We start from the raw sequence: 118,139 nt of genomic DNA on the forward strand, positions 1-118,139 counted from the left end.
GCTCGTGCTGCGACACAACTTCATTTACATTTAAATAGCACAGCAGGCAGCACTTAGCTCAGCTTGGGAAAAAAAATTGCACAAAGCGGGAAAATGAGAATGAGTCACCAGTCCTGCTGTTTCAGATTCTGTGCGGAGCTGCTTTTTCAAAAGACTAAAGGGCAGGTTAACGTCTGTTTTGTCGTGGCCAATCAGCTGCTCTTTAAAGTTTGGTGTAAAGACTCTAATAATGCTTACACTGAGGAGGAACAGTGGACTATCATTGGTTAATGCCTTCATGCATTCAGCATCTTTCCCTGCATTGTACCCAGTGGAGAAGGAAGCATCGGAAGCCCTGTGAGGCCAGACAACGCTCCTGGAAAGGTTCAAGGTCATGCTCCTGGAAAGGTCATGTATGTTGAGGCTAATTCACAAGATGGATATTTCAAATATTTCAGAGGACAAACTAATCAAACATAAGATGTGGGGAGGATGATGGTTTCATTTCTCAACCAGCTTCTGACTGTGAGGAACAGGATTCTATGTGATGTTGCCATATCCTCACTTACTAACATTGCGTTCTGTATTTCTAGGCACCAATCAGGATTTGGCAACTGAGTTGACAGTTGACTGATGGTTTGGTTGGTCAATGACTATCAAACCTGATCAAACCACACCAACACAACCCTGACCAGGTTTTGGAGTCTTAATGATTGATACCTAAACATGCTTTTTTTTACTGTATTGTTTATTTTGTGCGATAATCCGCTATAATGCTCTTACTGTAATAAATAAATCTGAATTTTAGTACTGAATGGCAAGTTTTGGGTTTGAGAAATTAACTTGTCACAGCTGTGTGGTTGACACACTGTTCCACTTTATCTCTTCATGTATCTTTGGCTTTTGGCAGATTGATCAAATAAGCCAACTGATAGATCTAGCTCCATCCCTTCCCCTGTAGCCAGTCAGAGACGGACAACTGAGTTAAGTGGCGTTTGTTTACAAGGATGAAGGTCTTACAATGTTTGCTACTTCCTGCTCTGACCAGGACCAACCAGGATGACGGGTACGGGTCTAAAAACATTTGAGGGATCCTGAAAAACATCTGCAACCACAACAGTGACAATTTCAATCACCCATCAGTGGTGGAACTGTCAAACACTTCCTGTAAATGAGATCGTTTCAAATCTTATTTCTTCAGTGAACAATACAATATCTCTGTAACCACATACAGTAATACTTGTTAGGATTGAAGTCCTCATCAATAATGACACCAACCAGAGCTGAATTCCACCCATCCCTTTCCAAATGTAAAAATATTGGCTTCTTTTTGTTCCCAGAGCTGGTATGAAAATAGACTTTTTCTTTTTCTTTTTTTTTTCCAGTGGGGCGTCTCTTTGTAATATACATATTCACAAGGTCACCTTTGAAAAGATGGTGAAAGCCAGTAGTTTAGTCCTTGCTTACAGCAATGTTTGACTGGATGTTCCCGACGGGAGGCGCTACGACGCCTCTCTGGAGATCCAGCCACTTTCCGTGAGGAAGGTGAGGATGCGCTTCTTGAGGACTTTGTCCAGGTAGCTGGGCAGGCGGCTCTTGGCCAGGATGCCCTGCCGCTTCTGCAGGTGGTCTTTGATGATGATGGTTTTGACAGTCAGGTACCGCGCCGGGCTCAGGTTCAGAGAGTTACACAGAACCTTCTCCCTGTCCGAGAGCAGCTCGAAGCCCGCCAGGTTCTCGATGGCCGCGAACTCTCCGTCTTTGCCCTCCTCTTTGATCCCGACTCCGCCCCCTAGCCCTCCGCCGATGCCTCCTCCTCCTCCTCCTCCTCCGGCTCCTCCGCCCCCGAGTCCCATCCCTGAGCCGAGCCCGCCCCCGCCCCCTCCTCCGCCGCCGCTGCCCCGTTTGGGCGTGACCACGCTTTTGTTTTCCTTGCGTTTCTCCCGTTTGTGCCGCGCCGCCTCGTACTCCACCGACTCCTCCAGGCGGGTGATGCCGTTGCGGCGGTAGCGCTGCAGCTCGCGCACCTTGGCCCTCAGCAGGCGCTCCTTGTGGATGTTCTCGAAGAAGTCTTCGAACTCGCGGTGGGCCATGAACTGGCAGAGCCCCCGCAGCCTGACCCGCTGCTCCTTCTCCTCCTTGGTGATCTTTCTTTTGGGCGTACTCGGAACAGAACCCGAGGCCGCTGCTGTCGTAGAACCTGATCCGATCGCACCGCCGCCACCACCAGCTCCCGCCCCTCCCGCACCACCACCACCACCAGCAGCGGCGCCCATCGCTCCCAGCGTTCCCGGCTTCTCCTTCTCCTTGTCTTTCTTGTCTCGGCCCAGGAACACGGGGACCAGGTTGTAGTCTCTGGCGATGTTCTTCCGCCTCTGCCGTTCCCGGAGCTTCCGTACGTACATGTCCACGTGAGCGCGTTTCATCTCGATCTCCACGTCCTCGTCGTCGTAGTTGACGGAGAGCCCGCTGATGAGCTTCTCCGCGTCCTGGTCGTATTCGATCTCGTAGTCGTCGCGCAGCGGCATGTAGCCCAGCTGCTGCTGCTCGGCCAGGCTGATGTCCAGCGGGGGCAGAGGGGTGGTGAGGCTGGGGGACAGGGGCCCCCCGCTGGGGCAGGTGTGGTCGGTTACCCGGTTGGGAATGTTGTCAGGGATGCAGGCCTTCCCCAGGTTTCCGTGGATGTACATGGTAACATAGTGTTCCATGACTTCCTGAGGAGTACGGGACGCTCCCACATGAGCGGCCATGTCCTCCTGAAAAACACAAACAGGAAGTTGGTGCTAATGACGACAATGGAAGCTACAGAAACGTTAAAAATAAAAAATAATAAGAAATGGTGGAATATAAATCAGAACAAGTCAAATAATATAAAATATAATATAAAATACAGAAGATTCTTGGATTCCAACTCTGCAAATGTAAAGATTTTCTTCCTGTCTTTATCAAAAATGTTTTTTTTTGTTTTGTTTTTTTAAATGATGGCCTGTTGGCTGATGACAGTTTTATTACTTTTTGCTGTGTAGATTGTTGTCCAGTCTGCTGTGCACTATGAGCTATGGCAGGCAATGAGAAATTCCCTTCTGAAGGTCTCTGTGCAAACCTCACATTACAGTTCACAAGGTCAAAGTGGGGTCAGGCAACCTACACATGAATGCACCTCATTACTTCTGTCGTCCCAGGGCTTCAGGCTAATGTAAGCTGCTGAAATACGTCACTGTGGCTTGACTGGCAGACTAGCTAACCTCTGATTCCTGCATGAGCTGAGACGAGACAACCGCCACCGAGGATGTAGGTCAAGTGTAACAGAGCAGGAAGAGAGAGGGAACGAGTCCTGTGCTAGTGCTAATCTGATGATTTTAGCAACTTCTAGATTGTGGCCTTGATTAAAGCAAAATCAAGATTTTTTTTTAGGGGTTTCAATGGAGAAATTCACAAAAAATAACACAGTGGATAACATGTGTAAGCACTATTTCTGTATATCAAAATTCTTTCTATTTTATTCTTGACTTTTATTTTTCTACTGGTATTGTGTGTTTTCTGCCTGCTGATGAGACACAGAACTGTCCGAGTCTGGGATGGATAACGTATCATTTTATCTTAACAATGGCCGGACAAAACAACTGAATGAAGCTGACAAACATTTCAGTTGCAGACCTGAACCAATCTCTAAATCAGACTCAGCATGGGGATGACATACTGTTTTCATTAAGCTTCCTTTAGTCTCATAATGCCAAATGAATGTGGTTAATCATCCTGTGTATTGTTGGATGCTGTAGAAGACGAGGTATTAGTGACTGAGCAGGGTTAGTCCTCCACTCATTTATCAGTCAGAGGTTTCACTGGTTCTGACTCCAGCTGCTGCTGCTGCTACTGCTGCTGTTCTCCTCACTTCACCACAAACACAGTGGTTCAGTTACTGTACAGGAGCTGTGTTTATGTGACATGTTATCAGCGCCACTGTTTAAAACTACACCTTTATATTAACCGCCCATTTGTATTATAAATGCAGGTTCTCAGAGCTTATTACAGGATGTGTATTGTATTAAATGTCCAGTCGTTCAACTCCTCTGACTGTCATTATCTGTCCGCCACCTAAAGGTCATTAACGTTGTCCAACCGTCCACGGTCCTTTCTAACTTTTATCTCTGACGTGAACACACCAGTGTTGGGCACGTTACTTCAAAAAGTAATTAGTTATAGTTACTAACATACTTCCCCCCAAAAGTAACTGAGTTAGTAACTGTTATCGCCTGCCTGTGTGTGCGGAGGGATACTGACTGAGTTGGTTAGTTCCAGATAAACGGCTTGTTTACGACTAACGTTAGCTAGTTGATGGACTGAAACAACTGTATAACGTAACGTTACACTTTCCCGGGTGTATTATTTTGTGACGGGACTTCTTGAGACAAGTAACGTTAACGACCGTTATTTTACACCGCCGTTATCCCCATCACTGCTTACGCCATGTGTGTGTGCGTATGTATGTGAGTGTAAAAGAGGTGCAGAGATAAATTCAGTGAAATAACTTGAGTGATGTACCCAGTTTCCAAATCCATATTGCTCGATAGCATCGAGCAGCGATTGCTCTTCCCTGCTGGTCCATCCTCCCTCTGCCTCGGGACCCCAGAGAGAGAACCGACCGCCGTCGACTTGTTGGTAGCCGTGCCATCTCCGGTGATTACCGATTTCTGCACCCGCCGAGAAGCACTCCGGACACAGCTCGATATCAGGGCAGTCGGTGCAGCGAAGCCGCAGGTTTGTAACATCTGCAAGGCAGTTAACGCAGTACTTTTTCCCCAGGTCGGCCATGTTGCCTTTGCTCCTGCTTCTTGTTGTTGGAGGCCGAACTGCGCCTGCGCACAGCGAGCCTCGCAGCGTGAGCCGCTCACTGCCCGCTGTTTAATATTAATGAGCATGGGCAAGGGCGTCTCTGATTGGTTCCCCGAGCCCAGTTTCCAGGACAACCTAAACAAAACGAACCGTTCTCCATTGACTACAGAGCTGCACCGGCCTCAGATCTCTAGACTGGACAGTATATTTTAGGTATTCTTCTAAACAGTAACACAGACATGGACGTGGAGACAGAACATGAGGACAGTGAGGTGAGGGATGACACCCAGGGGGAGACAGCTGAAGATCCCTCCAATGAGGACAAATCTCACATTACTGTCAATGGGGCTGATGAAGAGGATGTCCCAGCTGAAGTAGGTCAGTCACACCATGATGAAGAAGAGCAGCCTGTTGAAGCAGCCACCTCTGAGCCAGAGGGCAGCGGTGGAGCTGAGCCTCCTGGTGTCGACAGCAGCAGCACAGATGTGAGGGTGACCGAGGTCAACGAACAGACAGCGTCCCATGACCAGAGTGTTGTTTTTGAAATCAACAGCAATGATGACGATGGACCTCCCAGACTTCACCTGGACACCCCAGACAGAGAGAGGACCAGTGCTGCAGAGGAGGAGGAGGAGGAGGAGAAGGAGGAGGCAGGGGAAGACGGATTCACAGCTGCTTCTGCAAGAAATGAAGACATCATGGACAAAGAGCGCGTGCAGCTCCTCCAGCAGCTGTGTGAGCAGAGAGATGAAGCCACTCAACACAGTCTCCAGCTGCAGAGGAAGCTGGCCGAGTACCTGTGTAAGAAGAAGACCAGGACTGACAGCCAGCTGCAGGGAGGAGGAGGAGGGGGGCTGGGGTCAGAGCAGCTGCACGAGTACGACAAGTGCATGAACATCCTGACTGAGGTGAAGCAGCAGCTCACCTCTGACCTGGGGTCAGCCCAGCAGAGGGAGGAAGAGCTGAGGGCACAGTCCCAGGAGAAGGTGGACAAGGTGGGTGATGATCTTCAGCATCGCTCTACAGATTTTCTGACATTGATTTTGTAAATGGAGTGTTGGAGATCTCTGAGCAGAGGGGAAACTGTTCACAAAGCTGCGTACATATTTTCATTGAACACTCAGTGTGATTAAAAAAAAACAACCCAGAATGACAGAAATGCTGGTGTTAGTTTATTATGGAGGGGGTGGGGTTTAGGAACTAACTGCAGCCAGCCACCAGGGGGCGATCACGACATTCAGATCAAACTTTTACAGATAGACACTCTCACCTTTTGCCTAACACTGACCTTCAGCAAGCTTTGTGAAGACTTTGTGGAATGAATAAGATTTAGATTTTTAAAGAATATTCAGTAAATGATCACATCAGACCACCAGCATCTCAAAGCAAAAGTAATTCATTGGCCACATCTCTGGCCTCCATTCAGTCATGACCTCTCCCTCCCATTGTTTCTTTAACATGGCCGACAGGTCTTGCAGGTTGTACTGTAGGTCTCATCATCTTTGAAAAGCTGTTCCAGTATTACCTGTGTGGTCAGACTGGAAAAGAAATGCAGCTTGTTCTCTGCTTAAATGCAACTACATCTTATTGTTACATGCTTTTGTTATATTACTTTTAATTTTAGTTATTATAGTTAAAACAAGATAAAAACGACTCCAACAATGTTCCAGACGTTTAGTGATAAATTGGTGGAGCCGGCCTTTAAGAATTGAAAACAAGACTGCAGGTGCTTTAAACTGTCCCCCAGCTCTGCAGAAAAAGAACAAGGGGTCTACACATGCTGCCACACAGAGAGCGGGCTGCATGCGACATGCATACTGAAACATGCGATGCTGCTTTCAGCACTATGCAAGCATTAGTGTATTAGATTCAAAGACAATATGCAAAATACAACTTGACAGTCATTTAATGTAATTTTTACAACATGGAACATATCGCAACTGACTGTTAATTCACTTGAACAGAGGCTGGAGTGTGAGGAAACACAGGAACACAGAGCAGCAGGGACCAGGTGATGGAGAGTAAAGGGTCCAGGGACTGAGAGGGAGTCAGGATGAGAAGGAGAACCAGGATCTGAATGCAGACAGAGGCTCACTGGTGAATGAACAGTGGAGCCTGACGTAGACAGCGGATTCAGGGGGAGAAGGATGTGAGATCTGGTTCTTGAGCCCTGGGACACACAAGGAAATAGATGGAAGCAAAAGGGTCAAAAACATTAAAAATATTCTTGAAAATGTTCAAAAAGGGAGACAGGGGAACAAAGAGAAGCAACTTCACTCTTATTCTACTCTTATATTAATCTTATAAACTCTTAAAGGGATAGTTCAACATTTTGAGAAATTGGCCCATTGCCATAATCCCTATAGTCATAGCAGTACCTTTAATTGTCCGTGCGAGCTATTTTTAGAACGGCGGAGCAGAACTGCAAGCTGCTCAGAGCTACGCTACAGAGGCTAATGGGATTTCTTGGTTTCAAATTCATGCAAAATCGCTGATGCATGTTCCCGTGGTGGTGAATGTGCAGGTCACAACTTGTCCACGAGAGCGTTTTGGAGTTGTTGGATTGTGTATTCAGTTTGATGAGGGAAACCAAGAAATCCCATGACCCTCCATAGCGTATAGCAATTAAAGGTAACAAACCTACTCCTAAAACTATAGGGATTATGACAATGGGCCAATTTTCCAAAATGTTGAACTATCCCTTTAAGGCTGCTCTCATAAGCACTGTCATATGTTCCAACTTCCCAAGACAGGGGACCACTCAGATGCCCAGTAAGTGTTGATGTGTGTTACGTTAAACTGATCAGTGGTCAAAAGTGTCATATCTTTGTCCTCAGGTGGAACTTGAGTGGCGAGAGTTTGTGGCACTGAAGCAGCACGTAGCCGTGACGGTGCTCAGCCACGGCCTGGGGAAACAGGCAGCTCAGGCCAGAGTGGAGTCAACCCTGGCCGAGGAGCAGCTGTGGCAGGACAGGCTGGTCCAGCTGCGGCTCAAGCACATCAAGCTGAAGATGAAGATTCACAGGCTGGAGGAAGAGCTCAGAGATGAAGAGGAACACGGCAGAGACCCGCTCCAGCTCCAGTTTGAGCAGCTGCTGGCTGCGAGGCTGGAGCAGAGAAGACAAGCTGAGAAGCAAAGTGAAGAATCATCAAAGCTGCAGAACAAGATCAGAGTCAACCTGGAGGTATGTGGAGGAATCTGCAGGTACAGGTCATGTCAAAGATTTCTTTGTTGTTTCACCAATATGATTTCCTGTTAGGGTTGCAAAGGGGCGGGAAATTTCCAGAAACTTTCCATGGGAATTATTGGGAATTTATGGAGATTAACTGGAAATTGGGGGTAATTTAAACAAACTGTAGGCCTATCATGTAAATATTTTGTTTTGTCATAAGCAGACATCCATGCAAAATAATACGATTAAAAAACATGACATTTCAACAGATTTATTTGTGAGTAGAACTTTATTAAGTTTTAATTCTTGTATGAACAATCGATTCTTTTACTGAACAACAAAAACATGAATGTTGGGAAAGAAAATAGCCCTCAATAGCCTTGCAGTAAGCAGTGTGCTGTGTGCATGCGGAATAGCATAGATATTCAAGTGTACTTGCATTAAATCTGGTTGTTTTAGTCAAGATTATGCTACAATATATTTTCCCCAACTATATTTAAGTTCCCTGTCAAGGACCAACCTTCAATTTTGTAACTTGAAGGTTTCCAACTTTGAAAATTCCCAGACTTTTGCAACCCTACCTGTTAGTAGGTTATGATCAGTGTTGTGTTTTTTCTGCTTCATCAGGTCTTGTCGAACGTGAAGGAGAAGTTGTTCTGGAACCAGATGCAGGTTCAGTCCAAGCGGGAGCAGCTGTCTGAGGCGGAGGCCACGGTGGCCGGGAAGAGAGACCTCCTGACCAGGACCAAGCAGGCACGCAGCAGCCTGCAGAGAGACAACCTGCGGCTGAAGGAGCGCCAGGGGCTGCTGGGGAACAGGGTTCTGCTGCGGGACTTTGAGAACACTGTGGATGCCTCCGACCAGCTGGAGGAACATCTGGAGAACCTGAGGTGCCGGCAGGCTGGAATCTCCTTCAGCTGTGGCAGATGGAAGAAGAAACTGGATACGAGTTAATGAGAAAGTGAAATCAGAAAGCTGAGCTCAACAGACAAGGGTCATCAGGAGCAAAAATTAGTGTCAGTGTGTCATGTACAAAACAATCAATGTTGCATTTAGGGCATTGAGGTCAAAAACCATGGTCCACTGAAATGTCCAGAAGCCAATCACAACAGGAGCACTGTGACATATGTGTCATCTGTTCTGATCCTGTCATTGCTGTAAAATGTATTATGTTGAAATTATTATTGAAGCCTATAAAATAAATCATGATTTCATTTAATCAAATAAAGATTAAGTTTGGTATTAAATGAATTAGTGCAAATTTTAGGTAGTAGAGCATACACTGTTCTTCTATAACTGTAGACCAAGCTATAGACAGGTAGTTGAGGTTGTCTATCCATGAAGACAAATGCAAAATATACAGATAAATAAATAATAAGCAATGGGGACATTTTTTAAAATTACTTATTATAATATTATTTGACTTACATATAATTTGATTTATTTTAGCTTATAACAGTTTCAGACCTGCATGTTTTTTCATCAGCCAGAAAACATTTTCAATAAATTAGCCTATGGTATTACACATTAGAGACTTCTTCCTCTTTATTTTAGATGTAAGTAACCTTGATTACAACAAAAATATATGTTTGTGTAACGGAAATGAGTATTTAAGAAAAACCCCAAAACACTATGTATACATATAGGGTTAGGGGTTATGAGGTGTTCATTCATGTAGGACATGGGGAAGGAAGTGGTGACAGTGAAAGTTTGTCCAATGGTAACATGCTTTGTATCTAGCTCACACGTAACAGCATTACCAATACACTGAATTCTAAGAATTCAAAGTGACTATAATGCAACTGATCACAGAAATTACACATGTCTGAAAGCATGGAGGAGTTTTGCAGGTGGAAGGATTTAGACTGCCCGATGATGATGGGAAGATGGTAGAGATCAAGATGTGATGAAGGTCCTCTAATGTTACTTACAGCCCTGTGAAAGCTGCTTTTCATCATCTGGTGTCATCTTTAGCAAAGGAGTGTCCAAGATGTTGTAAACGGACATCAACGATGAACCTTCTGTGTCGAGGGTTTGGACAGCGTAGTGCTCAGATACACAGTGAGTTAGGACGTACTATTCTATTCATTCTATCAGAGAACAGATATACAGTAATAAAGAATAAATATCCAGATGCAACTGATAGAACCAAAATACAACCACACTATTTCTCATTTCCCAGCAACAGCAGAATCTGTGTGACCCTGCCACGAGTGTCCCACTTTGTGTGTGTGTTAGCACCACACACACACCATCACCACCACCACCACCACCACCACCACCACCACCACACAGCATTGGTTTACCAGTGACACAGTTTAGAACTGTGTCAGACTAAATGAAATTAAATGGTTAGACAGCAAACACATACAAACCAGCAGCTGTGCCAGTTAAAAGCCTGTGGCCCTGCAGGTTGAACAGGTGTGTTGATGAAGTTTGGGCTTTTTACATGCAAAGCTACATGCAGGCAGTCACAGCCAGGGTTAGTTGGTGTTGTGCGACACCTTCTTCTCTCATGTTTCTCCAGTGTTGTTCAGTGTTGGTGGATCTGCTCTTGTGTTATGACCCTTTCACAAGAGAACAGTGGCTAGTTCAGAGGTGAACAGTCTATTATTTCATCTCTACTGGGGTGCAGGACCAGGAGTCTGGTTGGCAGACTCCAGGGCCTCAGCATGTTGTCCTTCTTGGGCAGGTCTTTCTTCTCCATAAAACCTTGATGGCCTCCAGCCTTCCTCTCCATGGAGGATACAGTTCCTTATGGTTGATGTTCATTTTGTAGGCAGGGCCGGCCCTAGGATTTTGGTGGCCCTAAACAAGATTTTTGTTTGTGGCCCTACACTCTAAGCGCAAACACCAAATCACTGGTTAAAACTGAATACAGACATGTTTATGCCCTCTGAGGTTTGAGGCCATTTTCTCGACTTTTACATATTTTCTCAAATTTATCTTTTAAAGATACTTGCAGATGTAACAATACTCAAGTGTTTTATGTCTAAATATTAGAACCTCCGCTGTAAGCACACTGAGGCCAGTTTGTCTTAGAACACTGTAGAAAGAAATAATTTGCTGGAAATTTGAGGTCTGCTTTTTGAAACATTTCAAATCCCTTGTGAAAACACACCTTCAGTCATGAGAATGAACTGTTTTGGTGCTTGAAATAGGATATGAATACAGTAATAGATAAGTGTAGAAAACAAGTCTAAAATGAAATTTTGTAAGATTACTTTTTGAGCACAAATGTTATCATTCTGCCATTCTATTTTCACCAAATGTCTCAAATGTGAGATAAAAGAAGCTGAATATTGACTTCACATTACATATAAAGCTCATAGCGTGCACATGCAGACCTCAGGATGTTTAAATGACTTGATGAACCCCGGTACCTTTCTGATCATGTGCTTAATGTGATTAACTTTATGATTACATGAATACTTTCTGTGTTAAAGGGGCTTGTTGAGGCTACGTAGCCAATCCTGGGTGGGGATAATGATATCTCACCCCTGCTCAGTTGGCCTGGCCCCCTCCTGCTGTAGCATTCAGGTTGTAGCCTACTGTACATCTTCAGTGTGTAGCTGTGATAGCAGTTGCCACTTGGGGGTGTTGGAGCGCTAGTCTTGATGGGACCGTTTCTCAGAACGGGGTTTAAATTAGGCTACGAGAAGGCCTTGATCTAGAGCAGTGGCTTAATATAGAGAGACTATATAAAGATTACTAACAAACTGAAGTAAAGTAAACAATACTTATAATATATAATGTAATAAACAATTAATTTAAATCCACCTGTGTCTGGAGGTTGCCTCTTGAAAAAAGAAGTCCAAACGTGTATGGAATTGTAGTATGTGTGGTACAGGCTGAAGAAAAATCTCCACAGCTCAAAAACTATGTTGAAAACTGCATCTGTGGAGGTTTATTTTAACCTTCTGGAGTAGCTCTAATCTTCTGACAGGAATTTTGTAGTTTAGCACTGTTTTACATAATGACTCAAATCCAAACTGAATGAACATTTTTGCCTGTTATCACTGAAAAAAATAATAATTTTAATTCCAAGGGAGAAATTAATATTTTCTATTCATTCAGTGGATTAAAGTGCTCAGTTCAATATTCATTTGGCAAGTAATTTCCTATGAATGTGATGTGCCTTACAAAATTATTCAAAAATTTAATTTGATCATCATTAAGGGAAATAAACCTCACGGGTTCTTGCTTTCATTTAGGTATTGTAGTGGAATTCAGACCAGACAAGGCAAGACAAAGTATTCACACTGCTGAATGTATTTATATAATGTTTATTCTGTATAATATTGTAGATAATACAAAGCATAAGAAAGGCATTAACAGGGAAAAGGGATACTTTCATAAATGTACAATTCCAGGATGGCATTAACTCTATAGGAAGGCTAAATCTTCAATCAGGCATTCCTCCAATGTCACAGCATGTGATGTGATGAAGCGACAGACGCGGCAGCAGCCTCCTCAGCGCCCGTACGTCGGGTTAAAAGGTTTTTTCATCCAAACTTTTCATGATCCTCTGAACCCACTGAAGATTTGGATCCACGCAGACTTGAAGAGACTTTTGAGTCATAAAACTGAAACAAAGAGGTGGGAAATGTAAATGCGTGATTATGTCTAGCAATTAACATAGTAAAAAGCTTCAAGAATAAATCATTTATGAATAAAGATAAAGTATTTACAGTATAGTAGGATGGCAATTTTACATTGCAGCAGTGGAATATCGGCCAAAATTTGCTTTTCATTTGAATAATTAATTAATACTGTAGGACTGTACATCAACACCTCATATATAGTATTTAAAGTTAGTCTTACACTTATTTATGTCACTCTAGTAAATGTATATCCATAATGAAGAAAGGTTTCCAGCACTTACATGACTCCAGTCCTCGGGCACCTGGTATCAGTCATGTAATAGGAGGAGATAAATTTCGGCTTCACTCTTCCTGGGAAGTACCTGAAGCAGCAGTCATCAGGACCGGTGGCAGCTGCAGAGAAGAAAGTCAAACACCGTTTAATCGACCTTCCACTTCAGAATATATTCAAGAATAAAAAATGAATTAGATCAAATGTAAAAGCTCTTACGGTTGCAGGCCACCGAGGTGAGCAGTGCGGCTCCCAGCATGCAGAGCAGAAGGATGTGCACGGTCCTCATGTTGACTCACTATTCCTCAGGAGATGATGGAGTTGGAACACAACTGCTCTTTAACTGCAGTAAAGGGCTTCTAAAGCCACCGTGGTGCCGCATTTCCTTTATCAAGATCAGATCTGTTTTTTTTTTTTTTTTGAAGTGTCAGGTGATTGTGGTCCCCCCCCCCCCCCCCCCCCCCCCGGCTGTGGCCCTAAACAACCGCATAGAGTGTTTATGCCAGCGGCCGGCCCTGCTTGTAGGATCACAGATGCTGTGGTGAACATCAGTTTATTGGCCTCAGTGATGGTCACAGTAGGGACTGTGCTGCATTCACATCTTCTACTGAACTTTCAGAGGATACTTCATTAGGTCATGTGTCCAGATTAACTTTATGATTACATGAATACTTTCTGTGTTAAAGGGGCTTGTTGAGGCTACGTAGCCAATCCTGGGTGGGGATAATGATATCTCACCCCTGCTCAGTTGGCCTGGCCCCCTCCTGCTGTAGCATTCAGGTTGTAGCCTACTGTACATCTTCAGTGTGTAGCTGTGATAGCAGTTGCCACTTGGGGGTGTTGGAGCGCTAGTCTTGATGGGACCGTTTCTCAGAACGGGGTTTAAATTAGGCTACGAGAAGGCCTTGATCTAGAGCAGTGGCTTAATATAGAGAGACTATATAAAGATTACTAACAAACTGAAGTAAAGTAAACAATACTAATTTAAATCCACCTGTGTCTGGAGGTTGCCTCTTGAAAAAAGAAGTCCAAACGTGTATGGAATTGTAGTATGTGTGGTACAGGCTGAAGAAAAATCTCCACAGCTCAAAAACTATGTTGAAAACTGCATCTGTGGAGGTTTATTTGAACCTTCTGGAGTAGCTCTAATCTTCTGACAGGAATTTTGTAGTTTAGCACTGTTTTACATAATGACTCAAATCCAAACTGAATGAACATTTTTGCCTGTTATCACTGAAAAAAATAATAATTTGAATTCCAAGGGAGAAATTAATATTTTCTATTCATTCAGTGGATTAAAGTGCTCAGTTCAATATTCATTTGGCAAGTAATTTCCTATGAATGTGATGTGCCTTACAAAATTATTCAAAAATTTAATTTGATCATCATTAAGGGAAATAAACCTCACGGGTTCTTGCTTTCATTTAGGTATTGTAGTGGAATTCAGACCAGACAAGGCAAGACAAAGTATTCACACTGCTGAATGTATTTATATAATGTTTATTCTGTATAATATTGTAGATAATACAAAGCATAAGAAAGGCATTAACAGGGAAAAGGGATACTTTCATAAATGTACAATTCCAGGATGGCATTAACTCTATAGGAAGGCTAAATCTTCAATCAGGCATTCCTCCAATGTCACAGCATGTGATGTGATGAAGCGACAGACGCGGCAGCAGCCTCCTCAGCGCCCGTACGTCGGGTTAAAAGGTTCTTTCATCCAAACTTTTCATGATCCTCTGAACCCACTGAAGATTTGGATCCACGCAGATGTGACGAGACTTTTGGGTCACAAAACTGAAACAAAGAGGTGGGAAATGTAAATGCATGATTATGTCTAGCAATTAACATAGTAAAAAAGCTTCAAGAATAAATTAAATTAATTATTTACTATTCACGAATAAAGATAAAGTATTTACAGTAGGCTATAGTAGGATGGCAATTTTACATTGCAGCAGTATATCGGCCAAAATTTGCTTTTCATTTGAATAATTAATTAATACTGTAGGACTGTATATCAACACCTCATATATAGTATTTAAAGCCACTCTTACACTTATTTAAGTCACTCTAGTAAATGTATATCCATAATGAAGAAAGGTTTTCAGCACTTACATGACTCCAGTCCTCGGGCACCTGGTATCAGTCATGTAATAGGAGGAGATAAATTTCGGCTTCACTCTTGTTGGGAAGTAGGTGAAGCAGCAGTCATCAGGACCGATGACAGCTGCAGAGAAGAAAGTCAAACATCATTTAATCAACCTTCCACCTCAGAATATATTCAAGAATAAAAAATGAATTAGATCAAATGTAAAAGCTCTTACGGTTGCAGGTCACCGAGGTGAGCAGTGCAGCTCCCAGCATGCAGAGCAGAAGGATGTGCACAGTCCTCATGTTGACTCAGTATTCCTCAGGAGATGATGGAGTTGGAACACAACTGCTCTTTAACTGCAGTAAAGGGCTTCTAAAGCCACCGCTGTGCCGCATTTCCTTTATCAAGATCAGATCTGTTTTTTTTTTTTTTTTTGAAGAGTCAGGTGATTGTGGTTTCTGAAACAAGCTTTCCACTCTCCGCTTGATTGCAGGAAATGCAGTTGTGGGTAGCTCAAAGCACACGTATATACCTACACACATATGAATATACAGTATATGGCTCCCTAGATCAATTCTACAAGTGACTGAACTCTCCATTCTTCCAAAAGATATTTCCTCATAAAACTCTCCATTCTTCCAAAAGATATTTCCTCATAAAACTCTCCATTCTTCCAAAAGATATTTCATCATACAGTGTTTTGATGATAGTCCAGCATAGTTTAAGCTCAGCACTTAATGGAAGCAACAATCCCAGTCTCAACATTTTTATTGGGTTTGATGGGACGAGCTTTGCACATGTGGATTTGGAGATTTGTCAAATTGCATAAAGACATGAGTGGACAGACATTTTCAGGCAGCTTCTATGTCTTACTGTCCATGTTGCTCAATAACAGCCTACAGCATGCTTCACCTCTGAGACGGCACTGAGGAGGTGACGAGCAAGTGTCTATATTAGTTTCCATCAGATGTGACACTTCCATCGTGTCTCTCTGGCCTGAGAGTGTTTTTGGTGCTTTGTTGCAAACTTGTTGCAAGTGTGTTGTGTGTCTGTCGCAGAGGAGAAGCTTCTGTCTGCCTGGACCAATCAGTGGAGAGCAGCAGTGACGGTTGTTCTTCTGGAGGTCCACCAGAGGAACCCTTGGGTTCTTGGCAGCCAGACACAATCTTGTCTTGAGGTCTGAAGATGGTTTCTTGCTCTTATCTCTACAGTCGGTTGTGAGACCTGCGCCAATGAGTTGAATCCACACCACAGAGAAGATTGTTTATCCAAAGATGTCTCTTCTCTTTAGAATAAAGACACTGGAATCAAAATCAATAAAAACAAAAGATAAAGCAGTTTGATTTTGTTCAGACACAGGACGTTTCTGAGTTCCTCGTGTAACTGAAATCCTCCATCTGGTTGAAATTTCAAAATTGACCAAGATCTAAAACTGATAATCTGAATAGACATTTGGGAATAAATACAAAATAACACAACACATTTTCATGTTTATAAAAGTTACACTATTAAAAATCAATCGAAACTCTTTTTGAAAATATACCACAAGCATTCCTTAGAAATGAAGGATGACCTGATTTTGGTGGTCTAAGGTGAAAGGTCAAGGTTATCTCACAATGTTATGAACATAATATATCAGGAATGTCCAGAGATATCACCGATACCACACTGTGACCTCACAAATTCATTTTCTAATGACGACACAATTTAATGTAAATGTCCATAAGGATAAAACAAAATGATGACATTTTATGTCAGAAAGGTCGGAGGTCAACTTCACTTTGACATCATCATGTAAAAAAGGACACATGACACAGCTCCTGGTTAAATATGTACAGCTCTTTATTTTAATAAAACCATCGTTTATATACATTTCAAGTGAGATACAGTTGCATGGTGACCCTCTGCTGTCTCCATGTGTCGATCAGTCCTCTACAGTTCACAGGTCTCTTGAGAAAAAGAAGACAACACAAAACAAACAGAACCCAAGAAAGTAAAAGACATCCTGAAAATCAAACACATCATTACACAACAGTATGTTACACTTTCTTTCAAATTTTATAGTTTGATTGAATTTGGTTTTGAACCTCTGTGGTTGATACAGCTTTGTCTTTTGTGATGAAGAGGCCGGGGAAGCAGGTTAGTGTTAGGGGAGCTGGGAGGGTCAATTCATACATTTCAAACAGACGACCTGTTCAAACAACAAACTGATGATGTGAGGCACAACTTAAAGGCTTATATATGTATGTGCAAAAAGCTTTATTGCAGTCCTGTGGTGTGACACCACACTGGGGGAGTGGGGGAGGAGGGGGGAGTGCATTGAAAAGAGAGAGCAGAAAGCCTGCTGCATGGTATAAAGGTGAAACAGACTCAAACACAGACCGCGCTGTCTGTCTGTGGGCAGCCATCAGCAGGCTGGAGATGATGACGACTTCAAAACGATCTAAGTGGCTTCCTGTTTTTAAACAGAGCCCGAAGCTAACTCCATCACACACAAACTGAGTAACACAACACGCCAGATGAAGCAGCTTCACAACCAATAACAGGACAGTTAGACCATGAGCAGTTTCCTCTCATCACACTTCAACAACCAATCAGGTTTCTCTTTCATTTGATGAACACGTCTGTGCAAAACAAACATCACCACATCATATGAAAACATAATTAACAAACTTGCACTTCAATACGGAATCAATAGCACGATGGTGCTTCATCATCATCATCATCATCAAAAACATTGGAATGCAACTTTACCTCTGATACCCCAGCTGGTCAGGATGGAGCAACACTTCAACCAAGGTGTTGATGACAACCTCAAACTCCAACAGCCACAAAAGCCCGAGAGGTGTGAAGTTAAGGGCTGAGGTGTGTTCAGAGTGACAGGATGTTCAGCATGAACATAAACTAGTCACTTTCATGTCTTTGTATCATCTGACGCACGTTTTGCTTCGCTTGGACTTCGCTTTTTTTTTTTTTCCAAATTAGCTGCTACACGACCTCCAGGAAACAGTTGACCATAAATACTGCACCCAGACTGCTTTATACCTGCTTTTAACAATGCATTTCTATGCACATCGATAAACCCAGACACAAAGCAAATCTGAAGCAACAAATTTCCTATATTTCTTCAGAGCAGAGGTGTTCAGATTTTAATTGAACAAGAGACATGAAGAAAAGATTCTGTGAGGTCAGAGGAACAGGTGCATGGTGACGATGGTTTGGCTGTGGACATGACAACAGGTGAAGCAGCGGTGGCTGAGGACAAGGTGCTGAAGGAGCTTTTAACAGCCTGATTGTAGTTATTATTTGCATCAAGAACATTTCTTAAAGATATTTTCTCTGATTTTTTCAAACAAATAAATAAAGCATTTGATTTGCTCGAAATCATAGAAAAACAAGGCGTATCTATGTAAAGTTCTCTTCAGTATGAACAAATACAGTGAGAGCTGTTGGTTAAATATAACGACCCACTCACTGTTAACACCTCATAGTGAAATTGGTGTACTAGTGCTAGTTTGTCAAAGTGGGAACAAACATTGGCCCAAAATGTCAGAGCGCAGCATTAGGAACTGAATCCAGGTTTGTCTGTGTGGGCAAAGAGAAGCGACGCTCCGGGGGTCTGTTCTGTTTGTGAGCATCATCACACACTGACAAACAGCAGACTGTTGGAGCTGCTGAGGCTTTCTGTGTGTTACCAGAAAGCTGCAGTATTAGAAGCACACACACACACACACACTCTGAACACGGCCGGGTGAGGAGAGGCTCAGCAACGACTCTTAATGTGTCTGGAACAAGTTCTGTTCATGTCCGTCAACCTTTTGATAAATATTAAATAAATGCACAAAAGACATCAACACTCGCATCAAAACAATCACAAGCTGAAATGTACCTCAAACATATCAAGAGCAGGGGCCATCATGTGTTTAACAGTAACAACTTCTCTCATTCTTCATACACTGTAAAACTCATTTACAGGCAGCTTTTGACCTCTTTTGAGAGGGTTTAAATGTTTAATTATATGTAACAGTGTGGTGCTTTCAATTCAAAGACACCAAACTCTGTGTTTGACTTCATAGAAACAAAATGTGCACTGACGGGAAATGGAAAAAGCACAGGCATGACCGCCAGCAGACGGAATCAAGGAATGACTGAAGTTCTGAGAGGAAAAAGGTGCAAAACCAAAAGAGAGTGACATGTTTCAACATTGTCATTCACAGATCTGACTGTGGACATGTTTGATTTGCTTAATTATCAGGGGGTAGACTAATGTTTCTGACGTAAAAATTTAAGACAAGTTTGCCAAAATAAAAAAAACAACAAACAGCTGGAACTGTAGCCAGAGTTCTGGCAGCAGAGATTAAAAACAGAGGATTAGAGGAGTAACTGGTATCTCTGGTTCCTCTGGTCTGTGGAGGCCAGACGCTGTCTGCTCGGTTCATGTATGGAGGAGTGTGATACATTCTTTAGCCCCTGCCAGCTACAGTTCCCAGCCCACTGCTGAGGAGTGGTGGGGGTTAAATAAGGCCTCGTTTTCCTTTTCACACCCCTGCCTCTTCGCTGACAGACCCCCTCCAGGGTCAGGGTTCAGAGCAGTGATCCTGAACTGGAGAGGGGGTTTATCATAGCAGCTACAACCAGATTTGTCCCCAGGGTGGTCTCTCTGCTGTCCGTCCAGTGTGGTGAGACTCCAGTGTTTCCCCAGAGGCCTGAGGGGGGCGGGGGGGGGCTGGTCCAGTCTGGTAGTGTGACCGTTCCCTCTGATCCCAGCTCAGCGCTTCAGCACTGGGCTGCCTCGCTCCTGCTGATCTTTCTGTAACGCCTGCAGGACCTGGAAGGAGGGGGGGGGGGGGCACAGTGAGAAACAGCATGTAAACAAACGCTCCTGATCTCACCTGCACAGCTCCGACACCTCACCTGTGCCCACTTCCTTTTTTGTGAACAATTTTGTGTGAACAATTATATTATTTTACATTCATTGTTACAGAAGCAACAATTAACATTTTCTCCTGGACATGATACATTTAACAATAAAAGAAATAATCCCGTCCCAGCCACCCACCTCTCCCCTCCCTCCCTCCCCACACATGGCATACAGTATAATACACACAGCATACACCTGGCAACTATGTAAACCTATCGTCCCCACCCCTCCAATACAACCATACACTTTCCAGCTTGGAAGTAAGAGTTGTGTTTATTTTATGGTTGTGCTGGGAAGCTGAAATATTATATATTATTATATATAAGTATAAAAGTGACATCACATAGGCATAGTTTACAGCTGCTAGTTGGGTACTAGCAGAGGGAAACAAAAAGAAACAAAGCAAAGAAAGAAGGGTGGCTGCAATAGATAGAAGCACATACAGAGCCAACTCTTTCAGTTTTGCCACAGCCTGTAACCATCTTGCCACTGACAATTCCATATGTAAAATTTCCATCCACATGTTAGACCAATGGTTCATTGATGTATCATGTGGTGGCTTCCAGCGAAGCTTTTATGCCTGAGAAAAACAAGCCTTTTCCTCTTATGAAGAGATTCAATGAGGAATCATCATTTAATAGGAGTACCCTGGGAAGGCATGGAATTGTCTTCCCCATAATCATACAAACAGACTTTTACCTGTGCCCACTTCCTGGTGCGGCTGGTCATGTGAACGGAGGCGATGTGCTGGAAGAGCTGCTCTGGCGGGATGAGGTCGGGCAGGCGTGTGAGGAACTGGGCCATGTGGATGAAGTCCATGCAGGTCAGGACGTCCTGGTAGAGACGCAGCAGGCCCAGCGCTGTGCGGAACAGGAACTCCTCACCGTCTCTGCAGAACACGTCCCACACCCGACACGCCAGGTCCAGTGGCAGCGACTTACTGTACAGGGTGAAGATCCTGGGAGGAGGGGGGGAGAAAAAAATGTAGAATTGAAAACAAATAACAGTTATATAATAATGGCCATAACAATAATGATACAGAGTTTACAAAGTGACCTGACGAATGAATTACAAAGAATGAAAAGTCAAAGTCAGGACAGAAATGAGGCAGAGTCACAGAGGGACAGGAAAGAATATAATTCAAAGATTCTGTAAAGAAAAATGGGCCATAAAAATCATGCCAAATTGGAATAAACAAAAATATCACCAAATACATGAAATAAGGTTTCAAACATGTGAAAAAAATAACCAGCATCACCGGTTCCCCGTTTCGTATCCTGCCTGAAAAATTCCACAAAACACCCCAACTCAGAAATCTACTCATCTAGCTCCACAGGTTCAGTTAGAGGGGTTTTTCAGGGAGCAAATGCCACATAAAAACACTTCAACAAAATACTTGTTGAACTTGGTTCAGTCTACAAACTTGTTCATTGTTCATATGTTTATTATGTTTACCCTCCAACAGGAGAAAAGGGACGATGTAAGAGAGGTAAAAATAAGGACAAGAGGGAAAAGTGTTTCTTTTTTCTTCAAATTTACTCTACGGTAACTTTATTTGAGAATGTTTGTTTATCTATGTCTCTGCTCCCTGGTGGAGAAGTTGTTTTATACTGTTGGAAAATTGTATATGTGAAATGTTGAATATTGATATGTGGAATCAATTAAAAAACGTTAATAAAAAAATAAAAAAAATATCAAAGAAATTTAAAGTGACACAGAAAAGACTTTAAATATGTCAAAATTCCACTTTTCTCTCTCTCTCTCTCTTTTTTTTTTTTTTACACACCATTGCAAATATTTTAGCATCAGACTACAATATAACAATGTGAAACAAGTCAAGGGGGTGGGGTATTTCCTGGACACTACATAGCCCCCTCACTGTCTTCAATAGCTGTGGTGTAAGTGTGAGTTGAGAACTCGTAGAAATCTAGAAATTTCCACATGAAGTGGGCAGAGGTCACCGACACCCCCGCCGCCTGTTTTCTTAGAATCTATTTGAAAGCGACACCGACCAGGTCATATGACTCAGGTCCTGTTTCCAACACCCAGAGAGAAGCAAGTTACTCTGCATACACTCTACTGTTGATGTTGTGAAGCTGTGAAGTGATGTCATGGTAAACAGGGCAGCATGCAGTACTGAGCACAAGTTTTAGGCAGTTTTAGGCAGGTGTGGAAAAAATGCTGTAAACTAGGAATGCTAGTTGTTAATAGTTTATTTTAATCAATTAACAAAATGCTAAATCTAATCAATATTTAAGCCTTCTAACTTGACAGCATTTTTTCACACCTGCCTATTTGAGAGGAAAACATGAGGCAGAGAGATGGAAAATAAAAACAGTCAACAGAAGTAATGGAGTTGTACAGTATGAGCTTGAGACTCACCAGTCGATTAAATAAATATCAGGGGTCAGGTTGTTTATCTTGAAATGTGCAAAGAGCTTTGGTAGATTATCTTCAAAGAACACTTCAAATGCCGCAAAGTATGTCAACATCTGCAGAGAGGAAACAGACGTTTATTGTAGTGACACAAGAACAAACCACATCATCGTGTTTCATCAGCAGGACAGAGAGTCAGTCTGAAAACAGTCAGCACAGGGGCTGATGGGAGCTTTCTGCCTGGACACAACTGTGTGTCACTGTATGCTATCAATCTAAGCACCACAGACACAAAGTATTATTTTGATACAATTAAAATGAACTCACAGCAATTTTTATTAAATGTTATAAATAACATCTTTTTGTTTTTTTTTTAGAAATTCCAATAACTAACTTTATTATAGAAACAATCTGAAATAATCTTCAATCATGAGGCAATGTCCTGTCATTCCTAAACTAAATGATCAATCAAGAAAAAAATTGGTGGATAACTTTATAATAAAAAAATATTATTAGTTGTAAAAAATTGAAATATTGTCTGATACTGTAATTATACATTGTTACAAGCTCCTCACATTAATGAACTCTATTCAGTGTGTTTCAGATTGAGCAGTGGTGCCATGTTATTAATCTTTTAAAATTTCTATACGTGTGTCTCCCATAACAGTTTCCCCATTGTGATTTCTACTATATTCTATCTGGACTCTATCTGCCAGTGATGTGATATTCTCGGTTTCATTTGTTGTCAGCTCTGAGGCCGAGACATTATTTTCTCATCTAAATATAAATATGGAATTACTGTGCACAGAGTTTTACTTATTTTGTACTTTTATGCTCAATAGTTTTCCCCTCCAATCAATTCTATAACTAATTTCAAAGTCTTCACCTGCGGAAGCGACAAAGTAGAATTGTAAAATCAGTATCCTGGATGTGAACATTGCGAGTGTGGGTGTGTAGTGTACTGACAAGGCTGTGGTCGACTCTGAAGAAGGCCATCTGACAGGGCTTGTTGAGCAGGTTGGCAAAAGCTATAAAGGCATCAGCTGTGTCCAGGTTCAGGATCAGCACTGCTGCGATGAACGACATTCCCTGCACCTGCACATATTCAAACAAAGAAAAAACATGCCGGGATATAAAACACGTATTTAATACGGTTTCTTAAAGTGAGAACAGACAGGGAACGACATCAACAGAAAATAAAGTTCCTGCATGTGTTGAATTGTGCACCACAACATTAATGACACCATTAGCTCTAAGTGCTTTATATTATCTAACGTAAAGCTGTAGCTCGGCTTCCGTTTGGACGTTGAAGCTGGTAATAGAGATGATTTCTTTTCACAGATGCAGATGCAAAGAGCAAAACAACAAAAAAAAAACCTGCACAGAGGTAAATGCACTGACTGTGCATGTAGGAGCTCTGGGGTTGGGGTCAGTGCAGGAAGTCACAGTCATTTATAGACATGTAAAAGGTGGCGGGGGCTGTGGTGAGGAGCAGAAAGGCTAACCACAGTATCTACGTACAAGCCTCAGCAAACACGAGTTCAGTGTAACAGCTCGGCATATTGAAGATATCAAACAGTTTCTATTGTCCCAGAATAATTCGAAGAAAGAACAGGTGACTTCAAAACGTTTGTGCTTTCAGGACTTCAGTGTGAATCTGAGAACAGGTAGTGTTGAGTCAGAGGAACCGAGGAACATGGTTGGTAAATCTACCTGGAGGGAGGAGAAGACACCATGGAAGGAAAAAATGTTCAGATTTCCTAACAAGGAAAGTTCCAGAGAGCCTGTCCCAAAGCCCAGGACCCACTCTGTAGAGACCGAACCTCTGAGAGGACGTGTAAAGCATGACCATTTATGATCTATCAATACCAATGAATCAATGAACTGTAATACTTGGCAAAATCATCACCATTAGTTTTATTTTATTCATATTTATCTTATTTATTCTATTTATAAGGCCAGTTTAGGAGCAACCAGGAGACATTTCACTGCATGTTACTCTGTGACTTAATAAAGTCTTGTAAGAGCAGCATTGATGTTAGTTTCACGTCTGTGTGTGAAGAGCTGGAGTCAGGAGGTGGTTAGCCTACATGTAGCTTAGCATACAGACTGGGAGCGTAGTAAAAAGGGAGACCTCCTACCTCCCCCCAAAGCTCACTGACATGCATCATGTTTGTGTTTGTGTAATCTTCACACCAACGGGAATGTAAAGCTGACAACGTGTGGTTTCTAAGGGGATGAGACTACAGACTGTAATTTCTGTACACGTAATGAAGTGTAAAACAGTGACTCATTTATTCCATCCATCGCTCTTGATCAGATGAATCAAGTTTTTTTTTAAAGGTTATTCTTTAATGGACATTCATCACAGAGGAGTCTGAGTTAAGGCAACTGGGTTTTAACTCTGCACTTAGACGACAATGTCCTGGACGACTGAGAACGTACACAGACAGATTCACAGAGAGGCAGAGAGAGTCATTTAGAAAGAGGAATAAAAACAAAAGCAGAAAAACAGGAAGTAAAAACCAGTGAGTAAAATCATCCAAACAAAATAATTCACTTGATTTAACTATCAACATAATCTTAGTGGGTGCCTTTATCAACTCCCTCAGATGACTTTTACCTTAAGGTCACCTCACCTTCCACTTGATAAACGTAATCATATTCTGGTTTTATTCCCACGGAAACGGGAGCTGTCCCATATTGAGCTGTGTGCTCTAGCTCCAGATAAAGGCAGCTCATTTCTGGTTATGGTTAAGAACACAACAATTACACTGTAAATGTCTATTCATTCTCAGCTCAGTAAGCAAAGACCTTATGCATCGCAAAAACTCAAAATCTTACCAAGAATATTTGTCTTATTTCTAGTCAAAACAAATCTCATTATATGTAATATCACATAAAAAGTAGCTTGTTTTTAGACACTTTTTACTTCTTTCAAGCATTTTTTTTACTTGAAGTAAGTCGAAAAATCTGATAGTGGGGCAAGTTTGTTTTTCTTTCTTATTACAAGCACAAAAAACTTGCTTTCACTGGCAAATTTTTCTACTTATTTCAAGTATTTCTTGTTTGAAACAAGTGAAATTTTCTAAAAACAAGTACATTTTTAGCCGATGAGTCTTATTTTAAGCAGAAAGAGATTAGTTTGACTAGTAATGAGACATTTTGACAAGAAATATGACAAATATTCTTGGAAAGATTTTGAGTTTTTGCAGTGTAGAAACATTTGTTTTCAACTTAGTTTCGTCCAAGGCAGCAGTTCAAAGTGTAGATTTCTAAGGCCACTGTTCCCACAGTCAGTTTTTACATGACACTGACATAATATTTTGCACGGGCTTAGAGAAAGCTGCTTCTCTCACATCCCACTCACTGAGCCTCTCCCACCTGACAGACTCACTCAGTGGAAATCTGTCAGTCATCCACCGCAGTCAAACTGTGGTTAAAATTATTTAAACCCTCACAAAAACCAAAAGTAAGACTGTACAACATCTTAATGGTTATGTAGTCTTCCTCAGAACCACTGTTACACCACAGCCGGTTTAGCAACATGTCCAACATGTCGTGTTGTTTGTGGGAATTTAATATCAAAAACAAAACTGAGAAGTAAAAGTGTCACAAGCATTACACATACAGTGCAAGAAAAAGAACAGACACACAGAGCTTGTGTTTGTTGACTTACGTAGCCAACGTCTGGCCGATAACACGTGTATGCTCCCAGAATGCTGTGCAGCACATCGTAATAGGGCCCACCCTGAGGATCAACAGAAGACAAACCAAAACTATTCACACATGCACCAACATGATAATAATATCAGAGCCGTGTCAGTGTTAGAGCATGTTCTGTGTAATGGACAGATTCTCTCACTGACCTTCTGGAAGATACACAGCTGGGGGAAAGTTCTTGAGATATCCAGCTTGATCAGTTCCAGGCTGGACTCCCTGTCTGAAGAGCCTGCATCTGACAGGAGGACATGTAATGGCAGCACTTTAAGAGACACACCCAGGCTACAAGTGGACAGATTAAAGCTAAAGTAAAAAAAAAAAAAAAGCCAGGAACAGAGTTTGTATTCTGTCTCTACCTTCATTTTCAGTCTCTGTGGCAGGTGCTGGTGAGGTCTTCCACTTCTCTTTTGCCCGGGACAGGCAGATGTGATACAGCTCTGCAGAGACACATTACACAGCACCAGTCAATAACTAGAGAGGCTGAGCAGAATACATGATGAGTGGACAGAAACTACTGCAGGTGGTGAGAGGCCTCAGCTCCTCACGTTACTCTGCAGCTGCAACACTAAAGGAAACACATCTCCATCCACTCCAGGACACATTTATTGTGTGACCTGTGGCTGCCCTCTAGTGCTGACAAGCAGGATGGAGACACGCTATGAGCTCTGCACTGAGGCCTCCTCCCTGTTCAGTGGTGTGGTTCACCAGCTGCACTGCTGCCCAGAGAACCTCCTAAAAATGCCATTAAAAACTTAAAATTGATTGGTTCCATAAAAATACATAAGGAATTTTAAGAATTGGGTCATTTTGGTTCCAGTGATCCACTAATGAAGATTGTGCTTTATATTAAAAGACAGAATTTTTGTTGCTGTGCTTGGTGTCTATAAGCCAGCACAATTGAAAGTTCTTCAGAGACAAAACGTCTAAAACAAGGAACCAAACACAGGAAACAGGCCTGAAGATCCAGATTCTCAGCCAATAAGGGTCCAGCTGCCTCCAGAGAGCCAGGAAATGCAGATGCAGTCTTTTAAGGGAGTCCAAAAACTGACAGTAGAAATTAAACTCTTAACTTGTCCCTCCATCCACGATATTTTTAAAAAATGTATTCACAAAAGTGTTTCCATCTATGTTAGTGACCAAGTCTTGTTTGTTAGGATCAAACAAAACAGCACCATAGATGTAACAGCATGATGATGTATGAGGGCACAACCCTCCCCCCAACCCCCAACAATCCACATCTGTAATCTGCCCAGTTCATGTTAAATCCACAGATCAGTCTGTAGTAAATGAGTTTTATTTGTGATGAGTCTCTTGGTGAGCAAGATCAATCATCCAGCTGACAGGTGTAGCACATCAACACAGATTTAAAAATATCTACCAAAGTAACAACCAGCTGTGATTGTGTGGCATCAAATTGAATTGGGAGATTCCCACAGATTCCCAACTACTATCCAGCAGTGACGGCAGCCACCAGGAGCATCAGGAACAATAAGAGGCTTCACCTAACAGCGGGGAATACCGTCACTGTGCTGCTACTTAGAAAAATGCAGACAGCTTTGAAGGGACTTACACACACACACACACACAAAGTCTGTATGAATGTGTGTGAGTGTGCAAAGTGATAATGCATTAGCAACGTGTTCCATTTAAAAGGATCAGGAACAAAAACACAGAGCGGAGCGGCTCAGCAGTCGGCGAGCGAGCGAGCGCTTATCTGCAGGCGGCCCAGAGCACACAGAGGCTGACAATTTCAAGTTGGTGCTCGTTTAGCGAGTGGGAAATTGAATCTAGAGTGTGTGGTTATTATCTCAAGACACACTCTGGAGAACTCACTGAAATGCTGCTTGTCCTCTCTTGTGCTTTCAGACAAACTGGAGTGTGCTCCACCTCACATTCTTCTTTCTCTTCCCCATCTATTTCACTGCCACTTCTTGTCCAGAGTCCAAACACCATGGCAATCTGCTGCTACACTTAGTATCTGCGTGTATGTGGACAGCATGTGTGAATAAAGGCTCATTCACTCTGTGGTGTGCATTCACTCCCATGTACCGTGTGTGATGTTGAGCTCGTTTCCCACAGCCAGGCTCCACACTTTACCCCTGACACTGGGGGGGATGCCTTGCCACCAGAGGTCTCGAACTCGCCGAGACGTACACCTGGAAGAGGAAAGTTTAGAGACTGCTTAACTAATGGGTTTCATAGACATGGTGTACAGTTCCTGATTAGAGCCACAAGGGGGCAGTCATTTCTACTTTTTCCTACCCAATCATCTATACATGCAACTCACACATCCCACTCTACAGTAGATCATCATCCTCTGTTTGTATTGTAAATGCCATTACAGCTTATATCTGCCTTACACAATATTAGTTTTCAAGAGATGTCACAGTGACAGACTGATTTCTAATGTCAGAATAAAAAGTCTTGCTAGAATAATGGTGCACTCATCTTCATTGTTTGGTGTCAGTTTCATTCAAGCTATCTTAAGTTAGTTTCATCTTTTCTCTTGATCAAACTTATTAAACAATCTTTACTAATCTTTACTAATTTCAGAGGTTTTTGGTTTTGCCTCAAAACAGATTCAATGACATGAATACATCAACATGAATCTAGATGTGAGCTCACCAAAAACATGAGCAGATGTAAGTCTAGCTGTGATTGAAGGGCCTTATGGATACTGACATTCTCATCACTAAGTATGTCTAAGAGTAAAAAGCTGCCGACACTGAGGTTCATTTAAATCAACATGCTGGAATGAGGCTGTCATGACCGTGAGACAGAGTGTGTTTTAATGATCTAATAATCAATCTGTATGTCAGCACATGACCTGGTTGTATTTCCTCCGTTAGAGCACATTAACTGCTTAACAGTTATTTAATGGTAATTAGCTATAAAGACGACAGAATAAGCATTTCCCCACATCAGTCATAATATCCTGCTTGTCATTTTACAGATGAATTAATTAATACTGAGATACCAACCATGCTATTAATTTTATGCTCAGGGCAACACACTTATATGCATGCGTAACACATACTGCACTGCAAATGTTCTAAAGATCATGATGTATAAATATCGGTGTGTATTAAGGAATCTTTAATGGATGATTTTAAATAAAACCATTATACACTAGAGCTCTCTGGTGCAGAGCTCTATTTCTGGACTGGGAAACTAATTGTTTTTCATGTGATAAGAATGATTGTTATATTAAAATACTTGTAAATAATTATTCTATACTTGTATTAGGTTAGTGTGGAAGGTGCTCATCTCCTGGGCAACACATAGGTCATTGAAACTAAGCTAATGAATGACCCAGACCATACTGCGTGCTTTGTATTTGTATCACTTCCTCAGTTAATAGCTGTGTGTATTTGATTTGACATGAAGTGCTCCCTAAGGAAATCTGGCTGCTTTTCGATTTATTTCTCACATTTAGGAATGTAACTTAAAGGGATAGTTCAACATCGTTCAACATCGTTCAACAACACATTCCGCTATTATCTCATAGCGTGGTGAATGTGCAGGTCACAACTTGTCCACCAGAGCGTTTTGGAGTTGTTGGATTGTGTATTTGATGAGTTTGATGAGGGAAACCAAAAAATCCCATTAGCCTCCGTAGCGTAGCTCTGAGCAGCTCGCAGCTCTGCTCTGCCGTTCTAAAAATAGCTTCCACCGACAATTAAAGGTAACAAACCTACTGCTATGACTATGGCGATTATGGCAATGGGCCAATTTGCCAAAATGTTGAACTATCGCTTTAAGGAACCACCCTGAGTACCAACTAAGATTTAAACATCCTCCTAAAAGCACAGACCCCCCCCCCACACTGGGTTGTGATGGTCTCTCTGTCTCAAACATCAAGCTGCTCATTGTGATGCTATAAAAACTCTGTCAGTGCTCATTGTACTCACATTGTACTCCAGTTTGGTAAGATCTCCTGGTTCCAGGTCTGGGCAGCTGAGCCGATGCTCTCCTCAAGCTTGCACCGATCCTCCAGCTGCTTCTTCCTCTTCTGAGCCTCCTTCATCTCTACACACAGGAATGTGAAGTGAGGTGGTCAGAAACCATAACAGAGGGAGACTGGAAACATTTAAGAGAAAGCCAGGCTGGACACAGTCGGACGTGGAGGAAAACTAGCTTGCAGATTTTTCTCTAATTCGGTTCCTTATATGTCTGGTAATTTGTTTGTAATTCCCGCGCTCCAGGGAAAAAGATGAGCTCACCTCTCTTCTTGGCCTGGGCCACCATCTCCTCATACTGCTGTCTGTGTTTCTGAGCCTCCTCAGCTGGCTTGGCAGGCAGATTACTGTTAACACACATACACATGGTTGCAAATAAATAAATAGCTATGTGCTCTGTGGGCTCAGCCTGCATTATTCATGTTGAGCATGTTTCAGTGGCAGGAGGGAAGGAGAACACACACACAGGAGCAGGACAAAAGCTGAGTGTGCGTCTGTGTACGTAGAGCAGTGTTGTTTCCCAACCTTTTTTGGCTCGTGACCCCATTTTAACATCATAAATTTCAATCAAGATGCTCAATTTATATTTGAGAAAGTGAAAGTATAGAATACAGTTGTTTGAGATTGTGTGTGTGGTGTTTTTAATCATAATTTTGAAAAGAATAATAATTAGTTAAAAAAAAAATTTCTTCAGGGGACCCCATTTGAATTCCAGGTGACCCCACATGGGGTCCCGACCCCAAGGTTGAAAAACACTGACGTAGAGTTTCATCCAGTGGTTACACCATGTGTTGAACCCACTTGTTACACTCATCATCATGCTACTAACTTGTATTTGTGATGGCCCTGGAGTGTGTGTACAGGCTGTTACTTCTTGCTGTGGGGGTGGGGCTGTTAAATTATGTATAATTTCTGTTCAGTTTGTTTCAAAGGAGCGCATTTAGTTGTGTTTAGTCAGACTGTCCTTGCATCATGTTCCATCTCCTGATCTTTCTTCTTCCCTGGAAAACCTTTTGTTACTTCTCCTCATCCCTGGGTTCCTCCTCCAGGAACATAGTCGCATGCTGTTAGCATTAATATGCGGTTACACTTACTGAATTCAATGGAGGTCTTAACACAGATCAAAGCATCTAAAGTTCTTTTTGGGACCTCTAACTGACTAGTCATCTTACAACACAACAGTAGCTAACCTAACAAGCCCATCACTGGATCTTTTAAGTACATGACTGACATAGATATTCATATTCTAAGACAAATGGATAAACTGGGACCACAACATGTGTGTGAATTTAAGGTTTCTGAAACATACTTGTGGTGGCAGTGTGGTCACTGAGGCTGGGACTCAGAGTGACAGACATCAAATCTGTGTGTGAGTATTACCACAACATTTGCATCTAGCTCCTGTTCCTCCCTCCACACTGGGACCTCCCTCTGCTGTCTCGTTATCTGTGCCGGCAGCTTCACTGCCCACTGACTGGAACTGAGCACGTCTTGAACTTCTTCCTCCTCTCTGTTTGTCTTTGGTTTGCAAGTCAAAGTAAAGTCTTAGTGTAAACACTGGAGTTCAATGGAAGTAACTCTCCACTGGAGGTAAAAGACACAACAGCTTTGATCCACTTACTACTGCAGCCTTACTAGCATTCAGGACAAATGAGAGCGGATCAAAATGAGACCTTATAGCAAAACCCAAGTATAACCAATGACTAAAAAAATGTTCAGTTCTGTGAGTCAGGTGGAAACACCCCCTGGTGATGTTTTAGAATGAGCCAATGGGAAAAGTTCAACATTTCATCCCTCACCAAACTCCATCTCTCTGTCAATCACAGACATTAAGCTGATGCAGAGCAGCCAGGAGCAGGGTAATGGAGCCAGGCAGAGGGAGGGCCATTAAACTTTCAGCAGCACTTCTCTCTTACTGACTGTCAGACAAATGGGGGACACGGCGAGGGCCGGAACAATGGTGAACAGAGTTTAATGAGCCAGCAGAGGAAGGGGGGGCTGATAAAGAAGGAATGAAAGGAAGCTGGAGTCAGAGAGAAAACAGATAGGGCTTTATTTTCCGTAAAAGAAAAAAAAACTCTACTGGCAGTGAGAGAGAATGAAAAATGTGAGTTCAAAGATGGTATGTGTATGTGTGTGTGTGTTGACATACGCAGGTCTGTCCTCCAGTATAAGTGCGGTGGTGGAGAGGGGCTCAAAGTCCAGGTTTTTCCTCACACTCTGCCTGGGAGACGTCGGGTTGCCAGGTCCAGCTCTGCCACTCTTTGTTTCATATTCCTGACAAGAGAGATGCCAACAGATGATTTTAGACAAACAGGACATAATACAACTAAATCTGTGGGTGTAATTACAGCAGTTACCGACCAGCTTTTGAGGTCAGTTTCATTCAGGCTATATTTAGTTTCACATGGTTGGCGGCGGTGACATGTGCGCGGCATCTACACACGGACGGTGTGAGGAGAAAATACGAGGAAAGGCTCACACAGAAACAACTGAGCAACGCGTGTTCTCATGACCTCTGGACATTTTGTCAGCTGGTGTCTAATGAGTGTGTGGTTTCTCCTCCAGCACTGGGAGCGTGATACGGGCCTATAGAAAGGGCAGGTCATGTGACAGTCAGCCCGCTACAGCTAAGGCCACACACAACTTTAAACATAAGTCTGACTATCAGCTGACTGACTTATATAGATTTGTCTGTGTCTGTGTGCATGTGTGTGTAGTAGCAGCTTTGAGTTTAAATCCATAAGAACTGATACTATCCTATTGGTTTATTAAAGGTACATTGTGTAGGAATTACTCCCATCTAGCTTTGCGGTTGTATATCGCAAGCAACTCAATCGTATTTTTCATGCTGCATTCACATGAAATTGGGCAGACGGCAGACGGACGACAGCTGCACGTAACGGCATAAATGGTAAATGGTCTGTATTTATATAGCGCTTTACTATACCTGAACGATACCCAAAGCGCTTTACAGTACATTGCATTGCATTCACCCATTCACACACACATTCACACACTGATGGCGGTAGCTGCCATGCAAGGCGCTAACCACGACCCATCAGGAGCAAGGTGGGTAAGGTGTCTTGCCTAAGGACACTACGGCAGCAACCGGGAGAGAGCGGGATTCGAACTGCCAACTCTGATCATTGGATGACCCGCTCTACCACCTGAGCCACTGCCGCCCCACAACAAACAAGCCTCTATGTAAACAAGTGGTCCGTCAGCACGAGGCAAAACAATACACGTTTTACCGGCTTTCTCTCGACTTTTGTGACTAAAATGACATCTGGTTTGTTACCGACGGCCGTCTGCCCGACTGCAGGTGAATGCAGCATCAGTGTAACGCTCCATTCCTCCTCACTGCGTTACCGCGGTGACTTTTCACAGACGCCACCTCGACCTGAGCCGACAGCTCCGGTGTCTCCGCTGAGTTTCCGTGGTTTCCTACCGTCACGCTGCCACTGAACGTAAAAACATGGCGACACGACATGGCAGCCAGCACCGAGCTTACCCGCTCCATGTAGATATGAATGATATGAACGGCTAATTCAGAGCTTACCGGAACACTTCAGTTTGTTGATGGGGGGGATTACTGATTGAACGAAAAACATACTTTTGAACAAAATAATCGATTTTCGTGAATAGATAACAGGAGAAGTTACACAACGTCCCTTTAAGAAGCTCTTGTAAATAGGGCAAGTGCAATATCAGCACACGCACACACACACACAGCCTCATTGTGTGTCCAAAATGTCCTCCAGTGTGTGTTGAACTGGTTAATAATGCAGGCTGAGGTCTGCAAGCAATCAGCTTAACGCCTTGCTACCTCAGGGACACTCACATTGATCAGGGCACAGCACAGGCAGGAAAATCTATTCCTGTGTCTGTATGCATGACTGCTGGATTTGATAACATGGGCGGCACCACTGTGTGTTGTACCAGAGCCCCATCTCCATGGGCCCTGAGGGAGGAATAAAGGTAATTGAATTACACTGACTTTTTTTGCTCAAAGAGGAGGGAGACGGCAGCGTATCAAGGTGCCAAATATAAGAGGGAAAGGAATAAAACATATTAAGCTGCCATGAACTACTGATACTAACCACAATTGTTTGCACAATAGTAGAGAACTGGTCCTTCACAACACGGAGGAATCAAATAAAGACAGTTTAATACAGAATTGCACTCTATCAACAAGCAGCGACCTCTGAGGCTGAGAAACACAGATGCACCAAAAACTGCAGTCCCTCCAGTGACCACTAGAGTCTGTGTACTGTTGTCATATCTAAATCTACATAGGAAAACAAAAGAGCTGATTCCCTAAAAGACCAACTATTGCTTTAACAGTATGTCATGCTAACATTTTGCCATAACGCACTGCACACTAATCATGTCCTCCTTCATTTGCTTCAAATGGATCTTGCAAGTTACTTTGCCTCTCTCCAAACTGTAACCACTTGATACATATTATAAAATGTTTGACTGAACAAGCCTGTGACTTAAACAATAAATGTATCTTATAATTTGTTGAATTCACATCTGTATCTGTTGATCTGTCAGGATGGCGCTAATACAAAGTCGACGGCATCTCTCCATCTTAAAGTCAGAAGGGATGAGGAGGGGAGTGAACATGGGAGAGCCTGAGAGGAAATGAGAGCAGTGATGGAGGAAGGATGAGAAGAGGACATGTGGAGCTGGATGTTTAGGTTTTAATGGAAATCTGGCTGCCATTGTTGATGATTCATGCTCCCTGACTGTCAGTCCAGCCCTCACTGCCCCCCTGTCTCCTGCTTTGACTGCATTGTACTCAGGATTATCAGCAGGCTGTAGGTTTGGTCCAGTCCACCCTCTGCTACAGAGAATAGAGTAGAATAGAATGTGTTTATTACTGCTATTTATTCTATATTTGAGTCAAGGTTGATTTTATGTTTTTATCACTGCACTGTCAAGCTTGCAAACTATTTGGGAAATTCTATTAATGTATATATACTGTATATATAAAACGTTTCTGATTTGTTTTCCTTCATGTGAGAGTAGATACAGTTCTTAACAGTGCTAAATAAACAGACAACATGCATGTACTGCTGTCTGGTTTATTAAAGTCAGTGTGTACCCATGGGAACAGCTGCACGTCGATAAAAAGGTTAGCCAGAGGTTAGTACCCTAGGACTGGATGGTTATTGCAGAGAGAGGGAGGGAGAGGAGAGGAGAGGAGACAGGTTTGTAGTGGTGGTGGTGGTGGGGGGCGGTAATCTGGCATCAGTTCAGCAGCAATGCAGGTGCTACCAATGTGTGTGGACAGTGTCACACACACATTCCTCTGTCACTCAGCTACTGGTTCTTCTGGTCAATCAGTACATTAGCTGCAGAAGCAGGAAGGAAACAGATTACACATTACCTCACTGACTCCTACTCCTGGAAGTCTGTTAACCACTTCTATTGCAGCAGACAAACTGTTGTTTTCCCTCACCTCTATATCCTGTTCAGAAACTTAAAGCTCATCGGAAACTGCAACCATAACGTAACACTTCCTATACCAGCCCCGTTTCTTTTACCTCTAAGTGGTAATATAACATCACCATCCAGTCGTTGGGCCACAGGGCTTCATGTCAGATGAATGATGGATCTGTCTCAGTGTTAACTTTCCAGAATCATGTATATGTCACTGATCATTACAAGTTAAGTTACATTCTCATGGTTCACTACCTGGCAACACAAACCAGAGTATTGGGCTGTCTGGCAGCAGAAACAAAACTATAGAGTTGTACATTTCATGATTCCAGCCGCCTGTACAAATCAGGTTGGAAGCACTTACAGCCAAGAGCAACGTCAACATTTCGATGTGAGAGCATCCCCATTAGGGACTGTGGAGAAAACCCTCTTGCACCCTAACGGTGGGGGCCAGGACAACCTGCTCTGTCACACATGCTTACAGTAAAAATCTCCAGTTTCCTGGTAGTGATGTAAAAGCTGCACTGACTGTCATGTTGGCGGTAAATGATCCTGATGATTCACGACTAGCAGAACTGCTCCATATGGTCCAACACAGTCGCACTGTAAAACACTACTGTGGTCAATTCATGTATGATAAAGGCGGCTGGAGCCTGGAGGTAAGCTGTGATGCTAAATACACCACTGAGTACGGTTGTTAATCAAACTGCCTTTGCATTATCCTTGTAAAAACACCACTGGCTTTCTCAGCAATGTAAGCTGAGAGATGAAAGGCCTCAGCGGGGTGCTCAGCCCGGCCCCACGGCACTGAGCTGCTCTAACTCTTCACTGGAAAGTATTGAGCTCACAACAGAGTGGGAATCAGTCAGAGGGCTGAGTGGCTGGAGGCAGGCAGGTGCTGGTTGGGCTGCTGCTGCATGAGAGCTTACAGGTTCATTAAGCAGACCTGCAACTCCACCACTCTACTCAGGTGGTTCTAACTGGTAGGTGAACACATGGTGGGACATTTCTGCCTAGGGTTGCAAAATTCCGTGAATATTTAAAGTTGGAAACTTTCCATGGGAATTAACAGGAATATATGGGAATAAATCAGGAATTTACAAAATTCACTGCAGGCGGCCCCGGTTTGAATCCTGCATCGGGCAGCCCTTTCCTGCATGTCATTCCCCCTCTCTGCCGCCCATTTCCTGTCTCTCTCACTGTTCTATCAATTAAAGGAAACAAAAAGCCTAAAATATATATTTAAAAAATGACCCCCAATTTCCAGTTAATTCCCATAAATTCCCAATAATTCCCATGGAAAGTTTACAATTTAGAATATTTCCAAAATTCCCCAGCTTAACTTCCCATGGAAAGTTTCTGGAAATTTATCGGAAATTTACTGGAAATTTTCCGCCCCTTTGCAACCCTATTTCTGCCTGCACACCTTCAGGTTCTCTCAACACAGCATCTTACTGATTAGTGTTACTACTATACCGATACGTATTATTAAGTATTTTTTTTGGCTTTTTTTGCCTTTATTTGATAGATCAGTAGAGAAAAATAGGAAAGGGGGAGGCAGAGAGAGGGGGAATGACATGCAGGAAAGGGCTGCCTGACGCGGGATTCGAACCGTCCCAGTGATAGAAAGAAGTTTCGTGGTGGCTGGTCTTCGGTGTTCGGTCACGTGCATGTACGATCAAACAACCTCTTCCGTAGTGACAGGCAGGACACGAAACAACACATCAACACGGTCAAAAACTGTTTGCCTTCGACCAGCAACACCTGGCTCCGATTGTCCTCGGTTTAAATGCACCCCCGTGAAGCTGAAGTGTGTGACGCCACTTCCGGTGCACGGAGGTCACAACAATAAAAGCTGCCATGTACAAAACACCAAAATAAAAGGCAAAATGGCTCCTACACCATCTATATATTAACTAAATAGCCTGAAACACTAAGTGAGCAACAATGGCAAAGCACAACACACACTGCCCACACAACATTTAAATGGATTTTTAATGATGGCTCAGCTGCCGCTCAGTCACGCTCTGACTACAGATTCAATACTTTGGATTGCACTGTTAACAGCTGGTTATTCATAGTAACAGAAAACCGTTATAATTATACTGATTTGGGATCTGAGACATTATTGTTTACGTAAGTCAGTATATCTGAATTCCTAACCATAGCACATACAGTAGTAGCTGATGGATTAACGTTTGAACTAGGGAGCACAGGCAGCTTTGTTAAGACAACATTAAGAAGCTATCAGGTGGAAAGCAACGACACCAAATCACTCACAATAATACAATACAAACCAGCACTTTTCTTCAAAAAAAAAAAAATCTAAATATGTTTTACTGGAAAGCAGTCCCACGCTTTCAGCTGTCAAATGAGCTGTGTGCCTTTAACTCCATCAGAGTTAAGAGAGAGCAGCAGCAGCAGCAGCAGGAGGAAATCCCTCGACACGCTTCAAAAAGCCAAAATAGAAAGAAAGTCAGTGCGGTCATGCGGCTGGTCACACTTTTGTTGTGCTAACTCTCAGGCTATAGGTCAAGTTCCACGCTGGGTGACACTGGGCCGTCCCCTGGGTGGACAGTAGTCCATCAACACATCCAGAAAACCAGACATTTCCATCATTTTCTAGTGACTAAGACGTCCTGACAACCATCACCCTGCTTCACTCCACAACCACCACGGAGCAAAGAGAGCTGCAATGAGCCGAACCAGGCTGTTATGTGAAACCCGAGCCGTCCTCTCCCTCTGGCTCACGCTCTGACTACAGATGCCCTCTGATTCTGCCAGACAAGGAGACACAGCAGCAGGTCATCACACTCACCCCGCTTGTCCTCACCGTGCAAATGCTCACTCACCATGAACGCTGCGGTTCCTTACAGACAGCCAAGTCCTCCGGTGGGGGTTCGTTTTTTCCAAAACACCCTAGCCTAGCATCGCCGCTGCCCCCGGGGGCTCACTCACTCCTGGCAACAGGACACCCAGGAGGTGCGAAAGGAGGCCAGAGGGACAGTCAAGCTGCCGATAGAGGGACACACCCCGCATTGGAAAAGATGCAGTAGTAGCATGATAACCCCCCCTCTAGCCCTTCTCCCTCTCCCTCTCTCTCTCTGAGCAGTGACGCTACACTGAGCGGCTCTGCATCAGGTCTACTGCTGCTGCTGCTGCTGCTGCTGTGTGTGTCTGTGTGTGTCAGCAAATCAGCACCACCGTGCGTTATTAGTCATCGCTGCTGCACCGGAGGAGTTCTGCGCTCTGCTGTTGCCCTGTCAGCCATTCTAATCAACATCAGACTAATGGATCATGTTTCAGCCCCTCAGCCCTCTGCTATGCTAATCCACTCAGGACCCAACTAGCCGCTGCAGATGAAGTGTCTGCATATTGTATATGGTGATTTTCCTTGTTCCATGTCTAGAGAATAGTCCTCTCTGTACGTGGATACAACATTTGTTTAAACAATTGTTATTTTAAATACTGAATCACATTCCAAAAACATGTCATAATCTACCTGAACGAACACCTTTGGACTTCACCTTTTCATGTATTTTGTCCACATTGGCAGATATCTAAAGGTCACATGCCTATAAAGGTAGATGTCTAGATTTTTTTTTTTTAAATATAAAGCAGATTTCAATGTTGTGAAAGAATCAAAGCCTCAGTCCGCAGAGAAATGCACACAGCCTGTATTCAAACTGAACATTAAAACCAGACGTCAGGACTTCTGCAACTTTGTGATGTCACAACAAAGCAGTCACCACTTCAGTCATGCTATGAACCCCACTCATGTGGACCCTCCATCAAACCATAGAGGATGTTTACCTTAAATATGCTATATCTTTATATTAGACCACTCAGTCAGCCTCAGTTCACATTAACGTCGTCTTACGGTTCCTGGACTTTCTAATTTAATAATAATAATAAAAGTGCAAATTATGGCACATTTACCTTTTATTAAAACTACTATAACAACTTCATTTCAATCGCACCTTTCAACCCCAATTACAAATAATGATCAGTAGTGACTCTCAAAATCCCTAATTTTTTAAAGTTCATAAGGGAGTTGAATGACTTTATGCTTAAAAGTCCTGCTGGAAATATTGTCCAATTTCAATTCAGCCCCTTTCCCACATCAGTGTCTCAGACTGGTCAGGCAGCAACACAAAGGTGTGAACTAGAATACTGCCCTACAACGCAAGAAAGGGGTAACTCATTTTTTGTCAAAAATGAGATTTTGTCATTTTTGGGACATTAAAGGTCTGCTACATCATGTGGATAAATATCTTGACTCAACGTTATCTTATTTGGGATATATTTGCGGGTGGTTTTCACAGTAACTCCCCAAAACTGCGGTGAAACAACAAGAGAACACCGTAACTAGAGTTACCCTTTTCTTCCTGTGTATAGAACTCCCCAAAGCTGTGGGGAAACAACAAGAGAACACAGTAACATGAGTTACCCTTTTCTTCCTGTGTATAGAATGTTCAACAGGCCCTACTGTACAACAGGCTGCTACCATTTTAGAACCAATGGGAGTTACCCCTTTCTTGCGTTGTATGGCCAGCTTATATTTTGCCTCAATGCACAAAAAGACAGAGGTAACTCTGAAATAAGGGTAAAATGTTAAGTTTGACTTAAATATTTTTACACAGCTAGATTACTACTCGCAAAAGCAAGGATTTGACCAATTTTCAGAATCCTAAGTTCAATACAGTTGACTGGACAACAAAAATACTTTAAACTCATTTTTCTCAGAACTGCACTCTGAGGAGTTACCCCTTTCTTCTGTTGTAGGGCAGAATACATGTCTTGATTCATTATTGCGGCAAAAAGGGGAAAAGTTGCTGGTGGAAATGGCATTGTGTGAACAATGACTTAGGCTAATAAAACATTCCACACGCCCACACAGTCCCATCTTTGAATAAAAGCATCAACGGCAACACAAAAGCTTGAAAGCCTATCCCTGTTAACTGAATCCTGAGCTCCTATATAAGGTTACAACCACAGATTAGATGAGGTGGGCCGAGGATAGAAAGCACATGGGTGTGTACAGTGAGTGTGTGCATTTGGCCACTTGTGTGTGCACATGCATTTGTGTACGAGACAGCATATCAATCCTGGTGCTCTAATTTCAAATCAATACAATAAGATGGTAACCTGGTCACCTGAACAAAGTAAAAAAAAATTATACGCAGATTATATACAAAAAAAAATAAAAACAGTCTTTCTTTTCTTCCTGCCTCTTTTGGGCCAGCCACAGATTAGCAGGGATTCCCTCATAGAGAGCATACATTTTTTGTTGTTGTTTTGTACGGTCCAGCGGAGAAACCGGAGAATATAAATTTAATATAAATATATATACACATTACATATTTAATTTACTCATGTTTTCGACCTTCTCTGAGAAACAGTACTTCCAATTCGTGGTTGGAAATGGCTCTCTGGGCCTCAAAAGTAGAACCGGCCAATCAGAGTGGTAATTGTTTCTCTCCCATCATGCATTTTCTATTGGAGATGAGGGTGTAGCCTTAAAATTAGAAAAAGCCAAGGAAAGTGTGTCAAAAGTAGAAAGAGAAGCAGAGAATCCGTGGGCACAAGGATGACACGCAAATTTGTGAAGCGTTTTTACATTTTGATCTGCCGCCCTTGTTGTGGTGCGGTTGTGTGCCTGTAGCATTTGTCTGGAATCACTGGTGTTGCTTCTGTAGGTTGATTTGGCAATGCATAGTCCAGGGAGGCGCTTTGCCTGTGTAACAGCCGACAAGCAGTAATTGCCTGTTATGTATTGTATACCTGCTGAGTTGACGGTTTGCTTTGTGCGCAATTTGTGTGCCGACAGTGGCCACGAGGCAAAGTTAAGCCGTGCATCAACATGTTAGCTATGATGAGAGTGGGCGTGGCCTATGACATGAGTTGAAAGAAACCAACCGTCCGTTCTTGCGTCTCTCTGGTTTTCTGCTTTCTCTACTTTTGGCCACATTCTGGTGAATTTGCAAAACTTGTAAATAAGTCAAACAGCCAGTATCAGAGGGTCGGCCTTCCTGACTGGGGATTAAAAGGCCATCACACAAGGGTCAGTGTGTTTGCTTAGTCAAATGCATATAATAAATTGGATTCGATATGGGCGCACCGGTAGCAGGGGGTTGGGCTTCCTGACTGGGAGTAATTAGACAATTTTTTTTTCAAATTGCATTTGAGTAATTAGATGTGTATCATGTAAATAAATCATGCAAATAATCGTTTGTTTTCATTATTTAGAATTTGTATGCCATTATGTCACCAAATAATTTCCAGGAGATTTCAGCTAGGTACGATCGCACATACAAAGCAATTAACTCAAATAACTTCAGATGAGACTAAACCCAGATAAGTATTAAGATAAATATATTTCCATACAATAGTTTCCATTTTCCATACTTTTCCAGACCTGGAAATGTATAAATCAAATTCCATACGTTTCCATACTTGCGTAGGAACCCTAATCCACGTCAACATCAAAGAGGAGAAGGCTGGTGTCAGCCACAGGTTAATAACAGGCTTCTCCACGCTCTGCCATCTTGTTCCTGTGTTTATTTTACCACTACAGAGCTGCCACGCTATTTAATTACTGTAGGCTTCAGACACTTAGCTTTGATTGGCAATGGGAAATTATAGGTTTCCAGGCACCAGCTGGCTATCTAAACAAGTGCCTTCAACGACCTTGACATTTTGAATTTCAGCTGGCTGAGTGACACAAAAACTGTATCACATGCATGGGGCACATTACTGCTACACTGGACTCCTTCACATAAAAACAGAGTTTCACTCAATAGTTAAAAAGAAAGACGTCAGTGGCTAAAAGTAGCCCACTGCATTACATGGATCTATTCTTTGCATTTTGGCTGTTGTGTCAAAAATGTATTCTCTCCAGTCTTGTCCCATCATAAGTATGTTTAGTATAGCATTGTCCATGCTACCTTTTTTTCTTTTTAATAGTTCAACAACATAGTTTCGATGAAACTGCTTGGCCCAAAATAAAGTTCATGAGCTTAGCTTTTGGTTGTGTTGCGCTGCTATCAAGTACAAAAAAAAAGCTTGTTCCTGGGAAACTTGAGAAACTAGCTGAGTGACTTTGACATAAGCTACATTATTTTGAAAATAGTTACATGACTTTTAAAACCTAAGAAGCTGAAATAGAGAGAGAAAGAGACACATAGTTAAACTACTGTAGTAGCATCACTACAAGTAGCAGCACAACTCAATTTATCTGATTTATCTGTAGTGTACTATTAGAAATCTACTGTGTATCATCTATATATAACATCTATATAGATATCATGTATATGTATAACATGTAGGGATGGGAAATCGGCCCTATATTCAGATCATTCGATCGTGGACACTGTCGATCGCCGATAGGCGATCCAATCGCTGGGGGGGGGGGGGGGGGGGGGGGGGGGGGGGCAATTGCGTCAGCTTTAAAAAAAAAAAAAACTTGCTATATAGTTCCGTTCATTCATCTCCGCATAGCGCTCACTCTCCGTTATTGTCGTTCACACACACAGACAAGCGAGCATGCATGACGCGCGGGTCGGGGTTTTTTTCCGCCCCGCCGCTATTAAACGTCAGACAGCGGCTTTTTACTTTGAAAGGGCAGACAGAGGCGCTGTGTTGCCGGTAGCTTGTCAGTGTGGAGCTCGTGAGGAGAGGGAGAGTCACAGTGCAGCGAGTGCAGCAGCCGCGGCGGCGGCCGCCTCTCCCTCTCCCCGGTCTGCCCTCTGCTCTCAGTGAAACCAACCCCGCTCTGCTGATGCGTCCAGCCGCCATCTCACCGGTTCCTTCACACCTCCACCGGCTTTCCCGTCAACATCAGCGCGCCCCTGATAACACACTCTGGACTTCATCATCAGTGTTTTTAATGACCCGCCCCACCCCGCACAGCCTGCGTCCGCGGCATGCACCTCCGAAAAAAAGTGAGAAGGAAAAAAAAAAGATGCAACAGAGTGTAATTAAGAGTTTAATATTCACTCCTCTGTTGCACAGAGGGCTCTGTATAGACATGTCGCTCCACGAAACATTTAACATTTAAGTACACAGTAGAGCGCAGGTTCTAGAGATTATTTATTTAACATCTTATGGCAGTAAATTAATTAAAGATCGCCTTAAAGATCGCCATTTGAAAAAAAAATCACGATCGTCCCTTCGATCGCCAATAGACGATCCGATCGAAAATCACTCCATCCCTAATAACATGCGTTACAGTTCTTACTCCATAGCCTATGAGCACAAGCTACCAGCTGTATAGCAACCACTGTATACTCCGTGTACATTCATTTTTCTGGTCAAATATTAGCCAGGTCAACACTCACAAAAACACATTGAGTGGCTGTTTGCTTTTCACCATTGGGCTTTCTAAAATTAGCTGTTCAACCTAAATGTCACTGATGGTAGCGCTGTTGCTTGGAGCATTGTGCTGCTGGTGCTCAACAACACAACAGATTGCATGCAGTGCCAATATGTTCAGAATATCTTAATCCTCTTTTGAAGTCCAGGTCCACAGAGATGAACAGATCATCATCCATCAGTCATTCTTTTATCTTTCCTCAGATCTTTTATCTTTCCTCCTTCCTTAAAATGCATTATTGCATCAAAAGCTAGTTGTTTTTTCTATGTAACCTTTGAACAATGGCAGTTCAGAGGCACAAGCTCATTTCAGCATTTCTGTGGCTTTTAAAAACTGCCACACCATGAGGTCACAGGACGGACAGCCTATAGCAAAGCCAAAACAACTCACGTGTTGCACTGTGCACCGTTACTGAACTAACCTGTTCAACTCTGGTGGAAAACGTAAGCATACAGTAAACTAAAATGCATGGATCCTATTATATCATAATTAAGTGGAACTATACCTCTTTTTTTAAGACTAAAAATGCTCTGTTGGATTCTGATTCAGAACACAGTTAGGATCAGCTGTTTAGAGGAAACAACACACGTCGGTTCAAAGTCAGGAAGACCATGTTCTCTGTGATAGGCTCAAACAAAATACACAAAACTAAACAAACTGTGAAATGAACAAACCTATTTCTGGCTCATGTGACTGATGTCTGCTCTAGGACAGAATGCCGCTGAGCGAAGCCTTAGATGTTCCTATGCAAACAACAATCTACACAATGTCTCAGCAGCTCCTTTTTACACCAGGATAATGTGCTCTTAAATATTTCAGACAAGTCCCTCATTAATTCTTTTGTGTGTAATTCTGAGCAGCTGAACCACATCTGAAATGCATCAAAGAACAACCTTGAAAGAAAGGTTAAGAAATGACATTATTTGAACCTGACTGACGTTTTTTTCTTTTTATCCCAACCCAAGCCTGATAAAGCTTTATACATATCATAGTGCTTAACATGCAGTTGTTAACATGGCCACTGCTGGCCTGTTTTATATGAGCATCTTGTGTCACAGCACGAATCTGGAGCCATCAGATCCTGTCAGGCTTGAGTTGGGTTCAAGTTACTAAGTGATTTATGTTCATTAAATCAATGAGAGGGGCTCTTAGCTATTAAAAAAAACTATATTCTACCTTTTGTATTTTCTTGGGGTCTTTGATGGGGCCTTCCCGTGGGGGGACCTTCCCAAACAGCTTCCACCCTGGATCTCTCTGCTCCACTGGCCGACTGTCCTTCACTCTCCTGGCAAACAGGCTCCTGAGAGAGAAGCCAGACAGACAGACGGAGGGAATTAGTCAGGAGGACAAACAACACAGAGCAAAGAGTGAAACAAAAGCCTACAACAGGTCGCTGTTGGAGACACCACGTGTCCTCATTACTACTAATGATGGATGGAGTGATACCAGTGTGATGGATGGAGTGATACCAGTGTGATGCACCAGGAAAAGACACGTAATGGTGGATAAAACCCAGAAAGCAGGCCTGGGTGTTTGAGTCAAGGCTTTAAATTGCAGATCCAGAGTTTTCACTCTGAGGGCCACATTTAATGGGCATGAAAACTCCTGAATAGTATGGACGCCAAGAAGCAGTGTAGCAAAGTGATGCATTTTAAAGGGATACGCCAACATTTTTTTTTTCATGTCTTGCCTCACTCCCGAGTCCATGACAAGCAGATAGACACCATCCTTTTGACTGTGCGTGCAGTAACAAGGGAGAGCCCGTATCGCCTGTAATTAGCTTAGCTCAAACGCTGGAAGTGTATCGGTAGTGTTAGCCTGCCTCCACCTAAAGTCATCAGAGAAACTCTTCAGCAACTCTAAACGGACCGATCTTCGTCTCAGAGCTAACAAAACTCTCCGGTAAGACATCTTGAGCGGTCAAATGCCGGTAACGGGACAAGATTGGTCAAAACGGAGGGTTCAAGCAAAGACGGTTTGTTGGTTCAAGATAGCTACATCGAGGGTAGGTTAGCTTCCTTTTTTCTAAAGTAAAAGCATCCATCGTCATGGTTTTCTGTATGTAAAGGGCAACGGGTGTTTTATTTTGTGAAAGTAACCGGAAGTGCGTTGGTCACAACGGCTAGCTTGAGTAGCGCCGAATTCGTCTGAACAAAATTGTAAACAGCTGGTATTTAGACAAATTAACGACACACTGCTGATCTAAACGGCTACTTTCTCGCCTAAAAATGTTTGAAATGTCGATAAAGTGATATATTTACAGAGGTTTAGTGCCAAAATGAAATCAGCTTCTGACTGCTGATTTCGGCTCGGGTAGGAGGCAGGCTAACACTACCTATGCACTTCCAGCGTTTGAGCTAAGCTAATTATGGGTGATACGGGCTCTATCTCCCTCGTTACTTGTTACTGCACGCACAGTCGAAAGGATGGTGTCTATCTGCTTGTCATGGCATGTCACACGTTTATGACATCATAAAAAAAAAAAAAAAAAAAATATTTAACCAGGTAAGTAGTTGTCATTTACAATGACTCCTGGCCCAGAGGACATCCTGTAAGCTGGTGCTGGACTAATAAAAGGAGCATGCTATGTCCAACAACAATAAACTAAACATTGTTGCTTATCACTCAGCAATCTGCTCTGCTCTCAAACAAATAAAAATCACCTGCTCTCTTTGACTGGGAGAGAGCAATCTGCATTCTATGTTTAGCCTCCGTCCTCCTCATGCAAAGCAGCTGCGAAGCCTTCCTCTTTTCAGCAGGGTTCACCGTACCATTAAGGCAGTGTCGTCACAGAGCTGTTAGAGAGGGCTTTAATTAAAAGCCTGAATGGAGTCTAGCTGTGAAAACACATGAATAAACTGGTCAAATAAAAAGCAGGCAAAGTGACAGAGCAGGCAGAGTAAAGGTCCACACCCTGCTGTTTCATTTAGATCAGTCTCATGTCACCATAGCAACTGCTGTGACACTTTACACTGAAGTTCTGCTGACACTAGGGCTGGGGTTCATATTATCACCATATCTGAACATCAGTAATGCATGTATTGCAACTTTTAAGCATCATGACTATACAGGTATTGTGATTCAATATTTTTTATATTTCTTTTTTAAACAAAAAAACAGTAGTGGTGGACGGCTCCTCTCTCTCTTCGCTGCAGTGCTTTCTACCTACAGCCACCAGGCTTATAATTCTTCTGCAAATGGTAGATGAGCTGACAGACAAATCAAGTTCCTTTTGGGGATTAATAAAGTCATTCTTACTCTTAAAACCCTCTCTGCTCTTTCTTAAAGCCACGTTTACCTCATTAGGAAAACGCCTTAAGGGATCAGTAGACTATAGGCCAGTGTATTTTTCTTCTATAAACTGATACAATGATTTTAATCCAAACACAACCACTCGTGTCAGGCTGAATGAACTTGAGGCTTTGGGTGGAAAATTAAATTGATACCAACTGCCGTTAAATGTTCACCAGAAGTGGAGAGAGGATGCCTAAATAAACAAGTTGTTTCAGTTGGATCAATACGACCTGTGACCCACTGACTGCTGCTGCTGCACAGCGTGACGCAGGCCCCATGAGCCGTCGTCAGGGTGGTGATGACAGCACACACGCTGCCAGAGGTGAAGCAGATACAGCTGCAGGCCGGAGACTCCAGTCAGCTGTGTCTGCAGCGCGGCTTCTGTTCGTTGACCACGACTGTCAACATGACATGGAACCTTGTGTCGTGTGCCTGTACTGAAAAAGTTTTTTTTTTTTTTCTTGCCGATGTTATAAAACACACAGGCAGCTACAGGTGTGCAGCGCCACATCCACTGCTCTTTGGCTCATCTGATCGGCGCTCAGATGGAGGTTATATCTTCCAGTGTTAAACTCTTTTTAAGCTGTGATTATCCTATATGTTTGTTGTTAATATTATTACTATTTCATTTATTTATTTTTGGCGTGTTTGTTTATGTTGTTGTTGCTGTTGTGTTGTTTTTTTCTTTTCTTCCGTGTATGATGTTGTTACTGTTATGTTGTCCATGTTGCTGTTACGTAATTTCTTTTTCACGTGTACAGTACATGCAAATGTACAAACACGTGGTGACTTTAAAAATAAAGTAAAAAAATAAAATAAAATAAATGTTAATGTTTTTATACAAAGTGCAGCCAAACACCAGGCTAAAGAGAGAGGAACAGCAGAGCTACTCTGACAGTTCCTCAGGAGGAGCAGAGAGAAACCAGAGATGGACAGACATTAACTAAAAACCAGTGAAAACATCAGTGATTGGACAATGTTGTATAGCCTCGGTGGCAGAGCGCCAGCAGCACTGCTGCTGCATGATGGGAAAGCTTGTCCTGGCAAGAGCATGAGCAGCTTTCCTGCTGCTACAGCTCCAATCAGCTGACTAAATATATGGACATATGGCCCTTTAATACAGCCATAATGACAAGTTAAACACAATCTAGCTGTTTGAAGACAAGGTTTTGACCATGAGAAGCTGATTAGACACTGACAGACAAAACAGTCCTCTCAAAGTCAAACTCTAACCAGCTGATCACAACTAGAATGAAAGTAGCTACAGGGTCTGGTTCAGACCTGTAGTGGTGGGCCCGTCCTCATTTTGCTCATAGACGTGTCAATCAGTTACCACGGTAACAGCCAATGACACCTGTGCTTTTGTGCCAAAAAAACCCCCCAACAAACAGTAAAATGTGGCATAATTAGTTTGTTCAACATTTCATTCTTCAAGTAAGAAGTCCTTGTAACATGTAGCTCCTGTGGCGTTTTTTTGTCACAATTTACCTTTGTCTTTGTTTTAAGTCATTGTACACAGTCCAACCTGTAATAATCAAGACCTGGAGTGTTTGGTGTTCTATCTAAGCTACAGTCAAAGTCTGTCATGGACTCTGTCATGTGACGTGTGGAGTGAAATTTCCCATGTAAATAGTGACAGGTCGTGCTAAACGAGGACCAAACCTTTTTCCATTTTCTGCGTTACTCTGCATCATGTCTTCTATTGTTGGCACTTAACTCTCATTTGCCCATTGTAGTGTGTTTCACGTCAATGCTGCATATTTTCCACTCTGCTCGCTGATACTGATACATGTGAGGATATGCATTTCCTCATTCTGAGGGTGACTCAAGAGTTTAATAAATGAACATGCAGTGACTGTGATGGACTCTGTGTTATTTCCACTGCAGCACGGTGAAACGAGCAGCCACCATGTTTCTAAAAATCTGTCTCTTCTGAGAAAGATAAGAGAAAAATGCGGGAACATACAAGTATGAGGCACTGGACACTTGTAGAGCAGCATTTTATACTCACATGCAGAGCTGCTAAAGGAAGCTGTCATTTCAATACTATCTGCTGTAATCTAAGTCACTGAGCTCCACCAAGAGAAAACAAAAAGGGAAGGAAACATCAGCTCTCAGCACAGGGAAGCAATACAGCGCAAAACTCACCCATAGTCAGGACTTTGACCACTAACAAACAGTCAACTGATGAGAAATTATACATCATTCAAGTTCCCCTTACTCGTTTTTCTCATTTTCTCATGGTCATCACCAGCAGGTAAACACCAGCGCTTCTGTTATGCTCCACCTGGGTCATGTGACGGCAAGTTACACATCTATTTACAGCTGAGCAAATTCCATCTGCTGAGGACAGCCATTAGACACAGTTCAAAGTCCTGAAAAAAAAAGCTTGCAAAGCTTTGCAAACAGATTTTATACCTGTCAAACCACTACTTCCAATGTCAACAAACTCAGCCGGTGACTTTTTTGTGAACTTTACAACAAAAGGATAACACGAACTCACGGATCAATCTGGAGGCTTTTAAAGAACGAGCCCCTATCATCCCCAAACACAGCGGAGCAGGGCTCAGTAAACTGTGACCAGGCTTTGAACAAGAGGGAGTGGTGAACTTGAGTAACCCTACCATGAAACAATGCCACACAGGCCAACACAGTGCCACCTTCACAAGGCAGACCCTGGCTTCAGCTCTTGGAATACTCAATACATCAAATGTTATCGTACAGCAAAAAAAGAGACCTTTTTGTTCAGATTTTGCGCCTGTCACTAAACAAATGTCCTCAAAGCAGGAGCATGATGATTTGCATTCAGGCCAAAATATGCTCCAACGTGACAGTGAAAGGCTGCAGCTATGGTCGAGTGCTCAAGCGGAACAGCTAGAAAATCCAAAAAGGTCCTGCAGAGGGGCTTGTTTAGATGTTGTAGACTTCAAGTTGGGGCTTTGCACGGCACCGGTTTGTGCCAAAGTCTCCAAAGAATTCTTGGATTTCACAACTCCTGTGTTCAGTCTTGATGTGTGCAAATAAGGTGATAAGGTGTCCCAATGGAGTTTATGCTGCCTTCACCTGACTACAAGGACATCTGGCACAGAAATACCACAACAAGCTCCGACATGAAGGAGAGCAGAGTACGCTGGGTTGTGAGCGAGCAAGACGCTGCTCTGAGCGTTTTCTTTAGAACAGGCAAAGGAACATTGTGTATTTGAGGACATCACGTACAAATGCCACAATATTCAAACAAATCTCTAAAAAAAGAATTAGTTTGGACAGGAAATGGCAATAAATCTGACTGAGGGATGTCAGCCATGAAACAAACTGACATCCAGCCCAAAAGAATATAAACTTTCTGTTCTCATACCTGTCGATGTACAGAAGAAGTGATGGGGTTGCCATTCTGTTCTGTCAACACAACCTGACCCTTTAAAAAAAAAAAAAGAAGTAGATGCTGAAGCTCCAAGTGGTTGAGGTGTCAGGAGGGAACTGGAGGTGAGCAGAGGTTCTCCCTCAGTCAAGACTCACAACCATAGTTTCAGTCAAGATAAAAAAGTGCCACACAACACCAATACACACAGCCACTACTACGCTGAGGCGGAGTGGGAGTGTGAAGGAACTGCTGCTCCTCAATGAGAGACCTGACTTCACAGACGGGTGGGGAGGAGGAGCGGCAGGAATCTGAAGGGCACTGAGGGAATGAGTAACTTCTCTGTGTGAGGGAGGAGGAGGGACACAGAGATAAGAATGAGAAAAGGGAGGAGAGGGTCCAAGGAGGTGCTGCCGTTAAACACATGATGGATCACACTGACTGGACCTAATTGATTTACGCACTGTCACAAAGATCAATTAAAACAAACGGTAGTCTGTAAATACCATGTTTTTACAGTCTAACTGTGAGCATGACCAAAGCCACCACTAACTAACTTATTATGGTTAGGGTTACTGTGTGAAACGGTGTTGCACAAGTTATCAAAAAACTTCATCCAAGTCATCATGACACATTGTAATTATGCAACTCAGAGGGAAAACCAACGCACACGTGACCTTATTTTTGTTCCTCCCTCTTTAAACATCCACACTGCCTCCTTTTCATTCCACACTTGTAGAAATACAAAACCAGACATTTCCTGACTTCAGACAATGTAAAAACACTGAAGGGCCTCTGTGGAAGAAGACCTGGGGGGTATTCCAGAAAGCGGGTTATGTGAAAACTCAAGAGATGAGGGAAACTCTGAGTTTCAGTTCTAGGAAGAGAGGTACTGTAACTGAAACTCTGGGTCTGTTACTGTGGTAACCGACTCTGTGAAGATAACCTGCTCGCTGGCAGGTTTACCTGAAGAAACACTGAGTCTGACGGGACTGTCCTGTCCTTCTCAGTCTGATCATGTTGAAGCAGAAATAATTCACATAGTTTTACAACAGGAGGCAAAATTTAGATTCATTCATTCACGAGCTCTCGTTCCCTGAGCCGAACGGTTCCGCTTCTCCGGCCACACATCGAATATCAGGCTACACGTCACCGCTGACGTGCTCTCAGATCCTCTTCATATTTTTTTTTTTAATCTATCACTTTGCAGGTTAATCAATCACCTTCTAGTGGCCAGAAAAAGAGAACTAACTCACATTTCACTTGGTTTTCTTTATTCCCCACAGATAAAAGTAACCTAAGTAGGCCTAACCTATTATATTTTTACCAACAACGCAATTTCGTGTTTCTGATTTGCCGCCGCATTTAAGATAAGATTAGTTTACTTCTAGCTCAATCTGTAGACAGTAAGTGTTAAGTGTCCTTCTCTCTTCTCAGCAGGATGTTAGGAGACTGATGTGTGTTAATCAGCATGTTGGTGCTAATACACGTTGAAATATCCACTGAATGAACTTTTACTTTGAATATGAATAAAACCAAAGTGAGGAGCAATCACGAGACTGTTTTTATATTTCATTTTCAGCTGACTGCATTTAAATTAAATAAAATACAATACAATACCGGTAGCAACATCCAACCACTTACCTAACTCAGATAAGCTGAAACTGAAAACTCAGAGTTTCACTCCACAGAGGAAGTCAAGTCAGAGTTCAGGGAGAGACTCAGAGTTTGTTGAACCTCCTTTCTGGAATACGCCCCTGCTCTGACATGAGAGACTGCACTCACAACTAAAGAAAACACAACAGCTCCTAGTTTAAAGTGATTGTGTGTGTGCTCATAAAAAATATGACTTACACTGCATTGCTTTGGGTAGTGACCAAAAAACAAATGAAGCCGACTGATGCAAGCTGCTGAAGTGAGCTTCCTCTTAGTGGCTGGACTCCACCTCAGACACAGGGTGAGGAGCTTTGTGGGAGCCACAACTAAAACATGTCTCTTGTTTATACAGTAAATGTATTATGTAAGGTTTACTACTTTTTTTTTTTTTTACAATGTATTATCTGTAATGCTATAATCACATTCTTTAAATTACATATCATAAAACACTGCAGGTGGTAAATCATTGAACCTTGTTCAATCACACAGACGCACCCGCGCACGCACACACAAACACACACAGTGCTGATGAAGACCAGTGAGTGTGATACCAGCCTTTGTTTAAGAAATTTCAAACTGTTCTCAGTGCCACTTCAACAGACTAATAGACTGCACTACTAACTTATCATCAGTCTTTGTCATTCGTCATCAGTGCTGGCAGAGCAACGTGCATCACATCTGTATGTAAATTAATGCCAGAAGAAGAGTCTTTATAGGGAACTACAAAGTGCTGATGAAGGCTCTTTGTGGCAGCTCATAAATCATTCTGGTTGTGTTTGATCAGGATCAGCAGCCTGAAAATTGGTACCTGCTATAGTTTGCTGATCTGAGTTAATCAAATAAGTAAATTACATGTATCAGGGCTCCACACTGCCCCTAAAGAGGCATTTTTCCCCTAAAATTTGAGACAGTGCAAGTACATTTTTCATCTACTTGCCCATGTGCAACAAGTGAATTTGCCTTTAAAAAAAAATTTAAAAAAAAAAGTAGAGTCTGGAGGTTTTTGCTCAAAAATAAACGTTAGACTTATAGAAATAAAATCTGTCTTAATTATCACCTATGGGCTTCTAGGTGGTGGTGACTGTGTCTGCAGAGCCCCCTCCCCCTGCCTATTTTGGTCCTTTGCTCTGTTTTGTTGCGCTCTGGGACACGTCTGGGTGAAGAGTTGTGTCTTCCCTCCAACCAATGACAGAGCAGAATCGGTCCGCCACTCCAGCGCTTCACTCAGACTGTGTGACTACCACTGCTGCTGTCAGGGGCAGGAGGGGCCCAGCTTGAATGTTTTGTTTACAAACTGCATCCAACAAACCTACAGTACAGACTGTACCTTTAAAGACTGGTGAAAGGGGCGAGTCGACTCAAAGGATCTGGAATCTGTCATCACAGGTGAGGTTCATGAATGAAAGGGAAATGTGAATATTAACTTTACAAGTCCATTTACAGTGTGAGCCCCTAAATAATCTCCTTGTGCTCCTAGAATCTTAGTCAGAGGAAAGAGAGGTTGACAGTCAACTGTGGCCCGTAACATACAAGTGCCTATAGAAGAGGAAGCAACAGCTCCATCACACATAGAATTACATAATAACACTTTCAACATGGCAGTATCCTCTTTACAAACAGAGCTACTCCCTTGAACTATGCAGTGTCACTTTAAAGCAACACTACATATTTTGCTGAGATGTTAAAGACAACACCTGATGTCCAACTGCTCTTTAAAAGTCTGATCGTCTTCATCCTTGGATCCAATTAAACATTAGAGCCCAAGACGATGGGTTTCCCTTGAAGAGTTCTTGAGATATCACATTCTCAAAAGTTAAACCAAACCCACAACTTTTGAGGTCACTGGGAAATAATGAAAAATACATGACTCAACTCTCTACAACTGCAGTATAATGTGTTGAAAACATCTATTAAACAGAGTGTTTCTAATTCAGGAGACTTTTGTCAAATTTTTTGGAAATGTCTCTTCATGGTGCAGTCTGTGTGTGTGCTGAAAAACAAATCTGAGGTTGCTGCATAGCTCTGGCTTTGGAGATGGCAAATAAAGTGGCTTAAACCAAGTAATACATCACTATGACAAACCTCTGCAGCAGAGTGAATAGTGTGCTGCAGTGTCTTGTGAACTGAACTCACCTGTTGAATAAGCTTGCCAGAGGTCCCAGTTTCTTCTGCCTGCCGTCTTCTTCCTGCAGCATGTGACCCGGTCTTGCAGGACTCCATAGGTCCCTGGGGTTTCCCGGGGGCGACGTCAGCATCACGTCCGAGAAGTGCGCGGCGCCGATGTCGTCCGTCTCCAAGGTGACAATGGCGCTGGAGTCCGACGTGACGGTGAAATCCAAGCTGTCTTCGTTGGAGACGGACCGCTCGGTGCTCATGCTGGACACGCTGCACACGGAGATGTCGTCGCTGCGGTTTAAGGCTCCGCCCCTGAGGCCCATCCCCGTGGTGGCGGGTAACCTGATGGCCGGGCTGAAGAGGCGGATGGAGTCGTATCCGCTGCGGGGGAAGGTGGAGGATTTGCGGATGGTGTTGTTAGCCGGGTCGTCATCTAAAGCTAAAGTGGCGGGAGAGTCGTGGATGAAGCCTGCTGCGTCGCCTGAGTGCTGGTGGCTGTGGATGATGGCCTCCGGGGGGTTGATCTCCAGAGTGGGGATGCCAGAGTCCTGGGAAGTCCAGCTGTGGCTGTCCTGGTCCAGGTCTGAGTAGCTTCTCTGTGGGCTGCTGCAGTAGTTGGGGGTAGAGGAGCAGGATGGCTTGTAACTGGGCAGGACGGGCTCACTCTGGGGGTGGGGGATGGCTTCATGGCAGTGGCCGTTGGTATTATCGAGGAGGTCGGAGGCAGTTGGATCTTTGACAGCAGAGCCATTCTCCACTATGGCTACTCCAGACACACCTAAAACACAACAGAAGAGTCAATGAGTTTGACTTCAATCACTTTACTACGTTTTTCACTGTACGACTCATATCAGTCGTACAACATGGTAGATAAATCAAACTAACCCGAACCACCCATCTGCCACCCTGACCCTCATAACCAGCACGGGTCAGTCAGTCAGTCAGATAAATCCATTTCTCATGGTTGACAGACAAAGCAGATGATACCTAACTAAACACATTAGAGTCATGCAAATAAACTAAAAAGAACATAGATGTGAGAGAAACCAGACATGAAAATAAAGCACTATTAATAAACTAATTATTTCATTTTTTTTTAAATGTCCATAGTATCACAGACCCATGTGCCCCCTATTAGTCTTCAGTCTGGAGCGTATAGAGTCAAGGTACATGATCCATTGTGAAGGTATTAAAGTATTAAACAATAATGTGATTTGAAAACATGAGTTAATGGATGGAACCATAATAAATTAATCTACAATGATCCTGAAAACTGATGTAGTTTTAATGAAATCATTTAGGAACCACATGTAAACCTAAATGCAAGAGGCCGACATTTGTTTGCTCCCATCCAGTTCCCGTCTTTCAGATCAGTATGTACACAACAGTGCTTGGGTCTGTCGAGCAGACAACACAGGTGATCTGAAAACCTGCCTGTGGGCTGCGGGACACTCTGATCGAGGATAATAACTAGCCATGCGGAGCAGGAGCAGAGGGTTCACCATCTGGCAGGTAGCTGGTTGTCTGAGTAACTGTTGAACTGTTTGGACACAATATCACCACATATGCTTTCTTTATGCTCTTCTGGGCCACATTTTAGTACAAACCATTAATTATTCAGTTTATCCTTGACTTAACTAGTGCAGATGCTTCAATAAATGTATGCCTGAGTCAAGTCATCCTGAACTAAGTGTAGTTACTAAGTAATAGAAGGCAGTGGAAGCAAAGGAAAGGTGTGGGTCGACCCACAGTTTATTTTTGCAACAGGGACACAATAATCTGGCCTGATTTCTTATTTTAGAACCTAAACAATAAATCAAAAAAATCCACAACCTGGCAAATGCATCTTGACTGAACATAACATTATCGAATGTTTCTTCCAATAGATCAGGGGGCATTAACTACACGGCTGTGGGAGCCTTGGGAGCCGAAAACTAATCCCACAGCAACCAGGCTGTAACAGGACTCTGCTCTGTAATGGGACCAAGGCCCCAGCAGGGCTACATCATGCTTTAACACCAGCTGGGAAGCTAAGCTAAAGCTAGTGTTTCTAAGCTCTCAAGCAGAATTAATTAAACTCCTGACTCTCAGGACACACACATTCCCACCCAGTCTGTTACACAGCTCAGATCCATTCAATAGCACTCAAACAACATTACACTTAAGTTCTATTTATGTGCGAAAGCGCTCGTGCTCTGTTTTTCAATGAAACACAGAGACATAAGGGCTGTGAAAACACACACATACGTGCCTCTGATATTTATTTATTTTTTAAAGGTGGACTTAACTACTTTTCTGTCTGGTCAAACAGCTGCAGGGAAAAAATTAAAGTAGCAATAAAATTGAAAAAAGCCAAAACCCTGAATGTTTTCCAACTGATATCCAGAGTCAGACTCTTAACCGGGCTCTAAACCATGACCTGCGTGCAGTCATGTGTGGTAGACTTTGTCCAAGCTGGATCCTGTGCCACTGGAGAAATAATGTCTAACTAGAGCTCAAGAATAAATGTCAGGCTATTTGCAAACTCATTGTTATTATTATTATGGTTACGCTGTGGCATCCTAAAGTAATATCTAAATTGGGTGCAGCATCAAGAAAGGCTTTGATCACTTCAACACAAGCATGCATGTGTGTTCTTGTTGTTTTAAGTCATGAAAAACAACAAGGGTGTTGTGACTGTGTGTACTTCATGGAATCACCCACCCAAACCCAGCTATGTTGTGAGTCATGGCATTGCTCTCAACAGGCAGCATGAGGAAATGCACTATTCACTTTCATCTACGGTTGGCTAACATCACAGATTCTGAAACGTGGCAAATTGCTCAAGTGGATTTCACAGTTCACATTTCTAAGCGGCATTTGGATCGGAGCACATGCTGTAGCCTAACAAGACACCCGTGACATGAGAAATCTTTGATAAGTCTCTAATTTTAACATCACAAGACTTTTAAAATGTAGAAAAACACTTGAACTCAACTTGTTGGGGTATTTCAAACAGACAGGGCCGTTGTATAGGGGAGAAAGGTGATGATAATTCTAGGTGCCCAGCTCCCAGTGGGGCCCACAAAAAACCCCAGTAGTCTAACCTTTGTATGACTGATTTATTCTGCATATAAGACCCTGACTAATACTCATAGTAATGCTGCATTAGCATCAAAACAAAGTAGGCAAAAATATATATATATATATATAATATAATATATATAATATACGATATACGTAGTCTAAGAAAAAAAAAAGTGGAAAAGTCAGGGGGTAGGGGCCCACTTTAGTGTTTTTAAGGGGGCCCAGAATTCCTAGCAACGGCCCTGCAAACAGGTGATGAACTAATGACTGGCTTCACAAAACCTCATGCTCAGTCAAGTTTAAAGTTGAATGTCTGGCTGTCTGCTGACCAAAGTAAAGAGTGTTTTTGCAAATTAAATATAGCCTATGCTGACTTCATTCACAATTGCTAAATATTATGGTTTATAAACAGAGTCAGTTTTCAACGCCACATTTGACTGGCATTTTTTCATGCAGTTGTAACATAACCAGGGATGAAGGCACACACATGACTGAGTGTGTGTGTGTGTAATGTGTGTTAACAGTAATCAATACATTGTGTGTGTGACGGTGACCTACCACAGCGGCTGTCTCTCCGGTCCTGGGCGCCGTGGTGGTGGGTCGTGTTTGCCATGCTGCCGCGGGTTGTTGCTACAGGTGGGTGGCAGCTCTCCGCCGGCCGGAGCGGTCCATGATGATGCTGCTGCTGCTGCCTGGGACTACTGCTGCTGCTGCTGCACCATCATCACCTCCCTCACCTCCCTGCCTGCCTGGCTGCCTCCTCAACGCGGCTGAGCGCACACAGGAAAGAGCTAGTGTGAGGCCATTTGGTCCTGACAAACAAACACACACACACACATTCAACTCCAAGGAGACAGGCAGCCGGTTGAAAAACAAAAAACACTACGTCGAACCGGATTTGCTCACCAAGTAGTGCACTTGCTGCTGCCGCTGCTGCTGACGCCAACTCACATTTCACCAGCGCTTCCTCAAGTGAAGCCCGGAATAAGTTCAAATGCGAGATGCGTTGGGTTTGTTTTACTTCCCCGGCAGCAGCGGGCATCAGATAATTCCCAGTTTTGTCACCGAGCACGAGTTGAACTTTCACAAGTTTATCCGGCATCCAAAATATTTCATACCTGTGTCGACGCTTCCGCCGCCATTTTAAAACAAACTTGTATATTGAGGCGGCGGTGTAATCGAGTCAAGAATGATCACCGTCGATGTGTTCACCTGAAGGACCTGAAGGCAGTAATAATCGACCTAACAACAACCTGCCCACCCACACTCACATACTGACGTGTTTCTGGTTGAACAAGTAAATCCTCCACACCTGCACCTGCGAGGTTTAATTACCGTTAATGTGTATACTGTCATTTTACTCATAAAACATCTATTATTTTAATTTCCGGGACCTTAACAGCGTCTTCTTCACAGCCACTGTTAAATGTCCAATGTATGAAACCCCTATTAGACCTTATGCTGCTGTTTATCAGATTCAATCAATTAGAAATCTGTATGTTCATTACTAGAATGCAGTTCAGAGTGCCCAATTAAGTAAATAGAAGATATTAAATACTAACCCACATTGCAATGTAACATTGTAAATACATACATACACATTTCTGTTCATGCAAATAAAGCTGTTTGAATTGAATTGAAAAATTGATATAAATACACGTGATGTAGCCCTATGTAGTGAGTGGTGTTCAGTTTAACCATACAATGAGGGGATTTATTTATAGAGCTTGTATGTAGAATTCCTGGGTTGGAGCCATTACATAAATAGACCCTACACATAAACATAAATGAACCTCTAAATCACAAAAGTGATGATTTATATGATGTATATGGCCCACTATTCACTACTGATCAGTCTGGTCTGAGCATGTTTTGTTTTTGTATTGACATTCCACAATTAAAATACCTTAATTTAGATAGATTTTTTTTTTTAATGTTTTTAATTTTCATTAATAAAAGATTATGCAAATATCTTAAACAACAGAGTGGCTGAGGACTGGTGGTATGATTAGAAGAGAAGCAGTCCCTGCTTCAGCATCCTCACCCTGCCCTCTAGTGTCATGATGTGGTGTAGCTGGTATGATGGATGGACAGCTGCTCTTCCTTCCTCAGCACTCACCACCTTTTTGCATGTGCACAGAAAACAAACAAGAGACAAAGAAGGCAGAGAGGTTTACAGGCTGAGGTTTGGTTTATTCCTTTATTAGATGTTAAGAAAATCCACAATGAAACAAAATAATTTACTCAGGGTGTACATGAAGTTTGAACACATCTACTCAGGACAGATGGGATTCAGGAACAGAGAGGAAGGGTGAGGGTGAAGGAGCGTCGTCTAGGTGGGAATGAGAAGACGAGGAAAACTCATGTTTTCAGTGCCGGATACGCATCTGAAACTCAGCCACCCTGTCGATGTCGTTCCAAATGCATATACTCTCACTGAATGCATTTTCTCGCCAGAAGTGTTTCTTTTTTTTTTTTTTTATCTTTTCGTTTTCTTTATTTTGTTTTTTGTTTTGTTTTTTTAAACACGGCCTATCAAAATGGAAGAATTAGATGGAGAAAGGTGTGATGCATTCCTTTAAACTCCCATGTAAATTAGCTTCTTGCACACATTCAGTGACAGATTCATACACACATGCGCGCGCACACACACACACACACACACACACACACACATACACACAGTCATTCTTTCAATCATCGATATCACCTCACTCACATTTTTTTTTAAACCAAAATATTTTGTTCAACCCAACATAAAAAGATGGAGAGTGAAGTGTGCATGCTGCATTTTCAGACACATTCCATGGTTTATTTCTCAGGTGTCCCTCACTCAAAAGTAATCAACATGCAAAATTAACTGAATGACTTTTCTCCATACACTGTTAAATTTTATCATGCGCCAAGGTATTGCATAGGACTCAGGGCTTTTGAATTCCCCTCCGCATTGCTTATGCAATCTACAATGGCTTAGTTCTTTTTTTTCCCCCCTAAACCTATAGCTCTAAATTAATGACAGTCGCCTCTGGTTTGCTTGGAGAGAATTCCTGTCAATAATTACTGCTATACAATCAAAGAAAGGATTTACATTAATGCATCAATGCACTGTCACGGATTTGAGTGTAGATTATGCAGTATGCTTATATCAAAAAATTCCTGAGTGTCTGATGACTGTCAAAGAAAGGTGACAAGACCCTGAAGTTGAGTACCTTTCATTCAGCTACTTGGGAGTCCTTTTTCAATTGAAGTGGCATCTGATTGAACAAATCTTGGGCCTTTACAATCTATGCATTTTCAAAAAATAATGAAGCCATTTCCAAAGCCATGCCTGCAATGGAGACACTCTCAAACGCAACACTGCTTTAAAGCAAGTCTACTCACTGATGACATATTTTTAATTACCCGTTAGTGGAAGGATGATTTTAGTCATCTGTGCTTCAGTTTCAAGGTATGACGTGACACAATAAGTCACCCTGCTACTTGCCCTCAAAACCTATTTGAAAAAATAGAGTTAAATGGGGGAAAACTGTAACTGCAAATGCTTTTAACGAAATTTAATTTCAAAGCACAGGTCACAAAAAAAGGACAGCAAACAATATTTCATGGGTTTTGTAGCTACTTTGCTAAGGGTGAGTCAAATTGTTGGGGTACTAATCCTCTTGACATTTTTTTGTGAATATAGGTCTGCATACATTCACATTTCTCTGAGATAAAAGTTGTATCACACTCACTCTGAACCAGTGCCTTCACAAGTTCTATGCTGACACACACAGTGAGACATTACTCAATATTTCAACAAGATATATTGTAAACCAAAAAAAATAAATAAATAAAAACACACCTCACATGGAAAAAAAAAAAAAAGCATTTGTACCTTAGTGTAATTATGCCATTTTTTTTTGGTTTGACCATTGCCCACATCACTTGTTTTGTTATAGATTTGTTTAGTTGCAGCATGGACAGTTAACATTAGTCAATGCTGACTTTGTCCTTACTGCTGGGAGACAATGAACTGAAATAATATGTAAAAAAAAAAAAAAAAAAAAGCGAGAGAAAGAAAAAAAGTGAGATTTAAATACCTGCAAGTATTTCTGCTTTAGCTGTTACAGGCCTGACAACTAAGAGGTTACCTTAAAAATAAAAACCAAGCCACATTAAGCAAAGAATCAGGCAAAACTTTTTTCTTCTTTTCACAATTTTTCGCAAAAATATATATTCATGGAGTCTGACTGTCTGGATTACAAACAAAACTAGGCTTTGCCATCTACTTATCACAGCCATAAAATGGAACTGCAACTCCAAAAGATTTTGAACATACTTATAGCACCAATAGTCTGTACCATAGAAATTACAAAAAAATAAAGTTTCATTCAATTGCAACACAGGTGTCTGCAGAAATGGCTGTAGTCATGTTTTTTTTTTTTATGATGGGTCTTGACCCCAGAAAAACTGTTTGTTTTTTTGTTTGTTTTTTCCCCAATTCTTTTACAGCATTGCATTTCAAGTAGATTATTAGTATTTTTGCCAACAAACTCCTTTAGATTTCCTGTTTTTTTTCTTTTTTCTTGTTATTTTTAAAGTATTTTTTTATTTTAGCCTCACAAACCATACTATGTCTACTACTAGCTTTTGAAAGACTATCACCATTCAAAGATCAGACTCATTTATGATAACTTTTCACACATGGGGAATTTATGTATATTCAGAAGAAAGCTGCACACATTCTCTACTTCACATTCAGAAAGTCCTCCAAACAAACTATTTAAATTAAACTCTCAAATCTTACACAACTCAAAAACCTCAACATCCTTTATAATGTCTTTCTGAACACAAGATGGAAAGTAGAGGATGCGTAAGCAGTTGTTTCACACAACATTAGGTTTAACTAGAAAAAGAGGAGTGAGACTGGCTGGACAAACACACATGCACAACCATTCAGACACCACCAACTACCAGTAACCTAGTTCAAAAGCAAAATGGTGGGAACAAAACTGACAAGGATAGAACAAAAGACTGTCCCTACTACCTAACTGTGAGACTTGAATGAGGATCAGTGTACAGAATCAACTGAAACAAATTCTAAAATGCCTAAAATGCATGTCTGCACATGGCATCACTCAAAGACAGAACATGTTTTTTTAAGTTTTCCTATTTTTCACTCACTTTTTGTTGATCTGATTGTTGATTACACATGGATTTAAGTTAGTAAATGAAAACCAGCAGGGTTATGTGTGGGGTTTTGGAGCAGTGTCTCAGAAAATTAGCCTACATTAAGTTTTCCAGCTCTGAGATGACCCTGAATCTTTGCTGGTAGAGGTCCAGTCACAAAAGGAGAGGAGTGCTTCCTCTCGAACACGAGCGTCCTCTGCAAAACTGGAGTATTCAAATGTTGCTGCTCCCTGGAGGAGGAAGTCAAAGAAAATGATTAGAATTTTGCATGTGAGAATATCCACGCCACACCTGATTGGTCACTGCACTGTTGCTTCCTTGGCTCCTACATCTGTTAAATTGAAAAGTGAACAGGTCTATAAAGTCTGTTTGTGGGCATTTTTGTGACTTGTGAGTTGCCTTACTGTGACCCTTCAGATTCTGTGACCTAATTAAGAAATTCAGCTTTTTAGCCTGATTGCCACAGCAAAGGTCTTTACCATGAACTCTCAGTGACACCACTGCCTCACCTGTCAATATTTATATATTTATATTTATTTGATATTTAGATCTATCAGTTTCTTTGCACCAGTGTTCCTAATGGAAAAAGGTCCGTCTGACATCCAGACACTCTCTGTATTGTATACCTCACCACTTTATTGACTGTAAACTGTTAATGACCCACAACAGACTAACGACTCAGTAACTGACTGTTCATTCTTCAGTGCACAGCAAATGAAATGTAATTTACTTGGGGTTATCTCCAAGTTATAGATTTACATTGTTTACTCAATGAACATGTTAATTAAACTGCTTAAATGCGGCTACACCCTGATCCCAAAGGTGCTGCTGGATTTCAGTGAGCTGCTAAAACAAGCACGTTTTAGGGAAAATGAGAAGTTGCATGGTCATTGTTGCAGGGCTGGATATGGTCTGGGTCCAACTGAGGAAACGTAACATTTTTTCACTTCCTTCCTTGCTTTCTGTGCTCCAAACCAACTTCACCCTGTTGTGCTTATGGTTTATGGGCCTTTACATTCAGACCATCTCTGGCCTCTGTTGCTGTGTTAGGTGTTGGTAACTCCTGTTGATGAGTTCAGTAAGTTTTGTGCAGTGGCTGTGATAAAAAAAATACTTAAACATTATTACAAGCACATAGGCTTCATCCTTTGGACTGTGGATATCCCATATGGCACAACAACACTGATTAAGTATGGAAAGCAGAGTGTTAGTTGTGTATCTTTGGCAGGAAGATTTAGCATTGGTCAGCCTGTGACCATCCCACCATGACCATAACACCACACTGCATGCAGACAACGGCACTTGAGACGTTAAGGCTACATACAAACATACTGATAAAATAATAGGTAACTAGCAGACTAGTAAAGTAACAAAATGCAAAAATTATGAGTTAAAAGAAACTGAATGTAATTAGTTTTACCCACACAAGTGTGTTTTACTGATCATTTTAAAAACTGAAATAAAGTACTGACAAAACATTATGTGTGAGTGGTCTGATGTATGAATGTGTTACAAATGCTTTATGTTAACACATTTACCTGTACACTGAGAGCCAGGGAAAAGGGGTGAATAGAGTGTGTTCTGCCACCAGCACTCATCTTGCTGGTTGCCAGTTCCTCCCTGTCCACTTACATTTAACAGAGGGAACTAAACAAGACAAATGAGAAGTGGTTAGTGTTTTTCAGTAAACAGCTGCCAGAGACATCACAGGTGGAATGTGACGCAGCTGAAATCAGATCATAAAATAGTGTATTTCAAGTCTATGTTTTTGTTACTGATCACAATTGATTGATAAGCTTAGGAAATCATTTCAAAGAAACCCTCACCTCTGGCACATCTCCAACGAAGTCGTAAGCAATCCCATACTTGGGGATCGGACCTGTTGGTGCACAAACGCAGGACTGTTTCTCTCCTGAAGATTCTTCTTTTTGAATCTTGGCAACTGAGACGTCCGTCTGTCCACCTGCAGTTGATGAAGCTGCTGCCGTTTTGCAGTCTAAGCAAATCTCTTGCTCAGCGATTGGCAGGAGGGCACTCGAGCCCTCCTGTGAATCCAGCGAAGTCTGGGCACTCTTCTCCATGCCAGACTTCTTTAATCTGGGTAAAAATTTACCAGATTCCAGTTCTGACTTCCCGTAATAAGGGCCCTCACATTCTGCATCCTCCTCCAGAGGTTTGAGGTCAGCCTGAGGATCATCAAAGACGTCCACTGGCGCCAGGACGGGAAAACTCATCTCCTCTTTGTCAGTCTCAGCCTCTGAATCACTTGCTCCTCCAGGAGACAACTCTGAAGCCGAAATTGGTCGGAAATGAGTCCTGGGGGAAATGCGGATGGCCCTATACTGCGTCCGGTTGATGCCATATATTCGTGGGTGGAAGGCTTCATTCTCAGAGTCTGAGCAAAGAATAGATTTGGGCTTGAACCCTGGACTGAAAGAAGCCATGTCCTCAGGCTCAAAAGAACACTCAACATGGAGGACTTGAGAGAAGGGATTGTTTAGGTTGAAGGATGCGAACGGGTATTCTAAACCTTGTTCCTCACTATGCAAGCCTCCATAAGATCCAAGCAAGTCTTCATGGAAGATGAAAGAAAATCCCTTATTCAATCCATCTCCGCCTCCTCTAATGGCCTGGTCATTCTGCCCAAAGGACACAAGTGGCCTCCACAGGGGCCTGTGCCCGGTGGCGAAGCAGCTGCTCGTGTTCATGAAAACATCTGTGCCAGTGATGGTGAGCATGTCAGAGCTAGAAGCAGAGGCAGCTGCAGCAGCACACTGTAGCAGGCTATCTTGGGTGTCACATGGCGGAACAACAGCCCAATTTTTATCACCACTTAGTGTCTTCAATTCTCCATACACCCCTCCTAGGATGAATGATGTACTCTCCTTGTCAGAGTTCAAGTCCCAGGGCTTGGACGGAGTCATGTAATCCCCAGCACCATCTACCTTGGAGAGTTTGTTTTTGGCTAAGTCCTGTTCTTCTTTCTTGCCTTCCCAAAGGTGATACTCTGACCGTTGCACTGCTTTTTTCTGAGGTCCCTGAATTGGAAGTCCTTTTGCCTGCACTTCTGGACAACTGCAGCAGTAGCTGCCTGACTCATCTGAGAACAGCCCTTCACTGGGTTTTTCTGCTCTTTGCCTTGACATTACAGATTTGCCATCTTTGATTGCAGTCCAAATGTCCTTTATTATCCCTGAGCTGTAATCATCACTCTGTTGGTTTGTGTTGTCCGAAAACATGCCAGTGCTGTACTGTTTACTATCATCCTCTTCTAATGCTATACCACAAATGGACTCCAATTTAGATTTTTTGGTGAAGGTCTGATTGGATGCTGTGCTAACACTGACCTCCTCACACTTACGGCCAGTCTCATCTTGCAAAAAATCCAAGATTTCATCCTCTAGATATGTACTAGAGAGAGGAGGGATTATACAATCAATCTCTTCATTGCCAATTTGAGCAGCATCCTCTGTGGGAGCATTTCCTTGTTCATTATCTGAACGCGTCTCCTCTGAATGTGACCACGGACTGCAAGTTCTTGTTGAAAGGTTAGAACAGTGTTCAGTTTCGTCAAAGGCACTATTTTTGGTCCATATTAGCAAACGAGACTGTTTATTAGAATGTGGGTCGAGACAGCTACAGACATCGGTGTTGTTTTCGTGACCGTGGGTGAGTGAGTCACGGGGAAAAGGAAAAGTGGGGCTGTCATACTGCAGCTCAAAAAGAGAGAAGCAGGATGAGTTCAAACCAGATGGTTCACTGGTGGCCTCAGGGACAGGTGGCTCCTCCAGATTTCCAGATAGTCTGCTCAGGGTGAATGAAACACTATCTAGGAGTGGGGAAAGCCGAATGGGAGAGTCTCCTATGAAGCTTTCCCCATCTATATCTTCTGAAGTGGATGGTGAATAACATCCCCACACTTGAGCCATATTTTCAAGATCCTCCATTAAGAATCCAACAGATCCCGAAGCTTCCTGTGAGTCTGCCCGTATTGCACTTTTCCCTTGCTGCTCAAGGCCATCTAACACTAAACAACATTCTGCCTCAACGTCTCTTTGCTCTTTGCTTTTCTGTCGAATCATGCTTAAGATCCGACTCTCTTGTATTGAGTCTGAGGCACTAGTATCCAATATGGATTGATAAATATCAACTTCATAGAAGTGAGTGAATTCAGACAGATGCTTGTCATCTAAATCTCTACTATCCTCTGGCTGAGGGCAGCTTGAGGTCCCAGTGAGTTCAGCAGTTTCATCCTCTGTTTCACCAGGCCCTTCAACAAAGTGCCCATCTACAAACGAGCCTGCTGGTAGGTATGCCCTCTGGTAGCTCTCATTGGCAATGCAGATTCCCTGGATTCTCTCCGGCAGCCTATCAATGTCAGCTGACAAGGCTAAGCCATCCGGAGAGTCCATCTTGCTTCGATATTTTGTTTCCAGCTTGCTTTGTCTGCTGCTGAAAGGTACAAAATACTCTGTGATGGGCTCAGTGTACCAAAGTGGCTCCTCCATATACTCCTTTTTGTTTCTAGCCTCAACTCCGCACTCTTTTGCTTCCACCCAGCCTGGATCTTTATGAATCTCCTTGAGCGGTCTCTTCCCCTTTTTGTAAAGCTGTGGTTGTTTGGCAGCACCTCCAGCAGTGCTGCTACTGCTCCCTCCTGTGTTTCTTCGCTCTTCTTTGTCTATTACCTTCACCTGTAGCTTCACCTGCCCACTGTTGCGCATCCTCTTATTTTTCGCAGCCTCTCTGGATTTGTGCCTTATTCTAACTGCCTTGCTTCTGGATGACTTAGTATCACCCTGGTTCCCACTTGAGCTGGATCCTGCCTCACTAGAGCCAGATGACCAGGATCTGGGTCTGAATTTGCCCTCAGATCTGTGTCTGGTCTGTCTCTTAGGGTGGACGGTAGATTTCTCCTCCACTGCTGCACCTCCATGGTAGCGGTTTTCTTTCTCCCTCTTGTTTCGTCGTTGCTGGCCTCTTTCACTGGTCACAGTAGTGATGGTACCACATGCCTCCAGGTTTCGCTCCTTTGCAGCCTCACCTTCGCTGTTGCAATCTTTTGGGGAGGAGGTGTCTGTGCTCGTCTGTGGGGCTGCTGAGGATGATGAACTTGAGTATGCACAGGCCTTAGCCTTGTTCCACACCGTCATGATCTCTTGGAGACAAACAGATTTCTCTGACAAAGGAGGAAAGGCTTCATAATACCTGCAGCCACAACAGACAAGAGAAAAAAGTTGATCCAAAATGAATTAATAGCCGTATAGTTCAAATAAACGAGTAGATGGGTGTGTTAACACAAACACTCATTCATGCATCATGTCCACATTGATGGCTTACATTTCCACCTGGTCCTTTGAAGAGGGGGACTCAGCTCGCTCTGGAGACTGAGAGCCATCAGACTTCTTTTGAATCAGTTTTTCCTCTGTAAAACACATGAAAGAGTAATAGAACAGTTACTAAGCAACTTTCTCTTTCTATTTATTCCATCTAACAGTTTGTGATATGTTAGTTAAGGGAACAAACCAAACCTTTCTGTTTGTTTTGGATGTCCTTAAGTTTAGAGCAAAGCTCTTCAACCAGGCTCTCAATTCCAGAGTTCTGTGAAAAAGAAGAAAAAAAACAACAACACATTTTTGAGTTGCATTTCTTTACCATATATCAAATTACAAAATCTACTAATAGCAAACTAATAGGGGTGTTAACGGTACACACAAGTCACGGTTCGGTACCACTTCGGTACAACAGACGCCAATTGAATGTAAAAAACATCTTCTGTTATTAAAGTAAAAAATAAATAGAATAAAACATAAAACAAGTCTTTCAGGAATGTAATATTCCCATTCATTCATTCATTCTAGAGGGAAAAACATCCTGGAAGAACTTGACAACTGGCAACTATTATGAAAAACAAGAATCAATGTTGTTTTACACAGTTAATGTATACGTAGGCTATATCCCAGTTGCTTTGGTGATGGTTTTGGTCCTGTCTGTGTTCATGTCAAGAGGCTTCTTAAAATCAGCGGGGATACCGGTAAGTAGTTGCACACAAGTTGTCTTTTTCCTCGCACCAGTGACTGACACATCAGAGTGATCTTATAGCGTGAACATGTTTGATGCGTTTCTAGCGATGCAACGCACATCCGTGAAACATTGCAGACGGTCCAGTCGACCACTCACGTGCCGTCGCCATTGTGTCATTCACTGAGAAGCCAAAGTGTTCCCAACACAGGTGATGTAAATGAGGCAGGCGGCTCTTTTTTTATGACTGTGTGCACCGAACCGTGACCCCCGTACCATGATGGCACGGGACGAATACAAATACCGTTACACCCCTTAAAACAAATTATTGTGACCTGCCAAAAATCAAGATCATGCAATTCATTTCATTACTTGATGTTCACAAATAGTTGTGAATGGCAAAATTCTTTAGCTTGAACAATAACTGGTCCGAGCACAGTGATGGCAGAGTCAATCAACACCACAACATGAGCATTAGTATTAGAATAAGGGTCAGCTAACTTAACAAAATTATTACAGGTATTTTAATACTTAGTACCAAATCAGTGTGCTACTGTTTGTTAAAGATACAAAAACACTAACACTGACGTGAACACAAAAGAGCTGCTTTTTTTTCAAGAGCCTGAATGAGAATGCAGTTTCAAACAGACTCTGACCCCATATGTGCCATAACAGAAAGAATGAAAGGCACGGGGTTGACACAAGTCAAACCAGCTGACTTGTGAGAGCTTAGGCATACTTGGCAGTGACTGTGCTATATTTAGGTATGGTGCAGAAATGGTTTCCAAAAAAAGAATTTTAAAAAATGTAGGAAAAAAGTCCAGGCAATAACATAAATCATTGCTTCACAATGTTCTGACACCCTGAACATTGTCTACAGATCATGTTTGTCCTCTCGGGCTGAGCAATGTGATGTGAAAAAATATAGTAACAACAAGGGTTTGAGGTAAACACAACATCCAAGTTCAAATGCTAGCTTAGACCTAACAGGCACTGTCAGAAGAAATGGCTAAAACAAACAACAAACATTGCTGCTCCTCTGTCCCAATCCTGCCACACTTTTAGCTCATTCATATAATCTTCACTCTTCTGGAAAATGTTATTCCTTACCATGCCACCTCATGAAAGGCAGAGCACGGTTTTCTCCTGCCCAGTGTTTCCTCTTGCATCATTGTGCTAATGCCAGTCAGCTGACAGCCAACCGAGTCTGCTGCTCACTGCTGCAATCCCGTGCAGCGTGTTCTGGTTAAAAAATAGACCGCAGAGTCCAGTCCCTAGAGAAGAGCTCAACTCTCCTCATCTTGCCTCACAGACCCTTCCCCCTTCCCTCCCCCCTGCTTTGTGTCACTCTCAACTAAATCACACCTTCCCGACTACTGCTAGCCAGAAAAAATGTCAACAAATCTCTCAGTAGCTTTTTCACCCACAAGACACATGAAACACAACCAATATTTCAGGAATAGACATGTAAATAAATACAAATGCCAAGTATTTTAAGTAGGGACAACACTGTTTTATGTCAATGAAGAACTTTGACCTGCTGACCCTAACATAACCTTTCTAATGAAGACTGACTGAAGGTGTGGTCATCCAGTGGAGGATGACCACACCAAATGAGGTGGCAATGCATTTACAATAAAACTCTCCCTTTGTTTAATGCTTTAGCCTCCCACAATGACAAGGCCTTATTCACTGACTATTCACGTGATTCATACAATTAATATCTGCATGACTGCACCTTAACAAGCAACAAGGAATACTACAGAAACAAATTCCTGACATAATTAGACAAATCGCACCCTCATGCTTTCTCTAGTCCGTGCACTGTTACTTTTTATTAAAGTTTTTAAAGTTTTATAAATGACTAGAATGACACTCAGTAGAGCATGCCTCTGTCAAGGCTTAACAACTCTGCATGCCTGTGTCAAACTCATAGATTTTAATGATATAATTGTCAAGAGCTTGTCTAAAATGTTGTCAAGGCACCCTTGCAATCTTAAGGAAAGAGCCTCTCAGCCTGTGTAGCTTTAACCACATCAGAGCCAAAACTGCATAGGTTCTTCCCTATCCCGCCACCAAGTTTGCACATATGGATTCAGTAGTTCTTGTGTAATCCTGCTGACAAACAAACCACCAGACAGACATGGACGAAGCATAACCTCCTTGGCTTATGTAACAAGGAAGTTCTAACAGTTCCTGCTTCAGTGTAAGTTATAAATGGTCTGCATTCCTCCAAAGCGAAACTGATTTAAGACAATGATTATTTTCCATTACAATGAAAAAAGCCTTATTTGACCACTCCCTAAACACAATTAGAATCACAGGATTGCAATAATCAATGCTTACTTCATCAGATGCAGAGCGGAGGCATTGCACAGCAGCTTGTTTCTTCATTTCCTCAAGACTCAGGTCAGTCCCTCCTTTCTTCTTACTCTTACCCCATTTCTTCCCAGCTCCCTTCTCCCAGCCCAAGAAGATGTCATTTTCCTGTCACACACAAAGTCAGTCAAAGAACACAACTAATGAAAAACAGTAACATGGAAACGGCAAAGCATTTTACGTTAACACATATTACATACAATATATATCATCTAAATTTGTAACATTTATGATTATGTACCATAACAATCTGCAAACACACAGAGATTACATATCAATAAATGTAACAGAAAATGACAGAATTCTTGGGAGGAATTTGCAAGTGGTACAAGTGCCATAACATGAAAGAATAGCCCCATTATTAACCTCTCCTAGCATATATATCTTCCTATAACAATATCATTAAATACCCCCCTGCTGAATAAAGATTGCTACCACTTTAGATGATAATACACTACAAATGATGATCATTTCATAAGCTTTTTGATTTTACAAATATGTCTTAAAGGTTGCAGGAGGTCACCTGGTCCTGCAGGTCATAGTCGTAACTGTCATGCAGGAGAAGGCTGAGGACGTAGCGGGTGTAAATCATGGCATCGATCCCGCACTTCTCAAGCTCCTGGCCAAGCCAGCTTTGTACTGGCCCCAGCGACTGGAGCAGGGACATCTCTGAGGCAGGCAGGGGGCCCACAAAGGGGTAGGGGCAAGAGAGGTTTTCAGGAGGAGCTGGACCGTCTGAATCGGTGCTCACTGGACGCATGGGACCTCAGGTGTTGGCCATTCTCGAGTGGAGCGGCATTGTGATGGGTAGTTAAGGGTGGTTGGTGGAGAGGGGTATGGAGAGAGGATGAGGCAAAACCTATCTGGATGAGAGGGCAGTCACTCCAGCAGGGTGCACTGAAGGGGCTCTACATGTGGAGGCATGTAGTAGGTTTTTTTTTTCTTTTTTTTATTGCTTTGAGCAAAAGAGGGGATTTTACTCGTCAGGCATGGCTTATGCTGCTGATGGTCTCAGCTGCTGAGCAAAACACAAGATGTGTTTGCGTCTTAGTTGCAGGGGTCCATTTTGAGGCTATTCTCACTTCATCTGCACAACCTGAAACAGAGCAAACAAGCATTTTAAAAAAACAATGATAATATGCTCCCCCCTTTGATTTTAAAAGGGAACAAAACAAGACAACGGGTGATGTAACAATATATGTTATGACAGATCCTACCACTCTCTGTTCCTGTTGGCGGTTTATAGCCATGTTAATGACATCATAAGAAAGCATGAGTTGTCTTTGAATAATGTAACAACAACAGTGGCCAGAATCTTGACATATTGAGGTCCTGAGCGTGCTTTAAAGTTATAAACAGTGACAACATAATAATACCTGTCACTTCACAGTACCACACTCTACCAGAGGGTTGAGTTTAAGATCACTAGATTACACTTGCTCACCAGACAGGAACCTCTCATATTAATGTGAATGTATCTCAAACATCCAAGTTATTCCAGTCTATAATTATAATATATAAATGCAATCTAACTCAAGTAATAACAGGAGAAGCAGTAAAGATGAATGACAACATTTCTCTGAAATGCCTAAATGAAAGCAAGGTTTTGTAAGACTTCTAAGAGAATGTGCAATGTGCATATTATTATTATTATTATTTTTTTTTTACTATTTCATCCTCTGTAGGCACAAAATAACACTGTATAGATTCAATTGTGAATAATAGATTACAAAATGTCCAGGATTAGGGACCATTACAAAACACCTGACAAGCAACTGAGTGCAACTCTGTGGGAATCGTTCGCTGTCAAGTTCATGTGTTTCATCTGGCAGCAGTGGATTAGAGAACCGACGCGAAGAGCAAATGGAGGCTGCACCGATTTGATTGGCTGGCCCAGTAGTCATTCAACAGTGGCATATTAAAGGTTGCCCGTTAGGAGACGTCAAAAGGACAAGACAAGAAGCTTTGCCGTATACAACCCCACCATTTCAGCAGTCATCGCCGATATACAGAGTTACATTGTGTCAGTTAATTCAATGTAGGTTGACAGCTGAAATGTTTGCTCGCTTTATCGATCATAGCTAAATATGGCTGACCAGTGTCTCCAGCCCAGCTGTTTCTTGTATAAATACTAGCCCCGGCAGCTAGCTCCGAACTGCACTATCCACATGCCAACTTTACCCTACAATCTATGATTACACAACAATTACCTTACACGACAAGCAACAAAATAATAACGATAAAGCAGAGTTAATTAACGATGATCCTGTGTTGTTTTTTGTGTGTATTGCAACTTGCAGATACTGGTGGCTTCCTGACATTAACCGTACATTGCTGGCCTATAAACGATGTTTCACATTAAGCATTGATGCCATGATTATCTCAACATGCCGTACAAACTACGACTTGGTGACAGCTGAAGTGTCAACCGATGTTGCACTGGGTTGTGGTGTTAACTTCGGTTAGCTAGTGTCACTTGGCAGTCAAGCAGCAAGGTTAGCTAGAGACCACCGACCTTTAGCTAATGAGCTAAGTTAGCCAAGTTAGCTGCTCGACCTCTGTCAAGACAGTTTATTGTTATTTTTACGATTACATAGCATTCGTCATCCAGGTGACACAGGATACGTTTAATCTGAATTAGTTTAATCGCGATCTCTCCACGTCCTGATGAGCACTGACGTTAGCTCGGTGTGCGTCGGGCAGGTGAACGGAGGCTGCTTCTCTACGGTGACATTAAAGCCCGACGGTTACACATTAAATAGTTAGCCAGCGCAGCAAACGGCAACGAGCTAACTTTAGGCCAAGTGTAAAGTTTCCATGGGAAGCAAAGCACACGAAATGACCCAAAGTGTACTGCTGTTCGGCGTAGGCATTGTATTTAATTTCAAACAAACGCTATCTATCACGTAGGCTTGTTGTTGTGAAAAGGGGGAGGAGGAGCGGCTGCCCCGGTAGACTACTAGGGGACTGTCAGACGTTTTCCCTTCAAAAATGTGCGCCATATCGTCATACAGCGACAGAAAAAGCTGTCTAAACATGGGACTCTTAAACGGGGACATAAACACCACCGTACGGAAAGAAAGCTCATATCCATCTTGCAAGTTTACTTACCTGCCGGGGGCTGAAGTAGAGAGAAGCAGCGAAAGGGGAGCGGCTATTTCTCTACCGCTGCCGTTCCGAGCTTGAGCTCTGGAATCCGCTGCGGTAGCATCGCGTATCATGGACGCCGACAGAAATGGCGCTGTTTTCACATTCAGTCCTTCTTCAACAACGTCAAGGAAACCGACGACATTCGGGCTCAAGCCAGAGGAAGGTCACTCCTTGATTACTCAGACTACGTAGAGCCATCATGTCCGCTACCCAAGGCCAGTTTCACTCAGTGAGGGACTATTGAATGCGCCACCCTCCGCGTCGTATCCAGGCAACAAGGCAAACTTCCGCCATCCTGTTCGTACAGGCTTGATTCCTCCGCTAGGGTATTGCATCAGAAGCCCAACTAGTACTCTCATCGTTTGTGCTCACAGATAAATGCTGAATAACGTTAAGTAGATTTACTCAACAAGGGAAATGTATTCAAAAAATATCTCAACCGCTGTAGCCGTACAGTTTGTATTTTTTTTCTTTCGCTGTGTTAATAAAGAAATAATTTGCTTACGGTGGCATTTTCACACTAATGATAAGATACAAAGTAGCCTGCACACCTAATCAACAAGGTGGTGCAGCGAGTCTTTGCACGTAGGGCCTATTTATTTGCCATTTTATGACTTGATTTTAGTTTTTGTCCTATTCACTAAAACAAGAACTTGATGTCCTCATGAAACTATGTTTTTTTTTACTAAGCAAGCAAACTATGATGATGATGAGTTTTCTTATTGCCCAATTGTTTTAATTGAGATGTAGCCTCCTTGTTATTGGTGTGATTAAAAGTTTAATTAGGTCCACTAATGCTGCTGATGAGGCAGCATCAGTGTTGGTCACCTCACATTTATCATAATTGTCCACGGGGTAAGGATAGGCCTAATGCATCTATTTAGTTATGCACAAATAGATTTTCAATTTTTATTTTTATTTTTAAAAGGAGAGAAAAAAGATGCCATTTCTAGTGTGTTGACTGTTAGTTTTAGTGATTAGCCACTTTAACAGAGAAGTAGGCCTATGCAGCTAATAGGATAGGCCTACTGTAACCATTTTATTCAAACCATTTGCTGCTGCTACTGTAAGCTACCTCTAGTAACTGCTCCTGTTACTACAACTGTGGTGCTATCGTTACTACCAGTAGTACTATTTATAGCACTGCTACTCCTCAAGAGCAAAAGTTGTACAGTGTGTGAGCCCTGCTTCTATCAGGTCTGCCAAAGCCTAAAGGGGGAGGGGGGGGGCTTATTCTTTAGGCTGACCACCTGCCCTCTGTATAGGGTCTATAGCGTGGCACACTTCATCTGCCCTCTGACCCGAGGGCTTATGATCCATGTGTCAAGTCCTGTTGACCAGCTGTTGGCTCTCCTGCTGCCGCCACCACCACCACATACAGCCACCTATAGAATGACACACTGCCTCCTTGCAGTGCTATAGGTGATTGTCGTTAAGTGAATGTGGAGTGGAGAGAGCAAAAGAGGTCAGGAATGTGCAAATATGTGTGAATATAGGCTACCATGATGATACACATGCAGGCTATCTGTTGTTTTAACCAAAGGCCAAACGCATTGATCGTCTGTAAGCACAGAGGGTTAATCAATTAGGAAGCTGTGTGGGCTCTCATCAAATACAGGCTTTGAAATAATTAGCTGGAAGACTTAACACCGGAGTTGTTGTGTTTTTTCTTTGTGTCTTGGCAACCACGTATGCCTTCCCTGTCACTGATAAAAAATCTTATCTGAACTTCAGCCTCAAGCACACTGACATGCAAGCGCAATTTAACATTGACAGAGAAACGTCTCAGTACCGCCCGCTCTTTGCTCTGACAGCTTTCTCGTTTGCCAGTGTTAATTGAGAGTCAATTTGGAGCAGATGGCACAGTTAAAAGATGACCCATAATCCTCTCGCTGCAGGGGGGGGGGGGTTTAGGGAAATGGGGGTGGGGAATGGTAAGAAGAGGCCTCTTGGTGATTTCACTCCGAGGTTGTGAAAGCAATACATTTCCCACAAAGCTTTGGAATTGCGTTCCACCTTAAATGCGTGTTCATGGGTGGCATCTGAGGTGAAGCTGTTCATCAGCCACAGGGTGGGTCAGTGAGGTAAATCCTTTATTAGTCACTGCTCACAAGGTAGATAACTTAATGTGGTGTACTGTGCACACCCACTTGTTTACATTGTCTCTGTGTCCTTACACAACCTCAGGCATTTTCATACTGTCAATCAAAGATGATGTATGAGATTGTCCCAAAACTGACAAAAGAAAAAGAGATTTGCGATTTCAGAGTATAAAAATAGCTTTTAGATCTTAGATCTGAACAGCTTTGATACCGCTTTTGGAGGAATGAACACCATTCAGTCAAAAGACATTATTCAGTTGTTGTTTTGTGGTCATCATGGTGGAAAACACTGTCTAACCCATCAGTCCAAGATTTATCAGTCGGCTACATAGTCACACTCTTTCTAAAACTAACCATATGAAATGTAGCTTAATATCATGTTTATGTGGCTTAACCTGTTAATTTCCATTTGGCCAACTTTTATGCTATAACAAAGAACTCAGCTATAGAGCATTAACACAAATTACCCCAACACACCCTCATCATAATCTTTCATTTTTGTTCTTTTCCACAAACAAACATATTACATTTTTTCAGTTCTATTTTTGATAAAGCAGCAAACTGATTAGTATGAGTAACATTTTTGCAGTTTTGATGTTCCATATGAAACAAAAATGCATCATCAGATTTCATTTTTTTCTGTTTGTAGCCTACTAAATGGCTATTTTAGAGAATGAAGTTTCATCTATTTTATTCTGTAACTTGTTCATTATTGTCACCAGGATTCAGACATGGGAAGATTTCATTATAAGAGGGACTGATGCTGTATGAGCGGCAATCAGCAACAGTTTTCACCTCCTGTTAAGATGGCACACTTCTCAGGACACTAATCCTTTTACAGAATTTAAACACTTGCCTTTGGAGAGACCAATCACAGCTTGACGCATTAATCAAAGACACCAATCAGCATCTTTGGGGAAGACACAAATCCCGCCCTCTGGTTCCTCTTCCCTGTTTGCAGACCTGTTTACCACTATCTACTTCTGTCTGGACTCTTTTTGCATGCCTGGGTGCATACATGTATTTTTATCTGGTCTCATACACACTGTTGTAATAGTGACTGAGTTGGGTAATGTTCTGTTTCCTGTGTAGCTGAACATTGCTGCCCATGACACTCACTAGAGCCAAACCACCAGACATCATAACACAGTGTGGATGGGAGTTGTATAGCTATTTTATTATGTATAGTTTGTCCTTTATATTCTTATCCTATATGTTGTTATCATCACTGTGTGTAATGCTGCTGCTGCTGCTGCTGCTGCTGCACTGTAATTTCCCAGCTTGGGATCAATAAAGCATATCTATTATCTATGATCAATGCAACTTGTTTGATTGTAATGTGTGAGGTGGTTTTTTACTAGTTTAACATACAGATTCTGTTGAAATGTCTCTATCAAAAAAAACATATTTACAATTTGAACTTATTTTCCAGAAAATCCATACTGAATCTTATCACTTTAAGGCTCAATTCAATATTTTTACACTTGTTTTTTTTTGTGGTTAGTTTTTTGTACCATCCACATGTGAGAACATGTGAACTTGGTTTTAGGTATTATTAGATATCAGACACATAAACAAGCATATAAATTCACATGAAGCATGCGTAAATGAAATAAATCTTTGTTTCAGTTGCACATTTTCAGTTTCCATGTTTTTGTTTTATTTTACCACGATTATCACGATTATCCTCATAGCCAGACTGTCTTTATACGTCTCTTGTGTTCACAGCTTTCCTATATTTTCCCCTGTATTTGCATCTATTTGTTTTGGCTTTGTTACCTCTTCATGATCTTGTGGACTGTAAAGACTTTTTAAAGGCAAACATCACCCCAGTAAGTTTCCAGAGGGTCTTTGTTCCAGAGATCCATTGATCTCAGTTATTCTTAATAGATGTGACTTACTGTAATAAGGTTTTGTGGACTACCACTCAAACCCCAAAGGATAGATTTCCGAAGTGTCCCGTGTCCTTACATATATATATTTAGCTTAAAGCTCCTTACTCAACAAGCTGCCGTAAGTTCAAGTTCAACTGCCTAAATAAATCACACTTGAATGGACACAATAATCACTTTTTTCCGTTTTTATATGACATAATATAGTTTATCAGAAGCAAAGTTTGTCCCAACACCAGTGGAACATAGTTGCACAGGAGGTCACTGAGTTCGCTCTGCAGCATGTGTCTGGCTATTTGCAGCCTGACAGATAGTTTGTCTACTGAATACACTCTAAAAGGTCAACTACAGTGGTGAACATGTATGATCTTCTTTATCTTTGTTTAGAAGTTATTATCATATGCTCTAAAGGAGCTGATTATTGCAGCACAGAACTCAGTGTAGCAATCAGTAGGTCAATACCTGACCAGTACCTGACCTACTGATTGCTACACTGTTTTGAGGCTACTTTATCTATTTTCTTTTATTTTACTTTTTTATTCTTCTTTGCTCCTGCTTTTTACCTCTGTGTCTTTTGTTTGTCTTGCCTTTTTGTTTTTATGCTGTTCTTTTTTCTTTTCTTTTTTTAATGTTTTGTCTTTATGTAAAGCACATTGAGTTGCCTTGGTATGAAATGCGCTATATAAATAAAGATGCCTTGCCTTGCCTTACTCTTAAAGCAGTGTTTAGATTTAGTATTAGAATTAATCCATTTTATCCCATGTGATAAAACAATGCAAGCAGACTGACAATCTGATCAGATAGCTCCTTCTTGTGTGAAGGGGAAATGGTCTAAGCCTGTGTAGTTTACAGTTTATCTGTGGGTTCTAGTGGCTTTGGATGAATTCACATATGTGGACAAATGTGTAAATGTGTCCATCCTGAAAGATTTTATAAGGGCTGCTGACAATGAATGTCTCTCTGTCATGTGTCTCACTGTGCGAGTGTGTGTGGGAGAGGACAGGAGAATAAGACAAAAAGCAGGCCTGTTTGCAACAGGACAGTGCACAAACACTGCTAGTTTTAATTACGTCACAGACAAGTGGCTGTAAAAGGCAGGAAAATGTGGATTACATCATTCAGTCACAGTGTATCCACAGAGAGCCTGTTATCAGCACAGCGCTGGCGTGAATGTGCTCTCAATGCAAATAGCACAGCAGCCTCACATGCCCTCTGTTAACTTGTCTGCAGAAGATGAAAGATTACTGATATGGTGGTTCAACAGTGCTCTCCCTGTCAAACACAGCAACATGTGTTATAGGTGTATAGGCTCTCATTGATCAGAAGCAAACCAAAGGAGAATACACGTTTGGAAATGCACTTGTTTTCTTAGCAAAAACACAGGAAGCAGTGGGAAACAGGACTGACTGACTGACTGACTGACTGACTGAATATTTGAGTGACTGGCTACAGTATATTGCCATCACCATTGCTTGATACTTGATTCTTAAAATGAAACAGATCAAGCTGTTTATACAAGTTGAAGTATCTGCGGCCTTAAGAGTTGCCAACATGTCACTGGATTTACAGTAAAGACATTTTTTCCTAAAAAAGCGCCAACAAACCTGGACAAACCTTAAAGGGATAGTTCAACATTTTGGCAAATTGGCCCATTGCCATAATCGCTATAGTCATAGCAGTAGGTTCGTTACCTTTATTTGTCGGTGTAAGCTATTTTTAGAACGGAGGAGCGGAGCGGCAGGCTGTTCAGAGCTACACTATGGAGGCTAATGGAATTTCTTGGTTTCCCTCATCAAACTCATCAAATACAAAATCCCAAAACTCCAAAACGCTTTCGTGGACAAGTTGTGAGCTGCACAATCACCACGCTATGAGATAATAATAGAACGTTACGAGACAGAGTTGTTTTAGAGGTAAATTCATGCAAAACCGCTGATGCGCGTTGCGTTCAGGGACAGTTTTTCAGCAAGCAGACTCTGTATTTACCTCGAAAACGGCTCCGTTTCGTAACGTTCCATTATTATCTCATAGCGTGGTGATTGTGCAGGTCACAACTTGTCCACGAAAGCGTTTTGGAGTTTTGGGATTTTGTATTTGATGAGTTTGATGAGGGAAACCAAGAAATTCCATTAGCCTCCATAGTGTAGCTCTGAACAGCCTGCCGCTCCGCTCCTCCGTTCTAAAAATAGCTTACACCGACAAATAAAGGTAACGAACCTACTGCTATGACTATAGCGATTATGGCAATGGGCCAATTTGCCAAAATGTTGAACTATCCCTTTAACCACTCTCTGTAGGTCGCCTCCAACAATCCAGAACAGAATTACCAGACCTTTGATTAAGCCTGTCTGTTGAAAATGAAGTGTTTATTGTTTTAACTGGAATAGACCACTGCCAGTCTCATAAATACAGATTCTGACATTCAGGGTTTCACATGTCACAAATCTTAGGAACTAATCCTGTCAACTTGTGGGAACAGAGGATGAGGCTAAACGCTGAGTCTGCTAGAAGCTAAACAACAAATAACTACAGTAACCGTTCTCCACATTGGAAACTCATACAGTACATGCACAATCATGTACCCGGTGCAATGTGTGCGACGGTGTTGACAGGAAGAAGATTACAGACAACACAACACCCCCCCTAGAGTTTATGGCACCAGCAGCATTTTTTAAAATACTCTGATATACACTGTGGAGACAGACAGAATGTAGCAAAGCCATGCATTTTAAAAGCAATAAACACAGAAGCTTGGACAAAGTGTCTGAGCCGTCCGACGAGCAGAGACAAAGAGACACACAATCCAGCTCCTATACCTGTAATGCTAAACCAATTACCCTTCAAATGGGTGTGTGCTTTAAGCACACATAAGCACAGAGAAGAGAAGTGAACAGATAAAGAGCTGAATGTGAATGTGACACACGTCAGTTATTTTCTGTCCTCAAGTGCACTGACTGACTCCCTGGTGCAGCCATTTACCAGGTTTTTGACACAGTTTGTTTAAAAACTACATAACAGGGCCTGGCTCTTTTAGGAAGTAGGAGAATGAATGAACCATATACACCAAGTAAAAACCGCGGGGACAGCTCTGACAGTATCTATCCACAGACAGACTGACTGTCTCAATGCGTCTCTGTGGCAGTTTCTGCTTTAGGTGTCTCCATGGACCACATATTTTCATGATGACACACACGCACACAGACTCACTGGTGTAAACAATATCAGCTTGGTAATGTTCAGTCTTTCCCTTTAACACTCTGCACATTTTCTTTACTGTTCTTTAATCAATACAATGTAAATTTATTTTCAATTTGATATTCTTATTATATGTTTTATTTGATAGGCTATTATAGGCCTATTACATTAAAATTGTATCCTTTGTTCCACTTGCCTTGCTTTCCTGCCTGTGTTTGTAAAGCACTAACAGTGTGTTACCACTGGTATGTGCTATCGCCAGCCCTTTTGATATAAATAAACTGTATTGTATGTATGTGTAAATGTGGCAATAATAACAATTCAGCAATCACAAGTCAACATTATCTGCTGTGTGTGCATGACATGAGCTATACAGGCCAGTCTTATCTAGTCTAATGTATCTAACATTACATTATCCAGATGATCTAGACTGGAATTTTGCCTTTCCATGCTCATGGATCCCTCAGTTTCTCTCACGTGACTTTTTATTTTATACTTGTATGTTCATGTTTATTTTTGTCTTAAGGCAGGAGATGAATAAACCAGTCGGCTTGACTCATGTGCTGGAATGTATAGGGTATAATTGACTTTTGGGAAAAAAATGCCGGTGGCTCCTCTGGTCCTCTTCTCCTCTTAACTTTATTATTTACCATTACAACCCTGGATCTACCCTTTTTTGTTTTTTTGAGGTTTCATCTGACTGCTCAACTATGAATATCAAATGACATCATACAAATCAAATGCAAAGTGCCAGTGTCACATGATTCTACATGATACTTCAATGGTTTTAGACTTACAGATATGAAAAATACATAATCAATAGAGCAAATTAGCTGCAATTCAACAAATGTTTCTGCACAAGCCCTTTGCACCATAACCCTGCTTATCATGTGTAGGTCAAAGGTGACAGTGGTGACACTAACTGTCTGGTATGAATGAGGCTGCCCTGTGTTTGACTTCCCTCATCATTGGACTTTAGAGCTTCTTGGCTGTGTAGATAAAGACAACATAACAAATCATATCAGTAACTCACACAAATTGTGCAGGAGGCGTCTGGTGGATAGACAGACTGATACTGTTGCTCAGCAGACACAAGACTTAAGTCTTCAAAGCCGCCAGATGCCAGCATCCAATTTGACAGAAATGGCCTCTGTGAGACTAAGTGAAGAGGAATGTATGGTATGGGAGGAACTCTGCGGTATGTTGTATAAGCCTGGTAACCGTTTGTTAGGCGGCGCACAAGGCTGCAGTCAACAGGTCGTTCTTGGGAGACAGGTTTTAAGGAAAAGTATAATCATACACCCATTTCACCCAGCCTTTGTATAGCAAATAATTCATGCATGATCTATTCCAGTTTTGCATTCCTGTGCAGTCATTAAGACTTACTCAGCAGTTATTACTGTAATAAAGAGACGGCTCACGTGGTGTTGCCTGCTGTAGTTTATAAAGGTTATTTCAAAGGTCTGTCACACTTATATTTGTCATAAAACACCAAATATCGTCCTAATGATTCAGTTTGATCTCACTTACATTTCAATTTTGCTCTATGAATAGACAGTATACTTTGTACTGTCATTTACTAGTGCTCATTTTTCATTTTTGATCAATTATAACAGTAAGTTGAGAACTGATAATTAGGGTATCTATTTAGGTATAAATTTAAGATGGAAGATAAATCTTATGTAGTACAGTGAAAAATGTTTGTTCATTTTTATGTGACAGTGTGTTTAAAATTCTAAAGACATACAAGACACAACAATGATACAATATTGGTGAATATTGGTTTATTCTTTGTACTGTTGACAGTGAGTTTGAGCAGTGTGAAATTTTAACCAACATGTCTATTTTTTTGATTATGCCACAGGAGGAACTAAAGTCAAGAAATCAAAACAAATTTACATTACAATTTTCATTTAAACCTGCTGGAATATATCAGTCGTGACAATACGATCCCATACGATTAGCAAAAACCCTTGTTTGACTGAGAACATAGCTCTCCATTCAAGTATTACCCAAAAAGTATTGACCCCTTGCACGTGACGTCACGTTCCACTCGCGATAGCTGCGGACGCCATGATGGACGGCAAAAGAACAGTGAACGTCAATGTAATTGAATGGGCGCGTTATAGTTTTGTGACATACCGGGGTTGTAGGGTTCCCCCTCCTTTTCCACTGAGCTGGTTCCAGTGCTGGTTCGGAGCCAGAGCCTGACTAGCACCGGTTCTTTGCTTTTCCACCGCTTAAAAACCGGATATTGGTTCTTAAAACTGGTCTGAAGCACCAACTCCTTGCTGGGCTAGAGCTAAGAACCGGGGGCTGGCCACTGGCAGCGGGGTTACATGAGCAACAGGACCAGTGCGAAGATATACAGACACGTTATCGATGCCATTATAAGTTAGTTTATCTACAGTGTATAGTCGATGTAAACACAGTTGAAGCTAACTAGCTGAGCTACATGCTGTGGCTAACAGCAGCTAACGCTCGTATTAAACATAGCACCGTCACAACGTAGTTGCCGCCGGCGGATCGCGGCGATTACAACGAAGAAGGCTTCCTGTTTTCTTTTATTTGTCAGCCGGGTTTAATCAGAGAATGATCACTAATTATACAGACGTCGGGTCAGGTCTTCAACACCCACGGGTCGGATCAGGTTTTAGTTTCCAGGTCCGTTAACTGTAGTTAGCAGCAGCAAAGACAGCAGCAGCTGCTGTATGGGGAGTGTGGCACTGACTGACGTTAACTCCTTAGCAGTGGAAAAAGCACAGAAAACTGAGATATTCTACGGTGAATAACAAAAAAACAAACATATATTGCAACGGATGAGTAGATATTCTATTTTAAATAAGTGATAATGCTGTGAGGTTGTAGTGTGAAGTGATCGAGTCACATTGTTGGACGGGACCATACACAGTACATTATCACTGAGCACTTTCTGCCGTCCGTCATGGTGTCGCCTCTCGCGTCACGTTCTAATTATGACGTAGCTGCAAGGGGTCAATAGACTTTTCCTTACCCAGGTATTCATCCATCCCTATCATCTTCCCCTCTGGAGGATGGGGAGAATGAGGAAGCCATGCACTGGTATCTTTTCAAAGTTAATCATCCTCACAGACTAAAATTGATCAGGTCAGTCTGTTAACTGGCCTGGATTTGAATAGCATGCACTTCCATAAAGACAAGATAGCAGGATGACCAATAGATGTTGTGCTTGTTTTGCTATATTTCATAGTGAGCGAAGGCCACAGCAACTTTATTCATATCTTGATATGCTGACCCAGACCCACTGTCAAGTCAAACTGGAATCTAAATGATCTAAAACTCCAACTATGAAGAATGTGTGAAGTGAAGAAAAAAGGAATAATGAACAAATGTCAAATATCCATGAGCTGCTGAGCGAGCCGAGAGGAAGCAGCAGTGCTGTTGCACCGACCACAAAAGAGTAGCGCACAGCGTCAAAGTGGAAGCAGACCAGGTGACATGACGTGAGGGGAGGAGCCAATCTGCTCACCTGTTGGTGTGAACCTGTGTGATATCTGTTGAATTAATGTGTGGAAGGCTGGTTGTCTGGTGTGAACTTTAAAAGTGAGTAACATGAGTAGTACGTTGTTTAATATAAGTGGAATACAACACATACAAGTTTCACATTTTTTGCAAATATGTGTATTCCTGTTCACATGTTTACTTATTTTCAGTATTTATAATTTCTGTTTTGTCTTTGTTTAATGAAATTAATCTAATGATACTAATGAAAGACAGCTAATTCCATTCATCAGTCATTTAAACTGCACCTACTAATAAAAGAAGAAATATGATGAACTGATCTATCAAGTGGAAAAGCTTCGCAGATTCTTAAGGACATAGAAGGAAAGGAAGAGAAGACTTGACAGCCACTGACCATGAAGCAATCATTTTGATAAGAAAAGCACAGGCCTCTTTGACTCTGCTCATTCACAATTTAGCTTCAAACCTTTCCCCATGAGGACTGTGTTTCCCAGTATAGGTTCCCATATGTGTTTGGAAAAGGTTCAGTCAGATACAGTCTGCAAACCCCCCACATACATTTGTATTTCACAATCTCAACCTCATATTTGACTTTTTTTTGTGACACAGCATCACATGTCACCCGTAAGTTGACAAATCAGTTTTCAAACAAACTGTCAAGTAGCCTTTCAGTAGACCCAGACGTCCTGCGGTCCCTCAGAGAAACCCAGTGACGCCTCATGACGGCTACAAGGACGGGAAAACACTCTCGCTTAAAGTTTTCGAGACAAAGAGCCACAGTGTGTTTAGCATGTTTCGGCTGCTGGGAGTCAGGCCACGAGATGAGCCGGACACCCTGGCAGCTCATATGACCAGAGATGTGTGGCTTTAAAACAGAATGAGGTATTCATAACCGCTCTACCTCCTCACATGGAGCGAGCTGAGCTGAGCAGAGCAGTGTGTGTGAGAGTGTTGGTGTAAACCTCCATCTACAAATATCCTACATCCACACGCAGTGAGATTGACGCCTATAGAAAGACCTGTGTTCTTAAATTATAGATAGAAATAATATGAACGTTTTTTTTTTTTTTTTTCATGATAAACATCTTGAATAAACCCGGCTACTCTGTCTCCTTTTCTGTTCATCAGACCGCTGTAAAACTTTGAATTATTGACTGAAAATGACAGTTGGGGTTGCACACACTGCTTTAGATGGTGTTTAGTTCAAGGCAAGACACTACAGGCAAAAACATCATGTGCATTTTTCATGCACTGATCAATTTTGAGATTTGGGGGCTATTTTTCCTCCTTAACATGTATTCTTTCAGAAAAGTCAAAATAAATGGTAGAAAATCCACATTAAGGTGGTTATTTTACTTCGTTTTGTCTATTTCATCAGTAGATATTTCCTAAATTTGCCAAAAGTTAACAGCTACTGTGACATACTGTGCTGTAATTGTTGTCTGACCCATCAGGTATCATTGTAAAGCTCTCACTCGCCTGAACAACGATGTAGGCTCCAAAAATTGCCATCTCCTCCGTATCAATCGTTAAAGTACGATTTACATTAACAATCTATGGAATTTTACAGTACAAGTCTTTAAAGGCCGTTTTCTCAAAATGAGATTTTCCTCGTACCCGAAATCAGCAGCACTTAGAGACACCAAACCTTCCAGTTTTATTCCAGTCTATATTCTGACGGTTTTTATAGAGGGGATTGTTGATATATTATTCAAAGCCTGATTTATACAACATTTTATCCCTAAAAACATGGCAAAATTAGATTTTCTTTTTTTAGGGCTGGTGACAGTATTTTCTCATTTACAGAGTGATAAAAAGAGATATCCAAAATCCCCTCTGTAAAAACTTTCTAATATGTCAACAAAATAAAACAAGAATTTTGAAAGGGGCTTTATCCATTTTTCAGATTTCGGTTCTGGAAATGTATGCAAATTAGCACATATTTCATCAGATATTGCCTCATTTACATATTTAAACATACAATTTGACAAAACTTGTAATACAAAAAATATTTGTCTAAATATTAATGTAAGTGATAAACTTGTGAAGTTTCATGGTGATATCTGTTATTTAATTTTTTTTACCCTATTCACCAGTGTCTCCCCTCAAGTTCAATCCTCCTGCCTCCTCCACTCTCAGTTGCCTCTCTTTCTCACCTGCTCCTTGTAATCTTCAGGTGTTTTCAGCAACCAATCAGATTCAACCAGCTCATGATATTGCCCCTGTCAAACTTTAGATTCTGTTCTCCTCTCTCAACATTTTCTATTCCTGTTTCGTACTTGCAAAGTAATGCCTGGGATGCCAAATAGTCTCACCCAGAGTAATTGTGGATTTTTATCTTATAAATAATTTCCGAAACAAATTATAAAGAAATGAATAAGGTCATGTGTTAATGCTAACAAATGTGTTATAAAGGCTCGAGTATGTTTATTCATTGTTGATCTCAGTAACTACTCTAAACACATGATCCATTTATTTTCCTGGGGCTTTTGAACACATCTCATGACCTGCCTCAGAGAATAAATCCTGCAAACTCACACAGTAACAAAGCTACAAAAGCAAAAGACAAACAGAACAGACATAGCTCACAATATACAATACTCTCTTCTCCCTATGATTAGGCTATTTCCCTTCCCACCTGTACCTCTTGACTCCACATCCACATTCCTCCTCCACTTGGGACACCTCCCCATAATCCCTATAAGCCTTTATAATGCCCCACACAGAGAGAGAGAGTGAGAGAGGAAGTGGAGAGTGGAGAGTCTCGGCTTAATGGCCTCTCAAGCCGATTACAGGCCAGCCACATTTCACCAATGGCACAGTAAAGGCCTCGGGCTCAGCTTACACTGTCAAATCAGCAGCAGGCGCATAGGAAGGGGAGGTCATCCATATGGCAGCAGCAATTATTCTGACTGGGACTTCTGATGATTCAACAACGTTTCCTTTTTCACACCGGTTTTTAAAAGGGAGTGTGTATCTGCCACTAGAGGGCGGCATCAGTGTGCATTATTACACAACTGCCCCGACTGGAGAAAGTATGTTAGTTGGCCAGTGCGTCAGTCTGTCACAGTGGATTAAGACGCAGGATGTTGCCTTTGCTCAGGATTAACAAACTAGCCTGTAGCCTACTAATGTTTCCACTCCAGAGACTCAAACTCCCCAAATCTGTTTGTTGTTTCTGTGATTCCTTTGAACTGGAGAGTGATTCAAAACTGTCAAAGGAACAGTTAGTTTTTAAATTGAACTAGAGGCTGAAGGTCATTTAGAAAATATGGAGTAACCAGGAAGGCTTTGTTAATGTGTGTAAAATGTGACGATCAAGCTTTTTTGATTGTGTCAAAGTGTATGATGCCCTTTAAGGCAGGGGTTCTCAACTAGTCTCACTCTGGGCTCCACATTTTCCCATGGTCATTAAGTCGCGACCCACTTTTATAGAATTCAAACCAAGATTTTTTTTTAAAGCCTTTAAAAACTCATTTTGCTCTTTATTGAGCAAAGTGCATTTCAGAACACATGAATGAAACTGAGGAGGACCATGACAACTGCATGTACGGAAGTGAATAAAAAAATATCAAACTGCACAAAATGGAGACCAACAAAACGATATATTTGACTTCTAATGCATCTCTGCATTCAGAGCATATTCACAAAAGTGAATAAATATCAAATTGCACAAAATAAAGACCCACAAAACAAGATTCACTGCATTCAGGCCACATTAATAAGAAACTGATGTCTTTGCATTCAGAGCAAATGGAGCAAATAATAAGAAACTGAGGAGGACCATTACAACTGCATGTGTTCACGTGTCTCGTGTGCCTTTCAATATAAGTTATTTTTCAAAATAAAAGACATGTCCAACATCAGGTGTGCATTAAATATTATTTACTTTTTTGTCACGTGATCACGGCCGTCAATCAAGATGCACCAGCTCAGATATTTCTATGCTGCATTTTATTTAAACTCTATAAACTATATTTGAGAAAGTGAAAGTATTGAATAGAGTTGTTTAAGATTGTGTGTGGTGTTTTTAATCATATCTACTAGACATTTCAGACGACCCCATTTGAATTCCAGGCGACCCCACGTGGGGTCGCGACCCCAAGGTTGAAAAACACTGTCCTAAAATAATGGCTAATGGGGATCCTAATCTCTCTCTCTCAGGTGAAGTATTTTGAGATTTGTCAAATTCTCTAATCAGCAGAGAAGCAAAGACACGTTCTTATATCTCAGTAATATCAAACAATGTCAATAACAAGAGTTTCTTTCTGTGGCAGGTCACAGGACATGGTCAAAAACCCCAGGAGTGTAAGTGCCTCTGTTCTGTGTGAAGTGAGTGTGATTTACAAGAAATGCTCCATGTCCCTTCACGACCACTAAGGTCTTAGCGAGACGCTGTCTGTCGAGCGACAACATACTCAGTGTGTGGTTGTTGTGTGTGCTTAGTTCACAGGTGTGCCTCCTCGTTCTGGTTAGACAGGAAATGTGTCTGTGTCTTTTTGACTAGTCACACATTAAAAATAATTTCCTTCCATGTCCCCTTGTGAAATAAACATAGTGTCACTTTTAATCTCATCCATCGTACAAACACAAGAGTTCACCTTATTATGCTACCATTGTGTGTTGCAGTAAATGGTTTTGTTATATTTACCTTTTAATGCCTTTGTTGCATATTGATATTTTGCTTTTAGTGTCTTGCCGATGATCATGCATCTTTCTTTTGAACCACATTTTATGTTGTGTATTTGACCATGAGAGTTTCACCATGTTAAGAATGTGTTTCAAACAACCATCTGGTTTATAAAAGACTACAGACTACAAAACTACAATTTTTTTCTCCTCCTGGTAGACTCTTTTTTTTTCTTTTTCCTTTTTTAATGAAATTGTTAATTATCTCTGCTTACTATTGTTATTTTACTAATGCTCACTGTGGTGTTAATAAAGGATTATTTTTTATCTTCTCTCGTATCAACATAAATAATTCTTTAATTCCACACAGATTTTGTCCATAATCACACAACACCTGACAACCATGTACAGATATATGAATCACTTTATTAAGCAGCTACAAGAAGAGAGTTGATGCTGCTGCTGTTGCCGCCATGTTGGCCCAGGGTGGATAGATTGCTCACTTCTTGCAGCGGCCGTGGGCGGCGCAGGTCAGAGCGGCTACCATCACCACGAATTCCGAGAAGTCGACCTCGGAGTCTCCGTTGAAGTCCAGACCCTTCAGCAGCTTGTCCACCTCACCTGGGTTCTTTGCTGCCTGCAGAGTAACAAACACCAGCACTACTTCAAAATGTCATATACGCAAAAAGTAATTTAATTCGATTTATTCTTCTTAACATGCCTTGATAAAAAGATCTAGCTGTCTTTAGCATCATGTTCTTAGACATATTTAGTTTTGACACAATGAAGGCAGGGCCGTTGCTAGGAATTCTGGGCCCCTGAAAGAATACTAAAATGGGCCCCTATACCCCCTGACTTTTCCACTTTTTTTCTTAGACTACGTATGTATTATCATTTTTTATTTAGCCTACTTTGTTTTGATGCTAATGCAGCATTACTATGAGTATTAGTCAGGGTCTTATGCAGAATAATTTAGTCATACAAAGATTAGACTACTGGGGTTTTTTGTGGGCCCCTAGAATTATCATCACCTTTCTCCCCTATACAACGGCCCTGAATGAAGGAAATAAAAACTGGCATAAGGACTTGAAATTAAAACTGATGGTAAAACAACTTTTACTTTAATAGGTATCAAAGTAAAGCAAACAAGTCGCTTTACACCACAAGTCAACCCATTTTCAGTACGGGCAGCCAACACCCTGAAGGTCTTCCCTGTGGGAGTACAGTACCTTGAGCAGACCAGGAAGCTCCTTCTCCAGCAATGTCTTGGCCTCGGCTTTGGTGAGTGTGTCTTTTCTTCCCTGTCCGGCAGCATATGTGTCAAAGGTCCTCATCAGGATGGCCATGGCGGTCTCCAGCTGGCTCATGGTTGCTTTTTCAGGAGGTGGTGGTTAACAAAGCGAGAAGGAAAAGTGAAGCGGATCAACAGAGCAGCTGATGTGTCAGAGGTGGGAAAGGAGAGGGACGGGTGTTTTTTATACCTTTTGGAAAGTGGGCTTGGCACCAGTGTACAGCAAGCTTCAAAAGGTAAGATGATAACAGGACCGGCATTAGTGTTTGATCAAGGTTGTGGCTCCAACTGTGTCAACACTTCAGACCTACGCCCAATGGGCACATGACCTCACCAACCATATAAAGCTTTAGTCATTTATTTATTGATTTAAAGGGAGGGCTTTTCACCAACCAAACAACAAAGGCGCTTCTTTTTGCAATGTATTCATTAAGGCAAAAATAAATAAAAATTATTTTATTGTACATGAACGAGCATGTGCTGGTTGTCACTGTGGTTATCATCGCTTGATGATTTTGAAACACTACCATCGTTGCATCCACTGTGGTTGGTGGTTGTCTGTGTTGTTGTGCAGTGGTGGACATGAGCTGTGCGGCGAAACCTGTAATTCAAAAGCGAGTTGTGCAAGTACATGACTGTGTTTTTGTTTTCCCTGGTATCCTCGCTTGCCTCGATTTCCTTGAAACAGTATACTCTTACAGTGTTACCATGCATTTATCAGATCACACAACCAATAGCACTAGCAGCACTGCTCTGTCTGTAATGATGTACATCAAACACAATGGAAAATACACATTTTATAAACCCCAACATTTTATATATAGTTTATTACAGGTGTATTTAGGAAGTTGGATTCAATTACATTAACAATAATATCATTTCGAAGCACATATTACCAGCACATTATAGCATTTTTTACAAAGTCATTGTAGCTATATTCCACTGTGGAGCTGAATTATAAACAGTGTACAGAGTTCATCTCTGCAAACAGGTATAGCTTTGTGAGAAAGTTTCATTTGCAGCATATGGTGGTTAACACCTTTTGCAAGTCATATGAGTGAGTATATGCAGGTAGGTTAAGCACAGGGCAAGTAGGCTATTTGCGTAAATGAGTGTGTCTTTGGAGCCTTTCCCTTTCTTTATCAATATGAAACTGGCTGACTCACTGGGACAAATCACCAGGCGCCAACCAGGCCAGTATTTATTATGAACTTTATAACTTCACATCACCAAAAGAGCTCTGTGCCATAAACACAAATAAATTGAAGATATGTGGCACCAAATCATCCATGTTGTTGGTTACAGTGCCATCCAGTGTGTATTATGGTGGAACCAACTGAATATTACAATTGGAAAATGGCCGACTCCCAACTTCTATAGTTGCAGGGGCTGTATTTGTTGATGAAGTTGAAATGTTTGCACAGACCTTGTACATGATTGCTAACTCCCCTGAAGAGGCATATTTGCTACAGCCCCCATCTAAAATCACATTTACAGTCTTTAAAAAAAAAATATATATATATATACAGTATATTTGGTTTCAGTGGAAGTGAAATGCACGAGTGACCTTTCCCACTATAACTATGATTGTCACAGTATAGCATTTCAGTCAGCCCTATGTACTGTATACTGCCCCATCATTTGCTCATGTTATGCAAACCTTAAGGTCTACTGTCTCCCTGTCATGACATGTTTGCAAACTCTGTTTAAAGCCAATATTTGCATAGACTGCACCGGGCCACGTGCCTACTGTGCAGGCAGCTGAATAGGACAGGAAGCTCAAAGCTACGTGTCAAAGTCAGTGAAAATGTTTCTTTAGCTGGTTTTTAACAGGCCTTTTTTTTCTTTCTTTTAAAAAAAAAATCTGTCTGCATTTTTGTTTTGGAACAGAAATAATAAGCTTACCCACAAGATAATTAGCTTGCCGGCTAATTTCTAATATAGGCTACTGACAGAGCCTCTGATAGTTACAGCAGCCACAGCTTCACATTTTTACTTTGGGATGATACATGACTACTACTTCACTTCACAAACAGAATGCTAATATATTAGCATCTTAACTAGGCCTACATGTTTAGTTGAGAGACCAAATCTGAAGACTGTAAGATTCACATTTTGTATGTCATAATACTTAAAGGGACAACGAGGAGTTTTGGAAAAGCGAAGCGTTTTCACACTACATTTATGAGCCTCCGCGCGCACCGTAAAATTCTTTTGACCGGCGCAAGACGGACTCATGTTTTCATTTATCAAGAATTAAAGTCAGAGGTTCAAAGAGGTTCACATACCGTCGTAGTTCCGACCATAAACGGCGATTCAGCTGCATTATTCTCATGACTCGTTGCGAAACCGAAAGTAAAAAACGCTGGTCGGCTCGACCAGCATCTCCGCCACCACTAATAATAACAAAATAACGATAGAGACAGAACGATATATTTATCGAAAATGGGCCCATTAACAAGTGTGGGTAGCGGAGATTCATCCACATTAACGTGAGACTTTTTTATAACCGAATAGAAACTCCTCGTTGTCCCTTTAATAGTTAGAGGACAAAGAAAACATGTCCCACTCAATGTGCATGAACAGAGAGCATCTTCTGATGGCTAACTTCCTGCTCACACTGATTGTCACTCTGTCTTCAGTAATGCTAACACTCTTTAAGCAACATGGTCTCTGGACATTTTAGAAAAGGAAACACACAACCTCAAATGTAGAGCATGTATATGTCCTGTGTCAGTTTCATGTGCCTGTATGTGATAAACACGCACAGGAGAAACCAATGCGACGTTCACAGACCCTGTTTCCACTTCCTGTCACTGACCTACAATGGAGCGACCCCATAACCCTATAGTTTCCACTGTGTCCTTAGCCTGAGCGGAAATCATTGTGAAACCATCTTAGCGGCCTATAATCAATACCACTAACTAATGTGGTCAACAGACTAGCTGGGTATGATCGAGCAAAACAAGAAGCAAATACTTTTCTTCTCTTCGTTTGTTGCAAGTAGCCTACATCTGTTATTGAGATGGCCTTTCGCCATGAAGATGAATAAGAATTCATTTGTAGAGAAATATAAAATATTATCACTCTTTACAAAAGCTTAATAAAAATCTTTCCAGCCTGAGAGTGTGGTGTCAGATACAAAAGAGTTACGAAGAGAAAATACTGGAACAATAGGGAGTCCAGTGAGCAGATCCTCATCCACTTTCCTTGGTCTGCACAGGCGAAAAGTAATCGCAGGATTCGTACAATGGTACCTGACACTGAAACAGACCAAAAGATAAAAAATTCAATTACTACAGACTCACACATTTTATCGGAAGAGAACAAACATTTGTCAGCTTGAGTGTGTGGTTGCTCAAAGGTTACACAACCTTTGCAAATGATGTAAATAGGTGAATTAGTCACTGACAGGATGTTGGTCAGTCAGTTAAAACTGTTATTTATGACAGCCTGTAGGTGAGGTGTTGTTGTCGCATTATATTGCTCCTACATAAAAAAAACATTCTTTATTGCTGCCTCAAATTATAGGTTCAATGTGTAGTAGAGACTGAAGGCACAAATAGAGAACATTTAAAGCAAGGGATAAAATATTGAACATTGTTGTTAGGACCATGTACACCTAATAAGCGTGACTGACAGTTTTGTTTTATACTTTGCTGTGGAAAGTAAAATGTGTTTTTGTTTTTTTGTGGCTTATCCAGATAAAGTTTGGGCGGCCACACAACACATGTAGACAGATATGTTATAGTTATCAGTAATTGTGCATAATACAATAAGTATCAATGATATAGACAGTATAAACATAGTCTTAAGTTTAAGTAATGAGACTGAGTAGATTCAGGCAGAGGCAAAATGCGGTCAATCCCTTCAAAAATACAAAAGAACAATTCCTCATAAAAATAAAAATAAAAGATTTATACACCAACACTGATTTTTATTAATTCTTTATGTTGTGCTACAGACACTATAATATAATGTTTAGCTTTTGGACATTTAACTGACAGATACCTTCCAAATCCATATGATTAAATGAATCACTTAATCATGAATTAGATGTGAATCATTATTAATCTATACTTTATTATATTATATTATATTATATTATATTATATTATATTATATTATATTATATTATATTATATTATATTATATTATTAATCTTTATTCCACACTTCCACAGTTCCACACATGCGGAATGCTCTCGCTAAAATGTGGTACAATAAGCCTGTTTTCCTCCTCTGGTCCTCCCACACCCGTCACCATTACACTCACCCACTGAGAAGAGCCTCTGGAGGAGCCGGTGCTGTGTTTGTCCATCTCTGCCACCTCAGAGTCAACATGGGGAACCTCATAGATCACCCTGGCTGCTTGGGCTGAACCCGTGGGACACACACACACACACACACAGAAATTAGTAGCTGGACTCTTCCACACAATAAAATGAAAATACGGAGAAATGGCACATTCAAGTGTTGTTTTAAATTGAATGGGCATAGTCACTAGTGTATTGGCTTGCACCAGAAAAAACACTGCCACCATGCCTTGTGTAGTCTCTCCCTCAGTTGTATGAAGTTGAGTCCTATACCTTATCTTTCCCGTAGAGAAAATCCTGCTGCACCAATCATTTCCACATTATTGTCATTGCCAAGATTAAATTCTTGGTCCCACACCTTTCCCACTGAAATGATTCCAGGTCATTACTTACAGTATATTTAAACTAGTGACCGACCTGAACCTGTGCAAAGATGCATTGGAGTTGTGCTTGCAAAAACATTGTGTTGATAGTGCATTGTCATTTTTGAAGCATGAGATAGGTACATGTTGCTGATGTCAAACATCAACCACAATTATGCCACCCGGGGTGCTTTGTCACTATCTGTTGCATCAGATGTGCATTATACAGATGACTGGAAACTATTGCTGCGTAGACACCACCATATTAGAATTACTAAAGCACACTGCAGACATTTATTCATCCTTTACTGTAACTCTGTTATCTTAAGGTTCTTTGCAGCTGATTGTCTTTGATAATTATAATTTATGTCTCTCACACATAGCTGAAAATACGACCTTTCTGTCGTCTTTCTCTTCTCTTAAAGGGGAACTACGCAAGTCAGGTCGCTTTTTTGCTGTTTTGCTCATCACAATTACTCCAAAGCTGTTTAATGAAGGTCAAAATCTTCTATAGTTCCTCTGTAAGTAGGTCAGACATGTACAAACCTGTGTCTCAACCTAACTTGATAATTTTGATTATTGCTTAGGCTTTTAGGATGAATTATTATTATTATTATTAACATTATTTTAAATGCTGCTATTATCTGGGAATGCCTCAAATGGAAATTTCGTTGTATGATATACAATGACAATAAAAGCATCTTAATCTTAATCTTAACATGTCTATCTAAGACAACACTCACTCTTTAGGTAGAATGCACAATTCTGCCTTTTATTTATCAAGATAATGATGGTCTGTTTAACCGACAATGGCAAGCCCGTTTTACATTGTACAATAAACTACTAACATCTGCTAACATCTGACTGTGACAGGGCACAATCAGCATTCACCCCATGACTCTGGGTATTTTACTAAGTCCTGCTCTGTTTGGCAGTGATATTGTGAACATGCTCCCCCTGTTAGCAGGCCTTTCATTATCTCAGCACAGTGCCGTTAAACCAGAATGACGGAGGCCGTGTCTTCAACTCAGAGTGAGCTCCAACTCTGGAGGAATTTTAAAAGCTCACACCATCATCATCATCATCTCTCAACTATCTGTTGTGTCTGCAGAGGGACAAACATCTACATAGTTCCTTTTTTATTTGCTGTTTATTTTGTCTTGTGTTAGCTCTCTGCTACCATCTATGGTGTTCGGGTCAGTTTTGACCCATGTTTTAAATCAGCTGTAAAATACACTAAAAACTTTTCCTTTTTTTTCATCAAATTTGTTTTTCATATCTTGGTTACATTGTTACGCTTCCTTATCCATGAAAATATTGGTTTTAATTTTTTTGGTGTGGGTCCCCCTCAATTGAACCTTCCTCTTGTCAGCTTTCCGCTACCATCTATGGTCAGTTTTGACCTGAGTCTTAAATCAGCTGTAAAACACACTAAAACAATTATTTATCAGCCCATTTGTTTCTCATCTCTTGGTTACGTTGTTTGGCTTCCATATCCATGAAAAGGTTGGTTTTGCAATTATAATTTCAGTTTGAACTCTAATTATTGTTCTTATCGTTATAACCAAAATTGACCCTAACACTACAAATGTCATAATTTTAACCAGATCATTTTAGAATTTTGTGAAACTTTTTTATTTTTATTTTTTAATTTTGTTTAAATAGATGTTCCTGACAAAGTCAAAAAGTCTTGATGCTGTAAACACATTTATGTGGTACTTTTATGCATTTAAAACCTGGAAATGGGTCACTGGTGACCCGAACACAAGAGAAAGGTTAAAAGTATTGATTTCCAGGGAGTTTAATTATCTTAACACCTTTTTCACTAACATTAGTCCCTATAAGTGAGTTTTGAAGACACAGATAAACTCATTCACGCTGCCATATTTGTAATTTACTGATTTGTTCATAGGGTCCTTTTTCTCTTGAACTATACTGATATTTTTAGGCTTAAGATTTATATAAACCTGACGTGAAGGAATTACTTTTTGGGAAGTTCAGAGCAGTGAAAAAAATACAATGAATGAATTGCGAAAATTACATTTCAAAATCACCAGTGGCATCTCTTCCTGGAAACGTAACTGCGTAACAGTTATTCTGTTCGCAGACTTCACAACGACTTTCTAAACCAGAAATGGTCCCTGTGAGAACTTCAACGGAGCTTGTGATGAAGAATAAGAAAACATTTAGATTTGTACCTTGTCTCCTCCGCAGACAGTAGAAACCGAGGAGGGTGACGAGCAGCAGTGGAACCACTGCAGCCACAGAGATTATGGTGGGGATATTTGTTGGTCCGGTAGATTGTTTTTCTGCATGTGAGAAAAACACAGATATTACACTGGCAGGGCAAGGCAATTTTATTTGTACAGCCCATTTCTACAGTTTGTCTCAAAGGGCTTTACATGGCATCATAACAACATCCTCTGCCCTTAGACCCTCACATCGACTGAGGAAAAACTCCATGGAAAACCCTTTTAACAGGGAAAGACTGGAGAAACCTCAGGGTGAGCAACAGAGGAGGGATCCCTCACCCAGGACGGGCAGATGTGCAATAGATGTTGTTACAGACAAGAAAAAAACAGTTTTATAATGAACAGGAAGGGCAGGTCGGTTTAACAGCAGGGGATGGTTACAGGACTGTGAATTAAGTTTTGTTGTTTTTACAAAAGACATTGTTACTGTAAGCTGATATAGCACCAAAGTTGCAAAATAAGGAAAACAAAACTTTCTAATTTTGCATTATTAGTTTATTTTGAACTAATAATTTTACTAATTTATATAGTGATTAAATAGAAAAGAATATACAAATATGAAGATTTTTTTCACGATTTTGAATACACGCCATTATTCACTGTATCGATTGTCAAACCAGGAAGTTAGTCAAAGCCTTGTCTTGGTGTCTGGTCACCTACCCTGATTTGTGCCGTTTCCTCCGTCCTTTTTGGTCCCAACTGTGATCACTGTGCCATTTCCTGAGACTACAGAAAAAACTGGTATCTCTGTAGTCACTGTACAGATGTATCTCCCAGAGTCTTTTGGTGTGATATTGAAAAAGGTCAAATTTGAACAGAAATGTGATTCTTGAGTCTGATCTATGACCTCCTTCACTCTTGTTTGATTATTCCACCAGCTGAGTCTTATTCTTGAATATTTCCCTGTGAAGCAGCAGCTGATGGTGACATTGTCCCCCTCCATGACAGAAACATGATCTGGACTCTGGGTCACAGCCAACATGTCTGCAGATGAAACACCTGTAAAGAGACAAAGCCATCGATCATTTCAAGGCCCATAATAAGACTGTGAACTGCATCACGGGCTAAAGACAGCAGAGTTTTGGCACTTTCGTACAAAGCAATACATTCTGCGCATGTTGCTTAGAAAACCAAGTTGGTGCAGTGCAAGTGATTTGTTTTGTTATGGACAAGTTCATTCATTTCATGCTCTTTTGAGAAACCTGATGTACAAATGTCTCCATCGACTGAACGGTTCACATAATGCTGCCATATTGCTGTTGTCACATCCTGCTCTCAGTGCTGTGCGATACCAGTCAGCTATGTGGAAATACTGTTATGTTACTTTTTTAAATGGACCTGGAGTCTAAATAATACAGTTTACTACAATTAATGAAGAAATTGTGATCATTTATTTCTGTTACGATCAATTTTGCATTTCTTTGTCGGTGAAACTAACTTCTTGAAACGTAGGCTATACTGTTCTGTGAGATGTACTGTTCACAAACACAAAAATTCAAACCTTCAAAGACCTGAAATATGAATCTTCTGAGAGAGGTTTTTAACATTTGCAGCTCTAACTCACACTAGACACAGCTGTGATGTTAAAGTTGTGTTTCTACTTACTCCATGATGAGATGGCGCAGTGAGAGGCCAACAGCAGACTGCTCAGTAGGAGCTTCATCTTCTCACTCTGCCTCACCTCCGCCTGCAAACACTCATCTCCTCACAGCTTCTCTAAGTCCCTCCCACGATGTGCTGCTCACGCATCTCAAAAAGTACATACACACACGGTAGCATCTTTCTCCCACAGTTTAAGAGAAGTGTGAGAAACCACAGCCTGTGCTCCTTCCTCCTTCCTCGAGATGCAGTTGAAGGAAGCGATAGAGTCCGTGTGAAAACCTTGGCAGAGATTGTTTCACTCTTTTCAGTTTTCGTGACAGAGTTTGAAAGCGGAAGTCTTGGTTTGCCAGCAGAACAGCCACGAGTGTTTTGACACTATACACACCCAAATCTACACCCCAAACATCAGAGGGTGGATGTTTCACAAGTCTAGCAGACGTTATGAGATCACACCCTCAACAATGAACAACAAAAATATGATACTCCTCTGTTTCCATCTGATATATTGACATTTAAATACGCCATGTAAGCCTTTGGTTCTGTACTGCATCAAAGATAAGTCAGCTCCATCTCAGTCAGTTGGAATTTCACAACACATGGTGAAAATACACTGTACAAAAAAGTTTAGTGCAAAGCAAATACAGAATCACACTGCAGCGAGGCCTGACAATAATGGAAGTGTTTCAGGGAGATGTAATTACTGTAAGTGACAAATCAAACTGGGGTGCAAGTGTTGTTGGCTTGTGTGTTAGGGTTTAATTTGGCCAGATCTTAAGAACTCAATATTCAAATATATTATGTAGGCTATTATTCAAAACTGTACTCTTTGATGTTTTCAGCATATATGTCATCAATCCAAATAGAATCCAGCAGAAACACAGATTTGTTAATTTATTTATTTTATTTATTTAAAGGTTTAAGGATCAGGGACATTGCACATTAATAAAAACATTTAAACAAATGTAAACATGCCAGAATTAGCCGAAGGCTATTTTGCATCTGTTGTCCCTGGACTGATGTTTAAAGTCACCCTAAAAGAAAATAATACAACATTTTGGGTTATTTCATTTCATTTATTAGTTTATTTCATAGGGACAGTGCACCACTAATCAACAGAGTTAAAAGAAAACTGTCAGTGGGCCAGAGTTAGCCAACAAGGCTAGTTTTCATCCGTTGTCCCTGGCCAGATGTTAAAGGCAACCTAAAAGCCAAAAAAAGGGGCAACAATTAAGTACTTTCAAGACACAACTTACATAACAATCTAGTAATCTATCTAGTAGTAAAAACTCATAATAATAACAAGTAAAACAGGTAAGAAGTCTGACATACAGCATGACAAAAGCTCATGGCATGCAGACATACAGTAACATGCAGACACAGAGAAGAAGAGCGAGAGAAAGCAAGAGAAGAAAGCACAGCTAGAAACACATGCAAGTTGCACACAGAGCTAAAACATTAGCACAAACAATATCAGACATTACAAGGCAGGACATGAAACGGCATTAGGCAAGAAAACCAAAGCTAACAAATAAGCAAACAAACAGGAAAAAAAACAAAACAAAAACAAAAACAGGACATATGATTACAAGCATTAAGAAACAGCACAAATAGCCTAATGATTGATTAGTGATTTACATGATTAGTGATTACATGATTGATTATTGATTAACCACTGCTTTAACTGTCTTTTAAAAGAATAGTGAGTGTTTGATTCTCTAATAGACCCTGGTGTTGAGTTCCAGTCCTGCACTGCTTTTACTGAGAAGGCAGCTTGGCCAAAGACACTTTTTCTCATGGGAACAACACAGTCTCCTCGAGCTGATCCTCTGGTTGCCCTGTCATTGATTGATCTTTGGGTTATGAATGTTTGGAGAGGAGGAGGAGCAGTGTTGTGCAGTATTTTAAAGACCAGGCAGAGATTTGCATACTTTATTAAATTATCCCAACTCAGAAGATCATGCTTTTTTAAAATGAGGCAGTGATGGTGGGAGTTAGGTTTTCGATCTAGGATCTTTAGGCTTTGTTTGTATAATGTTTCAAGCGGTTTGAGAGTGGTCTTATTTGCTTGTGCAACACTCGTCAAACAGTATGTTAAACGTGAAACAATCATTGCATTTACATAAAGCTTTGCTGCATCCATGGTCATGAAGTTTCTAATAAATCTTAAATTGGATAGACTAAATTTAATCTTATGACAGACTGTCTTCACATGGGATTTAAAGGACAGCTGTTGGTCAATCAGTATGCCAAGATATTTGTGCTTATTTACAATTTGAAGTTTTTCACCCAGTAGAGTTATGTCTGGATCTGGACTCGAAGTTGACTTTTTTGAAAAGAACAGTCCAACTGTTTTACTCGTATTTAATTTGAGGCAAGACTTATTTAGCCATGCTGTGACACCATCCAAAGCCTTGGTAAGTTTTTCTGCGGCCTGTTGTTTTGAGCTGCCATGTGCATATATCACCGTGTCATCAGCATAAAGCTGGGTCTCAACTTCAGGGCATACAGAGGGCAAATCATTTATATACAAACTGAACAAAAGTGGTCCTAAAATGGATCCTTGCGGAACACCAGTTGGACAATTTAGAGCATCAGATAAGTGGTTGTGAACCTTCACATGTTGAATTCTATTGTGCAAATATGACTTTATTAACTCAAGGGCTTCGTCTGAGAAGTTAAATGTGGAGAGTTTGGAAATGAGCACTTTATGATTTACAGTATCAAATGCTTTCCTCAAGTCGAGGAAAACAGCCCCAACAACACCTCCCTTGTCCATCATAGATCTTATTTTTTCAAGAAGAAAGCAGTTCGCAGAGTCTGTGGAGTAGTGAGTTCTAAACCCAAATTGCATTGGATGCAATGAAAAGGGGCTGTTATTTAGATGAGATGTAAGCTGTTCAGCTATCCACTTCTCTGCTACTTTAGATATTACAGGTAGGATACTGATTGGCCTGTAGTTAGAAATATCCCGAGGGTCACCTGATTTGTAGATGGGTGTCACAATACAATCAACATATCAACATCAACATTATTATCAACATACATTATTATCAACATACATTATTATCAACATACAAATAATACATTCAATGATTAAAAAGCTGAATAGTGGACAAAAGACAGAGAGCTCAGTGGAGGTCCATGCATACACACACAAACTAACATAAGTCTCCTCAGACTGCCGGCGTTTATCTTGTTTCCTCATTATCATTATTAATGTCAGTCTAATAGTCACTCAGTGTCTCAGATATGTTTTGGTGTCCACTATCCCAGTGAAGAGAAACACATATGAGCAGGACACAACAGTGGACCACTCAGCAGATGTTGTGTCCTGCTCAGTAACAGCCTGTTCCTACTACTAACAACGCTGTTGAGGGATCCATGGTTTTATAGATTAACTTAATTTTAACCAGTGTCGGGCTCGTTTTTCAAAATATGTAATAAATTACTCATTACTTATTTCAAAAGTAATATTACAACTTTTATTACTTACAGTTTTTCTCGATTGCTTACACACATTTTCTGAAAGCATGCCTCATACTCTCAGAACTCTACACACAAATCCAAACACACACACACAATGGGCAAAACCCCTAACTTCTCCTGCAAAATGAAACTACATTCAAAACAATGTTATTTCTTCTCAAAATGCTATTTTAGTCTCAAATGACAGACACAAATCATCATATGACTAGAAATGTATAAGAACCAGTTGAACACTGATGTGCTCAGTGTAAAACACTAGGATGAATGGAAAACACTTCTACTCCATTCATCATAATGACTTAGGCTTTTTTTTATTTATTTTTTTACTGTAACTAGACAGTAAATGTTGTATACATTTTTGAATATTGTTTTGATACTCAGAACACTCAAATACACGATAACAAATGAAATGCGTGAAGACGCGACCGAGGTGGTCGTGTGACGATGCAGCCATGCTGATCTGACCACAAAAGGAAAAAAAAGAGTTGGTTGGGGTCAGCTGGTTTATGGCCGACCAATTTTGAAAGACTGAACACATAATTTTGATGGGATGAGACTACATGTGGCTCACCTAGTAGAGCAGCAGTCTTTGTAGTCAAAGACTTTGTTCTAGTCTAGGTTCAAATCTTTCTATCAACATGCAATTTTGGTGATCAATGCATTTTCTTTTCTCATCATCATTATGATCACTGCTATATATCGGTGTGTGTGTTTGTGTTGTGTGGCCTCTCTCTCTGTTTGGTTTCTTTCTTTTTGGTGTCAGTCCATCACTGCCTGTTATGTTGCCCTTTTTTGCTAAAGCTCTGATTGCTAATTGTAAAACTGTGTGACAGGTGTTTACCCATGTGATGAGTCAGTGTGCATAGTAGGGAAACTAACTTTAGAATTTTGAATAACAGTGTGTTACTCGTGAAAACAAGAGATTTTCTTCATGAAAATTGTGCCAAATGCAGAGAATTGTGTGTAGTGTTTTGAAAAAAAGTGTGTTATAGAACTGCAAATTGAGTGTAAAGCAGGAATTGTGCTTGTAGTTTAGCAGACTTGGTTCAGGGGGTCGGTGCATGAGTTAGATGTTGAGGCCATTGTGCCTCAAGAACCAGAAATTGTGTGTAAACAATCGAGAAAAACTGTAATGAGTACAGTAATGTGTTCCGCTACTGTTTCATTTCTCCTAAACAAATCCTCAATCCTGTCCTGTTAGTCCTGAAAATGAACTGTTAAGCTAAAGAGCTATGTATGCCAGCTTGCTGCAGGGTGACGGGCACGCAATTAAAAAAAAAAAAATCAGGCGGGCACTCACGATGATAATGTTGTAATAATAGTCTTTATTTATAAAAGGTAGTTAAAAACACAGTGGCAGAAAAGTGTTACAGTTGTCAAGACAAATGAAGATTTTCATAAAAGTGTTTCCAGGTTTTCCTCTCTTTCCTCTTCTTCCTGACCTTCCTCTCTTCTTTTGTCTGAAGTGGAAATATTTTCAGGAGCATCTGAAACATGAATGAACAGACTGATGAGCTCCTTCCATTGTAAAGTAGCTAGTATGTCTACAGTATGGTGTTGATATCTGATTTAACAAGACTAAAGTCTCACATGGACCCTGCAAACACCAAACATTTGAGTTGTATAACAATGCTCTTTTCCTGAATAGTATTATACAGTGTACAGCTTAGTTCCTCTCCATGGTCATACTGTTGTTAAAGGTTCTGTAATGTTCATGATGAATGTTCAATGAACCCAGTCTGCTGTGGTTAGGATTATGACGTCACATCTGCATCTGTTTTCTTAAATTGCATTGCATTGAGCTCTTAGCGTCACATCTGTAACTTGACAATAGAACTGAACAAAAAGTCAAAGAGTCCTACACAGGTGTTAGACTTTACATTGTGGGCAACGTTATTATCTGAACCAAAGTTCATGTTCAGCAAAACTCTAACGATGCTACTGGAGGAGAAGTCATCTATTCTGACTGACACTGATGCATGGCTGAACACCTTTAATATAGCCTACTGATGTTTGTTGAGTATCATATTGTACCTGCTTTGTGTTGCTGAGCCTTGGTCAATCTGTTGTAGAGGTAAAAGAAGGTTATTAGAAGAACAAGGAGTGGCAGGCACCTCAGATAAAAGATCAACACATCCATCCAGGAGGGACCTGAAAGAGATCCACATGAGGTTTTTATTAGAGTATTTTACCAGAACACCTACGAGGATGCTCAAACCATTGGAGAGTAAGAAAGGAGAAAATTAAAAAACAGCTTATAGTTTTTATATTTCATATTTTCATGTCATGAACAGAATTCATATCCCGGGTCTCTGTGACACAGTGTCAAGAACCCCTGCAGTAAATAGCATTTTAGCAGTAAAGCTGCTAAAAACTGTTTTCATTCTGGCTTTAGTGCTGTTAACACATCACAGTTTAATCCAGAGTCTGTGGTCAGTTTATAACACATGCTAGGAAATTTGCTCCGATGGTTGTTTTGGGAGTCTGTGGAAGCCGCGACCGGGGATCGTGGCAGCGACTGTCACAGCGGCAGCAGCCGCTCTACTGAGCTGATCTGCCGGGGCCGACCTCCGTCATCCTCCCAGGGGATCTCGCATGCTTTTAGTGGTTTACCACTGGCTGGTTAAATTCTTTTTAGGAGATTAATGTTGGTCTCATTGATGAAATTTAACAACTGTGGCAGTGGCATTAGTTTGTTTGAATGAAAAGTGAGCAGGGCTCTGGGCTACGTACTGAATTCACCACATTTACGTAAATAAATAAACGTTTTACAATGAACCAATCAGTCTAATAAAATTCTATTTTATTTTATTTTATTTTTGTTAAGTCAACATGGTTACTGTACATGGCAAGATTATTACCACTTTATGAAATTGGTCTGTATTTCTATGGGAGTCCTATCGCCACTAAATATCAATCGCTCTGGTCGGCAGTAGTCGGGGCGGTGTGTTTCACTGCTTACTTTCTCCAGACTGTGGCCGACGAGAGGCGACAGACTCGTCAGACAAAGGCTGTCGGCGTCGGGTCGCGTCGGGGCGGTGTGTGGGGGCCTTAAAGGTCAGCAACTACAGTTTTCCTAGCACCTGCACCCACAGCAATATTTGCTCAAGGGTTGAGGTTAGGGTATATCCAACTGATCTATATAAGGTGGCCCTGAAAGCTCAGTGCATTTGTATATGTAAGAAAACATGTGCAAAGACACAAACATGCTCCAGTTTCAGAACACTACTTCATTAGTTTGACAGCACACTAAAAAAACTCACAACAGAACAGAAATATTTCTATTTGTAGTGTGTTTGCGTCTTGGCATTTTTTTTGAGTTGCAGTGTATTGAGCTGTCAGGACTGCCTTATCTAAGCTTTACAGAACAATATGACATTTATTTCCTAAACAGACCATGTTGCAGTTTTGCATCCCTGTCAATATTCACACAAGATTTTCTCAGACCCTTCAAGCCATGGTGTCTGGTCACCTACCATGATCTGTTTTGTCTCCTCCGTCCTGTTTGGTGATAACTGTGATCACTGTGCCGTTTCCTGAGACCTCAAAAAGAACTGGTACCTCTGTAGTCACTGTGCAGATGTATTTCCCAGAGTCCTTTGGTGTGATATTGGAAAAGGTCAATGTTGAACAGAAATTTAATTCTTGAGTCCATTGTGCAACCTGGTTCTTCACTCCTGTTTGACTGTTCAACCAGCTGACTCTCATTCTTGAATTTTTCCCCGGGAAGCAGCAGCTGATGGTGACAGTGTCCCCCTCCATGACAGAAACATCTGGACTCTGGGTCACAGCCAACATGTCTGTAGATGAAACACCTGTAAAGAGACAAAGTAAAAAATTCTGTGAAGGCCCATAATAAGACTGTGAACTGGATCATGTCTTTATCAGTGAAACTAATGCTTTGAAATGTGCCGTGTACAAACAGACTGATCAAATAACAGACTTAAACTTGAAATATATTTATCTAGATCGTCAACAAAGACTGACGAACAATGTCCAAACTCTCATGTGTTACCTGTTTGAACAGTGAGGACCTACAACATGAACCTTTGGTACTACAACTCACATCACAACTCTGACCCACGTGTTGTTAGAGGTTCTACTTACTCCATGAAGAGATGCGGAGAGAGGCCAGCAGCAGACCGCTCAGTAGGAGCTTCATCTTCTCACACTGCTTCACATCCGACTTCACACAACCTACTATGAGGTTCTCACCCACACACTAAAGAAACACACTGGCCATCACCCTTTTTTCCATGGTTAAAGAAAGTGTGAAAACCACAGCTCATACACCTTCCTTCTATTGATGCAGCAGGTTACCAAGGAAATAGATGCTGAGGAGAAAATTAATCTTTATTTATAAACAGTGATAAAACCAAGGTTCTCCTCATTGGTTCCAAATCAGCACTATCCAAAACCGACAGTTTCTCAGTTTCTCAAGCGCCTCCGCCCCTCCCTTACCCCCCATACCACTTCTATTCTTGTTCATAGCCTCGCCACTTCTCGCCTCAATTACTGCAATTCTCTCCTCTCCGGTGTCACTCACAAATCCCTCCATAAACTCCAGTTAGTCCAGAACTCAGCTGCCCGCATCATCACAAGGACCCCATCAATCCACCCACATCACCCCATCCTCCAACAGCTCCACTGGCTCCCAATAAAGTTCCGAATTGAATTCAAAATCCTCTTAAAGCAGAAGTAAGCGATATTTTTGTGTTAATATAAGTCTTAAATAGTTATATCTTCCGACAGCAATCACTTACATAGAGTGTTTGGACCGAAACACGGGTCTGTCAGTCACTCTGCTCTGCTCTGAGCCGAGGAGAAAACATTTCTTGTATCCTACAAGTTTTATCCAATGAGGAGAGAGAACGGCATGCAGGGCTGTGTGTGCAGCCAAGGGATGAGCCTGAATGTGGTGACGTAGGGACGAGGACCAATAGATCCATGACGAGGGCGGGGGCTGCTAACTCCATCGGCTGACAAGACGTTATGGTGCGTTCAAGGCAGCCCGTAACTCTTGTTTTTCCGACCTGTGAAGTCGTACCAGTTCGATCTGGTACGAGTTCACGGGTCAGAAGTTACGAGTGGCCGTTATGGTAAATGGTAAATGGTCTTGTATTTATATAGCGCTTTTCCATCTTAACGATACCCATAGCGCTTTACAGTACATCACATTCACCCATTCACACACACATTCACACACTGATGGCGCTGACCACGACCCATCAGGAGCAAGGTGGGTAAGGTGTCTTGCCCAAGGACACTACGGCAGCAACCGGGATTCGAACCGCCAACCCTCTGATCATTGGACGAGCCGCTCTACCACCTGAGCCACTGCCACTATAGTGACTTTCACAGGCAGCAGGTCGGAAAAACACGAGTGGGTTGCCTGGAACGCTACAAAGTCGTAAGTCGTGACTTGAAGCTGTAATTTACGGTTTCAAAAGCCTGCCTGGAACGCAGCATTAGCCAAAACGACCGGATCGCTTACTTCTGCTTTAAAGCTTATTGATAATTTCTGAATGAATGATGATGGAAATTTTTTATTTATCTTATTCATCTGGTCAATCAAGTGTTGTCTGGGTGTTTGAAACTTCGATGTTAGACTGATGCAGTACATGTTGTATGTTATCTGCAGCTTTTTTTTTTTTTTGTTAAGACAAACAGCTTCCTGTTGTGGCTGGAAACCACACTGATGAGAATGAGGCAGCTGATTTATAAGATAAATGCACCTTAGAAATAGTGACTACTTCCTTGTTTGAGACAAAGAATTAATGAAGCTACTGTAGTTATTGTCGTGCCAAATAAGTTTCTCCACCTGCATCAGGTTGTGTTTTATTCTTATGTCTACTTAATGTGGCTGCATGCTTTGTTGTGGACTGTCCATGTGATGGCAGAGAACAACAGGAACTAACCACTGACAAAACCAAAACCAATTCTGCCAGTAGCCGTTCAGTGGTCATGAGCTCTGCTTGGTTGTAGCATGCAGTGTCTAATCTCTAATGATGATGCAGATCTGCACATCAATATGAGACAACACAGAATGAGTCAGACTGATCTTCTTTTCACACTCTTCACCGATCATAATCATTATTATTCTTTGGAGCATTTCTGTCTTATAGGACAGTGGAGGTATGACAGGAGACACTGAGGGAATGGGGGAACAGACACACAGTTAAAGGGATAGTAGCATTTTTTTTAAAAGTGGGTTTGTATGATCTACAAATAGCCCGTAAGTACTTTAATTGCAGTAGAAGACTCTCTGCACTCCTCCCGTTAGCAACGCCAGCCCATAATAGCCCTGCCCAGAGATTTACAACATACAGTGTTGTGAACAGACCCAAAGAAACGGCCTATTTTTGCGGCCTAAAAGAGGTTTTACCTGAAAAAAAATACACAGTTCCATTGTTCGCTATAATATAATTTTTTCCAGCCCTTCAAAGTGCAGGAAAAACACAGTTTTTAAAAGTACAGTATGTATGGGTGGGAAGTGAGTTCCAATTTTGTAATGCTTTAACAGAAAATGATAGAGAGACAACAAGAAGAACAACCACAAATGTGTCAGTGTTCAGATCTGTGACTAACATTGCATTACAGCAAGGGTCTTCTTGTTTGTGGTCTGTAGTGTCTACACTGATAAACAAACAGCTCTTAATTTAGACACGTTTCACTGTGTTCACACTGGTGGATCTCTTGACCTCACTGTGGTGTCACTGATTTAAAAACTGATTAAACTTTGTAATTGTTGTGCTGTATGCATAGCATGGGCTGTATTTAGTATAAGCAGCATTACACACTTACCTATATAATGTATTGCGTATTTAAGTCGTGTTTTTCTTTGTCTTCACCTGCTTTTCAGTCATTTAAAAACTATTCTATTCTATTCACATACGCTGCTCTCAAAAAGTTAGGGATATTCGACTTAGAAGTACAGGTATGGAAGGGCAGTTTCTTCATCTCAAACACTGTATTGAAACAAAAGATAACAACGAAAAATGTCAATGTGTCAGTACGTATGTTTACTTCTGTCTTTCTGTGACTCTTCCTGCTGATGACACTCTGTGACACTCTGAGCTCAGTGGACACGTCCCTCTGACAACATCCTGTTTGAAGTCTGGACATGTCCAGGTACTGTTGATGGACTGTTATAGCTACATGGTGTGGTCTTGGTCTCATGATGTCAGAATGTGAACAGCACGATGAAGAGGACTGTTTCAAAATCCGTGTACCGCTCGTTCTTTCGTTTTTCCGTTTCAAAACCAAATTAAAAAAAACTAAAAAACAACACGTAAATTTATATCTATATAGATTGTCCCGTTACATCTGACGTCAGATCAAAGGCAGTTGGCACGCGTAATGGAAACTCAACCTGGCTGTGCAAAGTAACAAAAAACAAACAAACTATAATATCTCTCAGCCAACCACAAACACCCTCGGCATCAGATAGTGAGTGTATAGCCTAGACTCAGCATCTCTCATCACAGAAAAAAAAATTAAAAGAGACGGACAGAGAGAGAGACGCTCTGCAATACGTCCTTTACGCTGAGATGCTCTTGATTCCATCCCTGTCACGCATGGTATTTGTTTATGTTGTGATTAGTGTACACCTCTCGTCTTTCTTACACAGGGTTTAAATATGGGTTACTAAATGTGAGTTTCTTTATTAGTTGTTGTTTAAATACACAAGGGAATAAGACACGGGTGGTGCAATCAACACAGGTGAGACACATTAGGTAATCAAACAGGCGGGAAACTTGACAGGAAGACAGAGGTAGGACACAGACTTCACAATAAAACAGGAAACTGTTATAGGCTATGAACAAACTAAAGAGCTATCTGTATCTGTTTTTTTGGCCAGGGATTGCACTGTTCAATTAAAAATCTGTGACAAAAAGTAACGTTGTAACAAGTTGTTTTTGGAGGGTTAGCTATAATATCACTGAATTTTTTTTATCAGTAATTGTTACACTATTCGTTACTGAGAAGAGTAATATGATCACAGTAATGCGTTACTACTAATGTGTTACTGCCCAACACTGCTCTTAACTGACATGAATACTGTCTATGTAGTGTTAAAGAAACACCAGGGACACTCACAATGATAATGCTGTAATAATGATAGTGTTTATTTATAAAGGGTACCACTATCGCAAATTCCAATACTTTGTTCGGCCACAAGATGGGGCCGGTGGTGCAGCGTATTAGATATAAACCTCCTCGTCCTCTTTACGGCTTGTCTCATAACAGAAAGGAATTCTGCATTTGTTCCACAGGCACTACACCGTTGGCTATATTTTGTGTACAGATAGTTATGGCTCCCCTCCCTCGACCTATTGATTGCATATTTCAGTTTTTTTATTGCTATTACTGCTGTATTTGGATAGTGCTACTTTAAAAACACAGTGACAGAAAAGTGTTACAGTTGTCAAGACAAATGAAGATTTTCATATATAGGTGTTTCCCCGTCTTCCTCTCTTTCCTCTTCTTCCTCTCTTTTGCCTGAAGTGGAAATATTTTCAGGAGCATCTGAAACATGAATGTACAGACTGATGAGCTCCTTCCATTATAAAGTAGTACAGTATGGTGCTGATAAAGACTAAAGGTCCATGTGACATAATGTCTATGTAATGTCTTCATCTCACATCTCACACCCTGCAGATGTTGAGTAAAGACCTGGATCACATAACCAGGCTGCCAGCTGCTGACACACACCAAGGAGTAGTGCGCACCAAACAGAGGCTACGTGAACTGGACTGGTGGTCTCAGATGGACAAGTTGATGGAATCCATCATTGCCACATGCTTTACTTGCCAGCTAAATGGGAAATCTGCCAAGACGGCACCTGTTCAACTCCAGCCTATTCAACTGCAAGATGATGAGACCGCACGTGGGGCTACGTGTTAGTGGATGTGGACTAAATACTTTCAGTGCTGCGCGGTCGTGTGAGGGATAAACCCACTAGTGAGAGCTTAGAGAAATGAGTGCTCATAGAATCTGTAGTTACAATACGTAACTATCAATGTTTGGTCCTATCTCCTTGCCTGCTCGTCCTCTCATTTCATTTCTGACTTTCTGTGTGTGTGTGTGTGTGTGTGTGTGTGTGTGTGTGTGTGTGTGTGTGTGTGTGTGTGTGTGTGTGTGTGTGTGTGTGTGTGTGTGTGTGTGTGTGTGTGTGTGTGTGTGTGTGCGCTGTGCCTCCTGAGGGTAAACCTGTGGTTCAAGGTACTCAGTGGAGGGGAATAGATTTAAAACTGATCCAGTCCTTGCACAACATTTGAGGTATTTTCTGTGTTAGTGTATAACAGGCTGAGGGCTGCTGCCTATGTATTTTGGTTTTGCAGTTGGATAGAGCAGTGAGGCTTTTTGTTCCTTTTTTTTCCTTGAAAGTTATGAGAAGAAAGTAGAGAGCTAAGTTTGGTTACCGTACGTTTATCGAAATAAATAACTTATTTGTTGTTGTCTGTCAACACACAACCTGACTTTCAGTAAACCATGCTTCTTGGTCGTGCTGCAACTGAGTCCACATACTTTCATTACAATTAGGATTATGATGTCACAATGTTTCTTAAATGGCAGTCCACTGAAGCCAAGTAGAAAAACACGAGTGGGTAATATTTGATAATTAACACAAACACACACAAACCTGATTGGAATGTCATAGGCTGTGTAGATATATTTTCATAATTAAGATATCACATAAAGGTGTCTACTCTGCCATTCCACACTGCATTGCTTGGCTGAAAACCTTTAATATAGCTACTGATCTTTGTTAAGGTAAGTATCATATTGTACCTGCTTTGTGTTGCAGAGTCTTAATTAATCTGTTGTAGAGGTAAAAGAAGGTTATTAGAAGAACTAGGAGTGGCAGGCACCTCAGAGAAAAGATCAACACATCCTTCCAGGAGGAACCTGAAAGAGATCCACAGGGACATCTGCTCTGTTACACTGCCATACAGACTGGGAGCTACAGCTTAGCAGTATTCTCACTATGTCCACATGGTCATCGCAGTTTTTATATTTTATATTGAATATTTTTCATTTCATGCACAGAATTAAAGCAGAAGTAAGCGATATTTTTGTGTTAATATAAGTCTTAAATAGTTATATCTTCCGACAGCAATCACTTCTATAGAGTGTTTGGACCGAAACACGAGTCTCTCAGTCCCTCTGCTCTGCTCTGAGCCGAGGAGAAAACTTTTCTCGTATCTAGGGATGGGTATCGAAAACCGGTTCCTCTTCGGAACCGGTTCCAGCTTGGATCAATTCTTGGAATCGTGTGCGTGTCTGCTTTAACGATTCCCTTATCGATTCCGTTTGATTCAGAAACTCGCGCATTAATTGATTAATTACGTGACGTTACGTTAAAACCAATCATCATTATAAATGGGGGTGCTTAGTGTTTATATCCACATGTCACCGTTTGTTCTCACAAAATAAAGTTAGTGAGGTGTCTGCGTGGAGCAGCAGCTGACAGATGCAGCTGACAGTGACGTTTCCTCATCACTAAACCTGTGAGCCACCCTGCGGTCCTCCCTCCCTCACGTCGAGAGGACAGGACAACGTCTCCTGAACAGGCTACATGTCTATTCTTTCTGTTTTTCTCTCTTTATTATAACCACTTACTTTCAGGTTTCGTCGTAGCCACGTGAGACGGTAGCTACGCCCTGTGTCTTTTCTCTCGCGCGCTCTCTCTCTTTCGCTCGCTCGCTCGCTCACTCCGCATAAAAACGAACGTTATGAAAACAATAACTAGTGCGAAGATACAGATGCATAAAAACCATGTAATGGAAACATTGTTAAATTCCTCCTGTGAGCACAGCTGCCCCACAGCCACAGTGGTCTATAGTGTTAACCTGTCCAGGCAGGTCGGTCCTGTCAACTTTTTTAATGTTAGAGCCATTAATGCAGTGTTTTCAACCTTGGGGTTGGGACCCCATGTGGGGTCGCCTGGAATTCAAATGGGATCGCCTTAAATGTCTAGTAAATGATAAAAAATTTTTTTAAATAAACGAATTATTTTTCACAATCTTAAACAACTATATTCTTTATACATTCCACTTTCTTGAATATAAATCAAGATCAAATAAAATGCAGCATATACAAATATCTGAGCTTGCTCATCTTGAATGAGGGTCACCAGAAATTTGTGATGTCAAAAGGGTTCATGAGCCAAAAAAGGTTGGGAACCACTGCATTAAGGCAAACAAACCCATTTCTCTTTTATTCCCTCACCCAATGAGAATCGATAAGAGAATCGATAAGGAATCGAATCGATAAGCAATATCGATAATGGAATCGGAATCGCTAAATTCTTATCAATACCCATCCCTACTCGTATCCTACAGTTTTTATCCAATGAGGAGAGAGAACGGCATGAAGGGCTGTGTGTGCAGCCAAGGGATGCGCGTGAATGTGGTGACGTAGGGACGAGGACGAATAGATCCATGACGAGGGAGGGGGCTGCTAACTCCATCGGCTGACAAGACGTTATGGTGCGTTCAAGGCAACCCGTAACTCGTGTTTTTCCGACCTGTGAAGTCGTACCAGTTCGATCTGGTACGATACAAGAAAAGTTTTCTCCTCGGCTCAGAGCAGAGCAGAGTGACTGACAGACCCGTGTTTCGGTCCAAACACTCCATGTAAGTGATTGCTGTCGGAAGATAGAACTATTTAAGACTTATATTAACACAAAAATATCGCTTACTTCTGCTTTAAGTTGCAGAGTATTGAGCTGTCAGAGCTGCCTTAGATCTAAGAGATATATTTATTTCCTAAACAGACCATGTTGCAGTTTTGAATCCATGTCATTATTCACTCAGGATGTTAAACTCTTTAAGCCTTGGTGTCTGGTCACCTACCATGATCTGTGTCGTCTCCTCCGTCCTCTTTGGTCCTAACTGTGATCACTGTGCCATTTCCTGAGACTACAGAATAAACTGGTATCTCTGTAGTCACTGTACAGATGTATTTCCCAGAGTCTTTTGGTGTGATATTGAAAAAGGTCAAATTTGAACAGAAATTGGATTCATGAATCTGATCTATGACCTCGTTCTTCACTCTTGTTTGATTATTCAACCAGCTGAGTCTCAATCTTGAATATTTCCCTGTGAAGCAGCAGCTGATGGTGACAGTGTCCCCCTCCATGACAGAAACATCTGGACTCTGGTTCACAGCCAACATGTCTGTAGATGAAACACCTGTAAAGAGACAAAGTCATAAATCATTTTAAGGCCCATAATAAGACTGTGAACTGGATCATGTCTTTGTCAGTGAAACTAATGCTTTTGAAATGTGCCGTGTACAAACACACTGATCAGTGATGTTACTACTTACTCCATGAAGAGAGACAGAGAGAGGCCAGCAGCAGACCGCTCAGTAGGAGCTTCATCTTCACACTGCTTCACGTCCGACTTCACACAACCTACAGTACCATGAGGTTATCACACACACACTAAAGAAACACACTGGCCATCACCCTATTTCCATGGTTAGAGAGAAGTGTTAAAACCACAGCTCATAAAACCTTCCTTCTATTGACGCAGTAGGTTACTAAGGAAATAGATGCTGAGGAGAAAATTAATCTTTATTTCAGGTATAGCTTGATCATATTTGAGTGAATTATGACAAAAAGGTTTTCTTTATTTTATTTATCTGTTGCACTTGATTGGGCTGACTACCTGGCTAACTTAGAAACTTTGATGTTAGACTGACGTTTGCTCAGTGCAATGTGACAAACAGCTTCCTGCTGTGGCTGGAAACCAAACTGATGAGAATGAATCAGATGATTTATAATACAGATTTACCTGAAAAATAAGGAAAACTCCTTGTTTTAATGAAGCAGTTTATTGTCATGTGCACAAAAGAGATCACTTTGTAGAAATAGCTTTCTCCACCTGTATCAGGTTGTGTTTTCTTCTTATGTCTACTTAATGTGGCTGCATGCTTTGCTGTGGACTGTCAGTGTGATGGCAGAGAACAACAGGAAGACACTAACCACTGAATCACCTCCTGCTGTCTTCAAAGCCATTACTGCCAGTAGCCCTTCAGCAGCCCTGAGCTCTGCTTGGTTGTGGCATGAAACATGAAGCTGTGGTTTCAAATGAGACTACAGAGTCAGACTGATCTGCAGAAACTTCATCTTTTTACACTCTTCATCACTCAAAATGATCATCAATCATCGTTATCATTCATTTGCAGAACAGTCTGACATGTATTTATCTCCTAGTTCCCCATCATGAGGTCATGTGACATTTATTTTGTTGTTTTGTTTCTTTTATGTTACTTTCTGTTTCATTTCACGCCCCCTGCCTGGTCTCTGGTCGGGTGGTTAGCACTCTCAGCCCTTAGCAACAAGGTTTCAGGTTGGGCTCAGGCCTTTCTGGGTGGACTTTGCAAGTTCTCGTCCTGTCTGTGTGGGTTCTCTGGTGTCGTCCCACAGTCCAAAATGATGCACACTAGGCTGACTGGCAATTCTTAATTCCCCATAGAGAGAGAGAGAGAGAGCATGCTCAGCAAAAACTGACCAGACAGAACCGAAGTGTTACAGTGCTTCAGAACATCAGAGGAACTGAACAAAAGCATGATCCAGCTGGGTCTCTCACTTTTTTGTGTGCCTAGAAACATTAAGCTTATATTCTAAGTTTTGTAGCCCGTGTGCCACCAAACTGATAAAGGAGTTTTCTGAATCTGCAGAAGCTTCCTCATTTAACACTAAACCACTCAACACTATTATCAGTCTAGGACCTCTACGTCCCCCACACTCAGGAAACATGAAACCACGTGTAAGGTATGATTTTTATTGACATGTTTCTCAGAAGGTATTGCAGAAGTGTACAGAATGTTTGCCAGGACAGCTAAATGATAACACTGGTAAATAAGTCACAACATTATCATCATCATAGTGGAGATAAATCAAAGTTATGTCGTACCTGGTCTTGGTTGACAGTGGAGACAGAAGAGGGTTGTGATGAGGGCACAGACTGGCAGACCAGTGATGATTTAGCAAAAACATCTGACATTAGGGACAACCTTGAAATGAAAACAAGATGACAAGTCTATCTGATATCTGACATGAATACTGTGTGTGCTAAATGTGTATCTTCTGGGTAGGCTACTGTTTAGAAACCCACCAGTGATGAGACTTGTACTGATGGACAGTCACTGTGATGATATGATGTAATACTGTAATAGTCTTTATTTATAAAGGGCAATTAAAAACACACTGACAGAAAAGTGTCACAGTTGTCAAGACAAATGATTTTCATAAAGGTGTTTCCTGGTTTTCCTCTTCTTCCTGGTCTTCCTCTCCTCTTTTGGCTGAAGTGGAAGCATTTTCAGGAGCATCTGAAACATGAATGAACAGACTGATGAGTGCCTTCCATTATAAAATAGTAGCCTATGTACAGTATGCTGCTGCTAATGTCTGATTTAACTTTTTTTTTTTTGCCCAAATTCTGATTGACAATAGAACTGAATGAAAAGTAAAGGGTTTACATTGTGGACAACGTTATTATCTGAACCAAAGTTAAAGCAGAAGTAAGCGGAATATTTGTGTTAATAGAAGTCTTAAATAGTTGTATCTTCCGACAGCAATTACTTAGAGTGTGTGGTCCGAAACACGGGTCTGTCAGTCACTCTGCTCTGCTGTAAGCCGAGGAGAAAACTTTACTTGTATCCTACAACCTTTATCCAATGAGGTGAGAGAACGGCATAAAGGGGCGGTCCTCTCTGTGTGTGCAGCCAAGGGATGCGCGTGAATGTGGTGACGTAGGGACGAGGGCGGGGACTGCTAACTCTGCTAACTGACAAGAAGTTAGCCAAAACCCCCGGATCGCTTACTTCTGCTTTAATGTTCAGCAAAACTCTAAAGTGGCTACTGGAGAAGTCATCTATTCTGACTGACACTCACTGGTGCATGGCTGAACACCTTTAATAAACTGATGTTTAGTATCATATTGTACCTGCTTTGTGTTGCTGAGCCTTGATCAGTCTGTTGTTGAGGTAAAAGAAGATTATTAGAAGAAGGAGTGGCAGGCACCTCAGATAAAAGATCAACACATCCATCCAGGAGGGACCTGAAAGAGATCCACAGGGTCATTATTCTCACATGAGGTTTTTATTAGCTTTTACCAGAACACCTACGAGGATCCTCAAACCATTGGAGAGTAAGAAAGGAGAGAATTAAAAACAACTTAGTTTTTTTAATATTTTAGATTTTTATGTCATGAACAGAATTCATATAGTCTCTGTGACAGTGTCAAGAACCCCTGCCCTGTCCAGCAAATGTTGTTTATTGTTTTTCATAACAAATGTACCTGATGAAAATGTACACACCTGTATGTGCTGTACCTGGTGAAACTCCTATAAAAAGAAAGAAAGCCGGTTATGAGATGTATTTAAAGTCAATCACATGTTCTTCACGCTCTTCCTGATTCCTCAGCATCTCCCACACACTGCTGAAAAACTGCTAAAGATTCCACACAGGACAGTGTTGTAGTAGCATGTAAAGGACAGAAGCTACAGTTTTCCTGCCACCTACACCC

At 41.5% G+C, this 118,139-nt stretch overlaps 6 protein-coding genes and 2 long non-coding RNA genes across 9 annotated transcripts; 1 reads left to right on the top strand and 7 right to left on the bottom strand.

The window, feature by feature from the left end:
• Positions 1 to 311: 311 nt before the first annotated feature.
• Positions 312 to 4,810, bottom strand: tada2b (transcriptional adaptor 2B). The gene is made up of 2 exons (XM_083993526.1): positions 4,522 to 4,810; positions 312 to 2,735 (listed from the first exon to the last, which is right to left on the bottom strand). Exons 1-2 carry the CDS (start codon positions 4,789 to 4,791, stop codon positions 1,482 to 1,484), a joined length of 1,524 nt encoding a protein of 507 aa, XP_083849652.1. The 5' UTR covers positions 4,792 to 4,810; the 3' UTR covers positions 312 to 1,481.
• Positions 4,811 to 5,510: 700 nt separating this feature from the next.
• cfap184 (cilia and flagella associated protein 184) lies at positions 5,511 to 8,939 on the top strand (the record flags this gene model as incomplete). The annotated part of the gene is made up of 3 exons (XM_083993116.1): positions 5,511 to 5,807; positions 7,650 to 7,997; positions 8,613 to 8,939. 3 exons carry the CDS (start codon positions 5,511 to 5,513, stop codon positions 8,937 to 8,939), a joined length of 972 nt encoding a protein of 323 aa, XP_083849242.1.
• A 3,316-nt stretch (positions 8,940 to 12,255) lies between these two features.
• Positions 12,256 to 13,167, bottom strand: LOC311001790. The gene is made up of 3 exons (XR_014596203.1): positions 13,080 to 13,167; positions 12,871 to 12,982; positions 12,256 to 12,571 (listed from the first exon to the last, which is right to left on the bottom strand). It is a non-coding gene; the product is annotated as an uncharacterized lncRNA (long non-coding RNA).
• A 1,177-nt stretch (positions 13,168 to 14,344) lies between these two features.
• On the bottom strand, positions 14,345 to 15,315 carry LOC311001654. The gene is made up of 3 exons (XR_014596191.1): positions 15,188 to 15,315; positions 14,979 to 15,090; positions 14,345 to 14,660 (listed from the first exon to the last, which is right to left on the bottom strand). It is a non-coding gene; the product is annotated as an uncharacterized lncRNA (long non-coding RNA).
• A 1,460-nt stretch (positions 15,316 to 16,775) lies between these two features.
• Positions 16,776 to 58,567, bottom strand: tbc1d14 (TBC1 domain family, member 14). Its single transcript, XM_083992480.1, is given in 16 exon segments — positions 16,776 to 19,760; positions 19,763 to 19,783; positions 20,576 to 20,834; positions 22,259 to 22,368; positions 23,219 to 23,347; positions 25,932 to 26,003; positions 26,122 to 26,210; positions 26,332 to 26,412; positions 28,025 to 28,131; positions 29,887 to 30,004; positions 30,199 to 30,281; positions 32,087 to 32,211; positions 44,936 to 45,059; positions 54,201 to 54,960; positions 57,807 to 58,018; positions 58,155 to 58,567. Coding segments are annotated over 15 exon segments (2,310 nt in total). The 5' UTR covers positions 57,862 to 58,018; positions 58,155 to 58,567; the 3' UTR covers positions 16,776 to 19,583.
• An 884-nt stretch (positions 58,568 to 59,451) lies between these two features.
• On the bottom strand, positions 59,452 to 74,047 carry kiaa0232 (KIAA0232). 2 transcript variants are annotated; one of them, XM_083993181.1, is made up of 8 exons: positions 73,929 to 74,047; positions 71,341 to 71,913; positions 70,785 to 70,925; positions 67,949 to 68,018; positions 67,758 to 67,842; positions 64,244 to 67,625; positions 63,956 to 64,064; positions 59,452 to 62,647 (listed from the first exon to the last, which is right to left on the bottom strand). In XM_083993181.1, exons 2-8 carry the CDS (start codon positions 71,575 to 71,577, stop codon positions 62,631 to 62,633), a joined length of 4,041 nt encoding a protein of 1,346 aa, XP_083849307.1. In that variant the 5' UTR covers positions 71,578 to 71,913; positions 73,929 to 74,047; the 3' UTR covers positions 59,452 to 62,630. The 2 variants fall into 2 exon arrangements, with proteins under 2 accessions (XP_083849307.1, XP_083849308.1); XM_083993182.1 differs by lacking the exons at positions 70,785 to 70,925; positions 71,341 to 71,913; positions 73,929 to 74,047 and adding an exon at positions 69,549 to 69,775.
• Positions 74,048 to 89,750: 15,703 nt separating this feature from the next.
• On the bottom strand, positions 89,751 to 90,713 carry LOC311001991 (protein S100-P-like). The gene is made up of 2 exons (XM_083993171.1): positions 90,516 to 90,713; positions 89,751 to 89,923 (listed from the first exon to the last, which is right to left on the bottom strand). Exons 1-2 carry the CDS (start codon positions 90,651 to 90,653, stop codon positions 89,786 to 89,788), a joined length of 276 nt encoding a protein of 91 aa, XP_083849297.1. The 5' UTR covers positions 90,654 to 90,713; the 3' UTR covers positions 89,751 to 89,785.
• A 2,403-nt stretch (positions 90,714 to 93,116) lies between these two features.
• On the bottom strand, positions 93,117 to 114,742 carry LOC311002017 (uncharacterized protein). The gene is made up of 4 exons (XM_083993212.1): positions 114,456 to 114,742; positions 97,453 to 97,563; positions 94,853 to 94,953; positions 93,117 to 93,840 (listed from the first exon to the last, which is right to left on the bottom strand). Exons 1-4 carry the CDS (start codon positions 114,739 to 114,741, stop codon positions 93,775 to 93,777), a joined length of 564 nt encoding a protein of 187 aa, XP_083849338.1. The 5' UTR covers position 114,742; the 3' UTR covers positions 93,117 to 93,774.
• Between the last annotated feature and the right edge of the window lie 3,397 nt (positions 114,743 to 118,139).

The sequence above is a fragment of the Trachurus trachurus genome, assembly GCF_905171665.1.
Source record: "Trachurus trachurus genome assembly, chromosome: 18".
Classification (NCBI taxonomy): Eukaryota; Metazoa; Chordata; class Actinopteri; order Carangiformes; family Carangidae; genus Trachurus; species Trachurus trachurus.

Bases quoted from the DNA above. Each gene is read 5' to 3' on its own strand.
- LOC311002017 (XM_083993212.1), bottom strand. From the start codon at position 114,741: ATGGAGGGGGACACTGTCACCATCAGCTGCTGCTTCACAGGGAAATAT. The intron at 97,564-114,455 runs GTAGGTGACCAG...TCTCACATGCAG, and splicing joins AGGAGACGACACAGATCATG to AAAAACAATCTACCGGACCA. The intron at 93,841-94,852 runs GTGAGTGTAATG...GGTCTGTTTCAG, and splicing joins CCAGAGGCTCTTCTCAGTGG to TGTCAGGTACCATTGTACGA.
- tada2b (XM_083993526.1), bottom strand. From the start codon at position 4,791: ATGGCCGACCTGGGGAAAAAGTACTGCGTTAACTGCCTTGCAGATGTT. The intron at 2,736-4,521 runs GTACATCACTCA...TGTGTTTTTCAG, and splicing joins AATATGGATTTGGAAACTGG to GAGGACATGGCCGCTCATGT.
- kiaa0232 (XM_083993181.1), bottom strand. From the start codon at position 71,577: ATGCGTCCAGTGAGCACCGATTCAGACGGTCCAGCTCCTCCTGAAAAC. The intron at 70,926-71,340 runs GTGACCTCCTGC...TGTGTGTGACAG, and splicing joins ACTATGACCTGCAGGACCAG to GAAAATGACATCTTCTTGGG. The intron at 64,065-64,243 runs GTGAGGGTTTCT...TGTCTTGTTTAG, and splicing joins TCGTTGGAGATGTGCCAGAG to TTCCCTCTGTTAAATGTAAG.
- LOC311001991 (XM_083993171.1), bottom strand. From the start codon at position 90,653: ATGAGCCAGCTGGAGACCGCCATGGCCATCCTGATGAGGACCTTTGAC. The intron at 89,924-90,515 runs GTACTGTACTCC...GTTACTCTGCAG, and splicing joins AGCTTCCTGGTCTGCTCAAG to GCAGCAAAGAACCCAGGTGA.